The following is a 144,179-nucleotide window of genomic DNA, read 5'->3' as shown; positions in this document are numbered from 1 at the left end:
GGAAGGCAGATGACTCTTTGAATTCTTTGCTTGACATCCCTTAGCTGAAGAAGAGGAGGAAGGGCTTCTATAACAATTCTGTGCTGTAGCATGGCAGGTTCCAGTCCCATGCGCTGCCCCTCTCCCCCCAAGCAGTAACTGCTCCCTTGAAGAGCAACTCTGCACTCTCTGCATCGGCAGTTACAGCTCCTCTGCTGTAACTTAACTGCACTTAAGGCAGTGGAGACAGGGCCCGGTGCCAATAAACTGATGTGGCCTGATTTACACAATGAAATTAGGTCATCATAAGTCACCATGCATCAACCTATCTATGCACGTCTCTGCACTCAAAAAGGGCTGCATTATGGTGATGGAGTAAAATCACCTCCCTGAATAGTGTAGAACCATAGTCAACCTGCTGAGGTTGATGCAGTGCAAGTGTAGGTACTTCATGACCTATGTCAACTCTAACTGTCCTCAAGCAGTTGTCACTGCAACAGTGACCACACTGGTCACAATTGTGAACTCCATTGCCCAGGGGCCTGGAGACCAGAAGTCGCCCCCACTTTACAAACACTCCACATATTTTTGAAATGTCTCTTTCCTGATTGCCCACCTTGTGTACAGCTGCCAACAGACCATGCAAGCTCCACGTGTTAGAAGTCCAGAGTAAACAGGAAGTATATGCATGTTTTGAGCCTGTGGGGAGAAGAGATTATGCAAGCACAGCTATGGACCAGCCATAGAAACATTGCAATCTTTTTGTAGATGTCTCAGGGGATGCAGGCACAAGGATCTGACAGGCTTCAGCAGCAATGCTGCGTGAAAGTGAGGGAACTATGGCAGGCATACCACAAGTTCAGGGAGGCCAACAATCGATCTGGTGCTGAGCCACAGACCTGCAGCTTTTACATGCTGCTTGACATAGCTGGCGAAGACCCTGTGGACCACTGTGGGCTGAGGAGTCCATGACAAAGAGAACCTGGCCGTGAACAGTGTGTGAGGAGGAGACAGTTGAGGGATCCAGCTATGCTGCGAGCCAGGACCTGTTTGAGACTCCACCAGTCTAGCCAGTTCCACCAGCCAAGCATGTATGAGCCTGATTTAAGAGGAAAGAAATGTGTGTATGCATTTTCCCATATAATGTTTAAAGATGGTGCCTGGCCCATCCCCAAGTTAGCAAAACATATATATCGACATTGCATTGTTTTACTCATCTGAGAAGAGAGAGCCTTACAACAAACAGAGGCAGAGTTGGTATTTGCTTTTCATTACCCACTTGGGGCAGGGGGTGGGGGAATATGCAGTGCAGTTTGTATATGTACATAGTGAGGTCCCTTGTATCCACCTGAGAGGTCTTGATGTAACTTTCATGGAGGTCACTGCAATCCTCTCCTGAAGGTGTCTAGGGAAGGCAGTCTTATTTCTTCCTCTGCGGTAGGACGCTGTCCCGTGCCACTCCACAGTGAGTCAGGCTTGCCTCACTCTATTAAACAGGCTAGTGGCATACAGGCCTGGGCAGCTTCAGGACACCAGCAGTAGCTGTGCTCTGCGCCTTTGTAACCTGCAGGAATGAGAGATCGGCTAAAATCACCACCACCTGTGGGGAAAAGTGCCAATTATCAGTGCCATTTTCCTCTACTCGTGCCCATAGTTTCACATACACTGATCTTTGAGAACCACAGCTGGAGTACGTGTAGCCAAATGCACTATATTTGTGCACTGAAATGGACAGAAACTTTCCAATTTTAAAGTTTTGTTCTGTTAAGTTAGAAGTTTATATTGTATTGCCTTGCACATTTCTGCACGGTTTTTGCCACTCAAATGTCTATTTTTTGAAAATAAAATCTTTATTAGTTCACAACACGTATTGCAGAATGCATGGGTGGTACTTAAACCAGCCAGAACTGATAAGTGTACAGCACCACTGAACTCATAGGTTCAAGAAAACACCCAGTCATTTGGATAAATATACAGCAAGCACCACGTAATTCATAGGTTCAGGAAAACACACAATGTAATATCTATAAATATGCAGCAAGCACTACACAATTCCTATCAACACCCAAAGCTTCAGGGCCAGAGAACAGTCCAGCACAGGTCACTATTGTGGCTGACCATTAAAGTGCTCTTTCAAAACCTCTCTCATATGCATAGCTCTGTGCTGAGCTCTTGTAATGGGCCTTGTGTCTAGCTGTTTCAAAAAGTCAGCAGACAGCTGCTCCACCTCCACCCTGGTGGCAGCTTTCCCCGCTTTGTTTCACAGATGTTATGCAGGACACAGTAGGCATCTATAACCATTGAGATATCTTTCTCACTGAGATCCAATCTTGTGAGTAAAATCCACCAGCGTCCTTCAGTCTAGGAGAAGCACATTCCATTGTCATTCTGCACCTGCTGAGCTGGGAGTTGAATCTTTCCTTGGTGCTGTCCAGTTGGCCAGTGTATGGCTTCATGAGCCAGAGGAGCAAAGGATATGCTGGGTCTCCGAGAATCCTCTGTTTGGGAAAGCATGTCCCTGCTTGCAGCCTTATGAACAGTCCTATGTTCATAAAGATGCAAGGGTCATGCATCTTCTTCAACCATCCGACACTGATATTGGTGAAGTCTCTCTGGTGATCCATCAATGCTTGCATAACCATAGAAAAGTAGCCCTTTCTATTGATGTACTTTGTGAGAAGATGGGCTGGTGCCAAAATAGGAATGTGTGTGCTGTGCATCACTCCACTGCAGTTTGGGAATCCCATGTAACATTCTATACCTTGGGGGAACGCCCTGTAACCCCCATATTCCTCATTTATATATCACTGTAATAGTGCATATTAAAGCAGGCTGTGTGAGGTATCAGGAGAAAGGTTATAATATGCTGAAAGTCATTTTTCTACCTAAATATGCATATCATTAATGCAAATGAAGTTATGAGAATGTGTTGTATGGTTGTCTCTAAAATATGCTGTGAGTTGGGGAATCGCCCAGATATTAGCTCCCCAGAGACAACAGCAAAGAAAGTAACCAATGCCCGGGCGGGTTTCAAACAACTATCAACAGTCATTGTCCTGCAAGGGAGTTTCAATTCAATGACTCACTTGCACAAGGCCACACCAGGGGAATTGCTCAGCCTTGCCTGGTAACTCATTAGTGTCCTCCAGACATGCCTGGACTTGTGTTTTCCAGCCACATGGACTCATGGTATAAAACAGAACAGAGTGGCCCCATGCTTGCCTTTCTCTCCTTCCCCGCCCACCTATGCTGTGAGCAACAAGGACACTCAGAAGACTGAAAACTGCAACAGAGGAGACTGGCCCAGATTTCAAGGGTGAAACCTGTGTACTAGGAACTGCAATATCCAGTGGGGTTAGAAAAACTCCTTAACCTAGATGTTGCCCAGTCTAATAGGGTTGAGAGTTTACACTGTGTGCTTACATTTTATTTTATTTTATTTTATTTTAGTAACCACTCTGACTTTTTGTCTATCACTTAAAATCTATCTTTTGTCGTCAATCAACTTGTTTCACTGCTTATCTTTACCAGTGAGTTTGCCTGCAGTGTTTTGTAAATCTGCTCAGCTTTACAAAGGCTGGTGTATATCCACTTTCCATTGATGAAGTGGTGAACCAATTAATAAACTTGCACTGCTCGTCTTGAGCAGTGCAAGATGGTATATTCCTAAGGTACAAGACTGGGTGCTGAGGCGATTCGACTGGTGCCTTTCTCTGTGTGATTCATGAGTGGCTCTGGGAGCATTCATGCAATCTAGTTGGGTGTGGGGCTCCAAATGCGGTTATGCTGAGTGATAACAGCGCCCGAAGGGGTTTGCTGCTTGTCACTAGCAAAGTGTTGTGAGAGACAGCTCAGGCTGGAGAGTTAGGGGGACACAGAAGTCCCACACTCCCAGGCTGCACTCCGGGGATCCTGTCACACCCCATTCCTGCAAGTCCATCCACTGTTTCCTGCACATTGCCGAGGGTCATGGTCCTGAATAGCAGAAGACGATTAATGGCCCTGTACGCTTGCATGACAATAGCCCCCCCCTCCCCCCGGATTTTCCAACTCCATAATGATTTCCCACTGACCGGTAGGAATCCACCATTGCAAACTTCCACAGTATGACCATCTCTCACTTCTCAACTGTCAGTGCAGATCTCATTCTGGTGTACATACACTGGTGTGTTGCGGCAAGCTTGGCACACAGATCCGGGAACGTGGCCTTTCACAGTCAAAAGTTCTGCAGCCACAGCTCATCCTCCCAAACCTGCATTATGATGCAATGCCACAAGTCAGTGCTCATTTCTCAAGCCCAGAAGCACTGCTCCACTGTCTGCAGCTGCTCTTTGAATGCAACCAACAACCATGAATTCATTTAAGCTACATCCCTCAGCAATCCAAAGAAATCGTCATGCCCCATGCTGTTTCGGTTCTTCCTGCAGCTCTGCAAATACCAGATGATAGTTCGTCCTATGTTTGTAACATGGATTAACTACAGCAACAGAAAAACCCCTTCTATCATTGTACAAGGGTCTACACTATGGTGCTACAGTGGTGACAAGCCCTCAGTAACAAGATTACTACAACAGGACATTATGTTGTTCCAACTCACTGCCTCAGATGGTTAGAAAGAACTGAGTCGCAGTTAGGGTTACGGTGCCCTTTATGCCCTTGGAGGAGAGGGGGCAGAGTGTGAGAGCATGAAGGGCTCATGCATGACCCCTATTGGACACGGCTAGTGAAAATGTTCCAAGCTCCTGTGCTGGGGCAGATGGGCATGGACACCGTAAGTGGGCTCCACATTTGCAGTTGCCTGATGAAGAACTTTGGTTCTAACAGCTTTCAAATGTTTGGAAATGTAAATCCTGAATGAAAAGTAAATACTTGACTGCAGATGACATAAAATCTCTATCAGCCCGAGTTTCCTGGAGATCTGTGTCAAAGCTTCTAAATTTCTTGTGAAGAGAAGAAGGGAGCAATTGTTCTACTTCCAGCACACACCACAGAAAATCCTACCATTTTCTTTGGTCTAGCTTATTTGAAAAAAGCTCATATGCCACAATAACCACCAGCCTAAAGTCTTGATTGGGTCCCAGGCAGCATGCCTGATTTGGCAGTAGGGTATGGGAGCAACAGAATACATTTACTAAAGTGATGTGTGTTAATGTCCCATCTACACCGGGATCTCCACTAAGAGGGAGTGCAGTTCCCTCTCTTCTGCTTTTAACAGTAGAGCAGCTCCCATTCCTTAACCTCTATAGCTGGTGTTACCAAGAAAACTTTGGCCAAAGAAGCTGCCATAGGAGAGAACAGGTTACACTTGAAATACCAGGTAAAGGAACTAAGGGACGGAACAGAGGCCGTCCTAAAGGAGGTGACTATAGGTATCTTGGCCTGACTGATGTAGAGAAAATAACTTTTAACCACCTTGCAATGCAAGAAAAGCTGGATAGGGAAAACTGAAGCAAATGGCAGTAGTAATATGTACTCTTTAATTCTTCTAGACAGCTTTTGATTAACTATCACCTGAGGAAAACTTTTGAGAGCTAGATCCAACTAGCTATAACACCTAAGTCTCTAGTGATACTGTATCGAAGCATATAAAACACAACACAAAACAGGCAGGCTGAGCAAAACCATAATGATAGGAGATGAGTCTGCTGCCTGAAAATCTGGGATTTTAATGCTTACAGAAACTTAATCCTCCTGGAGTCAAGCTAGGTTAAAAAATCTTCATTCATATTTCTGTGAATGCTAATCTACACCATTAAAACAGACAGCACTGTCCCATATCCACTCAATTAAAACAAAATGAGAGAACCTTTTTTCTGAGATACACATCCTGTGGATCTCTGGGTCCATTTGGGTTTGACTTGCTTTGTTTGTACCGGGAGCTGATTGTCTGTCTGAGTCCAAGAACATGCTGCCAGTGCTTAATAAACTATCATAACCCTCAGACTATACTATAAGTCCATAGTGCTGGTTTTGACACTGTCTCCACTTCAGCTCATGCTACCCTTGTGTTTCTCTCAGAAGCCTGTACCACAGTTGCCTCCCACTGTAGGCTTTGGCTTAGCACGCCTCTATCCATAATGAGGAGAGTCGTCATTCCAGGTTGACCCAGCATGCTCCTTGATTTTCCACTCACCCCAGGTATCAACACCTTCAGACAGACCAGCACCTCCTTGTGGAGGGTCTCATTTATTTACAAAAGGCATTGCAGAACATAAACAAAACTTTCACCCCAACATCTCAGATTGGTGACTGGGTGATTTAGTCCATCTGTCCCGAGCCTGAGTCCAGCGTTCACCTCTACCCAGGTTCTTCCCCAGGAGTTTTCTTGGTTCCAGTCTCTGCCCCCTGGTAGTAGGCATCCTGCCCCTACTAGAATAAGATCCTTCTCTGGATTCAGGTGTTCGGGAAGGTCTGTCCACTGTGACTCTTCTCCAGAGACAATGGGTGATCCTTGCCAGACCAGGCCTTTTCGGGTGCCTGCTGACTGTGGCTCTCTGTCTAGGAGGCTCTCCTCCCTTGGAGCACCTCTTACAGGCGCCCCATTCTGGTGGGTTTCCCAGAGAGCTCACCCTATAGAACGTTCTGACTCACTCAGGCTTCTCCTGGGAGCTCCTCTTCCACATGAGCGTCCTGACTCCTGTTGGAGTTTTCCTCTAACTGATCTTGGATAACCTTTGTTAGGCCCAGTTCTTTACTACTTAGCCATCTGAGGCAGTCAACTAGAACACGTCGGGCCTTCATAAAGCAGACTGGACCCTAACCCCTGTAAAGGGCAGCTGCTCCATGACAAGGATAAAACCATGTTAGCTGGTCTGTGTTTAAAGATAGTTCAGGTGAGGCAGAAGCCTAGCTCAGATGATTGTACAAGAAGGGTATAAAGATGCAGAAAAGGCAGAAAAAACTGCCCAGAAATACCCACTGAACGAAAGCCAACAAACAAGAAAGAGGGCTTCCAGATGTAGCTATTGTGCATGTTTTGTCCTAAGTTCCTCTTCTCAGAGAGACCAGCTGCAATGGTAGCATGATCACACCTAGCATCTGTACATGTATTTTGTCTGATACAGAGATCAGGTTCCTTGGAAACTTGAAGACTGGATAACTCAGAGAGGCCATTTGGAATCTTTCTAGTCTGAGCCCTCAACATTCTCCAGGCAATGATGGTTTGAAGTTTTCCTCTTACCACCCTACTTTTTGGATAAGTCCAAATGCATAGGGTCCATGTTAGTGTCATTCTTCAGATGCAACTTGGGGTTGGGAATTTAGGCAGTGGATGGCATTTTGCCACCTCTGTGGACCTAGTGGCTTGGAACATGCTGCTTCTTTGATGAGGAAGCCTGGTGGCCAGTTTTATGGACACTTCCACTCACAACCTATAGTCAGTATTCCTACTGGTTTGTTTCCTCCTGAAATTGTTCCAAAGAGTATGGGGGTCTTGGGGTTGGAAGTGGGACTCATCAGTTTAGAGCAGTGGTGCCCAAACTTTTCCCATCATGCCTCCTGTGACACTGTATGGAATATAGGTGACCATTTATAATATTATTGATACCAATATTACAAAATTGCAATGAAACTTACAAGATATGCCATATAAGGTATCAGTGGAAAAGTCATGATTTGCTTCATTTGGGTTTCAATGAAGTCACACAAATGAAAGTCATTCTTGTCAGTTGCCAGCTTGTGCAGATCAAGGAGTGACTGGTTCACATTCTTTTCCAGGTGCAAGGCACACTCCATTGCTGTCAACCCATTCTCCCAATCATCATGATCTGGTTTCTTGATGTCCTGCAAAAAGATGCGACCGCCCCTCTGGTTCTGCAGCTTCATGAGTTTTTCAGCATGCTCACGCTCCTCGTGGGACTGGTACAGGAAATACTTGGCAAAGTTCTTTATATGTATGTATCATCTTTATATTGTGGGTTATACATGTGTGTGATATATATGTATCTCAAACTTGTGCTGTTTCTGGGTGACACCACCTAGACAGATTAGCATCAGCACTATCTAGCTTGTTTGATGGCCCATCAAGGTCCATCAGCTGTACAATTAACCTACTGAGAGAAGCCAGGTTTCAGAGTAGCAGCTGTGTTAGTCTGTATTCGCAAAAAGAAAAGGAGTACTAGTGGCATTTTAGAGACTAACCAATTTATTTGAGCATAAGCTTTCGTGAGCTACAGCTCACTTCATCAAAAGCTTATGCTCAAATAAATTGGTTAGTCTCTAAGGTGCCACTAGTACTCCTTTTCTTTTTGAGAGAAGCCAGGGGCTACGCCTATGAGTCAGCAGGACATGCCTGGGGACAGGGGACTCCAAGAGCTTTTCCATGCCCATGCACTGTGAGACGTACAAACCACATGGCAAGGATATAAAAAGGCAGGTGCATCTTGTCCATTTTGTCTTCAATCCTGCTTCTCTCCTCTGGAGTAACTTCTCTACAAACTGAAGCTTTGAACAAAGGACTGATAGAACCATGCAAGCTTTGCATGTGTTCCAGGGGGACTTTACAAGTCAGCAAACTCACCAATTCTGCTAAGAACCTGATATATGGACTCTGAAGTTATATATACGTATCTGAGTGCTTTTCCATTTAACAACTCTCTTGTTCTTTTCTAATAAACCTTTAGTTTTAGATACTGAAGGATTGAAGGCAGCATGGGTTTTTGGGTAAGATCCAAACTAGTATTGATCTGGTAATGTGGCTGGCCCTTTGGGGATCAGAAGAACATTTTCTATAGTGACTAAAGTTTTAAGTAGGTCCAGTAAAGTGAGAAGTTATTTGCTGATTGGGAGCCAGAGACTGGACTACAATAAAGGGGGCTGTGTGATTTCTTTTTCTTGGCTTCTTGATAACCAGTGTGGGGGATCAGGAGCACAGTTTGTGACTGGTCGGTGAATCTAACTACAGAGTTAACCACCAGTTTTGGGAGAATCTGCTCTCTTTTTTGCAGCCTGCCTTGACCGTGGCATTTTCTGTGTGGGCTACCCTAGGCACCTCAGGTCACATCTCCACTTACCAGTAATGGAATCTATCTGCTCTCCCCCTCCATGACTGCACAATTGGCTCAGCAGAGAAACTTGAGCTGGGGACGAGGGCGGAGAGGAGATGAGGGCAGAGCTGGCCTGGGGGGCAGAGCTGGGGCCAGGAGTGGGAGGGGAGCTGGGAGCAGCGCCACAGCCAGGAGCGAAGTCGCAGCTGGGAGCAAGGGGCGGGAGCCAGGCTGCAACCGTGAGCAGAGCCGGGAGTGGAGCCAGGGGGCATTCCCTCTCCATCCCCATAGGGGCTGGCCTGGGCCCCACCATGCGCCCCCCTGCCCCCGAAACTTTCCTCTGGGCACGCCTGCAGTTTGGGGACCATTGGTTAAGAGAGATCTTCCTAGGTACTAACTATAGCAGCATTTTCCAAGGTTGCAATATTCTGGGACTCCTGGGTATGTGTGTGTTGCAATGGTGCCGCACCGGTTTGACAATAAAGCAGTGGCTTAACAACAAAACTCTCCATCTATATGGCCCATCTCCCTCTATAACCTGAGAATAACTCAAGAAATATTGCAAGACAATGTTCGCAAAGCTCTCGGAGTCCCTGATGGAAGGGATGGTAGAAATAAAGTGTTGTGTTTACCTGGCTAAACAGTTCTGGCCCCCAGCAATACAAGTGCCAGTTCCTCCTCCCATATAATGTCAGTTTTATAAGCTGCCACACCTTCCCACCTTTAGAAGGGGTATGCAAATGCATCTTAGGCCTCTCATATCTTATTTTGTACAGGCCACAAAATCGAGAGCCGTCCCTACCTGCAGCATTTGCTTTATCCAGTTTTTCCTGCATCTGCAGGGTTAGCTCTGGTTCCTTCATCCCAGGCTTTAAGCTTGACCCTGTTCTGTTCAATGGAGGTTACTTTGGCTGAAAAATTTCAGTTCCGACACTGTTCCAGTACATCCATCTAGGGTTGAGGAGGAGAAAAGAAGCATAATGTACTGCATGTGGAGTTCCTTACGGGCAATCCTGTATGTGGAATTTCTCCTCTTCCCTTCTTACTTTCCTGGCTTTCAGTGGAGTTCTGCTGCTTGGGAAATGTTGTGGCAGATGGAAAGGGCCATATATGACTTGGGTGCTTTCAATTTGCTTCCGCCGCCTTGCTTCCAGGTTGGTGGAGTCATCATGATTAGGGCAGTAGTGAGGTCTTTCAATGGGACCTAGTCCTCTTGAGGCAGGAAAAGGGATTGCCAGCACAGCCCAGCAAAGGAAGAACTTTTTTTCCTTCACTGAAGTTGTTAACAGAGGAGAAGTGGGGCCAATGCAGGAGGGCAACCTAGTCCATGATTGCTCTCCCTCATTCAAAGACCTTTCACAGTGCATCAGGTTGCAGCCTCTCCTCTGGCTATGCCAGAACCTCTTACTGAGGTTGTGGCTACATTTCTCCCGATACGTCCTGATTTACGCACACCCCGTCTGTTGCCCCTTATCAAATTCCTCCTGGTACTAGCCAAGACGGTCATTCATCACACCAGGAGGAGGATGCTGGATGGGGGGTGCTCTGCAACTGTGGGACCTACTTCTGATTCCTTGTTAAGTCACATGTCTGAGCTGAGTTCCTCTGGGCAGAGGCAGGGGAGCCTTCCCAAAAGTGGGGGGGTAAGGTCCCCTGCCCCGAGGCCCCTTCTTGTCCCCCAAGATCCCACCCCCACCCTGGCCAAGCCAGAGTGGGGCCAGGGAGTCCAGGCCCCCCCGCCCAGGATGGGGCAGAAAGCTGCCCCTTGGGCTGCCCCCCGGCAGGGCAGGTGGAGGGACCCGGGCTCCCTACAGCTGCCTGTGTGGCTCTTACCCCGACCCGGCTCTGGCTAAGGGACGTGGCCTGGAGCCACAGCGCGGCCATGGTAAGAGCCATATGGGCAGCGGTGAGGAGCCAGCATGAACCCTCCACCAGCCCTGGGGATGGGGACACAGGCCTGGGGCTGCTCTTGGGGCCCCCCCACACTGTGGTCAGGTGGAGGGTCTGCCACGGCTCCCCACAACTGCCCACATGGCTCTGACCATGGTCAGGCTGCGGCTCCAAGGCCTTAGACCCCTTGGCAGAGCCGGATCAGGGTAAGAGCCATGCAGGCAGCTGTGGGGAGCTGGCATGGACCACAACTACCTGGGCTCGCAGGCCAGGCTCAACCAGCTGCTGCCCTTTCCGAGGGTGGGGCCTCAGGGGAAGGAGGAAGGGACGGGGGCGGGGTCCCTTGGCAAAAAGTGGACGGGCCATGGCCCCTGGCCCCCTCTGTTCCAGTGCCCCTGCCTCTGGGTGGTGTCCACTGACTCCTTAGTTCTCTTTCAGGAGCAGTGGGTGCAATTAGGGGGTTTTCCACTCAATGTCCCCTTTCGGTTATCTGAATTTCACACTATGACCTTATCCCTGGTTTTTCATTTGTCCCCCTCCGCCCGTACACAGTCCCTACCTACCCCCTGCCACCACACAGCCCCTAGCTACCCCCTCCCTGCATCCTGAGCTACTCCCCTCACTTCACACAGCTCCTAGCTACCCTCTCCTTGCACCCTGAGTGGTTTTCAAACTTTTTGAACGGAGTCTCCCCCCCCTTTGAGTTATATTTTTTGGTTGAATTCCCCCCACAGCCCAGAGAGGCTGGGTGGCCTCCTGAGTAAATCAGGGGGCAGAGGTGGCACTCCCTCCATGGACCCTGCTGTGGGGAGCTGGCTTGAGCCCCGCCAGCCCTTGCCCCCCCAAAATAGAGGTAAAACTATGCCTATGCCCAAGGGTTCCCCCCAGCCCGCCAGGCTGTGGTGTTTTTATAGCATACTGAGGGGGGCCTCAGCAAGAAAAAGGTTGAGAACCTCTGGACTAGATGATCCAAAAGACATGATATTTTTAACTTCTACGCTCCTATTTTGCATGGCTTTTAAAGCTTATTTTTTTGCCATGAGATGGCACTGTTGCCGGCAAACAAATTTCTCTGCTGATAGTCTGCTATAGAGCATGGATCTTAACTCTGATTCTACAACAAAGACCTCTTGAATGTTTTTTAAAATGTATTTTACCCTAAAGGAGTCACTTGGCAACAGCCACACAATGCTCTTTTCTAGTAACTATGAAGTCTCACAATTTGCAACCTCTTTCTCCCCTTCTCCTCACCTCTTTCCTTTAATGCTGTTCTTTTCCCCAGATGTCTTATTTCTTGCCTTTTCTTCAGTTGCTTCCCAGCCACCTCTATTTCGTAAGTCTCACACCAGTACTTCCAATCTGATGAAACCTGCTTAGAGGAAGATTTGGGCCTCACAGGCTACATGTGGGGGAATCCCCCTGTGATTTCTCTTTTCAGAGTAAGTGGAAAGAATTTATTCTTAGAACAAAAACAAGTCACCTGCAAAAACTACTCGGCTTGATCAAGTTTCTGTTCAGTAAAAAGAAAAGGAGTACTTGTGGCACCTTAGAGACTAACCAATTTATTTGAGCATAAGCTTTCGTGAGCTACAGCTCACTTCATCGGATGCACTTCATCGGATGTTCAGTGTGGCCCAGCAAACCACTCCACTGACTACAACAGGACCATGCGTTGCACTGAGCTGAACTTACAGAAAGTTAGCAGTTTCTCATTCTTGTGGGAGCCTGATATTTATTTTGGGCAGCCATGCTCCAAACCCCCAGGAGCATATTTGCTTCTCTCACTGAAGTAGTCTGGTGATATTCAGCACTATCTTGGGGAAGAAGGATGTGCAGTGTTGAGTCTAGAATCTTGCAGGTCTGCTTCACCTTCTATTAGTTGACTTTCAGGGGGAAGCTGGAGGGAAGGCAACCATGCTTTAGTTACAATTATGTTGGGTCACAACAGAAAAGGGAAGGAAGCAAAGGAATGAAATAGAAACAGATTAAATGTATCAAACACAAGTAAATATGTACTTGTTAAAATAAATCCCCTTCCTGTTATCTCCCTCCCGCCTCTGCTTTGCCTGTCAATGGTATGTTGTTTACTTAGACCCCAACCCTGCAAACAGTTTTGCACATTCTTGCATAAAAGCTAAGCACATGTGTTTGCAGGACTGTGGTCTTAGACTGCAAGCTCCTTGTATGGGACCTATTTTCCTACATGTCTTTAGCTTGTTTTTGGGTGCTTTTGCTATCCTGAAAGACAGCAACAATAAGGGAGTGAAGGGGGGAGGAGGTGCTGGAAGAAGGAGAGGCAATGGAGGAAGGGAAGAAGAGAGAAAGAGACAGACGGACAATGGAGGAAAAACAGAGGAAATCCAAAGATGAGCACGAGACAGAGCTCATTCCACCAGACAGCGTCCTAGTTCCAACCTGCACTGTCTACAATAACAATTAATACATGTGTGTAACAATCAGAAGGGATAGGGAAGGCAGACAAAGGTCGCAATAGGACCACAGGGTTACACAGACTAAGGCCATGGCTGCCAGTAGCTGGGTCTGAGTCAGGTTTTTTATGGGCTATCAACAAGCACTACATGATGACATCAGTACTCTCTCTAAGCTGCCTGCCTAGCAGGGCCGGTGCAACCACTAGGCGAACTAGGCGGTCGTCTAGGGCGCCAAGTGGTTGGTGACGCCAAAAAGCGGTGCCCTGGCTCGACAGGGAGGAGCCGCCTTCTGGAGGCGCCGGAGAGCCGGAGCGTTGGCTTGCAGGGGCGGCGAGCCCCAGCCATGGAGGAGCCGGCGCGGCGCAGGGGGGCAGCAGCCCTGCAAAGGCGGCAGCATCCCTAGCAGGGCGCAGCCACGCCCCTTGCCCCTCCTGCCCCGGAGGCGGCCCGGTGCCCCCCTCCCGGGGGCTCCTGTAGGCCGCAGCAGGTGCATGCGGGTGGCGGCCCCCGTGTGCCCCCCAGCTCCCTCCTCGCCGCGCTCAGGCTCTGCGGCTCCCAGGCATGTGAGCCACCGCTGGGGCGCGGGGCCCTGAGCCTGCTCCTGGAGGGGCAGCGGCAGCGGCGGCTCACATGGGAGCCGCAGAGCCCGAGCAAGGCGAGGGGAGAGCTGGGGGGCGTGTGAGCCGCCGCTGCCTCAGCACTCTGCGGGGGAGGGGCTGTGCGCCCGGCAGCCTGTTTTGCCTCCACGTGGAGCCAGCGTCTGACCGGCACGGGCGTGGTAAGGGGCGTCCTGGCCGGGGGGCAGCCAGGGAGCAGGGGGAGGGTTGGATGGGTCGGGAGTTCTGGGGGTCCTGTCAGGGGGCGGGGAGTGGTTGGATGGGGCGTGGGAGGCCCGGTGGTCTGTCTGGGGTCGGGGGTGTGGATACGGGTTGGGGCAGTCAGGGGTGGAGTCCTAGGGGGGCACTTAGGGTGGGGGGGGTCTCAGGAGGGGGCAGTCAGGGGACAAGGAACAGGGGGCGGGGTTGAGGGTTCTGAGGGGGGCAGTCAGGAGGTGCGAAGTGGGAGGGAGTGGATGGGGGGTGGGGCCCCGGGGTGGGGCCCCTCCCCCCCATCCTCTTTTTTGATTGTTGAAATATGGTAACCCTAGGCGAGGGGGGAGCCGGGGGCACATGGGGGCTGGCACCGCATGCATCCGCTGCAGCCTGCAGGAGCCCCTGGGGGGGTGCCAGGCCGCAGGAGGGGCGGGGGGTGCTGCTGCTCCCCTCTAGCGGCGCCGCTGCCTTTGCAGGGCTGCTGCCCCCCTGCGCCGCGCTGGCTCCTCCATGGCTGGGGCTCTTCGCCGCCGCAAGTGGGACATTCTGGCTCTCCGGTGCCTCTGGAAGACGGCTCCTCCCTGCCGAGCTGCTGCAGCGGCCCAAGCCCAGCAAAGCCAGTGAGCAGACTCTGGGCAGGGGCCACTGGGGTGGGGAGGGCTCGCGGGGGAGCTGTGCACCCTCCAGGGGAGTTCAGGGGGCAGGGAGGGGGGAACCTGGTCTGGGGAGCAGCCCCTGGGCACAGCTGGCCCTTGGGCAGGCTGGCCCCTGGGGTCTATAAAGGCTCGTTGGGATTTGCCCCTCAATGAACCAATGTGCGGGGGGGCCAAGGTGGAAGTTTCGCCTAGGGAGTAGAATATCCTTGCACTGGCCCTGCTGCCTAGTCATTATCAGTTGGCACTATTGTGGACTTGATGGGAGCCTGGAAGGGAGGATAAGGTAGTGGCTTTATGAACTAGTTGGATGCATAAGGGGAAGTATGGAGGGAAGCATAAAAACACTTCTAGGAGAGTTGGACAAATAGGCGAGCATCACAGGGGCAACAAGGACAGATAAGTAGGATGGCACTACACTGAGAAGGACCTTGCTGGATAGAAAACCCTGCTGGGTTTTGTTGCTGAAACCAAATGGAAATGTAGGCAGATTCCAGACGTTCAATTAAAGGCTACCTCTTATCTGTCTCCCCCTCCCCCGCCTCCACTCCAAATTTCAGACTGAACATTAAAGGGAGATTAGAGAGGCTATCAAAATAAAGAACTCAATAATAGTGGGGGATTTCAATTATCCCCATATTGACTGGGTACATGTCACCTCAGGACGAAATGCAGAGACAAAATTTCTCGATACTTTAAATGTCTGCTTCTTGGAGCAGCTGGTACAGGAACCCACAAGGGGAGAGGCAACTCTTGATCTAGACCTGAGTGGAGCGCAGGATCTGGTCCAAGAGGTAACTATAACAGGACCGCTTGGAAATAGAGACCATAATATGATAACGTTCCTGTGGTGGGAAGAACACCTCAACAGTCCAACACTGTGGCATTTAATTTCAGAAAGGGGAACTATGCAAAAATGAGGAGGTTAGTTAAACAGAAATTAAAAGGTACAGTGACTAGAGTGAAATCCCTGCAAGCTGCATGGACGCTTTTCAAAGACACCATAATAGAGGCTCAACTTAAATGTACACCCCAGATTAAAAAACACAGTAAAAGAACGAAAAAAGAACCACCATGGCTTAACAACCATGTAAAAAAGCAGGGAGAGATAAAAAGGCATCTTTTAAAAAGTGGAAGTCAAATCCTAGTGAGATAAATAGAAAGGAGCATAAACACTGCCAAATTAAATGTAAAAATGTAATAAGAAAAGCCAAAAAGGAGTTTGAAGACCAGCAAGCCAAAAACTCAAAAGGTAATAACAAAGTGTTTTTTAAGTACACCAGAAGCAGAAAGCCGGCTAAACAACCAGTGGGGCCGCTGGACGATCAAGATACAAAAGGAACACTTAAAGATGATAAAGTCATCACAGAGAAACTAAATGAATTCTTTGCTTCAGTCTTCACGGGTGAGGATGTTAGGGAGATTCCCAAACCTGAGCCTCTTTTGTAGGTGACAAAGCTGAGGAATTGTCACAGACTGAAGTGTCACTAGAGGAGGTTTTGGAATTAATTGAGAAACTTAACAGTAACAAGTCACCGGGACCAGATGGCATTCACCCAAGAGTTCTGAAAGAACTCAAATGTGAAATTGCGGAACTATTAACTATGGTTTGTAACCTGTCCTTTAAATCAGCTACTGTACCCAATGACTGAAAGATAGCTAATGTAACTCTAATATTTAAGAAGGGCTCTAGAGGTGATCCTTGCAATTACAGACCGGTAAGTCTAACGTCAGTACTGGGCAAATTAGTTGAAACAATAGTAAAGAATAAAATTGTCAGATACATAGAAGAACATAAATTGTTGCGCAAAAGTCAACATGGTTTCTGTAAAGGGAGATCATGTCTTACTAATCTATTAGAGTTCTTTGAGGCGGTCAACAAACATGTGGACAAGGGGGATCCAGTGGACGTAGTGTACTTAGATTTCCAGAAAACCTTTGACAAGGTCCCTCACCAAAGGCTCTGATGTAAATTAAGTTGTCATGGGATAAGAGGGAAGATCCTTTCATGGATTGAGAACTGGTTAAAAGACAGGGAACAAAGGGTAGGAATAAATGGTAAATATTCAGAATGGAGAGGGGTAATAGTGGTGTTCCCCAAGGGTCAGTCCTAGGACCAATCCTATTCAACTTATTCATAAATGATTTGGAGAAAGGGGTAAACAGTGAGGTAGCAAAGTTTGCAGATGATACTAAACTGCTCAAGATAGTTAAGACCAAAGAGACTGTGAAGAACTTCAAAAAAATCTCACAAAACTAAGTGATTGGCAACAAAATGGCAAATGCAGATAAATGTAAAGTAATGCACATTGGAAAACATAACCCCAACTCTACATACAATATGATGGGGGCTAATTTAGCTACAACTAATCAGGAGAAAGATCTTGGAGTCATTGTGGATAGTTCTCTGAAGATGTCCAAGCAGTGTGCAGCGGCAGTCAAAAAAGCAAACGGGATGTTAGGAATCATTAAAAAAGGGATAGAGAATAAGACGGAGAATATTGCCCTTATATAAATCCATGGTACACCCACATCTTGAATACTGCGTACAGAGGTGGTCCCCTCATCTCAAAAAAGATATACTGGCATTAGAAAAGGTTCAGAAAAGGCCAACTAAAACAATTAGGGGTTTGGAACGGGTCCCATATGAGGAGAGATTAAAGAGGCTAGGCTTTTCATCTTGGAAAAGAGGAGACAAAGGGGGATATGATAGAGGTATATAAAATCATGAGTGGTGTGGAGAAAGTGAATAAGGAAAAGTTATTTACTTGTTCCCATAATATAAGAACTAGGGGCCACCAAATGAAATTAATGGGCAGCAGGTTTAAAACAAATCAAAGGAAGTTCTTCTTCAATCAGTACACAGTCAACCTGTGGAACTCCTTGCCTGAGGAGGTTGTGAAGGCTAGGAGTATAACAGGGTTTAAAAGAGAACTGGATAAATTCAGGGAGGTTAAGTCCATTAATGGCTATTAAGGAGTGGTGTTCCTAGCCTCTGTTTGTCAGAGGGTGGAGAAGGATGGCAGGAGAGAGATCACTTGATTACCTGTTAGGTTCACTCCCTCTGGGACACCTGGCATTGGTCACTGTCGGTAGACAGGATACTAGGCTGGATGGACCTTTGGTCTGATCGAGTATGGCTGTTCTTATACCAATGAACCAATGCCTAACCCCACCATCAATAGGATCTCCATATAGGGAATCCACTTTTTATGGGTGGCTGTTCACAGTCATTCTAAGGGATATATTGCATTTCCCACTGGTTTTTAAATAGCTGTCTCATGGAAGGCTGGATTTTTATTTATTTATTTATTTTTTGAGTTAGGCTCTTTTTTTAGATTGCTCATTGTCCCAAATCTCCTACAATGTGTTGTTGCCACTTACATTAATCCTATTAGCTTGTTGATACTATTCCCTGCCATAGAAAGATGCTTTGTGCTAGTTTAAGTGGTGCATTAGAGTGAAAACAACAAAGCACTGAATAAAACAGTCCTGGTAGCAAATAGTATCATCCTACTTTGTTTAAATCAGACAAACCACCCATCATAAATTTGAGACGGCGTAATGAGCAGTCGACTCTCCATGGCAGGCGAGATCACTGGAAAAAAATATTTTCACAGTTGCTGATTAGTAGAACTTGCTGCTACAGTTGCAGACTTTACCACTCTCTGTTAGCAACAAAAAAATTGGGGGGAGAGTTGGAGAGGAAGAAATATGTTCTATTTCCCCACTCCCTGATGTCTTAGCCAAAGCTATAATGAATTTCATCAGAAAAATCTTTTCCTGGGATTTTCTGCTGCAGCAGCATAAGAACAGTCGTTGGCCCTGTCTTGAGACAGCCATTTTAATAAATATATGCCCTGGTCACTCCACATCAGATGGAATAATTGTGTTTCCAAAAGGCATTTATATTTAACTTCTCGGTTTAAAAATAATTTCCTAACATGGGGGAATCTGGTATAGATGGGGTTTAAATTGTATCACCTCAGCTGCATGCTAGATGCTGGTGACCTCAACACAAATTCGAGGGATTAGTTTTATTGATTTAATCTTTCTTTGCCAGTTGGAGTCTTAATGGCAGATTCACAATTAGTTTGTTAACTCTGGGCTTGTGGTTGATTCAGCTGTTTCCAAGAGCCAGAATGAATCAGATTTGGGCAGGCAGGGACCGAATTAAAAACTGCTCCCAAATGTATGATGGGAAATCAATTAAAAAACAAGCACAGGAAGTTTGTGTACTGACCTAGGATAGTTCCAACTTCAAGAGTGTTTTTGAGACAGCTTATGCTTAATTATATAATAATGCTCTAACCAGTAAGGCCCCAGTTGAACTGAGTGCCTTTTAAGAGTCAAGAACACATGACTAGTGTTTGTTAGAAAAACATTTTTTTTAGGACTATGCAAGCCTTGTGTTTACAAAGCCATGGTACCTCAGGTTGTGGTTTTGTCAGATCTTACAAATTAAACAGGGTTGGATCTGGTCATGACTTGTACAGATGAGGAAAACATAAGAAGCTGTGTGTGCTGAAGATTCAGTAAGCAACACTCTTCCCTCTGAGGCCCTATCCCCTAAAAAATATTCAAGTTACCTGAACCTAGACTGCACTAATTGAAAATCGCAGCATGCATTTCTGCAAGAGGGCTGAATTCCTGTGCAAACAACTGCCCTATTGTGCTTCCCACAATGCCTTATGGAAGGCCATCATGTAATTGTGCTGCCAGCTAGCCTGAGCCAGATCCAAAGACCCTCATTCTTATTGGGATCCAGGTAGAACTAATTAATTCCTTATCAGCCTCTGGCTCATTCTGGCATTGAATAGAATGCCAGACAGTGCTGTGACAAAATTAAGGGCCTGAAGAAGCAGCATGAGGTTGCAGAGAGTGAGGGTATGTCTATACAACAAGCCCTACTGCAGCCATAGGTGCCAACTCTGTGGGTGCTCCAGGGCTGGAGCACCCATGGGGGAAAATGGTGGGTGCTAAGCACCCATTGGCAGCCCCCCATGAGTTCCCCTCTACCCCACCAGCACCTCCTTCTCAGTGGCAGGCCCTGCCAATCAGCGCCTCCCACTCCCTCCCTGCCCATTGCAATCAGCTGTTTTGCAGTGTGCAGGAGGCTGTAGGGGAGGTGGGAACAGGATGTGGTGTGCTCAGGGGAGGGGGTGGAACAGGATGGGAAGAGCGGGGGTGGGAGGTGTGGCATTGAGGGAAGGGGTGGAGTTGGGTTGCGGCCTCGGGCAGAGTAGGGGCTCAAGCACCCCACACACAATGAAAAGTCGGCACCTATGACTGCAGCTATGCCACTGTAGCGTAGAATGCTTGCTACAGCGATGGAAGGGGTTTTTCTGTCGCTGTAGTTACTCCACCTCTTCAGAGGCAGCCGCTAGGTCAATGGAAGAATTATTCCATTGGCCTAGCAGTTTCTATACCAAGGCTTAGGTCAGCTTAACTGTGTCTCTCAGTGAGCTCAAGTGACTTGCTAGGGTCATGTCCGTCTGAATTACAAATTTTGGTTGATGCAAACGTTTATATCACTTGGGTGCATGCATACTTGGCTGCTTGTGTTGGTGGTATGCATATTCATGTCAATGCCAAGTGTGGAGAGCTGCTAGGTGTGCTCATCAAGGTGGGAAACCAAGAAAAGGCATTTCAGAAGTGCACAGGAGGTATTAAAGGGGGAGGTGGCTTCTGGTCTCCAGGATCCCTTGGGCAGTGGAATTTACAATTGTGATCAGAACAGTCATGTCACAGGGAACAGGGCATTGTGGAACACCTACTAGAGGAATGTTAGGGTCAACACACGTCCTATAGCATCTATACTTGTGCTGCACTGACCTCAATAGCTCGACTGTAGCTCTACACCATTTGGGGAGGTGATTTTACTGAGTTGCTGTAACAGGATGCTTACATAAACAAGTTTAAGTGTAGACATACGCACAAATAGGTGATGCACGGCAACGTACATCATCCTAACTTTGTAGCATAGACCAGACTTAGGTCAACTTTTATTTTAGGTGTAGACAAGGCCTAACTGGACCTCTGCAGTTCAGAGGCATTTCTGCCCCTTCTGAAATGAGCTCGATGGGATTCTTAGGCCCAAAGTATCCACCAAGCCTCCTGTGGACTTGCACAGCAGCCAAGTACAAGTTTGGGAGCCAGAATTGTAAGTTTGTCATCCCAGACCTGCTGTCAGAGCCCCAGCTAATGGTAACAAAACTGAGAACATGGCAGGCAAGATATAGTCCAGTATTCCAGTTCTTTTGTAACTGTTACCATTTGTGCTTTCTGGACTAGGAAGAGGAGAGATCTTGGTTCAGATCACTGCCATGACTTTTATGAGAGCTAATAAGAACGGCCATACTGGGTCAGACTAAGGTCCATCTAGCCCAGTATCCTGTCTTCCAACAGCGGCCAATGCCCGGTGCCCCAGAGGGAATGAACAGAACAGGTAATCACCAAGTGATCCATTCCCTGTTGCCCATTCCCAGCCCCTGGCAAACAGAGGCTATGGATACCCTCCGTGTCCATCCTGGCTAATAGCCATTGATGGACCTATCCTCCTTGAATTTATCTAGTTCTTTTTTGAACCCTGTTATAGTCTTGGCCTTCACAACATCCTCTGGCAAAGAGTTCCACAGGTTGACTGTGCATTGTGTGAAGAAATATTTCCTTTTGTTTGCTTAAAACCTGCTGCCTATTAATTTCATTTGGTGACTCCTAGTTTGTGTGTTATGAGAAGGAGTAAATAACACTTCCCTATTTACTTTCTCCTCACCAGTCATGATTTTATAGACCATTATTATATCCCCCCTTAGTCGTCCCTTTTCCAAGCTGAAAAGTCCCAGTCTTATTAATCTCTGCTCACTGGCAGCCGTTCTGCAGTATTAAGGATCTACAACCTATCCTGAAGGATGACCCAACACTCTCACAAATCTTGGGAGACTGGCCAGTCCTTGCCTACAGACAGCCCCCCAACCTGAAGCAAATACTCACCAGCAACCACATACCAAACAACAGAACCACTAACCCAGGAACCTATCCTTGCAACAAAGGTTGTTGCCAACTGTGCCCACATCTATTCAGGGGACACCATCACAGGGCCTAATAACATCAGCCACACTATCAGAGGCTCGTTCACCTGCACATCCACCAATGTGATATATGCCATCATGTGCCAGCAATGCCCCTCTGCCATGTACATTGGTCAAACTGGACAGTCTCTACGTAAAAGAATAAATGGACACAAATCAGATGTCAAGAATGATAACATTCATAAACCAGTCAGAGAACACTTCAATCTCTCTGGTCACGCGATTACAGACATGAAAGTTGCTATATTACAACAAAAAAACTTCAAATCCAGACTCCAGCGAGAAACTGTTGAATTGGAATTCATTTGCAAATTGGATACAATTAACTTAGGCTTGAATAGAGACTGGGAGTGGCTAAGCCATTATGCAAGGTAACCTATTTCCCCTTGTTTTTTCCAACCCCCCCCCCTGCCCCCACGTTCTTGCTAAACCCTGGATTTGTGCTGGAAATGGCCCATCTTGATTATCATACACATTGTAAGGAGAGTGGTCACTTTAGATAAGCTATTACCAGCAGGAGAGTGGGGTGGGAGGAGGTATTTTTTCATGCTTTGTGTGTATATAAAAAGATCTTCTACACTTTCCACAGTATGCATCCGATGAAGTGAGCTGTAGCTCACGAAAGCTTATGCTCAAATAAATTGGTTAGTCTCTAAGGTGCCACAAGTACTCCCTTTCTTTTTGCTAATCATTTTTGTTGCCCTTTTCTGAACCTTTTCCAATTACATCTTTTTTGAGATGGGGCAACCACGTCTGCATGCAGTATTCAAGTTGTGGGCATACCATGAATTTATATGGAGGCAATATGACAGGAATCAGCAACCTTTGAGAAGTGGCGTGCCAAGTCTTCATTAATTTAAGATTTCGCGTGCCAGTAATAAATTTTACATTTACAGTGCCCCCCCCGCCCCCCCCCCCAGACAAAACCCCAGACTGGCAGTGGCCTCAGCAGTGTCGGCGGCCAGGACCCCGGCTGGCAGGGGCCGGTGGACGGAACCCCAGACCGGCAGCAGGCTGAACGGCTCAGCGCGCTGCTGGTCTGGGGTTCTATCTGCCACCCGTGCTGCCAGTCGGGGTCCCGGCCGCTGGCCCCGCTCAGCCTGCTGCCGGCCTGGATGGATGGAACCCCGGGCCAGCAGCGGGCTGAGGGGGGCCGGTGGCTGGGACCCCAGCTGGCAGGGGCTGGTGGACAGAACCCCAGACCAGCAGTGCAGACGGAACCCCAGATCGGCAGCGGACTGAGCCGCTCAACCCCCTGCCAGTCTGGGGTTCTATCTGCTGGCCCCTGCCAGCAGCTGGCCCCCGCTGGTGGGCAGGCAGTTGGTGAGAAGGGATCCAGCCAGCAACAGGACCCACCAGAACTGATGGGGAGAGAAGGCAGAAAATATGGGACAACTTGCCCATTTTAAAGAAGAAGTCAGGACACCTACAGGAGGGCTTAAATATGGGACTGTCCTGTTAAAAGCAGGAAGTCTGGTCACCCCCATACCCTTAACTGATACAACTACATCGGCAAAACTTTTAAGTGAAGGCCAGGCCTTAGTGGTACTAAAATGGTGCCTAAACTTTCTGGAATGTTTTATGCAGCAGGAGCTGACTCTAACTAGAATAGCTGGAAAAGTTTCTACACTCCTTGAAAGTGGCATCCTTTGTCAGAAATAATTCCTTTGAGTCCTTTTTCTAGTGTAGCTGCAGCTTTAGAGCTCATTCATATGGTATAGCAACCTGGCTTTCCCATAGGGGAAGTGTCTGTTGTAATACAGACCCATATTCCATAGAAGTATGGGGAAAACCTATTTCTAGCAAATGAAGCAATTATGAATCATGTCATTAGGCAGAGTGTAAATTTGTATTAGAATGGTTTCAATTATCCTGGTCCTTAATGAGCAACCATAGACATGTTAGCTATGGCTCTAATTGTGTCACTGGGCAGGGCTTCAAAGTGGTGGTGGCCTCCTTTTGTTTCTGGGCCATTGGAACAGTGAGAATATTTGCTGTTTTAAGGGCACAAGCTGCCATTCAACCTAAAAATATCACACTGTGGTTTTGTCTATGCTAGAAAAAATAGTCTTACAATAAAAACAGCCTTGTATTACAGCAACTGCCAACAATGGTGCAACTGCACCAGTGGTAGCAAGCAACAGTGTAAACATTGAAAGGAGGGGGAGAGAGAGAAGCAGGCTCATTTGCTTTACCATCATGTCATAAAGAACTATTTATACCTGAGACTTAGTATTGATACAGCTGCACCACTGCAGATTTGAAAACAACAGCAGATTTTTAAACTAGACCAATCTCCCACTGACTCACTATAAATTCTGCCTGAGAAAAGAAGATTTGTGCCCAAAAGCTAATCAAAATCATGGTCAGAAACTTTTCCCCTGTTGATAGGTCTTCTGGGAATGGCAGTTGTCAGCTGAAGAACACTCTCACACATGTTGTTCACAGCAAGACACTCGCTGGCTGAGGAGTGGAAAAAGATAGACATAACTGCTTTTTTTTTTTTTGAAGCGCGTGGGCTATATTAATCACAGTAAAACTTACTGGTGATTTAAACAGGCATGTCGCTTATATACAGCCTGAGCAAAACCGTACCACAAGCACAGCTACAAAGCCTGATTCTTTAACATACATTTGTAAAGACTTAGCAAATGATATCTTTCTGTTTTGAATGTAATAGCTGTTGTGTTGTTGATGTAAAAGGTGTTCTCTGTCTGTGCTTTTGTTTTGCCTCAGTTCACTAGTTGCATTCTGTACAGGAATAAAACAGTGTTATTTAAATCATTTCCTAGTGCAGAGTAAAAACTTTCACTGCTGTTTTATGTTAAGTCCAACTGTAAAACTTCTAGCAATTCAGCTCTGCACACTTTAGTACTTTTTGTATACAATATGAGTATTGTTCTTGTAATGATCAGATTAGGTTCTGGCTACATTTGGTTAGGGAGGGATGGTCTGAGAGGATTCCTGCTCTGTCAGCTGTAGGCTAGGACATTCCGTCCTCATGAAAACAATCTTTCTGCCCTTTGAAATTCTGGAGATAATGGAATGTAAACACATCTCAAAAATTCTGACAATTGTTTAAATGCCACTCATTGTGTAACTTCTTGGACCTTGAGCTTTGTGTTTTAGAAGGATAACAGGACTGTCTTGAAAATCTAAGTACTTACACAAATAGTATTTTTTACAATTCACTGGAATTTTTTTACAAGGTCCTGTTGAAAAACTGTATTTGTCCAGTGGACAAGCCCAGCCATTTGTAGGGCCCTGCATGGATACAAATGTATATCCACGGATGCGGATATCCGTGGATATAAATCGGTATCCGTGGAACCGCAGGGATCTCCCGGGAACCGCAGTGGCAAAAGGAACAGAACGTGGGGCGGGGCCGCCACTCCCAAAAGCCAGCGTTCCGCGCCAGCAGCTCCTCCAGCACGGCTGTACCGCCCCCCAGCCCCACCCACTGGGGCGGGCACCAGGCTCACCAGCAGCTGTCCCTGGTTGCGCTCTTGTGGTAAAGCGGCATGCATGCTCCCAGACAGGAGACACAGACAGCTATGTGGAAGGGACGGGGCAGGGCTGGGGGTGGGGCTGCGGTGGTACAGCCGTGCCAGAGGAGCTGCCAGAGTGGGGCACTGGCTCCTGGGAGCGGCAGCCCCATGTTCTGCTCCTTTCACCGCTGTGGTTCTGTGGATACTGACTGGCATCCGTGGATATAAGTTTGTATCTGTGCAGGCCTCTAGACATTTGTCTATCTCTTCTGCAGACAAGGGCATAGCTACATTGTAATGGCTAGAGCTGTGCCACTGTAGTGTCATAGCATTGATGCTTCGTACATCGACGGAAAAGGTTTTTCTGTCTCTGTAATTAATTCACCTCTCTGAGAGGTAGCTGATAGTTAGGTTGATGGAAGAATTCTTCCGTTGACTTAGCTGTGTCTACAGTGGGCATTAGGTCAACCTAATTATATCAAACAGGGAGCAAAATTTTTCATAGTCCTGAGCAATATACCTAGCTCAATCTAATTTTTAGGTATAGACCAGGCCTACGTTAGTTCTTACCTTTATTCTCTTTCCACTCTCAAATAATTCAGGTCTGTTCTTTCCATTCCTAGATTTCAATTTAAAAAATCTGCAGGTTTCAGCAGAAAAATGGAAAATGTTAAAAACCAAATGCTTTGGTTTTAAAAAAAGATCTAATTTTGTGTTTTAAAAAAAAAGATTTTGAATGAAAAATTTTGACCAGCTCTACTGACTTATACAATTAACAGTATAATTAGTAAATACTATTGCTAGAAACAAATAATTCTATTACTAAAATTAATTTACATTTTATCTTTTTAATGTGAAGACCCTATACTTACTTATTAGAATATTTGAATCAGGGACTAAAGGAGGGGAAAAAATGCACAGGGTAGCTTCCCCACCTCTCCTTGGACTGAGTAAACAGCTCTTTTCCGCACATTCCCCTCCTGTTTCAATCTACTTTAACCACTGATTTGCATACATTAGTAAAAATTAGTAATAAGTATGGCTATTATGGGGAAGTTTGGAAACCAAACTAGCAAGGAAGGGTATCTTCATCTAGTACCAAACTGAATAAAATGTACTTTAATCTGGCATTGAATTAGTTATGTGGATGATATGAAAGGCTCTCTGCTTTTATTCATCTGGATGAAATGCCAAAGGTCACAGTCAACTGTTCTACAAATAATATGTTAAAAGAAAAGGAGTACTTGTGGCACCTTAGAGACTAACCAATTTATTTGAGCATAAGCTTTCGTGAGCTACAGCTCACTTCATCGGATGCATACTGTGGAAAGTGTAGAAGATCTTTTTATACACACAAAGCATGAAAAACCACTCTCCTGCTGTTACTCTGAAACGAATAATATGTTGTAGCTGGATTTATTAGAAAACTTTAACATCAATAGTAGTAATTTCTACTAAAATAAATGTAATTGAATCCTATACTTCAGTTTAAGATAATTGACACAGAAGTCAGAAAGATTCCTTTTCTCCCAGCCCACCTCTGTGGCATTACACAACTGGCAGGGCGCATGGAGGAAGCAAGCAGCTATACAGGAAACACTGGATGGCCTAATATAATAGACAGGTTTCAGAGTAGCAGCCGTGTTAGTTTGTACTCGCAAAAAGAAAAGGAGTACTAGTGGCACTTTAGAGACTAACCAATTTATTTGAGCATAAGCATACGCTCAAATAAATTGGTTAGTCTCTAAGGTGCCACTAGTACTCCTTTTATTTTTTTAAAATAATAGAGAATTTTATGTTCTTAAAAAAATAAGGTAAAATAAAGATTTGCAGGGAAAAACCAGGCTTACACAGTAGACTTGCTATTATTGATGAGCCCTAATTTTCTCCTCTGACTGCCCAGGACTCTTCACCTCTACCCCCAGTAGGTTTTTAATGAAATACTAGTCGTTTTTACAGAGAGTTTTACTGAAAAAGTGGACTTTGTGAGACAAGAGGGAGAACATGAGCTGGAAAGGAAATGACTAGAAATACCTATCACTACATGCAACTTTTCCCTTTCCTGTGCCACTGTTTTTCACTTTACAGTGGAAACTGCTAAAATTGGTTCAAACAGTTGTTCAAGTCAGTGTTCTTCCTGACCTCAGGCCAGGCCGGGATTTTTGTCAGATGACCAGGGCCTCGATCCTGCGATATGTTCTTTATGGGCGTAGTCCTGCTGTCCGCAGAAACCCAGGCCTGTGTTACAGATGCATGGTTAAAACCTGATCTATAGAATAACTGGATGATGGCTGGGCCATGCCCCACTTACAAACCAGTTCAACAAGCGGGGTCACTGTGGCTCATGCGCCGTTCAGCGCTCCAGGCTGGGCCCCACGGGAGTGGAGCCAACAGCCGCGCCGTTTGGCACCCTGCTCCTGGTTTGCTGGCCGGTGTGGACGCCTGGCTTGGGCGTGGCGGCCGGGGAGACAACTGCCCCGCTGCGCGGCCAGGGAACGGGGCAGGGGGGCCGGGGCCGTGTGGACGGTGGAGAAATGCAGCTCCCGGGGTGCGTGAAAAGGGTCGGGTCAGGCTGGGGCTCAGGCCGGCAGCTCGGGGGAGGAGGTGGAGGTGGCGGCGGGTCCCCTCGGCCGGTCTGTCAGTCTGGGCGGGCGGAGGCCGCGCCTTGGCGGGGGTTGGGGATAGGCCCGGGCTAAGCAGCGGCCCCTCCCCCCCGGGCAGCTTTGCGTGCGACGCGCCGCGAGGCCCAGGCCCGAGACCCGGATGCAGCTCGGCCGGGCAGGCTCTGTTGGCCGCGAGGGGGCGCCGGCCCGGGGGCGCCGTGTCGCGGAGCGTCGGGGAAATGGCGGAGCTCGCAGCGGGCCTGGCCGCGGCCGCTCGTGGGGGGTAGCGGCACCTCCCCCTCCCCAGCGGCTGGCGGTGCGTGGGAACGGGGTGCTGGGCCTGGCTGGCGGAGGGAGGGGCTCGGGCGGGGTAGGCCGGGCGCCTCGCTTCGCCTCCTCCTGGTGGGCAGGCTCCGCAAGGCGGCCGCGCGGGGCCTGCCCGGGAACGAAGAACGGGCGGCCGCGGGGCTGGGGCGAGAGGCGGGGGCGGGGGCTGGGGCGAGAGGCGGGGGCGGGGGCTGGACCAAGGCGGCTGCCCCAGCCGTTGGGTGAGTCAGCAGCGGCGCGCGGCCGGCCCCCCGTGACTCAGCAGCGTCAGCCCCGGGTTATGCTCAGACATGCCGGGCCGCGGCCAGCGGAGGAGCTAAGCCCCGACTTGCCTTCGTCTGGCGACGCTATTTAAAGGCGGCCCGGCCCCGCCGCTTCATGCCAGTGCAGCGCTTCAGCTCAGCGGCGTGTGCGGCCGCCAGGAGCGCCCAGGTGAGGCCGGCTCGTGTCGCCGCTTGGCGTTATCCTTGCGGGGCATGGCTGCGCTCCTCCGTGCGGACTCCCCGCTTCGCCCGCTGCCGGGCAAGCTGCTAACACCGGCTGTCTTCATTTCAGGCAAATGTGCAACACCAAGATGTCAGCGGGGTCGGACGACCGCCTCGGCGCCTCTTCCATTCCCCACGCCGAGCAAGAGGCGCTGGTGAGTAGCCCTGGCCCCTGGCTCTCAGACACGGAGGTTTTCCTGCTGGCTGCGGGGCTTGGTGCCAATGGACCTGTTGGTAGACAGGTGTCGAGGGTGTGGATGCTGACTGCTCCTACATCAATGCTAGGAAATAGATGTTAATATTGGATTAAAGCCAGGGAAGTGAAGGTGGATTCTCTTTAGTCGCCCAGTTGTGGAGTAAATCAGCTTTCAGGGTTGGAGTGAAGGATGATACAGCTACCTAAACTTCATGTTTCAGGGATTTTGTTGTATTTAAATGTGTTCTAAAAGAAATGTTTTTAACAGGTGTTTGATTTTAATGCCAAGTTTGAGCCCCAAACAGATTACTAGGTCCGTTCAGAATATAAAATCCATAAAAATAGCATTTACAATGGAAATCTTGACAGAATCCAATTAGAGCGTTGGGAAAGGGGTATCTTCTAGCACTACATGGTGTTTGTATTGTTTCTGAGAGTCTGAATTTTACTGATTCCATTTAACTGTATGGAGACAGGTTTCAGATATTGTTTACCCATTGTTTCATGTTCTCTATGTATATAAATCTCCCCACTGTATTTTCCACTGAATGCATCCAATGAAGTGAGCTGTAGCTCACGACAGGTTATGCTTAAATAAATTTGTTAGTCTGTAAGGTGCCACAAGTACTACTTTTCTTTTTGTGAATACAGACTAAGACTGCTACTCTGAAAGCTGTGTTAATGTGTATCGGCAAAAACAACGAGGAGTCCTTGTCACACCTTAGAGACTAACAAATTTATTTGGCCAAATACAAATAAACTTGAAGTGCCACAAGGACTCCTCTTTGTTTTCATTTAACTGTGGGTTTTCAATATGTCACAATACCATCTTGTGCTGCATCAGAACTTAAAAGCAAAACAGGGTAAGAGACATAGACCTTATAATGAAAAGCCATGGGGTATGGTGATTCATTAAGTGTGTCACGCTTCTGTCTGAGTACTGTACCAGAGCTGCAGCAATGGTGTTAGTCACTATCCTATGGTTTCTTTCACATCAGGTGTGACTTAAGTTATTTAAAAAGTTATGGCATGCTATTCCAAGTGAATTTACTTTGTTAGAAAAGTTAAGTAGTTACTAATAGTTTAAAAGGCTAGAAAGGTAGGAAAACATGAAAAAAGCCAGATGTTCATGAAAGAATACCATGCAGCTTAGGATGGAAAAATACACTGATTTATTTAAAATCAAAATACCTTAAAAGTTGGAGGGTTTTGTCATGGAAATCAAGGGAGTGATTGTAAGGCCTTGATCTGCAATCCATCTACAATGCCTGGGTGGGCCCTTGTGTTTGTATAGAGTCAGCAGTGCTCCTTGTGGGCACAAGCTTCCTCCCACACCTATCCAGTTGCAGGATCAGATCTTAAATAATTAAGAGCTTAAGTAATACACTGGCAATTTACAACGCTGCAACTTTCTTTTTCTGGAGTGTGAAAAAACACCCTCCTGAGCGTAGCAAGTTTCAGCATTGAGAAGCTCCAGTATAGACAGTGCACCAGTGCTGGGAGCTACACCCCTCATGAGGTGGGGTGTGGTTTTTGTTTTGTTTTTTAAGAGCGTTGTGAGAGCTCTTTCCCAGCCCTCTGCTGCAAGTACATAAGTCATGTTAAAGCACTGCCAGTGTAGACTAGCTCTAAGTTCTGTCTGCTTATGGTACATTCTCTCTATTTCAGTGAGATGTTCATTCCCTTTATGAATCTGTCGTAAAATCATACGAATAGCTATAATGGGTCAGACCAATGGTCCACCTAGCCCAGAATCCTGTCTTCTGACAATAGCTGATGCCGGATGCTTCAGAGGGAATGAATGATACAGGGCAATTAGAGTGATCCATCCGTCCCCTGTTGTCCAGTCCCAGCTTCTGGCAGTCAAAGTTTAGGGACACCTGCAGCATGGGGTTGCATCCCTGACCATCTTGGCTAATAGCCATTAATGAACTTATCTAATACTTTTTTGAACCCACTTATACATTGGGCTTTCTTAACATCTTCTGGCACTGAGTTCCACAGGTTGACTGTGCATTGTGTGAAGAAGTACATCCTTGTGTTTTGTTTTAAACCTGCTGCCTACTAATTTCATTGGGTGATCCCTAGTTTTGTTATGTGAAGGGGTAAATAATACTTCCTTATTCACTTTCTCCACACCATTCTGATTTTATAGTCCTCTGTCATATTCTCTTGAAGTCATCTCTTTTCTAAGATGAACAGTCTGTCTATTTAATCTCTCCTCATATGGAAGCTGTTTTATGCCGTCTTATTATTTACCCCTTTCCTAATGGTTCCCAACATACTGCTAGCTTTTTTGACTGCTGCTGCACTTTGAATGGATATTTTCAGAGAACTATCTGCAATGACTCCAAGATCTTTCTTGAGTGGTAACAACTAATTTAGACTCCATCATTTTGTATGTATGGTTGGAATTATTTTTTCTAGTGTGCATTACTTTGCATTTATCAATGTTACATTTATCACAAGCTAAATATGAGTCAATAGTGTAACACTATGGCAAAAAAAGGCAAACATTCTGGGATGTATTAGCCAGAAGTGTTGTAAGGAAGACACGAGAAGTAATTCTTCTGCTCTCCTCTGTGGCCTCAGCTGGAGTGTTATGTCTAGTTCTGGATGCCGCATTTCAGAAAAGATGTAGACAAATTGGAGAAAGTCTAGCGAAGAGCAGCAAAAATTATTAAAGGTCTAAAAAACATGACCTCTGAGTGTTTAGTCTGGAGCAGAGAAGACTGAGGAGGGGACATAAGTTTTCAAGTACATAAACGGTTGTTACAAGAGGGAAGGAGAAAAATTATTCTCTTTACTCTCTGAGGATAGAACAAGAAGCAGTGGGCTTAAATTGCAGCAAGGGTGGGTTAGGTTGGACATTAGGAAAAACTTTGTCAGGATAGTTAAGCATTGGAATAAAATTAGTAGGGAGGTTGTGCAATCTCCATCACTGGAGATTTTTAAGAGCAGGTTAGACAAACAACTATCAGGAATGGTCTAGATAATAATTATTCCTACCAGAAGTGCAGGGGACTAGACTAGAAGGCCTCTTGAGGTCCCTTCCAGTCCTACAATTCTGTGATTGGATTTCATCTGCCATTTTGTTGCCCAGTCACCCAGTTTTGAGATCCATTTCTAACTCTTCACAGTCAGCTTTGGACTTAACAATCTTGAGTATTTTTATATTGTCTACAGACTTTGCCACTCACTGTTTATGCCTTTTTCTAGATCATTTATGAATATATTGAACAGCAGCTGCTCCCAGTACAGATCCTTGAGGGACCCTGCTATTTACCTCTTTCCATTTTGAAAACTGACCACTTATTTCTACCCTTTGTTTCCTATATTTTAATACTGATCTATGAGAGGACCTTCCCTCTTATCCCATGACTGCTTAGTTTGCTTAAGAGCCTTTTGGTGAGAGACCTTGTTAAAGCCTTCTGAAAGTCCAGGCATATCTACTGGATAACCCTTGTCCACATATTTGTTGACACCTTCAAATAATTTTACTAGATTGGATTCTGCATGATTTCCCTTTACAAAAGTCATGTTGACTATTTCCCAACGCATCGTGTTCATAGATAGCAGGGGTAGTCAATAGGCGGACCATGGGCCAAATCCGGACTGCCAGACGCTTTTGAATGGACCCCAAAATCTTATTTACTTAGAATTATTGTTACTGTACTGTATTTTATTATTTTCTCTGGAGTCTGGACTTTGCCTATACCTGACCAAGATATTTGGACCTTGACAAAAAATAGACTACCCTTGATCTATAGTAAAGAACACAATTATCAGGCACACAGTTTTAGCCAGTTTTCCTGGTACTGATGTTAGGCTTACCAGCCTGTAATTTTCAGCAATGCCTCAAGGCTTTTTTTTTTTTTTTTTTAAAGGTGGTTCCAAAACCATCTTTACTGACACGTCAATCTGGGATGGTTCCTCAGATTTGTTACCTAAAAAGAATGGCTAAGGGATGAGAATCTCCCCCATATCCTCTGCAGTGAAGACCAATGCAGTGGCCTTGTTTTCATTGAGTGCTCCTTTAGCACATCAATCTCTAGTGGCCCCACTGATTCTTTGGCAGACTTCCTGCTTCTGATGTGCTTTAAAAAATTTGCTGTTAGTTTTTGTCTTTTACTAGTTGCTCTTCAAATTCTTCTTTGGCCTCCCTCATTATACTCGATTTGATGGAGTTTGTTCCTTTTTTGTTATATATCCATCTGTTGCATTTCAGTGATATGTTTGTATTGTTGGGTTGAGCCAGTAATTAGGTTGCCTAACCCTTTCCATATAAAAAATTCTTGTGGCCCTTTTGTTTTTAGAAAGCTCTAACTGCTTCATAGTTTGCATCAAACCTTTGAAATATGGCAGAAGGAAAGTCCTTTGGCCGAAGAGCTGTCTGTTTTGTCCCATGGCATTCCGGTCAGGTTTTGCTGAGAGATACGTTTTTGAAAAAAGCCATTTCCCTTATCTCACTTGTTCTTCAGAAATATTTTGTCTCGATGCTGAAATAACTAAACATGAACATGTTAGGACCAGGTTCATGCTGCTGCTGAACCAGCAACAGCAGCATTGCACTCTATCTTTGGAACATTTAAGAACTGTTAGAGCTGCTGTAGCACAAGATGATGTGGGGAGAGAGACACAGGGGCTTACACCCAAACCCAGCAAATAGCTCTAATGAGCCATATAATTAACTTTGAGAGCACCATATGGGGTAGGAGCTGCCACACCTCCTAGTGGTGCGAGAGAGCTAGGTTGGGTTCCCCCTTCAGATACCAACCTGCTACTTACCAGCTAATGTAGTAAGTCTTGTAGTTCAAGAGAGAGCAGTCTGTGCTACACTGCTGAAAGTTCAGGGTTCACACCCAAGTGGTGGTGTATGATTTGGGGGAGGGAGGGTTATTATAGTTGCGTGTAATAGGGTTTGTTTTCTTTTTCTGAAAAAGAAAAACCTAGGCAATTACGTAAGTATGTAAATGAATCTTATTTAGGTTGCAAAGACTGTTGTTGCCTGTGCAATCTTACTTTAGCCTCCATGTACATATGTATTTTGGCACAGTCTTTAATTATGTGATGACACACAGATTTTCACAGAACCCCTGTTTCATTTGATGTGAACAGTAAATGCACTGGGGGGAAATGACAAAATTAAGGTTGCACAGGGAACCAAAAATCTGCCATGTCCTAACTTTGAGGTGCTTGACTTTTCAATGTAAATAACACTCTTTTAACATAGTTTTTGTGGGAGTAATACAAAAGTAATCTATGGATCTTTGGACTCTTTGGGGAGGACCTGCACTATAAAAATTAAATATGTTGTTTGCTTTTTTTTTTCCCTTTCAGGTTAAACCGAAGCCACTATTGTTGAAGTTGTTAAACTGTGCTGGTGCCCAAAAAGACACTTTTACAATGAAGGAGGTAAATTATCAGAACTTCTCATTAACAATGATGGATAGCAATAAATAGAAGTGTCACACTAACAATTTTACCATACTTATTAGTGATCCCATAATGAAAGAATAATAATGTGGTTTACTGGATAGGGCATCAATTTGGAAGCTGGAAGATGGTTCTGTTCCTGGCTCTGCCACAGTCCTGCTTTATGACCTCGATCGAGTCACTTAACATCTATACCACAGTTTCTCTTGTCTGTAAAATGGAGTATATAGCTTTGAGAACTGCAGATGAAAACTGCTATGTAAAGTAGTATTTATTTATAACTGTTAATATTAATATGGAGTTGCAGGTGGTAATTGAAAGGAGAATAGACTCTTTAGGGGGTTTGAAATAGGTTATTTTATATTGGTTTTATACTTCAAAGTTATAAATATATTTAGTATAGCTATATTTGTCTTGCATTGTAGGTAATATTCTATCTTGGCCAATATATTATGTCTAAACAATTATATGATGAAAAACAGCAACATATTGTCCACTGTGCAGATGATCTTCTTGGAGATCTATTTGGGGTACCAAGCTTTTCTGTAAAAGAACACAGGTAACATTTCATATTCTTTGAGAGAGAGATCAGTATGAAATGTATGTAACACACCTAAAGTGTGTGTTGGTTTGCAATTTGTTGCATATTTTATTTGCATAAGTCTTGACAGATGGAATTGTCATAATTGTATTCCCACTGGCCAAGTATCTAGTTTTTTAGAGGGAGGCCCGATTCAGCCTGCATTTATATCTATAACTGCCAGACCTCAGAAGCAACACAAACTTCTGAGGTTCAGTGACCTTATGGGCTTTTGTCTGCTTTAAAGAGAGATTCTTCTCTTTACCCCTTGAGGTAACAGCAACATAATTTAGACATTACACAAGCACTTAAGTCTGTCCCCTTCCCATTATGAACTCCTTGTGCATGGGAGACCAAGCCCAGTAAAGGGGGTTGCAGAGAAGAGGCATACTCTTTTGTTTTTCTCTAGGCAGCTACGCCACTCATCAGTGCAGAGTGACAGTGGTTGAAGATTTCCCTTTGCAGCAGGCTAGACTTTCTTCTGAAATAGGTTATATTGCTGCAAAGCCAGGATGTATGACCTGGGTCTTCAAACTGCCCTAAAAGTTTAAGATATTTTTCTCTGGATTAAACCCTGAAATAATACTGTACAAGTTCCATTAAAAATGCTTTGAATCATGACTAGAGATGGTCCAACTGCTCATTAAGTGAGAAATGGCTTTTTGACAAAATTGAAACTTTAAGAGGAAAATTCCTGATCTTGTTGAAATTTTTCATTTTTTGAGAAAATTTCAAAATGGAATTTTTTCCAACTTTTTAGAAAAAAGCATTTAAAGTTTGTTTTGGTGGGGGAAAACACTTTCACTTTTTATACTATTCCCTTTTTACAATGGGGTGGTGAAAGAGGAGTGGAAAGCTTAAAAAAGCAAAATCAAAGTGGTGGTGGTGGTTTCCCCACCAAAATAAAATGAAAACATCCAAAAATGCTGTGAAAAGTTTTGAACAAAACAGAAGCATTTTCATTTTTTGAATTTTTCATAAAATGCGCTTACCTCTTTTTTCAACCATCTCTAATCATGACACTACAAAATAATCAGTGTTTTCAGCTTGGTCTTTCTCTCTTCTATTTTGGCTAAATTTACCACAGTAAATAGGAACTTCCAATTTATAATTTTTAAATGTATGAAATGTCTGTTTTGTCTCCCTTCAAGGAAAGTATACTCAATGATTTCCAGAAACTTGATAGCAGTTAGTCAACAAGGTAAGTTAGTGTTGAAAGGCCTTTTTTGTGGGGGAGAAAATGATCTTTATTAATGCAAAAGTCCTGAACCTGTATTAACTTACTTTGTTGGTGATATTCAGTTAACTGCAGTCATTGATAGATGACGTAATTATTATCACTTTTTTGTAGCACTGTTGGAGGTGAATTGCATCTTTTACAAATAAATTGTTTAAGGTTATGGGTCTCGCACAGAAAATGGGCTTGAACTTGCTCATAGTGAAGTCAGTGGCAAAACTTTCATTGGCTTCAATGGAAACGGGATAAGGCATTATGTGCAGACTTTGATTCTGCTTTCTTTACATACTCAACTCACACTAAGAAATGTATTTTTAAAACAAAATATTTGAATATTGGTTCATCCTTAACTACCCTGTCTAATTTGAGTTAACATTTCTCTTGTAATAGTTTACATGATAAACAATAAAAGTAGCAGGAAAAAAATCTATATACTTTGTTCTTATGAGTTTAATAAATCCATATATAATTTCATAAAATAGACTATGGTCTAATTAAATTTATTCACATCTGCAAGAGAAGGAAGGATAATGCAGCTGTGATGTAACTTAAATTTAAGAAATGAGTGAAATGAAAGTTAAATATGGGGTGATTTTTTTTAAAGGCGCTTAAATCTACATTTATACATGTGTAATCTGCTTGATTTTCCAAAGTATGGAGCACCTGACATCTCCCATTGGCTTCAGTGGGTAGAGTTGGGTACTCAACACTTGAAAATCAGGCACCTGCCTAAATCTGGACTTTGGGGCTTAACGTTAGGCTCCTATTTTTGAAAATCTTGGCCAGAACAGCAGAGTGGAAGGATAGAAGTAGAGAAGATCTCAAAGATAAAATCTGGTCAAATAAAGAGGGTACGTGCCTACTATACTTAACTTTGTTCTAAATGGATACCTTTTGTCTTGAAAATAACTAGTTGCATTGTGTAGTTCAGGGTCCATTCTGACAATGTAGTTAGAACAATTATTTCTATGTCTTAGTAGTATATTAGTGACTGTAAACATCTCTTGCAGAGCTTGATATCTTCTTTTGTAAACCAGTGGATCTTGTATGTGTCCCCTTGTAAATAGTGTAGAATCATTCTGTTGATATCTAGCTAAAAAGTGTATTTTTTTCTTCTGTGAGAAATCCCAAAACAGTTACATTTCTTTTTTCTTATAATTGTGTATGTAATGTTACAAAGAAAACCTTGAACCTTTCTTAACATTTATAGAATCACTTCATACTTGTAAGTATACTCTGAATTAAGATTTAAAACAACATGTACAAAGTATTTGCAGTATATTTTTACAACTTTCACAGTAGTTCCTTGAGCCTGCAGATACTTCCTTTCTGATGCATTGCATTATGTATTTTTCTTTTTCAGAATCTATGGAAGCAGACGTATCTGAGAATGAGACCAGGTGCCAACTTGAAAAAGGCAATGTTCTAAAGGTGATCTAACTACTTGATACGTTCTAACATATACACTCTTTCAAGTTTCACAACTTCAGTTGCTTTACCACTGAGATTTGGATGCAGTTGAAAGATTAAAATTAATTTCATCCTATCCACATTACTACTATGCTTACTTAGTATTTTTGTTAAACAGGAATCCATGCAAGAGTTAGTTGACGAAAAACAGACATCCCCAAATTTGACTGCTAGACCAACTACCTCTTCTAGGAGGATGCTTAGTGAATCTGGTATGTGCACATTTATAATGCAGGATTTTCAATATTTTATACCTTTCAAGAGTATGTACACCTAGAGCAAACTTGTATGTCACTGGCTCATGTTATCTTTTGTGGGGGAGTCCACATTTTCATGTTTTTAGCCATTGTGAAAGGTACCAGATTGACAGCCCTGGAGAATGAGCTTCTCTGCTTATCCATAGAATAGATACAATGTGGGTAATGGCAATATAGGCTTCCCCACATGTTTGTACGTCTCCTGGCACAGTGGTTTCAATCTTTTTTTTTTTTTTTTTTTTTTTTCATTTATGGACCCCTAAAAAATTTCAACTGCAGTTACGGATCCCTTTGGGAATCTTTGACATAGTGAAAACCACTGTCCTAGCACAATGGGGCTCTGGTCCATGACTAGGTGCTATGATAATACATACAATAACCGCACCAGCATGGTGCAGTCCTGATCTGCAAGGACTACCGGTAGGGTGATAGGGTAACTCAGTCTTCATGACTTTTCAGTCCTCTGCCTTTATACTGATGTCACCAACAAGGTATCAGTGGTGTTTTCTTTGTGATGTGGACATCTTTTCACACACTGCACTGAGACTATCAAACTGATGTCAGGTAACTCTTCAGACAGCCACCAGATTGTAACTTTTGGTTGCTGTTTGTAACCTACTTGTATTGGATTTAAGCCAGTGACATGGGGTGAAAGGCTCTATTTTATCCAGTTATCTTGGTCCAGATTTTCAAAAGTATTTAGTCACCTAAATACCTCTGATTGGCCCTCTGATTCTCTTCTCTACCTCTCCCCTCTACATGGCAACTTAATATTTATTGGTTAATGCATTCTTTAACATCTGAGGTATTGATTCTGATATTTAGTAGCTGTAATTAGTGGGTGTTTTTGAGTGGGTGGGTTTTTTGAGTTATGTTTAAACTTTCAACCTCTTGGTAGTGACACTTCATAACTTTCAATTATATGTAATACACACTGGTAATTTCCACACCAACCTGCATTTTATCACTTATCTGGTGATTCTTGATAGTTGTGATAAATTGAGTAACAATAACCTTTCACATAAAATCATAGCATGCAATATTTATTTTGTTTTCCTATGTTCAGTAATATTTTGTTCAGTTGTTTGATCTATGTAAAGTATTTCTGATATGCTTGACTTTCTAGTATTTAGGCAGCAGTCATCCTAGCCTATCATAAAACTGTACTGCATTTATAAGCCATTCACGCTACATTAAAAGAACTCTTTAATGTTGTAACTCAAACTGGTGAAAGGATGAAAATTCACAGTTAAGGATTATAACTTGTAATACTTACACACAACCCAGAGTAATCAGGTGTTCTGTTGTGCCTGCTTATTGCAAGCTTAATCATTAACTCTGTTTTTGCATCCATTTGTCAGTTTATTACAGCCTTAAAATTCTTTTAATATAGTGTTTTTATGTACACTGTTTTTTTAATTTGTAGGAAATCTTCCCCTTAAACCACTATGCTCGTACATTGGGATGATAGCGGCTCCTTTGGAGCCGCTACTATTTCACTGTAAATGTTTAGAAACCGTGTGTTGGCATGTTATCAGTGCCTCATGGAGAGATGACAACTTAATGAGGACAACGATGGACAGGAGCAACGGTTGGGCCTGGGGGCATCTAAGTTTGAAGGTTGGGGCTCTCAGGGCGAAAAAAGAAAAGAGAGGGACTGAGCCAAGAAGCATCAAGGGAAAGTAAGAGGAGTCACAAAGTATGTACAAGTGTTTTGTTCTTGTTGTTTTTTTAAAACTAAAGATGCCAGGCTTAGAGGCCCTGGGGTGGATTTTTCAAACTTTTTTTACAGTGCAAAGAAAGTATTGGGCAGTAGAGTGAAAGGCACCTGTAGGTGGCAGCAGGCTCTGTTGAATGGTCATTGAACCAATTTGCCAATCCTGGTAGGGAATTTCACTCCACTGCATTTATTACATACTGACTTGGCAGCTGCTTATTAAGTCTTCGTCAAGTTCGTTTATAATGCCTTTTCTTAATATCAGTGGAGTTGAATTTTGATACATTCATCCCCAAAATGCTGTCTCCCTACTCCCTCCCTCCCTCATGCTACCAGAGTCCAAAACGTCAGTGTTTTTTAGTTCTTCGGCTTAAAACAGTGTTTCCACAGTTGATACCTTGAACATCATGTTTTAGCCTTGAAGGAATTTTTAGTGTGGACTTTTATACCCCTGCAAATTGGGTTTATAATAGAAATTCTGATACCAATAAATATATTATTGCATGCTATGCTAAAATAAAATCCCCAATTTCCGGAGGTGGCCGGGAGTTCGTTCTTATGATTCCTTAATCATAGTATCTACTGCCTGGAGAAATGACCATTTATAGGGGCAGTCAGCGAAAAACAGCCTCTGAAATGTCAATCTTTTGCCCATTTTACACCATTTTCTTTTAGGAATATGGCAAGAATGTGTTTCATTGTCTTTTTAAAATAGGTCAGGTGCCTTTATTTAATTTTCCATTGAAAAACACTGAATAATTTTAATATTAAAGTTATGAATAAGTAAAATCCAGTTTAAACATCTACTAAAATGCATGTAACGTGGACTTCGTAGATGCTTTTGGATTAATAAGCTTTTTCTCTCTGACACAGAAGAAAATTCTTCAGATGAACAACCTAGTGAAAGAAGAAAACGGCATAAGTCAGACAGCATTTCGCTCACATTTGATGAAAGCCTTTCTTGGTGTGTTGTAAGTGGGCTGTGCTGCGAAGGAAGCAACAGCAGTGACTCAATAGACTCTGCAAGTCCTGTAAGCAAGATGTATTTTTATTTATGTTGAGTTCTCAAATTTCCCAGACATGCATCTTGATTATCACCTTAATATTTGAAACAAATAATGCTTCTAGTTATGTCAGAGAATCTGAGTGTCGTATTTTATGTGGCTTGGATCACAAAACTTAAGAATAGAATTTTCTTAAATCTTCATTATGAAAAGTGGTGCCTCTGAATTGTGTATGAATATCTGTATTCCCAGTGAGAGTGTGTTTCGTGATTAGAGTAAGTTATTTACACTTCTCAGTTTCCCATCTGTAAAATGTGGGTTAATATTTACACACCTTTGTTAAAGCATTTTGAGATTTGATAAAAGATGCTGTAAGTATTATAAAATTTCAGTACACAGAAGTGAAATATTTGTTAAATTCACACACGCTATCACCTGCTTTTCTGTATATCTTAAATGTTAGCAAATGTAAGTTCAAACTTCGCTTGTGTTATATTTCAACATACTAGTTTTGGAGCCAGTTCCAATATTCTTTTCATTCATTTAAAAATAATTCTTAAAGATTTTATTAGTCCAATAATATATTTCTAAGTGGTGCAACTGGAGGATAAATCCCAACATCTTGAGTGGTATGAGGTATTTGGCTAAGACATGACTATTTTATCTCTGGCCCACAGCCATTTAAACAGTGTTTCTCTTTACTGTTATGTTTAAATACACATGTAGCAGTATGAGTCATAAGAATGGAATAATGAAGTTAAATATATTCACCCCTCCCCTTTTTATTCAGGATCTTCATGCCAGTTCATTAAGCGAAAACTCTGATTGGTTTGACCAGAGTTCTGTTTCAGACCAGTTCAGTGTTGAGTTTGAAGTTGAGTCCATTTATTCAGAAGATTATAGCCATAATGAAGAAGGACAAGAGCTCACAGATGAAGATGATGAGGTATGTATATTCCTCATCCCCCCCACCTCCTCCACCCCTCCCCCCCCAGCTAAATCTGAAATGTTATAGCAGAAGCATTTTGTTGGAATCCAATATGAAACATTTCCATAGTCTTCTTTCATGACTGTATGTGCTGTATGGCAAATATGTACTGCCATTCTTTATACTGAGTTTTCTTTGTACAAATTTAATCATGATTCTGCAAGAAGCTCCATGTAGGCAGAGCTCCATTGGGGTCATTTATAGGGCCTGAAGGGACCATTACAATGATTTAATCTGACTTCCTCCATAACATAGGCCATAGAATTTAATCCAGTAAAATTCACTGGCTGGCTGTTGGAGTCACTGAGGTTCAGTGCAGGGTCAGGAGTCCACTTATGCATGGTTTCTTGCAGGATAAAGGTCTTAGCTTGGAATATGTATATAGAACTTTATTGGAAGAAAACCTCATAATTTTTGAAAGGCAAAACATATTAAATAGGATATTTATCTGCATAAAGTTAAAAGTGAATAGAAGTATTTTTAGAATACATTTTTAGAAACTATTTAAGATCTTATATCAGGGGTTGCCAAACTTACTGACCCTCAGAGCTGCATACGACAATCTTCAGAACCAAGACACACCTGCTGGGGCTTGGAGCTTCAGTCCTGCGGGAGGTGCCTGCTGGGGTTTGGGGTTTCAATCCTGCTCCCGCTGAAGCCCCGAGCCCTGGCAAGCATGCCCTGTGGGGCTGAAACTCAGAGCCCCCACACCCCACTGCTAGGCAGAAGCCCCTACCCCACCACCCTGCTACAAGTCAGAGGTCCCAGGCTCCCCTCCCCAAGTGTGATAGGTGGAGAATGGTGGGAGTGTGGGGGGCTCCATGAGCCACACTTCAACATTAAAAGAACCACATGCGGCTCATGAGCCACAGTTTGGCCACTCCTATCTTATATTATTAAGAGGCCACATAGGTAGCCTTAAAAATTACAAACAGTGAGCTCTATGGTGCAGTGTATTAGAATTAGTGTCTTGCATTTATTGTGTTGACTAGTGAAATACTTGTTGCTAAAGCTTTTGTTCACAATTGACATTATCCATTTGAGGGAGGCCCACTGTTGTCTGTCTATATTGTAAATCTTCCAAGAGGTTGTTCCCAAATGAGAACAAAAGTTTTTAGAGCTGGTAATTGATTACAGTGTCTGTACCCGTAAGTAGTAGTGCTCCTCTCTTAATTCAGTACACCAAGAAAATGCATGTAGTATGTAGCCACATCATCTAGAACTTTAGCAAGTACTATTTTCTATCTGATAAAAAGTTTAAACAAAAATATTCTGTCAAGTGTGCTTTACTACTTGTTCAGGGTTGTTTTTTAATAAAACATTTAAAATTGAAAAACAAGTAAAAGGAAGTTAAAATATATTTCCTTCCATCAGGTATATCAGGTGACGATATATCAGACTGAAGAGAGTGATGCTGATTCATTCGATGAAGATCCTGAAATTTCACTCGCTGTGAGTAAATCCTTAGTTCATGCAAAATCACAAGTCTTGTGAAATGAAAGACCAGGACTGGGAACATATATGAATTCTGTGGATATTGCAGTGATTTTAAAAATAAAACCTGGCTTTTTCTTGCATTAAAAGGAAAATGATAGTTTGAGGTCTTTCAGTTACCGACCTATAAATCAGTCTTTCTCTCTGCCATTTTAAAGTTGTGGATACAGGAATTTCAAATTTTACTGGCTCACTCAGAGTAAGGGGCACACAATTTAGAGCCTAGATCTAACTTTTTGTTTAAAACACAAAGGAAGGATTTTTTTTAAAAAAAAGCTTTTTAATTTTTTTGGAAACCAAAAGCTAGCATTGTTTTTGTCTACAAGAAAACAAAATAAAACTGGCCACTTTTAATTTCAGTGTCCAATCTGAGTGAAATAAAGAAAATAGCAAAAAATTGTATATTGAAAATTCACTAAGGATAAAGGAACTGTTTTAAAATTGTCTAGAAGATTGAAAAGATCAGTTTCTGTATTTTTTTTTTTGTGTATAGTAAAGTTTTTTAAATTTCAGCACATTGGCTTGTCAGAATATCTGAATTCAGAATTTGACATGTCTTTAAAGCTAAATACTAAAGCGTGGAACATTTCTTTAAATTGCTATTATGAACTCAGAGTTGCATAGGAGAATTAGTGATCCAGATCATGTCATTGGCTGAGCTGCCTTAATCATGCTCGTACTGTGGAGCCAGCTGTAATGATACCTCTGGGAATATAAGGAGGTTTTTTTTTTTAAATGTCAAACAGAATATTTTTAAAGTTACTTTGTCTAGATTTAAATAGGTGATATACCTTTATTTCTTATTGCTCTTCATTCACAGTTCATGTCTGAGTAGAAAAAGGCATCTAAAACAAGCATTTTAATTATGGTATTGCCAGTTGCAGCTCCATAGTTAACCTTAAGTTTGCCACTCCCCAAAATTACAACACTCTGAGAATGGAATTTATATAAATTTGTTAAATACCTTTAGGAGTGAAAATGAATTTTAAAATGTCTTTTAAGGAGTTGAGCATCCAGTGTTAGTCAAATTGAGGTTTTTGGGGGAAGGCTCTTGAATAATGCACACATTTCATATAGTTTAAACTCACTGAAATCTTGAGTAGACTAGAAAAAAATTTTTAGGATTACTGATCGTTTTTTCACAGTATTCATAATTGGAAGTTTTTCCTTCAGCAGAGACTGGAGAATAGTGTTCTTCAGAGAATTTCAGAAAAAAGTGCTCTTTCAAAATAGCTGCCACCTTCAGTTGTTTTCAGTTGTACTGAAGCCACAGGTTTCCCCCAGTTGGTAATTTTTGAGAAGAGCTAATTGTTCTCAGTACAACCAAATATTACTCTCCACCTTGTGATCTCATAGGGTCTACCTGCTAAAGGCAGGTTGTCATCTCCTTGGGAACAATGGGAGGCTATAGCCATTTGTAACGATGATATTGACCTGTGATCTCATTTACATTAAGAACAATGGGTAATGGCAGCCATTTTGAAACAGGGCAATTCTTTGAGTTTCTCCAAAGAAGATTGTATGCACCAGACTCTCTTACTTACAGGTGTAAACTTTCAGTTAAGAAAAATAATGGCAGAAAATGATCATTAATCCTAAATGTTTCCTAATACCATTGGGAGTGGGTAGGAAAATCAGGTTAATCTGACCTGGGACAACAAACACAAAAATGGCTTAATCACAAACAGGTTAGATTGGGGGTGGGGGGAACAGCAGTGATACTTCTCAAGTTCTGTACACAGAATAAATTCTGTCACATGATATGGCGCTCTCAGTAGATTGTGCAGATACTCAAAATAGGTTCACACATCCTCCTGGATCTCAGGCTCCATTCAGTGAGGCTCATGTGCTCCACTGGCTTTTTGGAGGAACCCAGATGCTCCTCTGCGGTCTGCTAGGTTTTTCCTTGACTGGAGACAGAAAACAATGGGATACTTGTCCCAAGGCCACTGACTGGTGGTACCAGAATAAGCTGTCACTCACAGTACATTACAGATCTTCACAGTATGATTTTCCTTCTCCTTTTGTATATGCTTTGAATAATGAGTTACGTGTTGATGTTTGAAGTATTATTATTGGGTGATAGTTAGCACCCTCTAAGATAAATGAATCAGGTCACATACCCTTTGGAATTGTTTCAGGTTCTACAAATGGAGACAGACGACATTGCATCAGTTACACTCTGTTCAAATTTTCAAGGCTCAGTAACCTAACGGCTAGAGACTTTTATTTAAAGAACCATAATGTTCTGGGATCATGAAGGCAGCGTAAGAGAGGTTCCAGTATGATGTACTGCTACGTACAACATAAAGTGGAATCTTGTTCTGTAAATGAGTTTAGTATATGGTGTTATTACAAGGCAGACCTAAAGGTATTTGAGTGCCCTAAATGTGCATTTCTATACCTTAACATGTTTGGATTTCTTTTATGTTTAACCTTAACTCAGAATATCCTGGGTTTATAATGCTTGGTTTTAGGATAATTACAGCATCCCTGTAATGTGTTTTTCCTAAATTACTGATAAGTAGTTGCAACCATAATATCACTTTAACATAGTTTTATTTTTCTGGAAATATATATGCAGATAGTCTGTGTAATGTGCAAACTTACATTAGAGAGGTAGAAGATCAGTTGCTAAAACATATCATGGAATAGATTTGAGTCTAGCTCTAATGATAGTACTAACTGTATACAGTTTTGGTACACTGCCTGTGTAACGTATTTTCCTTGGCATAGTTGTTTACTTGTTCAGTTTTGAGAGAGTTTTACACCCAAATTTTTAATTGCAAGGAGGGGAAAAAAAATCATATGTGCTATCATTACAAGATCGAGAAATTGTGGTGTAATTGATCTTAACTTTCCTCTTCCTAAAGCTCTTTCTGCCTTAAAATGAGGTGATTGACCAATTTTGTTTACAGATATTGAGTAAATACTTTAGCAGTAACATAAAGAAACTATAATCTCCTTTAGTTTTTTTTCTATAATAGTAGGAATGCCAAATCGCTTAACTGTTTAACTTTTAATTCACTAAAGGATTATTGGAAGTGCACTAAATGCAATGAAATGAACCCTCCCCTTCCGCGGCATTGCCCCAGATGCTGGGCTCTTCGTGAGGACTGGCTTCCTGATGAAAAGAATGACGACAAATCTGAAAAGCGAAAATTGGAAAGTTCCACACAGCTAGAACGTGAAGAGGGTTTTGATGTTCCCGACTGTAAGAAAGTGAAAATGAATGAAGATAAAGAACTAAGTGTTGAAGAAAGTGAGGATACAACGGCACAAACTTCTGAATCCCAGGAAAGTGAGGAATACTCTCAGCCATCTACATCTAGCAATATGTTTTGTAGCAGCCAAGAGGATTGCAAAGAACCTGAGAAAAAAGAGTCAGAAGACAAAGAGGAAAGTATGGAATGCAGTCTACCCCTTTCTAGCATAGAGCCCTGTGTCATATGTCAGAGCAGACCTAAAAATGGCTGTATAGTTCATGGCAAGACAGGACATCTTATGTCATGTTTTACTTGTGCAAGGAAACTGAAAAAGCGGAATAAACCCTGTCCAGTCTGTAGACAGCCAATTCAGATGATTGTGCTAACTTATTTTAGTTAGAAGGAACTTCAGCATAACTGTGCAACAAAGTTTCAACAGACCTTCCATACAAATTTCCATAGACTCTTACAATTAAGAGAGTAAGAAACTATTTTTGTATGTTTAACTAAAAACATATTTTGGTTGATTTTTCTTTCTTTTGATTTTAATGAAAAGTTGATGTCTTCATTAGGCATTTGAAGAGATTTTAAAATACCCAAATTCCTGAAACTTATTTCCATGTTAGGGGATCTGTCACGACAAGAATTACACATCACAAGCAGATCAGTAATGACTCTTGTACAACTGTATAGAATATCCATTTTAAAATAATGAATTTAATGCTTTTGAGAAATGAGAGAGTTCTCAAGTTTCATTTCAATTTTCTTTTCCTCAGTAAGAATTAATAGATTTCATAATTTCAACCTTCCCATCTTTCTACAAATTCCAGTATTTGTTCCTTAGCCAAGTCATTGGGGAAAATCAGAACTTCTTAAGAAATCCCTAGGAAAATTCCTATTTTGAAAAATAAAATTTTGACTTGGTCATTGCTGAGAATTCAGTTTATTTATCGAAGTAGGTAAATTGGGGGAAATATTTCTGAGACCACTTCAGATCACCAGAAGGTGTGAAAGTTAGTAAAGAATTAGAATAATTAATTTAGACCAAAAATTGGAATGAGGGAAGAATGAAATTTGGGTCGAGACTAGCCTTTTATTTCAGTAAAATGCAAGTGTACGTTTCAGGTGCTATACAAATGATTACTATTGATAAGTAATTGATTTGAATTCAGCTTTGATTGGTAGTAACCGAAGATGTTTGTCACATCACTCCTGTGAAATGATTTTGAGACCTGTTTCATATGATTTGGTAGTCTGTCCTGTTGCTAATAGATAAGTAACCACATCTGAGTTTGGCACATTTGACTGGCCCAGCAGAGGGGGCCAAGGACTCAATGGACATGGTGACTTTAAAAAAAACAAAAGAAAAAAACACGTTCGCTATGAAAACACATTAGTGGAGCAGTGTTGGGGAATTTTATACTTCTATTGTACCTGTGTCCAGTGTTGTCAGTGTACCACATTTCATGAGCATTACGTTCATTTAAATAAGACCAAATATACCAAACCCTTTCAGAGAGAGCAAAAACAGCACGGTGATATTTTGCATAAGGGTGGTTTTTTAGTTCAGTAGGTTTTTTTAATTGAATCTGTGATTCTCTGTTTTTGTAAGGGTTTTTCTGAATATTGAAGAGTTGTGAGGTGGTAGATTGGCCGGTTATATACTGAAATCAGACTTTAATATAAAATGTTGATCAAAATTTTGATACTACCTTTTTGGACAAAAAATGAAAAATCTGTAAAATTAAATATCCTTAAAACTAGTGTGTCCAGTTCCTTGGTAACTCTCTTCAGTAATGAATTTTAAAAAATTTCACCATACTTGCCCTCTCCTCCACCCCCCCCCCCCCCCAAAATTCTCTGTCTTGTGAAATTTCTCTGTACTTTTTATGTTGCTGAATATTTTGTGTTTGTGGTGAATTCCAAGAAGGCAGTGAAAGTGTGTATTTACATAACAGCATTTTTAAAAAAATTCTAAGTTACTCAGTTGAACTGGTATTTTGAGGGTAAAAATATAAGGTTTTGGATCATTTTGACGAGACTATTGTGCAAAAATGTGGCTTTCTTCTCTTGCTTAATGAGGTCCTCTTGCAGAGTGTAATATTGAGAAGAGACATGCAGATTTTGGGGCTTTCTGATTTCAAGGGCAGCATTCCAAAGTAGTTTAACCAATAAAGAATGGTGAAAATGGGAGCACCGTTCATTTAGTGACTTCAGATACTGAGGCCCGGTGTAAACAAAAGTTATACGATTTTCAATATATCAGTCGTCATTTTAACATATGTGGCAAGTGACCAGGATTCATCACCAAATTTGGTCTGCTGGTTGGATCATTAGCTTTCCCAGTTTGGGCTGGGTATTGACGGGGAATGCAACATGAATGCTAATCGTTGGTTAAGGGGTACATCTCCTCTAAGTTGGACACAGCTATACCAGTATGATTATACTTATAGCATTATAAATTATTTGTTATAAATTATTTCCTCATGGGAATGGGTATAACTGTGTCTGCAGTAGGGGCTGTACTGCTGTAGCTGTTCTGGTAAAAGATCACATCCCTAACTGTAATAGTTATACTGGTATGTGTAGACCACGCCTGAGAGACACTAGAGACAAGGATATAGAAAAGCAGATTACAGAGCAATTAACAGAACCAGAAATTATACAATTAAATCTTACTAAACCGCACAATAAGTATTCTTCTATCCTCACTTCTGAAAAAAGATTGAATTGCCAAGGACTGCAGTGAGGTTTCATTTTACTAAGACTTACTTATTTTTACATTTTTCTAGTACTTTTTGAATTATGGACATAAATGACTCATATTGTACTATTGCAAATAAGTGAACAAAAACAATTTTTTGTGGTGTTTTCCTTTTTAAATTTTGATCACTTACAGATTCTTAAATTTCAGCAGTTTGCTAGCTGGAAGGATAAAGTTAGTCTCCAATAAAACTGTCTAGGCATATAGTCTCTTCAGCTTTGTCCCTTCTCTTAGGCCTGGCCTACACGTGGGGGAGGGTGTGGGAGGGGGGAATTGATCTAAGTTACGCAACTTCAGCTACGTGAATAACGTTGCTGAAGTCAACGTACTTAGATCTCACTGCGGTGTCTTCGCTGCGGTGAGTCGATAGCTGATGCTCTCCCGTCAACTCCACCTCCGCCTCTCGCTCCAGTGGATACCAGAGTCAACGGGAGAGCGCTCGCCGGTTGATTTATTGTATCTAGAGTAGACATGATAAATCGACCCCTGCTGGATTGATCGCTGCCTGTCGATCCTGCTCCTGTGGGTAATGTAGACAAGCCCTTAGTCACTTGGGGAGCAACACCATGAATGCTCTTACAAGAGAGCAGCCTGCCTCCCTTCCTCCAAAAGGATTTGGTTGCCTCTCTCTCATGTACAGCCTTTTCTAATCAATGTGTATTGGAAAGAAGGGCCCAGACATTTCAATAGGGATGGAGTAACCTATAGAATTTTGGAATAGGCTATAGCGATGGTGGCAGGATTTCTGTGGTGCTGCTTCTGTCACAATACAGAAATACCATTCCGTCTTCAGGCAGATGCTTCTTTGTAGTTGAGGGTTATTCTTAAACCTACAAAACTTCTTTTTGTAAAGCATCTCCTTGCACAGCGGCCGCTTATTATTACGGTAAAAAGAAAGGAGTACTTGTGGCACCTTAGATCCGAAGAAGTGAGCTGTAGCTCACAAAAACTTATGCTCAAATAAATTTGTTAGTCTCTAATGTGCCACAAGTACTCCTTGTCGTGAATACAGACTAACACGGCTGCGACTCTGAAACCTGTTGTTATTATGGTGTGTTACTTCATAAATATAACTATGATAAAACTTGCAGACAACTTCTGTGTTGGATGCAGGAGATCAGAACCAAACAGGAAAGTGATCTGGGGGCTGTTAAGAGGAGTGGGGGCTATAGAGAATAAGGAAATATCAGTGTAAAGTCATATGTTCAGAAGGAGGCAGTAAATACTGTTGCTACTAAGAGTTTTAACTCTCTCTCATACAGTTTGCATCATAACAAAATACTGCCGCCTCTTCCTAGAGAATTGCCCCTCTAGTTACCACAGTGGGTATTTATTTTTCATCATTCCCTGCTTTGGAGAAGTCGATTATATAATTTCCTTTTATAAAGAATATTTTTTCCCCCCTTAGAGTAGGGTACCCTTTGCTTAGTTGTCAAGTTTAGCAAAGGAATAAAACAAATAAGCAGTCCACAAAGTTGGATTCCTAGTATAGGCTATTCTGTGTAACCCTTGGAATGCTAGGAACCTGCCCATAGCCAAATTGATTTTGTAATAGTTTGACTAGGAAATCTTCTGACAGTTAAAGGATAAAGAATTTTTTTTGTACAAATTGTGGAAATGGGCCAATAAAATCTTTTCCCCTCCTCACAGCACTGTGGAACTGGATATGTCAGGGCTTCCATGTCCTTGGGCAGACTTCTGTGTCATGGAAAATCAATATATTTCTGTCTGAATTAGGTCTTCCAGGAGTACTATGTGCATTCTTGAGTGCTGCATATGAAGTACTTTATCACCAAAAAAAAATTTATAAATTTTCCTCATATTGTAAAAAACCAAGCTTTACCCCAAAATATATGCTATTTACGTAAAAGCAAAGACACTCCTACGACGTGGCAGCTGTCCTAAGAAACCAAGTTATCAGGGTTTCCTATCATATCCTTTCAACATTCTAATCTTGTGAGGCTTTCTTTCAAGATTCAGAGATTGAAAAGAAAGTAGAGAAGATACCATGTACCTGAATGAAAATTTTCAAGTACTTTGCTAATAAGTCTGAGAATGGCATTCATAAACATGTCTTAAAAATAAATTGGAGCACCTCAGTAATCCTATTAAATGCCAATTTTCTATATTGAAGTCCCAAGTTGAAGTCTGCACCCGACTCAGTTTTTCACATGTATCTGACCCATATGTTGCGGACCTAGAGTTCATCATGAATTATACTCCAGTTTTTCTAAAACTAGGCAAATTAAACCCAAAGCAGGGTTAATGGTGAGCAACCTTCAGTACATCTCCCTGTCTTATTTACCTTTATTACTTTATTTTGTGCAGTAATCAATGCAAAAGAAAGTTCACAGGCATATTACTTGTATGGTGAGCTCTCTGAAATTCTACTTATTTAATATCAGGTTACCTTTAACTCTTAATTTATCACTTGTAAATATTCTTGTATTTTCGGAGACTTAGCAATGTTTGCCAGTTTTAATTTATTGAGTGGGAGGGGGGTGGAGGTGGGGGGTGGACAGGAGGAGAGACAAGGTGGGTGAGGTAATATCTTTTATTGGACAAAACTTCTGTTGGGGTGAGACGAGCTTTCGAGTTTTTCTTCAGGTCAGAGACAGGTACTCGTAGCATCACAGCTAAATGCAAGGTGGAACAGATTGTTTAGTGTAAGTAGTTAGCACATATTCTAATCTAAGGGACCATTCAAGGTAGAGTGGTCTGTTTAACACCTCTGCAGTCATAAGTCAAAAAGAGGGAGTTAGTGGATTGCAGATGATTGTCATGAACCATAAATCCAGTGTCTGTTCAGGCCAGGAATTTTAGTGTCTACCAGAGTTGTGAATTTAAGCTTCCAAGCTCATCTCTTGAAAATGTTGTTCAGGTTTCCTTTGAGGAGGATGAGGAGTGATACGTCAGATATAATGTGATCACTTTGTGAAAAGTGTTCAGGCACAGGTGATTGGGTGTTTGTTTTTTTTATCATTTTTGTGTGTGAATTCATTTGAGAACCTAGTGGTTGTCTGGTTTCACCCACACAGTTGTTGGGGCATTTAGACACCTGTAAGGTAAGTTTTAACATTTAGATAAAAAGAGAATATTTTTAAGTGTAGTTGCATTTTAAAAGAGCAGAGATCTTGTGATGATGGAGTGGGGCAGAAGCACAGGAAGGTTTATAGGAAAGTCATAAGATTGGAGTTTTCTCTTTCCCCTCTCTTAATGAAATTTGCAAGCTAAAACTACCAAAAGGTAGTAAACAAAAAAGTAGAGATAAGATAGCTGAGAGTTATCTGAAAATTCTAAAGGTGCCTGTGGTGGGGTGGTTACCATGCTGTGCCTTGAAGGGCTTAAAACAGCCCTAAGAGAGGGCTATAGCTGGAGGAAAGTCAGGCTGGTTGGGGGAAGTAGCCACAGGTGGGGCCATACCCCAATTAGGCCACAGCTGGCCCTATAAGAGGGCTGTTAGCCAGGAGCTGAGACAGACACTCTCTCTAGCTACATGGAGAGAGGAGGCTGGCTGCCTAGGAAGCTGAGGAGGGTACCTAGGGCAGAGCAGTGCTGGGGAAGGGCAGAGGGAGCTGGGGAGCTCCAGCCTAGCAGAGTCCCACGCTGCAGGCCGAGGTGAAGGCCCACGAAAGGGTACTAAGGCTGCAGAGGAGCAGCCCAGACCTAGACAGAGGCAGCTGGTCCGACCCCCCTTGCCGATGAGTGGTACAGACTACAGTCTGCCCCGGGAGCAGGGGCTAGATGATGACTGACAGTAGCCAGGGGGCAGAACCCTAATCTAGAAGGGCACCGGGGTCCGGGAGGGGCACAGGTCCAGCAGCAGGCGAGACACTGACTGGCAGAGGGCACTCCTGGCTGAAAAGAGCTAATTCCCTGGACAACCAGCAGGAGGCACTGCAGCGGTGAGTCGTTGCCCCCTGACAGTGCTGTAGTAGAAAAAGTCCTTCAGCAGCAACACTTTTCCCAGCTAGAGTGCTATTGAATCTCTGGCTGCAGCCAAGGGGTTCAGGATTAGCTCTTTGTGCTGGTCATATTGGAGTTTATTCAGTAGAGGAACTAGCTGCATGACCAGAGGCCCTAAGAGAAATCTATATTTGGTTATGAATACAGTTTGGCTGTGAGTAAGGAACCCACAAAGGTGAATGACTGGATGGGTGACCTTGATCAGTGGTTCTCAATCAGGGGTCTTCAAGCAGGTTTCAGGGAGTCTGCCAAGCAGGGCAGGCATTAGACACACTGGGGCCCAAGGCAGAAAGCTGAAGGCCTGAGCAATTTACTATACGGGGCCCTCTGTGGCTTCGGGCCTGGGCAGTTGCCATGCTTGCTACCTTCTAATGCCAGCTCTGGCTTTTATATGCAGAAAAACAGTTGTGGAACAGGTGGGTCATGGAGTTCTTATAGCACGTTGCAGGGAGCTTCAGAAAGGAAAAGGCTGAGAACCCCTGACCTAGACATGAATTAAATCTTTAAGACTGCAGAGTTTTCAATAATGGTCTTATATTCCTTCATAGACTTGACTTCTGTGCATTCAAAGCATATAGGAATCAAGTACCATTGGTACAGTGATTTGAAATTATTCTTACAGTACAACAAACAAAAGAGGTCCTTGTGCCTCTTCCATACCAATTTCCATGTTTTATTTTGTGTTCTTGGGGTTTTAGGGCCTATGGTATCTGTGATAACGAGAACACTGATGGAATCGCAGAATTAAAACAATAACACAGAATCTAGGATCGCAGAAGCAGGTGGGCAGGGTGGGCTGCATGGCTGAGCTATGTGCAGCTGCTGGAGGTAAGAGCAGTGAGGAGGAGGGCATGGGGGGCAAGGGATTTAATGGGGAGGAGGTGCAGGGGGCTAGGGACACAAGGGAGTGCAAGAGTTAGGGGAGAAGAGCCAGCATCTGGGATTTAAGGGCAACTTCTGGGAATTCAGTTCCTTGCTGTGTCAGTTTCATGTTGGGAGTTGCAGACTCCAGCCATGCAACAAAACATTGATCAGTATAGCGAGCTACCACCTCTCACCTCCGTTAACCAGAAGTGCATGAACAATAGTTGTTGTTTCTGCACAGTACTCAGAATGACCCTATCTTAGGTCCACTGGATCTTAGCACTTATTGGAAGATTATGACTGTGCCTAAAGTAGCAGAGGTTGCCCTACCTTACATCTTCCCTGTAAGCTCTGTAAAGACAGAGAGAAGCTTTAGGGAAATATAAAAATCTATTTACAGCCAAGAGGGGAATCACTTTCTGACAAAAAATACTAAAAGGCTAGCCATATTGTACCGCAATGCAGATATCTGCCAGAGATGGCAAAAATAATATTTAAACGTCATTATTTTGTAATGCTACTCAGCAATAAACAGTTGATTTGATATTTTGAAATGATTTAATCAAATTTGAAATGAAGCATTCCTTCAGACTGTAGGAAGCTTTAAAGTACTTACGTTAATTTAAAATGGCAACAATGACTGCTGCAAGGATAAATTGTTTTGAGTGCATTTTTTTAATTATTCAAATCTGAATTCAGGTAAATTGACATGGTAAGAGGCTCTTTCTTCTGGTGACTTGTGTTATTGTTCAGCAAAGTAATTTTGGTCATATTACTGAGTGCTACTTTAAGAAGTGTTTTAAAATGTGTTACTTTTACTATGTACTGTGTATCTGCAGGATGTTTTGTTTAATTATAGGATTTTTTGGTAAAATCAGTTTTTTCCCATTGCAATCCAATTCTGAACATTTTAATGAATTTATAGAAAGGCTATTTAATTGTCAATGTCCATCAAACAATTTTGATTAAAGACATAGATGGAATTATTTTTTTTAATGAAATAAATAAATCCAAAGATCCACAATAATAAAACTGATTTCAGAGGGCCCTAGATGTTTTAGGTATTTCATTAGCGTGGTTCCTATGTCAGTTCTAAATTCATCTCTTTAGAACAGTGTGCCTGGTTCAAAATTAATACTATCCAAGACATCAACAAAAATTGCTTTTATGTTTCAGATTTCAAGTCTTCATAACATACTTTAAGATAAGTATAGATACTACGATTTCCAAAATTTAAGTAAGTCTTAAGTTATTTGTGAATGGGTTAGAGAGAAGGGGAAATTTTCTTGTTTGTGAATATTTACTGGTGTTATCCTATAAAAGTCTCAGAGTCAAAACAAAGTTTAGCAATAGCCAACTTACTGGTTAGATATTTAAGCACTATTGATACTGCAGGCTTATTTCAATTAAGTGCTATCAACTAATGCATATTAGCACTTTTAAATAAAGATTTGAATTAAAGTTGGAAAAACCATCATATGTATTCAAGAGGATCTGGATATCAGGTTTGATTATCTAGCTGATTTAGAAAGGGTAACAGCTACATAAAACTAAATCTATTTATCGAAGGTATTAAAATTGAATAGCAATGTTGTCTATAGATCATTGTATTATCATTATTTCATTTGCTAGAAAGTGGTGGTTAAATGTGATGATGTCTCCAAAGCGCTCTGTGAGCACAAAGTTTAATGCAAAATTTAGTCATGACTCCTTTATATAAAAAAAAAAAATCCTAAACAAAAACTATTAATTTCCCCACGCTTTTGCAAGTGTTCCCCTGTACTTTTGAACATCCGTGGAAACAGTTTTTAAACCAATAAAAACCCTTGCATTGTTTTCAACTGCTATAAACCAGCATGGTATGATTGTATCAGAACCGGAAAGTGAAATGATTAGAAGAAGTGGTGACTTGTCCAAGATGAGAGATGAACAAATGAAAAGTAAATTCGTTGTTTCCATTTTAGTAATCTAAGAGGCTGTTGGGTAAGAAAGGTACTCGTGGACGGTGGGTATAATAGTCCAAGGGAGGCTTAAGTTTCCTCAAACAGGCTGCGCCGCTGCTGAAAGGGTGCCTGGGCCATGCCCCGGCCCGCACTTCACCCTGAGGCCCTGCTCCTATGTCTCGCTCTTTCCCTGTGGTCCTGCCCATGCTGCCTCTTCACCTGAGGCCCCCGGCCTCTCATGCCTCTTAACCTCGTCCCCCATGGTTCCCACCGCTCGCGTCTCTTCGCTCCAAGAGGCATGAGCTGCGCAGGAAGGGGAGCCCTTGGGAGAACGGGGCAGAGAAGCACAGGCAGTGGGCGGGGGACCGAGTGGGGGGCAGGCTTTGGGATGGAGCAGGGGGCAGGGCTATGGTCCTGGCACCGGTGGCCCTCCCACCCTTCTAGGGAGCTTCCCGTGCTCGGGCCAAGCCTATGAGGTTATTCTAGAGTCGCGTCGCCCATGAGGTTTCTTTAAAGTAATTTTTTTATGTGACAGTGGCTTTTAAACCAGTTTAAAAAACAGTTTAACAACTAATTATCTTGAACCATGTGTGTATTGCTGAACAGCTGTGTCCCCTCAATTCCCCAGTCTGGAATGCCTTTTACACTGCTTTGCTGTGAGAACAACTACTCCTGCCCAGTTCACTCTCAGCCACTAGCATGCAAAATCCTGTTATCTCAAGTGGAGGTTCTCAAACACTTGAATCCAAACACACACGGGTTTAGATAAAACAAGTTTATTAACTACAGAAAGATAGATTTTAAGTGATTGCAAGTAATGAGGCATAAAAGTCAGAATTGGTTACAAAGAGAATAAAAGGCAAACTAATACTTAATTTAACAAGCTAAGTATACTTAAAAGCAAAATAGTCTCAGCATAAGCTAACAGCAGTCTGGCTGGATTACTTCAGCCAGAACCCCCTCCAGTTCAATGATGCTTCCTTTCTATTTCAAATGTTCTTGATGTGAGTAGAGAGAGGTGGTCTAGCAGCCTCTGTTTCTCATTCTTATACCCTCCTTCCTATTCCAGAACACTCAGGAACTTTCTAGAACTAATTAAGGCAGACAGGCTAATTAAGACACCTGTAGCCAATGGGAAGCTGCTAGAATTAAGGCTAATTAGGACACCTGGTTTAAAAGGGCTGTCACTCCAGTTAGTGAGGTGTGCGCGTAAGGAGCTGGGAGTGAGAGGACGTGCTGCTGGAGGACTGAGGAGTACAAGCGTTAACAGACATCAGGAAGAAGATCCTGTGGTGAGGACAAAGAAGATGTTGGGAGGAGGCCAAGGAGAAGTAGCCCAGGGAATTGTAGCTGTCGTGCAGCTGTTCCAGGAGGCACTCTAGACAGCTGCAGTCCATGGGGCCCTGGGCTGGAACCCGGGGTAGAGGGCGGGCCCGGGTTTCCCCCAAACCTCCCAACTCCTAATCCAACACAGGAGCTTCCACCAGAGGTGAAGGTCTCTGAGCTGGTCCCCGACCCACAGGGTGGATCAGCAGAAACTGCGGGGATTGTTCTTAACCTCATCACTGGCCAGCATGGGGAAAGAGAGTATCTGAGTGAATGGCAGATTTGAGCCACGAAAGTGGCCAAACTGAGGGCTCCTGTGAATCTCTGCGGCGAGCAAAATCCGCCAATAAGCACAGGACCCACCAAGGTAGAGGAGGAACTTTGTCACAATATGTATGTTTGAAAAAATACTGTTCTGAGTACACAGTCAAAGGTTTAGAACTGCATGTGTGATATTTATTACACATTTTTGGGATCCTTCACCTCATCTGGTGCAGAATGATACAAGGTGTGTATATTTGGATGACCACATGGTGAATTTTAAGAACTGCAGGGATATTTGTGTATTTATATAAATAGAAACTACTGCATGTCTTTATGCAATAATTCCAAACCTTGTTCACTCCCTGGTTTGGAGAGAGACACTTTTCTCTTTGGTAGCCTTCTATTTGTGCTTAGAAGGATTGACTTAACACAGCTCCCCAGAAATAAAGCCCCCAGTCCACACCACACCTGAAGCTAAACTCTTGGGTGTTAAGAGTTCTGACATAGTTTAAAAATTGTGATGTAGACGGGATATTAAATTTAAAAAAAAAAAAATGAAAGTCCCAGAGATGTTGCTGACCTCTTCACAGTTGAGTAACAAACATAGAGTTATGTAGAAAAATGGGGGGCAGGGGGAGAGAGGCAACCTATCTACTTAGTTACTACTTCTAAGTGACCTATATTGTTTTACTCAATAGCACTAACACTATAAAAATTCCAAGTGATTGAATCTCTGTAGTATATTGTAAATGTTAATATTTATTAGCAATACTTTAGAAATCTGGTATATTTCCCCTTGGTCTTTGTAAATATTGCCCTTAAGTTAAAAAGCGATGGTTGTTTTTTTTTAAAAGGACAAACTGTTTGCAAACTGAATTATATAATGGACAGCATGGTGGATTAAATAAATCCTGAAAGTATTTGCTCCGTCCTGCAGTTTTTCTGCATGCAGAATTCCTTTGGTCTTTGAGAATGTATATGGATTACAGGATTGTGCCCTTGCTCATTTAAAATAAGACCACCCTGCTTTGTAGTGATTTCAAACAGCTGTGCAATATAGACACCGCTCATAGGTGCATCAATATTTTAATGGCTTAAAATTTTAATCAAAATATTTTGAGAGGATTTGTAATAGCAAATATCAGTACTGTCTGTCAGTGTCCATTAAAATTAAATAGCATTCAAAAAGCGCACGTACTACAGTTTTCTTTAAAAGAAACAAATTTTTCATTGCTGGAAAAAATATGCAGGATATATTAAAATGGTTTTAGTGTCTTTTGTTGTACGAAATCACAACTCTTAAGGAACTCAAGGTTTTATTTTCTGTTTATAAAATAGAGCGCATGTAATAAAGAATCTTTTGAAATCCCTCCTGGCATTTGTTGTCTTTTAATTTTTTCATCTTGAATATGTTATATAATTATCAAAATGATTTGAAGGATTCAAGGTCAGTATTTTCTCTGTTAGAGAATGAGATCTGTTTTTCCTCATTGGCAGCATATATTTTCACTGTTTTTTAAATTAACTTTTTGTCAATCCATGTATGTGCAACCTTAATCCAAAGTCATTTGAAGTCAGTGGGAAGCTCTTAAGGCTTCTCGTTGATTTTAGTGGGCTTTGGACATGTACTACTTATGCCAACTAAGGTGAAAACCATCAGAACTTAATGTCAATGAATACTGCTAACTAGAAGGTTCTGAGCTCCTGCTGTATTGCAGGTTTGTGGATTCATACGGTCAATGATCTTGTTCTGTGTTTACTGGTATGTAACTCATCTTTGTGTTCTTGCACAACCTCAATCCCTACTATAATGTAGAAAAAAATTAATAGCTTCTCTATAGAAGGTACTTAACAAATATAGGAAAATTCTTATGGTTAATTTACAGAGAAGCAAAACTCAGTGAATTGTAATTTGCATGTGCAGAGATATTGTTAATCTACATTGTCCTTGACCTTCAATTTTATTCATTTATTTATTTATTTATTTAAATTTACCTTGTAAACTCGATGTGTTTCTAAGTCACTGGAGAATGAGGGAGGTTTCTTGTAGCTCATTTAATATCTGTAGTTTCCTATGGATTGAAAGAAGTTGGGTAGCATAATGGATAAAGTGTTTGATAATGCAATGATAGTTTACACTATGGCTGTACTTTTATTAATATTGCCATTGATTTTTTCCATTAATGGAATTATATAATTTGTTATAAAAATAATGCATACCTGTACCTACAATAAACCCAATATAAAACATATCACATTAAACAAAAGGAATAAACTGAACTATAATATGTGCATTTTTTTATATATATAATATATCCATATAAGAAAAAAATGTTGTTGTGATTTGATCATTCAAAAGGCCTGGTACTGCGGGTGGGGTGGGGTGGGAAGACACCACTGTAGGATTTGAGGAAGATGTGACTTGAAATCCGTAAGAGAGAAATCGTTATTACTCAAAAACGATCTGATTTTGCTGTAGAAAGGGGGTGTCTAACAACTGGAAGAAAGGAGGGAAGTCATAGCTATTTAAGAAAACAATTATTTTTAGAGAGTTTTACTGACATGGGACTATTTCTTCCATCCACATGACAACTGTACAATTAAAACTTTAACCATACAGTATTGAAATTTCTGCATTCTGATTTCTTTGCCTTCAGTTCACCTCCAGTGTAAATAACATAGTTGTCCAGCTTCACATTTTCCCCGGCTAAAAACGTTTGAAAATTTTAATAGCTAACAAGTGCTTCCCACAACTTGTGTTTTTTAAAAAAAAAAAGTGTAATATTGTGTGCTAATTAACCCCCTTCAGCCCAAAATACGGTTATGTGAAACAAAATGTCCTAAAAGTGGACCTGTAAATAACCTGATGATTGATTGACATTTTGTGTGCTGAGCACAGATATCCATTATGTATGCCATCCCAAATACAATAACATTGCTAAGGAATAGTGTAGTTGATAGTGTTTCTGAATCTTGTAGAAGGACTTGTACTCTATTATGCCACACCCAAGTATATAACCAATAGAGTTTCTGTGCAGTAAGATACGTTGTGAAATAAACAGCTGCATTATAAGATTGATTATGAATAGTAAGGACATAAAATATGCTCAAAATCAAAGGATCTATTGAAAAGGTAACTAAAATCGTTACTCACCTTGGAAAAGTTTGATACACAATAGTAATACTATATACAAAATTTGCAAAACATTAAATATTCAGTGGACTAAATCAGCTTTACAATGCTGCAAAATTATTCCATTTCTACAGAAGAGAAGAATAAGAAATCAATTCTTAGAGGAATCACAATTTCAGAAAATCAGATTTTTGCCTTCTGTCTTCTCAGTGAGCGTAGATTATTTCAGCAGCTTTCTGAAAATGGGAGTTAAGAATTTGTCACTGCCTCCCAGTTTCTCTGCATACATTCTTGTTACCGCTTGCCATTCTACTACTGGTTCTTCACATGCTGTCCCCTGTGTGTGTTCCATTGTGGATATGCATGGGCTCCATGCTCCTGAGACCAGGAGAGTCTTGCTGGGATTGTCTGTTGGTCTGTGCCTGTGCTCTTCCCCTCCTCGTGCTCTGAACCAAAAGTGTAAGGGGTGGTGTGTACCAATTGCCTCTACTGTTCCTTCTTATCACCACATGGTCTGAGATGAACAATCCACTGCTCCTTGCCCAGCCAGACCCAACAGGCATGGGAGTTGAGGATCATAAAACATCTTTTGGAGCAGATGAGACCTCTGTCTGATCTGGGCTGGGCGACTCACTTGTACATCGGTCAGAGGTGTTGAAAAGCATGCTTCATAGCACCGTGGCTTTCTTAACCGGGGTGAGTAGAAGTAGCGTTGAAGACTCCTGAACACAGGGGAAGCACACTAAAATCTAGAGAGGTCTCCCTTCGAATCCTCTCCTAAGAGGAAGACTGTCTCCCCAACTCCCTCTGAGTTGGCTGAATTGTTGTACTCTGGTCACAGATTCCAAAAGAGCCCTGGGGCCAAGTTTCAGGCATGAAAGGCTAAGGTTACTTTGGTACCAGTACCAGCTGCTACTGCTTCACCATCGGTACAGAGCAAGGAGAAACACTGTGGCTTCCACTACCCTCCATACCAAAGAAGACGATGTTACAAAGAGCCATTTGCACCGGTGGTACTGACATGCTCACATATGGAAGCTACGACTTCCATGACCCTTCCTATGCCAGCTACATCAGTACAGGAGACAAAAATCTTCATCCCCTGTTCAGGGAGAGGTATACTACCAGTGAGGATATCCTTCTCCTCCCTGATCCGTGCACTTCTCATTCTTTTGGAACCTATCTTCTGTTGGGAGTTTTTGATACCATTTGGTACAGGAATACTACTAAGAGAGAGACTGTTCTCCACTGCCATCCAGCAGTAGGGGTGCTACAACATCAGTGGCACCAAGGGTGTTGCCATTAGAACTGGGCTCTGTTTTCGTCTGAAGTGTCTGACATTGAGAAAGGACCGTCATTGGTCCTCACCCAGGGAAGTTAGCCTGGCTGCAGGATCCTGAAACTCCTGGCCCCTCCACAACCCTATAAGGTGGCATACCATTGGTACCCTATGCTCTGGGGACCACCTCAAACCACGATGGTGTTAAACCCCCAATAGATTGGAAGACAAGCCAGGAAGTAATTTTCCCCTCCCTCCTTCCTACAGGTACCGTTGATCAGTTTCTGGTCACCAATAGCAATCCCCTTCCCTCACCTCCCAGACCTTCCCACCAAAGGAAGGAAAAAGCACTAAGCAATTAATGGGTACTAACAACAATAAAATTTATTAAAATAACTCGATAGTTAACACGCAAATTGGCATAAAGCCAGAACACCAAAAACTATAAGTGGGTCAACAAGATAAACTGTACATCACCATTTCACAGGCATACTAGGAGGGGAAGAGAGCTGCCACAACAGGATCGGGACTATGGCTGGAACAAGAACGGACAAAGACACTGACCAGGAACACCATGGACTGGACAACAAGGATCAGGAGCACACTTGGGAACAGGTGAGTTGATCTTCCTTGATGTTATTCTGCAGACATGGGGCTGCCTCTGGGACAGACAGCATGCTTCACAGGGTGTGCCGGGCTTTTGTGCTCTTCTGTTACTAGGCAGGCTATTCCCAAGTCACATGACACAGTTTCCCCACTCTTACTGAAAAAGGGCAGCAACTGATGAACAAGAAGGGGGTCAAACATGTAGGGCAAACAACCACTTAAACAAAATGGCAAAACCCGCAAACAAGCCTTACAATGCACCCTTCTCACTGGCCATATTGAGAACCATGGGACCTTTATACACATTAGCCAGAATTGGTACATTCCTGTAGATAATTACACTAATATCCCTCTTCTTCAAGAGAGCAAGCTGAGCTCTCCCAGAGCCCAAGGAAGAGGAGAAATGAGGATTGGATCTATCATCATCTTCTCCTGAGAAGGTGGTTGCCCCAGCATTACTATCTTGTGCCTGATGACCACAAACCATTCCAGTAGCTATTAAGGCACATTGCTAAGGTGCTTCAGATCCCTGTGGACAAGGTCCGGTAATCACCGCACAGCTCCTGGACGGTCTAGAGAGTGCAGGGCTAGTAGGGTGGTGCTCCTAGTGTAGTGAATGAGGCTCTGCTAGTACCGGCTAAGATGGTGTGGCACACTCCAGCACCATGTGCACCTACTTCTAAAAGCAGAGAAATATATATTTTCTTAGCTAAGGGAGTAGAGTTTTCTGTTCACTCATCCTGTCCTGAACTCCTTCGTGGTGCAAACTGGTGGTGAAAAGTGGAGACAACTGCAGAGCCGATTTACCCCTTTGGATAAAGAAGCTAACCATCTAGATCTTCTGGGAAGAAAGGTATTCACATCAACAAGCTTGCAATTCCAAATAGTCAATTATCAAGCATTACTGGCAAAGTAGAATTTTGTCAACTATTCCAAGTTTTCAGATTTTTGAGACTGTCTTCCCAGGGAAGTGTCCCTTCCAGGCCCTTACCGAAGAAGGTAGGCTGGTGGCCAGATCATCTCCAGGCTGCAGTAGACCTGGACAATGCAGCCTCTAGACTGATAGCAACATGAATCCTGGTTTCACTTTTCAGGGGTTCCCGGGGAGGGACAGGTCACTGTTGAAGATTTACCCTTTAAAGGGGCAACTTGTTCAGCCAAAAGACCAAATTATTGTATATGTCAAGACTCAAGGTCAACCTTCTGTACTCAGGGAATATCTCTGAAGTGTTGCTGACCTCATCACAATTGACTAACAGATATGTTTATATGTAGAAAAAAGGCTTTATTTTCTTCAAATATAGTTGTTGTTTCTAAGTAAAGCTATGGTTTAGTCATGGGTATTTTTAGTAAAAGTCATGGACAGGTCACGGGCAGTAAACTAAAATTCATGGCCCATGTCCTGTACTATATACCCTGACTAAAACTTGGGTGCTCTGGGGTGGGAGGTGGCCCAGGGGTGCCGCAGGTGCTCTGCGTGGGTGGGGTGGCCTGGGACTCCCATTGGTGCTTGGGGAGGAGGGGGCGGCAGCAGCGGTGCAGGGGTGGTGACAACAGGAGATAGCATGTGGAGCCACCTGGCTGTGCCTCTGCCTAGGAGCTGGACAAGCCAGCCACTTCTGGGGAGCCCCCCAAGGTAAATGCTGCCCTGAGCCCCCTTGTGTACCCAAACTCCTGCTGCTGCCAGTGGGGAGGGGCGTGGTGACCTAAGACTGTCCCAGCAGTGGCTGGTGTGGCTGGCCTGGGGACCACTCGACCTGCTCAGGCAGGCAGCCTCTGGGCCAGCTGTACCTTCCACTGCAAAAGTCACGGAGGTCTCAGAAAGTCACAGAATCTGTGATTTCCATGACCTCTGTGGCAAACTCGCAGCCTTACCTCTAAGTGATGTATGCTATTTTGCTTGAATATCACTGTCACTATGAAAATTCCAAGTGAATTATTTAGAAATCTAGTGTATGTTCCCTTTGTTTTTTGTAAATGTTGCCTTTAAATTAAAGTGATTTTTTTAAAAGACAAGCTTGTTTGTTTTCAAATTAAATTATATAATGGATAGCATGATGGATTAAATAGATCCTAAAAGTATCCACTCAATCCTGCAGTTTTTCTGCATGTGGAACTACACCCTAAATTTGTCACCAATGTAGTCCCTGATTTCCATAAGAATCAATTCACACACTTACCAGTTTTGTTTTTGTGTTTTCTCTCCACCTCATCTCTTATGAGGAACAGAAACTTCATCTTGGATGTACCTCAAGTATTGGGTTTCTGTCTTCAGTGAACAGAGCTATTTAGGAGGTCACCCAGTGTCTTTGTTACCCTTATGGAATGCATGAGAGGGCATGCAATCTTGTTGCAAAAACTAAGTGGATTTCTGGTTGTATCTTGCTCTGCTACCAGTTGTCAGACTCCTCCACTGCAACTAGTGAGAACCTTCTTCACCAGAGCAAAGGACCCGAGGGATTACAGTGAACCAGAAGCTGGATATGAGTCAACAGTTCGTCCTTGTTGCCAAGAAGGCTAACAGCATTTTGGGCTATATGAATAGGGACATTGCCAGCAGATCGAGGGATGTGATCATTCCCCTCTATTCAACATTGGTGAGGCCTCATCTAGAGTACTGTGTCCAGTTTTGGGCCCCGCACTACAAGAAGGATGTGGAAAAATTGGAGAGAGTCCAGGGGAGGGCAACAAAAATGATTAGTGGATGGCGCACATGACTTATGAGGAGAGGCTGAGGGAACTGGGTTTGTTTAGTCTGCAGAAGAGAAGAATGAGGCAGGATTTGATAGCTATTTTCAACTCCTGAAGGGGGGGTTCCAAAGAGGATGGATCTAGACTGTTCTCAGTGGTACCAGATGACAAAACAAGGAGTAATGGTCTCAAGTTGCACTGGGGGGAGGTTTAGGTTGGATGTTAGGAAAAACTTTTTCACTAGGAGGGTGGTGAAGCACTGGAATGGGTCACCTAGGGAGGTGGTGGATTCTCCTTCCTTAGAGGTTTTCAAGGTCAGGCTGGGATGATTTAGTTGGAGATTGGTCCTGCTTTGAGCAGGGGGTTGGACTAGCTGACCTCCTAAGGTCCCTTCCAACCCTGATATTCTATAAAAGGCTACTTTGGAAGCTTCTCTTTGGGGAGTACCTCTTGTTGACATATGTAAAACAGCCACGTGGAGTTGTATTCAGACCTTCACAAGACACTACATCCTGGTGCATACCTCCTCAGCTGATGTATAGATTCATAGAAATGTAGGGCTGGAAGGGACCTCGAGAAGTCGTCAAGTCCAGTCCCCTTCACTGTGGCAGGACCAAGTTAACAGACCATCCCTGACAGATGTTTGACTAACCTGTTCTTAAAAGCGTCCAATAATGGGGATTCTAGGACCTCCCTTGGTAATCTATTTCAGAGTTAACTACCATTATAGTTAGAAAGTTTTTCCTAATGTCTGACCTAAATATACGTGGCTGCGGATTAAGCCCATTACATCTTGTCCTACTCTCAGTGGACATGAAGAACAATTGATCACCATCCTCTTTACAACATCCCTTAACTTATTTGAAAAGTGTTATCAGATTTCCCCCTCAATCATCTTTTCTCAAGACTGATATACCCAAGTTTTTAACCTTTCCTCAGAGGTCAGGTCTTCTAAACATTTTGTCATTTTTGTTGCTCTCCTCTGGACTCTCTCCAATTTGTCCATATCTTTCCGAAAGTATAGCGCCCAGGATCGGACACAGTAGTCCAGGTAAGGCATCGCTAGTGCCAAGTAGAGCGGGACAGTTATCTCACATACAACACTCCTCTTAATGCATCCTGGAATGTTGTTAACCTTTTTTGTTGCTGCATCACATTGCTGACTCATTCAATTTCTGGTCCACTATAAACCTCAGATCCTTTTCAGCTGTACTACCATCTAGCCAGTTATTCCCCATTTTGTAGTTGTGCATTTGATTTTTCCTTCCTAAGTATAGTACTTTGTACTTTATTATATTTCATCTTGTTGATTTCATTCCAGTTCTCCAGTTTGTCAAGGTCATTTTGAATTCTAAACTGTCCTCCAAAGTGCTTGCAACCCCCCCAGTTTGGTGTTCTCTGTGTATTTTGAAAGCATATTCTCCATTTCATTATCAAAGTCATTAATGAAAATATTGACTAGTAAGGGACCCACTAGATATGTCCTCTCGGTTTGACAGCAAACCACTGATAACTACTTTTTGAGTAGGGTCTTCCAGCCAGTTTTGCTCCCACCTTACAATAAGTTCATCGAGACTATATTTCCCTAGTTTGCTTATGACAATGTCATGTGCGACTGTATCAAACACCTTACTAAAATCTGCCCTATCCACTAGGCCAGTAACCTTGTCAAGGAAGGAAATTAGGTTGTTTTGGCATGAATTGTTCTTGACAAATCTGTGCTGGCTGTCCTTATAACCCTTTTATTCTCCAGTTGTTCACAAATTTATTGTTTAATAATTTATTCCAGTAACTTTCCAGGTATCGAAGTTAGGCTGACTGGTCTATATTTCCTGGGTCCTTTTCGTTCCCCTTTTTAAAGATGGGTACTATGTTTGCCCTTCTGCAGTCTTCGGGGACCTCACAAATTCATAGTTTCCAAGGACAGAGGGACCATTGTGATCAACTAGTCTGATCTCCTGCATAACTCAGGCCACAGAACTTCCCCAAAGTAATTCCTAGAGCAGACATTTTAGAAAAATATCCAATCTTGATTTTAAAACTGTTGGTGATGGACCATCCACCACAACCCTTGGTGAATTGTTCCAATGGTTAATTACTGTCACTTTTGAAACTTTATGCCTTATGTCCAGTCAGAATTTGTCTAGCTTCAACTTCCAGCCATTGGATCATTATACCTTTGTCTACTAGATTGAAGAGCCCGTTACTAAATATTTGTTCCCCATATAGATACCTATAGGCTATAATCAAGTTTCCCCTTAACCTTCTGTTTGTTATGCTAATAGATTGAGCTCCTTGAGTCCATCATTAGAAGGTGTGTGTTTTAATTCTTTAATCACTCTCATGGTTCTTCTCTGAACCCTCTCCAATTTATTAGCATCCTTCTTGAATTGTGGGCACCAGAACTGGACATACTATTACAGCAGCAGTCACATAATGCCAAGTACTGAGGTAAAATAACCCCTCTGCTCCTATTTGAGATGCCCCCTGTTTATGCATCCCAGGATTGCATTAGCGATTTTGGCCGCAGCATCATACTGCAAGCTCAAGTTCAGCTGAACCTTTTTCAGAGTCACTGCTTCCGAGAATGTAGTCCACCATCCTGTAAGCATGGCCTACATTCTTTGATCCTAGATGTATACGTTTACATTTAGCCATATTAAAAACTGTATTGTTTGCTTGTACCCATTTTACCATGTGATCCAGATTGCTCTGAATCAGTGACCTGTCCTCTTCATGGTTTACCACTCCACCTATTTTTGTGTCATCACTGATAAAGTTTAGAGATGATTTTGTGTTTTCTTCCAGGTTATTGATAAAAATGTTAGATCGCATAGGGTTTAGAACTGATCCCTGTGGGACTCCACTGGAAACACTCCCACTCCATGATTCTATGAGTCTGATTCCCCGTTTACAATTACATTTTGAGATCTATCAGTTGGCTAGTTTTTGTGCCATGATGATTTTATATCATTCTAGTGTTTTAATCAACATTTTGTGCAATACCAAGTCAAATGCTTTACAGAGGTCTAAGTATATTACATCAAGACTGTTATCTTAATCAATCTTGTAATATTAAAAAAAATAAGGTTTAGTTTGACAGGTTCTTCTTCCATAAACCCATTAATTTTGTTATCCTTTTTTAATCCTTTGGGTTGGTGGTCTTTTAATCCTCAATGCCACAGGGATCCTCATACCCACTTCCATCATGAGGACTGCTTGTCAGTCATCTACAGTAGAATACACAGAGGGTCCGACCCTTGAAGAAATAAAGGTTACCTACTTTCCATAACCGGAGTTCTTCAAGATGTGTGGTCCTTATCTGTATTCCACTACCTGCCCTCCTTCCTCTCTTCTTCAGATCATAGGTTCAATTCACGGTAGAGAAGGAACTGGAGACCATTCTACCTTTGCTTCAGAACACTAGGAAGGGAACAGCACAGGCACAGACCAACAGATGCTACTAGCAAGAATCTTCTGGTCTTAAGTGCATGGAGCACATTTGTATCCACAATGGAATATAGGTAGGGACCACACATGTCGAAGAACTCCAGTTACAGAGGGAAGGTTTCCTTTCTTTTTTGTATTATACGTCAGCCCAACCCAACTATTTTTTAAATGTAGTCTTTGTTTTCTATGTTAACTGTGTTAAAATAAACAATAAAGAACAAAGAGAAGAAGGGTAACTAATCTGGAATAGAACCAACATCTGATTTTACAGCAAAGTAAGTAAGATCAAATTTCATTATTAAGGGCAAAGAATAATATAACAAAGACAGCTTTTGTCTGGCTAAAGAGATTTGCCTGCACAGTAATGTACTAATGGTCATTTTATTATTCAGTCTTAGTTTGGGGTTCTTTGTAAAGTAAGATGAAAACTAATCTCCAGAGCTATTTCCTTTCAGAAAAAGAGAGAAGCAGAAGTGAAAAGGGAGTGTTGAGAGGAAAAGGAGGGCCAAGGTAAAGCCTGAGAGGGAAATAAAAGAGGAGAGGAGAAGAACGATAGGACAGAGAGGAGAGGGGGAAGAGGAAGGCGATGGATTGAGGAGACAGGAGGGGGTCTAAGGTCTGAGTAGTGGGTGCAAAAAAGTTTACCCAATGGGGACTTTATAACTGATTATTCCAATGCTTCTAAAAATGGGACCCGTATATTTATAAACTTGGTTGTTTCTGCTGTAAAACATTATTTGTTCCATTGCCACCAGGTTCCCCATGTGAAAACACCATTCTTCGATAGTTGGGTGTACTTAGGACTGCCACCATTGTAGAACTAGATGTTTGGCTGTGATCAAGTTCTACCTAGCCATACTGTTTCAAAGGCCTTCAGTTTCCAAGATGGATTGGTTAGGATGGTGTGGCCAGCCTGCAGTTCCACATTAGTGGACAGAAAGAAATTGGTCCATATATTTATCTCTGTCCAGAAAAGACAGCTCGCAGGACAATCCCAAAGCATATGGTGTAAGTTTAGCACCTGCTGCATTGCAGCATCAGCATTTGTTAAACCTGGGTATTCTGGACTTGAAAATATGGAATCCAGTGGATTCTCCAAAGTGGATATATGGAATCCAGTGCATTCTCCAAAGAATTTCCTACTGGCCCTATCTTAACACAGCTTGCTAGATTTGGGGTTGTATAGTGGAACAAATCTGATTCCACTGAATGTTGGTAAGGGAAACTGATCACTCATTTTCCCATTTCTTTCTAACATTGTCCCTACTGATTGCCAATTTGCCTGATAGTTTGGAATACAGACTAGACAATGACTTAAGTCGACAGTGTAACTTTTTCAGGAAGCTCCAAAGTGAGGGATTCTGGGGCTGCAAAGGCATCTGAACCAAACTGGTGTCGCAGAGCATGAAATTATTGCCATTCCTGCTTCCTAAGACAAGGAAAGAGCATGAAGGACTCATTTTCAATTATGTGATTAATGCTCAAAATGTGTTTTTGTGTGTTTTTGTTTTTGTTTTTAAATTTAAATTTATAGAGTGGGTCTATAACATTTTGGAATGACCCCAAACTGAAGTCTTTGAATGTAATAAGGGATGATATTTAAACAGACACAACCAGATACCAAGCTTTCCAAGATGTCAGAATTGTGACAGATTTCTTCTTAGGAAAATGGTAGGAGACTCATTTTTAGAATTGATTCTAGTGGTGGTGGGGCTACAGTTCCTTCCTTCCATGTACAGCCAGGCTGGAGATCCTGAGCATTGAAGGGCCAACCATTATGCCACTTGTCTCAAGACTGAGGATAACATAGTAAAGCCTATAGTTTGGTAGACCCAAAGCCTCCTAATTTGATAGGCAGTCATGGTTTTTCTCAAAGGATATTCTGGGCTTGTTGCCCATACCTCACAAGAAGATCTTACAAATGTTAATTCTGAAAAAAAAAATACCAGAAAGGTAATTATAAACTGGCAAGGAGCTAAGCATAAATAGAAGCATTAGAAGGACATTCATCTTTCATATATTAAACTCTACCCCAAAGCAATAGAGGGAGGGCCTGCCATCTATGTAAATCCAAAGATATCAGTGCGATAAGAGGATTAACATTAATTTTGACTTTCTTTTATATTCCTAGAAAAGCGGACTGCCAAGCCCGTGACTGATTTCCTCCTGTTGCCAGCGAAAAGTTTTGTCTAAGAGGGTGACATTATGCACTTTCTGAGAGATACTGACAGCCTCCAACTTATGCCAATTAATTTTGTGCCCTGGGATTTTCCCAAACAATTCAAAGGTTTTGTAATATGTTGGGGGTAGCCTGAGGGGGGTTGGTGATAAATAAAAGTGTATCAGCACAGAAGCATATTTTTGTCTGTTAGGACCCTATGTGTAATACCTTGGATCCCCTAGCGTGCTCTAAGTTGTATTCCAAGGCCAAATCAAATAGGAAGGAAGGCAGGGACAGCTCTGTCTGTTACTGTGGGACTAAAGACTGAAAAGAGGGGAGATGTAGTTATTGGTTGTAACTTGGAATTGGAGCACACAAGTCTAACCTAGGAAATGAAAGAGGGACAAAGTCCATATTTTTATAGGATGAGGAAAAAATACATCCAATTTGCTCTATTGAAGGCTTTTCCCACAAACACCAACAGAATAGCCATCAGTTTCAAGTGGTTTTGATAGTAGGACAGCACATTAAGATGAGTGTTTTCTGACCCTTGTCTCTGTCGTATAAAACCCACCTGGTCCAGGTGTATTATGCTCCTCATTGCTTTTTCTCATCATCCAGCTAGGATTCTAGACAATATTTTAATATCAGAGTTGATTATGGATATTAGTAAATAGCTAGCATGTTCCTAGGCATCTTTGTCAGGCTTAAAACCTCCCGAGATTAGGGCTTCATTCATTGAAGAGGGCAGTTTATACTTTGGCCAGTCTGGGAGCCAGACTGTCTGTCTTTGAATTGGGCATAAAATTCAGCAGGAAAGCCTTTGAGGCCAGGGCCTTACCCAATTTCTTGTTCCATACTCTCACAAGTTTGTAAAGGGTAATCAAGCCAAATTTTTTGTTCTTCTGTTAGCTGGGGGAATTGCAGGTTTTTTTGGTGTATTCCTCAAGTAATTAATCATCAGGGGAGTATTCCTTTAAATATGGGCATTGGTAGAATGTAGAGAATTGTTCATTAATATGTTTTTGAGTGGCGAGTATCTGCCTCTGACGAGTGAATTGAGGGGATGTTAGCTTTCAGTGAATTAATTTCCCAGTTTTGTTGCTGAATTCCTAGTATGTCTGTTTTACTCTAAACAAAGCAAATTCAGCCTGAGCCGAGGTTAATGTATTAATTTCATATCTTGGAGTTTATCAGAAGAGGGAGAATCAGCATAGCTGAGAGCTGCCTCCTTGAGCCTTTACATTAAATTCACCAGCTCACCCTGCCTAGCTCTCTTTTTATGAAAGAAGTAGGATGATATTCTTCCCCTTAAGAATGCCTTGAAAGTGTCCAGTGAGATTGCTTGGGAGTTCATAGCGTTGTCACTGGTCTCAAAGAAAAATTGTGTTTCTTCCTCCACAAGGTTTTTTAAAATTGTGTGTCTACTAGTAAAGAGGAGTTTAATCTCCATCTTCTGGTAGCCCCTACATTTCAGGAGATGAGTAGCGTGATCAAAGATCATAATAGGTGGTATTTCAATAATAAAGAAATATCAAGCCACCTGATACCAAAAAAACATTCCCACTGTAATTATAGGGAATGCAGGGATGAGAAAAAGGGGAATTGTTTCTACCTCAAGGGTGCTGCCGCCTCCACGTGTCCTTTCAGCCCCGTTCTTCCGTCTGGGCAGTAATGGTCTGCCTCACCGAGGACCAGGAATGGTGGAGTCTGCTCGATCTGTCCAAAAGCAGATCTAACATTTCACTGAAGTCCCTTGATATAATCTGGTTTCCTAGGGACAAGTCAATCTCAAAATAATTGATTGAAAAAGGAGGAATAATCTTTGTTGGGGGCATAGAGTTAACAAAAGTGTGCGTAACGTGGGAGATGCTAGCATTAACAATTAAGAGCTTTCCTTCCATGTCTTTATCAGTTGATAAGATTTATGGGTTCAATTTTTTATTGAACTGGATTGACGCCTCCCTAGACATGGCTGGGTAATTACTAAAAAAAAGCCTCAGGTTCAATGAGGTGGAGTTTCTGGAGGACTATTAGATCAGCTTTCAACTTTCTTAAGTGAGACTTTTTTTTCTTCTCTGTTTGATAGGATTACAGTGACCCAAGGGCAGAGGAGCACATATGGGTTCAGGGATCCCTGGGGTTTACCAAAAAGGGATCATGAAAGGTCTCTACTGAAAGCCTGTTTCACACTGGTCATTGTGATTGTGAGATGTACGTACAGAGAATATCTGAGGGGTTATGTATCTATGCTGAAAATTATGCTCACGTGGCCTTGTAGTCAAAGGCAGGTCACTCAAAGGTAGCATGCCTTGAGACATACTTCTCCAGACAGGGAGGTGGGAGACACTTATATCCCTGGTGGACCATTCTGTGTCTTACAACAGAAGTCTATAAGCATACTGAGTCAAGTGTCAATGAAGAGCTTACAGGGACTTCAGAAGGAAATTAACAGGAGGAGTTACACAGTGTGGGAGATGACACTGTTTTCAGGTGAAGATTGATAGGTCTGGGTCTGGTATATCTGTGGTGCAGACAGACACCTGAGCTACCTTCAGCTTGTGAAGACAAACCTGCTGCAAGCTTGATCTTACAAAAGGGGAATGGATATCAGCATTATTCTGGTACATTTAAACAGGCAAAACATTTATTGATTGTCCGGCCAACATTTTAAAAATATAGTAAACTTGATTAAAAAAAACCCTCGGTATTCAATTATACAATAATATACACTCTTTTGCAAATACAACTTTTAGCTCTTAAAAAACACATTTGTGCATTGATGTGCTAGAGATAATGTTTTCAAGTTTCACCTAATTCTTCCTTGAAAACTGTATACAAAACAGTCATTAAAGCCAAGAAATGCAAAGTAGGTTTTACTGCTGCTGAAATGGTTTCAAAATCTGGATAAAGAGGTTTGGTAGGGCACGAAGCATCTCTTGCTATGGTGGAGACCTCTGAGAAAACAAAGTCATATTTCAAAGCACTGAAGTTTTCAGGACCGTTTGGTACTAGCAGTGTTTTTAGTATTGATCCAGATCCGGGTGCTGTAGCCTAAGGACAAACAAGAAAATGTTCTTACTAGCTTGTTTAACATGCTAGCTCTAGTCATTTTAGTTACATAATTTACTTTACAAATATTGTAGAGTGCTTCTTTGCATCTAATGCAGAGATTAGATGTAGCGCTCCTCCTGCATAAATTAGTTAAGTAGATTGTGAAAGTAAAGATAAAAGTAAAGTATAGAGTGAACATTAAATGAGAAGGGAGAGAAATATTTTACATATGTTCAAGTCTAATTGCAATAACATAGATAACAGAGGAGAAAACATACTAGGTATTCTTGGCAACTTTTTCACAGAGAACAAAAGGGATTTAGTTACTTTTGCTTTAGCTGGTTTATTGGCTAATGATGAATGAACAATGAACTATTGGATGACTCAAATTATCAGAGCAAAAGAAATGATGTCCGCATTGAGTGAGCCGAAATAAGAATACTTTGTTTAAGAGGCTAGGAACAAGAGTAAAGTGCTGGGTAGAACTCAGAATGTGTTTGTCCATACTGGATGGAAATATCCACAGGGAATAATAACTATATTATCATGACCTCTGACATCAATTAGGATTTCTCCTTGCTGCTTGTTGCATGTATTAACATTTAGATGGGAGTCTCTGCCTTGCATAGGCCAAACAACTAGAGTCAACAACTGTCATTCACTTTGCTGGCTGTAGGTTGGGAAGTGTATTTATTTTTTTTAAATGAGATTCTATTCTTCTGAAAAGTGACTGTATAAAAATGGCAGCTTCTTACTCAGTCAATCCCCTCGCAAGGTGCAGAGTCATATCTGTTAACTTAAGTGATGTGTTTACTCTTGTAGCTCTGTGGAGTCAACACAGCTAAGATTGAGTGAGCAGTGGATTTTATTCTATCTTGTAAATTAACAGAAATGTGTATTAAGTTACAATTAGTTAAATCTATGAAACTCTTTTGAAGAGCTGAGTGATGCTGTCAAAGGCCTAAGTTGGCCTGCAAAATCTGTCAGTTGTGGTGATGCATTAGAAGGAAAAACCTAGCTTCACTTTTATCCCCAATATAAGTTTATAGGGCATAGGTAGGAAAAAAATCTCATCACTTGTAAACAGACATCTGATGCGAAAATCCACTGAAGCAATAAGTAAGGCTACGATTTTGTCACAGAAGTTATGGAATCTGTGGCTACTAGTGACCTCTGTGACTTCAGCCTGCGGTGGTTGGAAGCTGCAGGGTCCCCCGCCTCCTCCGGGGGCAGGGAGCTGCAGGGGTACCTCCGGCGGCCCCCAGAGCTTCAGTCATCACAGGTGGCGGGGGAACCCCCACAGCTCGTGGCTGCCACTGCCGGGGGTACCTCGCAGTTCTGGCCCCCATGGGCAGCGGAGGACCCCCAGAGCTGTGGGTAGCAGGGATACCCCACAGCCCCCAGCTGCTGCGGGCAGCTCCTAGCCCCTGCGCAGCTGCTCCGCTTGAGGCCGTGTGGGGACCTGCAGATCCCCATTTTGTCAGGTATATTTTTTAGTAAGTCACAGATAGGTCACGGGCTTCTATGAATTTTTCTCTTTTGCCTGTGACCTGTCTGTGACTTTTACTAAAAATATCCATGACACAATCTTAGCCTTAGCAATAAGCATAGAACCCCAAAATAGCATTTTTACAGTCACTTTTCAGAGTAAGGCTGGCCTTTAAGAATTTCAAATTTATGAAACTGATGCAAAGACCAAGTATTAGAAAGAGAACTCTAAGATGCAACTCTTCCATCTTAAATCAAGCAAGTTACTTTCTATACAGTGTGCAACATCCCTGGAGGTGGAAGCAGAAGTCCTGCAAAGGGACTTCCACAGGTTGTGAGAGAGGTAGTATAGAAGGGAGCCACCACTTTTCCCCTTCCACAGCCCTCTGCCAGTACATGTAAAGTTGCCATCCAGTCTCTAGTTATTTAGGCTAGTCCCAGAGCAGCAATTTCCAAGTTCTGTTCCCTTATCAACCACAATGACTTCTTTGGTTATGGCCACAGAAATCCTGAGATCCCTGCAAAAAATTGTTACCATTTAGAATGCAGTATCTTAAGTTATCAGCACTACTGGGATTTGACTGATTAAGACAAACTTGCCACTAGTTGAAGGCCTGTCACGTTACCACCTAGATATTAGGCTTTAGAAAATGCTGATAGTTTGTCCAACTTTGCACTCTTTTTAGAAAACAGGATTTTCTGTACTCATTTTTCTCATTCAAGTGGGCAAATATGGCTCTGCATACACAATGAGCGGCCATTTTTTTATATAGTCACTTTTCAGAGCAGCACTATGCCTCAACTGGAAACATTCAAAATAGGCAGGCTTGACTGCATTTTTTATATTTTGATATTTTCGATGGATACTATGGATGTTTGTTTTTTAAGCATTTTTTTAGATTTGACAAATTGTCAACATGTCAAAACACAGAAAGTAAATATCCTTAATCAAGCTCTAATAATTTCTTAAGCAACATTTTTCTTACTTTGCCTCTCAATTTTGATTATCCTGAATGGAAATAGTTTTGGATGGGGTGGTATGTGTATGATGAAATCAACATTTATGGACACCTTATCCAATAAAAATCTAATCCTGCTCACCCTAAAAATATGCAACTACTATTTTAAAGGCCTCTGAATGAAAGAGATTTTGTTCTGTCATGCCAGTCCTTGCCATTCCCCCTCCCCATGTACTGTGTCCACATGAGGCCTTTTGTACTTCTCACCTGCTCACTTTTCAATAAGTAATGGGTATTGCTAAATGCTAAATAGATGAATATTGATTGATGATGTTACCAAGAGGTGAAGGGCTGTTCTCAGCAGTTAGGGGAACCCACTGCCCTGTGTCGACACTGTACATTTATTTTATTAAAACAAAACAAAAATCCAAACCCCAACACCTTAATTTTATAGGCTCCTGTCTCTGGCAATTTCAAGAACTCTCTGAACATAATTTAGAAATGAAGGTTTAGCAGAGTAGTCATCTTACATTAAGCACATAGCTTCCAGGCAGGAGGAGAAGGTAATATTCTCCATGTTGATTGGTTCTATAGGGACAGATATGTTCCCTTCCTTTGGCTTCCACTATTACATTTGGTATAGGCTGTCCATGCCTGTCAAGAACTTGACCTTTGATACCTATGAGGCAGGGAGAGAGTATGTAAATGTGACTGTTGGTTTCATTTTCTGGTCTGGAAAAGCCAGTTTTTTCATCATTCATTGCAGCAGAGGCTTGTTTCAGTCATTTCCTCCCCAAACTAGACAATAGAGCCAGTCTCCTACATATTGCTAACGAAAATAAGTAGCAGCAGCACAAAATTCTTAGTTCTTAATCATTTACCTTCCCATCAAGTTAAAATGCAGCCATGTCGGCTTTTCCATCTCATTCTCTAAAGGTACAATTTCGTAATTTACATTGATGTTCCTGCACGTGTTCTCTACAAAAGAACTTACTTAAATCTCTTTTATGCGGTTGAATTTATTTACCTAGCTTAAAACAAAAACTCATTTACCCTGTTGGTGTGGTCAAACGTTGCTTCTCGCCTAGTGTTTCAAAAAGACAGAGTAGTTGTATATTTACTTATATTTTAGCCTTCCCAAATCTTCTAACACACCAGATTTCCAAGAATGAGCAGTTTTGTTAACTGACTTGTCTGCAACAGCTATTTGAGACAATATTGATGAAGTGTGTTAGCTCAGTTTCTGCTATTTTATTCAGTATATTTAATTAAATGTATAATTTTGGCTCAGTAGCAACCTTGCCACTATGTAAAGGTTGTGGGTTCAGATCCACTTACCCCGGCCCATATTATTGTTGGTTTTTTTTTTTTACTTGTTCGATGAAACCCACAGGTTGATAAACCTTACTCTAATGTTTAAAAAGTGCTGTATTAAATCCAGATTTCATTGTATATGTGTGTCCTCTAAAAGAATATCTATCTGTTAAAATTAATTAGTAAAGTCAACCACATTTGAATAATCAAGGATCATGGGCAAAAGGCTAATGTGTATCTCTTGCTCCAAATTACTGCAACAATAAATAACCCTACCACCACCTGTTATAGGCCTGGTCTACACTACGAATTTATGTCGGATTTAGCAGCGTTAAATTGGATTAACCCTGCACCCTTCCACACAACGAAGCCATTTTTCTGACATTAAGGGGTCTTAAAACTGATTTCTGTACTCCTGCTTCCCGGGCAAAAGATGTCTCCTGTGTCTCGGGTTACATATGTGCAGACAGCTGGGCAGCCTCACCTGCCCCAAGGGCCTCAGCAAAAATCACACCCCCAATTCCCACCATCGAAATATTGGTGCAGTACACAGGGAAACAGAGGTACCCACAATATTAGTATAGGACAGTAAGACTCACATGCAACATAAGATGAATAAAACCCCACTTCGTCACACCTTGTAACCTTGTTATCCTCTCGGTGCTTATAAACTGGTTTAATAATTTGTTCCAATATCTTCCCAGGTATGAAGATTAGGCAGACTGGCCTATAATTTCTCAGGTCCTCATTGTTGCCCTTTCTAAAGATAGGTACTATGTTTAGTCTCCCTTCTCCAGTCCTTCAGGAGTTCTTAATGATAATTGCTAGTGGTCTGAGCTTGCTTCAGCTCATTCCTTAATTACCCTAGGATGAATTTCATCTGGCTCTGCCAATTTGAATACATCTAATTTATCTAAATATTCTTTAACCTGTTGTTTCCCTATTTTGGCTTGCGTTTCCTTCTCCCCCCCCAATGTTGTTAATAGTAATTGTGTTCAATATCTAGTCACCATTAACCTTCCTAGTGAAGACTGAATGAAACGTAATAGTCATTAAACAGTCTTCTTGATGTCATCTGTTATTAGCGGTCCTTCCTCGCTAAGTAGAGGAGCTACACTTTCCTTTGTTTTTCTCTTGCTCCTACTGTATTTAAAGAACCTCTTCTTATTATTGCCTTTTATGTCGCTTGCTAGGTGTAATTCGTTTTGTGCCGTAGCCTTTCTGATTTTTCTCCCTATATACCTATGCTATTCTTTTGTATTCCCCTTTAGCAATTTGTCCACCTCTCCACTTTTGCAAGATTCCTTTTTGATATTCAGGTCATTAAAGAGCTTCTGATGAATCCATATTGACCTCTTACTATTCTTATCTGTCCTTCACATAGGGACAGTTTGCAGTGGGGCATTTAATATTGTGTTCTTGGGAAACTGCCAGCTGTCCTGAACTCTCCTTTATCCCTTAGATTTTCTTCCTATGGGACTTAACCTACCAGTTTTTGAAGTCTGCTTTTTTTGAAAGTCCATTCTCCTTATTCTGCTGCTCTCACTCCTTCCTTTCCTTAAAATTGTGAAATCTGTCTTTTCATGATCACTTTCACCCAAATGGCCTTCCCTCTTCAGATTTACAACCAATTCTTCCCTCTTGGTCAGTCTAAAATGGCTATCCCCCAGTTACTTCCTCCGCTTTCTGAAACAAAAAATTGTCCCCAATATATTCCAAGAACTTATTGGAAATTTTGTGTTTTGCTATATTAATTTTCCAATAGATATCTGGGAAGTTAGTCTCCCATTACTACCCCATCTTGTGTTTTGGGTATTTCTGTTGTTTGCCCAAGAAATACCTCCTCCACTTCTTCCTGATTTGGTGCTCTAGAGTCGACCCCTACCATGATATCATGCTGATTTTTTCCCTTTTTTTTTTTACCCAAAGACTTCCAACTGATCTGACTCTTACCTCCTTCTGGTCCCCAGAACAGTTATACCAGTTCAAATTATGTATGTACAGTCCCATTTCAGACAGAGGTGCAGTATAAAGTAGGGCCATCCAAACTTACTCAGCTGAGGGACCAAAATAAGAATGGCTGCAGCTTTCAGTTAGGCAAATTTCAGGCCCTTTCATCTTTAATATGAGAAGCATGGCCAGTGGATAGAAGATAAGAACGACCATACTGGGTCAGACCAAAGGTCCATCTAGCCCAGTATCCTGTCTTCTGATAGGGGCCAATGCCAGGTGCCCCAGAGGGAGTGAACAGAACAGGTAATCGTCAAGTGATCCATCCCGTCGCTCATTCCCAGCTTCTGGCAAACAGAGGCTAGGGATACCATCCCTGCCCATCCTGAATAATAGCCATTGATGGACCTCTCCTCCATGAATTTAACTACCAGTAGTTCTTTTTTTTCCAACCCTGTTATAGTCTGGTATCCTCTGGCAAAGAGTTCCACAGGTTAACTGTGCATTGTGTGAAGAAATACTTCCTTTTGTTTGTTTTAAACCTGCTGTCTATTAATTTCATTTGGTGCCCCCTAGTTCTTGTGTTATGAGAAGGAGTAAATAACACTTCCTTATTTACTTTCTCCACATCAGTCATGATTTTATAGACCTCTATCATATTCCCCCTTAGTCGTCTCTTTTCCATGCTGAAAAGTCCCCGTCCTATTAATCTCTCCTCATATGGAAACTGTTCCATATCCCTAATCATTTTGGTTGCCCTTTCCTGAACCTTTTCCGGTTCCAATTGATACCACAAGTCCTGGCCTGCAATTCTTTATTAACATCTAAAGCACATCTCTACACAGAGGTTTTTTGGGAATATGTTTTTGTATATAAACTTTGGCAGAATAACAAACCCAAAATAAGGACCTATGCTGAGACTGCTAGTTGCTGCAAGGTATTCTTGCATATGAAATATTACTACACTGTAGAACCCTGTGGGCTTCCCCTCATGTTCCACTGATAAATTATGTAAGGGAAGAAAACCCATTTTGGCCATCTACCACACTGCTTATGTTTTTCCTTGAAAGCAAAATATCTGTAGGCACCTAACTTTTTTTTTTTCTAAACTATTCAGAAAGCGAAGATTACTTAGGCCTGTATTTCTCAACCTTTTTGATACTAGGGAGCAACTTACTGCCTTCCTAAACTTTGTTAGGGTGATCTTAGGGACCGATGCCGGTCAACAGACCAGTCATTGAGAAACAATGACTTAGACTATGTCTATATTACCAGCTAGGGGCGTGATTCCCAGTGGGCCTGTGTACACATACTCATGCTAACTTTCATCAGTGTAGGTGTACGTGAGCAGGGAATGGCACCCCTAGCTCATAGTGTAGATATAGTCTTAGACTGCAAGCTCTTTGGGGCGGGAACAGTGTTTTGTATTTATACAATGCCTAGCGCAATGTGGTCTTGGTCTATGACTGGGGCTTCAAGGATCTATGACAAGTTTAAAGAGCAGGGTGTATTTCTGCCTGTGAATCCTGACAATTCCCTGCCCTCAGGTTTTTTTTATAACAAATTTTACAAACACACTAATTCTATAGTACGCTATAAAATACATAAGTATGCTAACTAGAAATGTGCACGTACGTTTTCCTTCCAGGATATGGAATCAGGGCCCATATGAGCAGGCTCCTATTCAAGCACTGTATGCCCATAAGACCTATAGGGGCGTTAATACCCATATGAAAGCTGTTGCACAGGGAAATGTGGAAATGTCTCTTGTTAATGGGAGTGCACTGTGGGTTGGTCTCTGTTAAATCACTGCTCGCTTCCATTTAAAAGCTGCTGCCCTCTAGCACTGCCAGCCTTTGCCCACATGGGGGCAGGGTTGCGACACTTCACTTAAAAACAGGTTTCAGAGTAACAGCCGTGTTAGTCTGTATTCGCAAAAAGAAAAGGAGTACTTGTGGCACCTTAGAGACTAACCAGTTTATTTGAGCATCCGATGAAGTGAGCTGTAGCTCACGAAAGCTCATGCTCAAATAAATTGGTTAGTCTCTAAGGTGCCACAAGTACTCCTTTTCTTTTCACTTAAAAAAAAATCTAATTCCTTCTCCCCATGCTGGTTTTCTCTGAAGTGAAACCCTACAACTGTCTTTAATTAGTGAACATCCCAATACAAACTGCCATCTCTAATCCCGCCCAGCCCACTGTAAATTGCTCAGGATCCCCGCCCCCTTTGAAGTGAGGGCATCACTTTTAGGTGCACCACACTGTGCAGAAAACTCATTCTAAACCACAGTTTGCAGGCTCAGAAAAAAAAGTGTAATGAGGGTGAGTTCTGTGACTTCTGTCCCGTTCCTGGCAGAGGGAGGGGCTGGGAGGGTTCCATCGGCGTGACATAAGGCAGTACTCCTTGAGTGACGAAGGCTTCAGCTCAGTCCTTGCTGGGCAAGCAGGGCAAAATTTCCTCTCTCTCCTCCTTCGTACTAGGGAGCATATGAGGAGCATAGGTGGACGGTTTCCTCAAGGGCTAATATCGTAAGACTGAAGTCTGTTGCAATTCTGTCAAATCTTGCAATACTTGATGACTGTCTTAGAGACACAGCCTCCAAATTCATGTTTTGTTTTGTTTTAAAATGAAAAGTAAGATTGCAGCCCACATGGTTGTGAAGAAAAGTTTAAAACGTGACCTCAGTACATCCTAGTTGCTTAGAAACCAGAAGGCAAATAAAGAGGAGCCAAATTATTATTTTTTAAATCTTATTGTGTTTAAGCTAATATCCTGGGATTTTGGGGGGCGGAGATGGGGCATGACTAATGAAAAAGGATAAGATTATGGTATGGAGGTCACAGAAGTCATGGATTCCATGACTTTCAGAGATCTCTGACATTTTCCGCTTCAGCCGTGGGGTGCAGGGGCTGAAGCTGTCAGCCAGTGGGGACCCAGAGCCCTGAGCTGGCTTGGCCAGTCGGGGGGACCCAGAGCTCCCAGCCTCTGTGAATGGCAGGGAACCCGGAGCTGCCATGGTGGCAGTGGCTGCTAAACCCCCTTTGCCCCTCACAGCAGGGCTCGGGCTTCATCATCCCCCATCAGCCTCTCCCCTGCCAATTATTTTTAGTTAAACTCACAGACTGGTCATGGGCTTCTATGAATTTTTGTTTATTGCTTGTGACCTGTCCGCAGCTTTTACTAAAAACCGTGACAAGATCTTAACCTTACTAATGAGTTTTGAACACCTGAGGCTGGCAATACCAGTTGCCAGCTGCTTCCAACTGGCTCCTAGCTCTGACACCTCAGTAAAGCCACAGAGGAGCGGGAGAAGCCTTTAATTTCCTAAGTAGTTGAGCCATGCTCCTTCACCTGTGTTCTCCCCTTGCACCTAACTACTATAGATTCTAATCTCCTGTGCCCAATATTGGCTGTATGCCCCTCTCCCCCTCAGCACGTGTCTGCACCAGGGATGGACCCCCTGTAGATTTTAGATCCCAGCATCTTTCTCACTCCTTTTCCCTCCTGAACCCATAGGATGGAGGCAGAGGCTGTGATATTTGTCTGACTCCTCAGAGGACCCTGTATTGAACATTGCCCACTGGAGTCCACTTCCCAAAGACTGGGTGGACACAAGTCTCTATTTTAGGTGACTTCAGTTCTGTAGCTGCTCTGCATATAGAAGCACCAGAGAGGTCAGTGGGAAGATCTGTGCAGAGAACAGCTGCAAAAATGGGCCCTTTGTGTGGTCAGTGGCTTACGAGGTTTTAATCAATACTTTGAAACCTGGATGGCTGTCAGAAATAAGGAAGGCAGATGAATTCTGCTCTTAATAGCTCCCAGATCCTAAATGAGCAAACCCACAAAAAGTAAGCCCTACCCTTTTCCCATTTGACACAAATGATATGTTTTGTCAGTCTTCATTTAAAAAAGCTTTTTCATAAATGTCTCTTAGAATGGCTGTGTCTTTCTACAGCTTTCTATTTTAATCAGTGCTGGTCACTGCTCACTGCCCCTAATAGGTGTGAAAGCTGGATTATGGCTCTGACTGGTATGTGTCACTACTATGGCCGTATCTATCCAATTTTAATAAAGCTAGATACAGTAAAAGCTTTGTTGTCCGACATGTTGGAGGGATACAGGGTGCTGGTTAGTCAAAAATTCCAGTTAACTGAGTTATACTTACCAATGGAGGGAGGGAGTTTGGGTGTGGGAGGGGGCTTGGGGTAGGGGATTGGGGCATGGGAGGGGCTTCGGGGTGTCTGATCCTGGCAGCGCTCACCTCAGCAGCTCCTTGCAAGTGGCTTCATGTCCCTGCTGCTCCTAGGTGGAGGCACGACCAGGCGGCTCTACATGCTGCCTCCACCCGCAGGTGCCGCCTCTGCAACTCCCATTGGCCACAGTTCCCAGCCAATGGGAGCTGTGGAGCCAGTGCTCGGGGTGAGGCAGGAGTACCGCACAGAGCCCCCATGGCTGTTCTTCCGCCTAGAAGCAGCAGGGACATGGGAGCCACATGGAGCCAGGTAGGGAGCCTGGCAACCCTTCTGAAGATTTGAACTTGGAGATATCAGAAATGCCAGTTTCTAGAGCTTTCTGGTTGGTAAGGTGCCAGATAACACAGCTTTTACAGTAAATGGATATGTTCACATACACTTAATTTGGAGATTTCCTTTCTTTTCTCAAACCCCAATCTCAGGTTAAATGGGGTTCACCTACATTGTTCAGTTTAAAAAAAAAGTCTGCATTTTTCTTCAGAATGGCCTATGAACAAATGCATTCACAATGCTAATATTCCAGATGTTCCAGTCACTTCTGGGCAGCATTCTCTGTCTCACTATCCTCTCTTAGCCACCATCATGCTCACAATATTGTTTCTAAAATGAGGATGGCACACACAGCTCTCTGCTACATCCGTCTCTTAATTCAGCAAGAATCAAGAAAAACCAGATTTCATACTGAAAGGCAAAGTCCCTTACAGAAGTAGTTCTCTTGGTTCTAGCCTGTTGCCGGAGAGCCTGTTACATGGCCATGTTGTTACAGGAACTTCCCCACAAGCTGTATTGGAAGTTGAGCAGATGAAATTCAAAATACAAAAGTTTACCCACCGAGATGAACTTGTTTAATGTATTCAATCAAAGCAGCTTTGTTGTCATTCCAGAATGCCTGAAGTTGACTTGCTGGTGGATATTTACAGCATGACAACTCCAACGTAATTTCAAAACATTGTCCCCAGATGTAGTTGTAATCCTGCATCCCACCTAAAAAAATAAAAAAAATATTTGATTATTACAGTGAGAGCCACTAAGTAAGAGCTAAAAATGAACTAGGAGACTTGCAACTTTTCCTAAACTCTAGCCTTCTTGAAGCATTTCCTTAGATCATGATGCAAGGGCAATTTTAGATAAATTATGACAAGTTGGGAAGTGCAATTGTTTTTTAATCCCACAGTCAGTTAGATTTATGATCCCCTGTGGAAAACCTCCTTAATTACTTAAAAAAACAACTCCAAAGTGCGGTGGAATTACTAGAATAAGGCTATAATAATGGTTGAGAAAGGGGACCCTTTGATTCAAAACCTCTCCAAGTACTCGTATCTATAAGAGGGACAAAAAATTACACTTTGGCACTAAATTTGTCATGCTTAGTTGTGCCGCAAAATCCTTTTAGTCATTTGAATTATGAATGTGGGGAAAAGGTGGGCTTTTTTTTGTTTTTTTACAATAAAAAAATTGTTCGGGTGTGGGTTTTTTGGCATGCTGAGGACCAAAGTGAATTGATTTAAACAGGGATGATACACTATATCTTACACATATTTATCTAAGCAATTATTTAGCTTAAAATACATTTATTCAGTATTTTAGTTTTTACACATTTTAATATGTTAGAAAATGGCAAATTATATTTCTTATTTACTAGATTTTTTTATTTTTGTGTGTCAAATTATTTGGATGGAAATTGGAATTAAATTAGAAATTCACAAAAACAGCATTTAAAGGTTTTTATTAGTTAAATCAAACTTACTTTAAATGTGCTGGACACAAAAGGAAAAAAATTATTTTTGTCAAAGCATGTTCTGCATTTAAAACTGATTTATTAAATAAAGGAAGTATCTGCAGTTAGTGAATTGAACTGATTGTTTCTAGTCACTATGTCCTTCAAGATTTTAGAACTAGTAGATCTCACTCTCACACTGAATTTTTATTCATAGATTGGAAGAGGAAAACAAGCTTCCATGTTTTTTCAACTCCTAATTGGTTTCTTAACTTTGAATTAACTAGCTAATGAACTGAACTACGTGAATGAAATGAAGAAAATATTCTCTACAACTTCAGAAGAGGTTACTGCTGTCAAAATCTGGGCTAGCTCTACAACAATCCCTGGTTCCAGAGGCTAAGCCAATGACTTCCACCAGTTCAGTGGTTTGACTTTATTTAAAACTTTGCAGCAAACATGTACTCTTTGAATATATTTTTTATTTAAATGCTTTAAATAGGTTATGGTACGTTTGGACTAAACATAGGTTGTCATAATTTCAAATTTTCTGTTTATTTTTAAAAATAAAAGGTATTTAATTTACATAAAATTCCATTATATATATTTTAATATAATGATTTTTATCCACCCTGCTGTAGTACTTTGGTTGTAAAAACCTGGATTTGGCATTTGCAGTATGGAGAACTCTGGGAGGAATGTAGGCTTTGCCAAGCTTGGGAGAAGACTGGTTGAGTAGTTGAAAATAGTTTACAAAATACGTGTAGTGTCACTTTTCATAGTGATTATTGTACATAGAATGTGGTTATTCAGGTGTGTATATCTGGTTATTTACACATGGATATAAATAGGGGTGTATTTGTTTCAGTGATTAGACATGAAGATAGATGTTAAGTGAAATTGATTCTCTCCTTTTTAAACAAAAGGAGAGATTTTTTGATCTCAGCTGCACAGATAACTCTACTGATAAATGGACACTTGATTTACACAACCATAGCAGAGATAAGAATTTGGCACAGAGTTTATCGTATATGTATGTGCATCTATATTAATGCATAAACATTAACCCCTTCCCTCTCAATTTGTGTATTGTAGGGGCAGGGCTGACGGAGCAAGTGCAAATGAAGGAGATGGGATTGTGGTGTTATCTGAGTGGGGAAAAACTGGTCTGCCAGAAGGGGAGGGGAAGCCTTAGTGGCAGCTTGCCAACAGATAGCCTTGCCAGCTGGCTAAGGAGGAGCTCTGAGGAGATGTGACAGATTAACAATGTCCTGCAATGTTCTGGACAAACTTTATGAAATTAAGAAACTTTACTGCATTAAGTATAATACCTTTGGGGCCATTGTATTAAAAATGCACATTTATGTACTATTGTGAAATTGTATGGAACTTTGTTAGCCAGAAGACAGTATGAATGTAATCTGCATTTAATTGCAATTAATGCAATATGAGGAACTTCAAAGGACCTTTTGGAACAATGCATGTAAAGTGGATTTCCTAGGAAATACCTGCGAGTAAGGGGAATGCAAATGACCCATTGGAATCCATCCCTTTGAATTTATGCCTTGGGAAGAGAAACCAAGTGTCTGCTAATTACCTTCTCCTAGAAACTCCAGATCAAATGTATAAGGGGTGTATAAGGAGTGGACTAAGCTTGTCATTAGTGTACTTGTTCTGAGCTGAAGCTGTGATGAACTTGAAACCCCCTGGGCCTGGTCTACAGTGGGGGGGAAGAAAGGGGGGAGAGACTGATCTAAGTTACGCAACTTCAGCTACGTGAATAACGTACTTAGATCTACTCACCACGGTGTCTTCACCTCTGAAGAGAGGACAAGAGAAGCTTGCTCCGAGAGCCTGTCTTTTACTGATAATAACACAGTGAAGGCAGAGAACTGTTCAGCCTGGAGATACCCTGGTCAGAAGTGAGAGAGATGCACCCAAGAGAAGTGACAGCCAGGGGAGCCAGAAGCCTGAAAGCGGGTGCCCTTGCTGGACCACAGAGGGGGAGTACAGGTGCAATTGCCCTGAACTGTGACAGGTGGCATGCTGGCTGATGGAGCAGTAAAAGAGCTGGGCTTGAGGGCAGGGAGGAGCTGAAGACCCAGGCAGTGGAAACTGGCCCATTAACTTGTGTTGGCTAACATGTTTGTACATGCTCATCTGGATGCTCCACAAAAGCTTGTGTCCTGAAGTGCCCAGACTGCAAACACATTGGATAGCTCAAATTAATTAGTAATCAGCTCACTGGAGTTAAACACTAGTGTGGACAAGTCACAGAGCTTTCGCTGTCAAGGAATGCAGAGGTGTGTTAGCAAGTACATGTTGGAGAATCAAATAAAAGCAGTGGAGATCAGAGAAAATTGGAAAACACTGAAATTTTACCTTGCAGTTGGTACCAGGCATACCCATTTGTAATGCCATATGGAAAGACTGGTTTATTCCCACATTCATTCCCTTTGTACATGCTGGCATGGTTGGAAGAGTAGGTTTTTGCAAGGTGTATGAAAACATCATCATCTTGGGATCTGCTATAGCCTTGTAAAGAGCCAGTAGCTGTATAATAAAGATGGCCATGGTACAAGCCAAGTTAATGTTAACACACACACAATATTGTCTTAGATAAAAAATATTAAGCCCCCAAACCTACACATCAGTTTATGTGATCCAGTGAAACTGTACTACCAGTGTATCCCAACACATCTGAGCTCATGTAAGTCTGGTGCTTCTCTTCACCACATCAGGCATTTTGTTTTGCTCATGCTGAAGCTGGCAGAAAAAACTGGACCCAAATAGGAAACAAGGATATTATCTTACCTGGGTTACCGTTATCAAATGTGTAACTGGCAACCAGTGCTCCACCGTGCAAGTTAGCTGAAAGAACAAACGTCTCATTTTTTATCCAGTTTATCACTGCTTGAGTCTCTGGCTGGATTGTAACATTGTTATTGTTGAAGACATCAGGGAAATTCCTATTCAGATCTTTCCCATTCTTATTGAACCTTTTGAGAAAGAAAATACAGTTCTATATTTGTTAATCTGTTGCATCTGAGTAGATTCACAATGCTTTGGGTCTGTGTTAGTGACTGTTGGGCACAGAGTTACTGGAACAGTACATAGAAACAATGAGCATCACAAACTGGGTTTTCACAAATCATGAAATAGTGACTTTATTCCGCATTGTGGATGCTACTAGCCTCTGACCACAATGGACTGATTACTGTAGAGTAATTAAAATATTTCCAAGTGGAGACATTAGGAGTGATGCTTGAAACCTCACCCAAAGCATAGTAAAATGTAACATTGTTGCATAAGCCAAATAAGAGAGTGTATGGAATAAAAGGGTTTGTTTTCCACTTTTTTAGAAAGAAAACATGACCCACACATGACTGCCAGTCGTAATGCAGTCATCCCAAGCATGTGGCTATAAAAACTTTATAGATATCCAAAGCATTTTTTTCTTCTGACGGTGTATGAAATTCCAATCTGTGTTCAAATGCTCATTTCTTCCTTTCTTTCCTCCCCTAGGAGGACAATCTACCCATCTGATTAATATTTAGCTTTGGGTGTTAATTTTTAAGAGTCTCATCAGCTTAGCATCAATCCTGTGGATGCTTCACCCCATGGGAAAAAAAAATCCCACCCTCCATTTAAAGATCTTAGCCACTTGTTTCAGGAATAAAAATCTACCTTATCCAAAAGCAGGGCTTACTCTAGTTCAATAAGGCACCAAATCCCCTAAGTTGCCAAAGTAGCTGTGACAGCCAAGGCAAAAGACCCAAGAGAACCCTAGTCTTAGTTACACAAGTAGTCCTGGTACAATCAGCACGACTACTTGCATGAATATGAATGGCAGGATGGGGCACTTTGTTCTTCTCTACCTTCCCAACTTTGTTAATTTGTTCTCTGCCACTTGGCATTTCTCTCCCTTATACTTTTCCATCCTGTCTTTTTTTTCCTCTGGCTTTTTAAAATTTTCTGCCATTTTTGGTCTCTGCAGGGTCACCAGCAATCACACTAGAGCATACAAAGGTTTGCAGACGTGGCACAACATTTACATTTTCTTTGGCATCAAATACTTTACACACACACAGAGCCAGCCACCATTAGTGCAATCTCCCTTGAAGCCAGCTCCGTTTGCACAACCTCATCCACATGATTGAGACTGCTTTTTAATACTACTTTGTAATTCTGCCTTTCATTAGCATAGACGGGGCCTAGGGCTTTGTCTTCATTGAGAACGTGGCAATTCTCCTGCCAATGATCTAGTACCACTGCAGCTAGTGTGAACGTGGCTGCTAATATTTTTATCCTGTCTTAACTGGATAAAAGCAATACGGATACAGAAGTGTAAAAATGCTGCGGCAGTCTATGCTAGCAACACTGGTGCTAGACCAACCATCAGAGAATTGCCTAAAATTCTCAGTGGAGATGTGCTGTAAGAATACAGTCAGCCCTGCTTTAGAGGAAACACTACATAGCACCTCCCGACACGTGTATAGCTGTCTGTTCCATCTTTGCCGAAAACTGGCCCAGAGTAGAAATCAACTGAAACAAGGTAAGTGTTCTGCTCTAGGGGTGGGGTGGAATAACTGTGCTTTTGTAGTGCATAAAATGTCTGGTTTTAATGTGAATTCTTAAATGTTCTTTCTTGGTGGGGCAGGTGAGAAGTGGAGGCTTTGCCCAGTTTGGCATTTGTCTTGTTAAACATTGTATTCATTTATGCTTCCCTCCCCACAGCAAACAGATTCATTTTAAGTTTTCAATCTTCCACCTCATCTCAAAGAAGGGTTGGGAGCAGAGGGCATTCAAAATTTGAGATTCTCAGCTCAAGTTACGTCCTTGTGACTGTCTTTATTTTTTGGCATTTTGGGGATCCCGAGAAGATGTACTTTGAGTCAGAATCCAGAATAACGTAAGGTTAAACCACTTAAAAACTATGATCATTCCTCTCTAGTTCAGAGCTGGCGTTCTCTCTCTCCTCCCCCAGCCCGCCCCTTGATCTCCAAGGGCACATGCATGCGCATGCTCGCTCTCTCGCACACGCAGTGTCTGACAGTTTTCTTCAAAGCAAAGCCTGTGCCCCATTTAGTATGCCTTCTAAAGACTGTGGCGCAAAACATATCCCGAGTGTAGCTCCTAGGCTAGTCTATCCACCAAGTATGACCCAGCCACTTGGCGATCTCTAAATGTTAACGAAACAAACAACAACCTCCCTACTTACTGTCTCCTCTGCCCCCTTCCCCACCCTGAAAAAACACACATCCTTACCTTCCTTCTGAGTAATAACAATCATGCACTGTTGTAGCTTCAAATCCATCCGGGTTCATTGATGGCATGATATGAATCCGCGTGCTATCGATTAGCTTTGTAACAACTGGATCGCTCTGATCGTTGGTCACCAGGAAGTCTATCAAATGGAGCAGCAGCTCCCTTCCAACGGTCTGTATTAAGAAGCACAGGTTTTTATTTTTCAAGTCCACTATGAAGACAGGAAGACGCTCAGCACAGTGCGTATTTGATTGGACAAAAATAATACTGTGCGATATAAACATGACACAAAACTATAATCATAACACACATCTGCTGTGGTCAACATTATTTTGTTACAGTTCTTGGCCTCTAGAAAATTAAATGTAATTTAATAGAAGAGAAAGAAATGAATGTGGAGGGGCCACTTCTAACAAGTGATTTTAAATTCAGATTGACTAGGGTTTCTTCTGTAGTGGGAACTGAACTGTGCCAGCTACAATGATGTTTAAGTCATATGCAGATAGGGATTGTTTGTTTGAGACCCATCTTAGAACTATGCGTTGTTAGCACATTAAAACCATCCTATCAGTGGTGTAGGGTTGTCTGTGCTAGGGAATTGCACTGTTGCATGGGGCGATATCTTCTTACTAGCCATCTTGTTTGGGTGCACACAGTGCACCATATCTACACACAACACTCTGTTCAACCACTGGTGGGCCTGTGGATTTCTGCACTGATCCCACAATGCCTTGGACCTTCCTGGGGCAGGTGCATAATGCCCTTGCCCAGGGGCCCAGCAATTCTGTCAGCAGCACTGCCTACGGATCTTTTCACTGGGCCCTGTTTATTCTACCACAGACCATTGCTCACCCATATGGATATATAGCTTCTACGGATCACTTGTCGGCTTTCAGAACTGCCACTCGCATCATTATGGGCACAATAAAATCAATACCACAACTGTGGCTTCCAGTAGTGGTGTACAGACTTATATCACACATCAGCATTTGTAAAACTGTCAACATAACAATTTACAATCAAGTGTTTAAGTAAGAATGGTAGCAGTTACTTAGTCACAAACTTCTACGGAATAAAGGGTTCTGGTTTGGGCTGGTTCCTAACCAGCATTTTACGTGGGGTTTAGAGCTATTCATTACAGGATTCTTGAAATATGATGTGATCTTTGCAGCAGTTCAAGTATTGCTAGGCATCAAAACACATAACTTAACTAGTCCCACGAGAGAGGATTTCTTCTAAAAGATAACGTGAATTTTAAATGTTTTTTTTTAATTCATTTATTTTAAACTTAATCTCTTTAAAAATACAGAGGCCCACAATACTAGTCACTGATGAGTTTGCTGATTTGTCTTAAGTTGTTGGTAAGTATCTTCCTTGTCTGGTATATGAACAAAAAACTCTGTTGTTTTATGAAGCCAGAAATTAGTAATAACTAAGGCCCTGACCCTGCAACAAACTCCTTAGGGGGAATGCCCAAAATAAAAGTCAATAGCGCTTTGTTTTGGTGCAGACCTCCATTCTCACAGACAAGGGTGAAAGTAACTTAATGGACTTCCCGGTACGCAGGGCAACTGGGGTCCTGGGCAAGGTGGCACGGTGGCTGTGGGACCCCGGAAGGGGTGGGGCTTCAGGTGGAAGGGGCAGGGCTGGGGCCAGACTCCCCCAGCCAGCCCTTCAGCGCTATCTGGCTTGGAGCTCAGGTGACGATTTAAAGGGCCCAGGGCTCCAACCGCTGGCGTGGTAGTGGCGCCCGGGAGCCCCGGGCCCTTTGAATCACCGCCAGAGCCCTGGGGTAGCAGCAGCAGCCCCAGGGCTCCGGCAGCAATTTAAAGGGCCAGGGGCTCCAGCTGCTGCCGGGAGCCCCAGGCCTTTTTAAATCGCCAGGTCCCGGGACAACTGCCCGTTCTCCCCACCCCCACCCCCCGCCGCCATCAGTGGCCCTGTCGGTACAATCGGCTGTGTACCGGTGCCCACTTTCTTACTGGTACGCTGGACCGGACCGGCTTACTTTCACCTCTGCTCACAGAGCTCATTGCAGGATCAAAGCCAAAAAAGAGAAGAAGGTAAATGCACTTTGTCACATTCCCCTAACCCCCATTCTACAAAATCAACAATACTTAATAGCCTTCAGTTTTTGCGCAAATTATTTTATTTGCACTGCAGTGGAGAGGTAGAATTTAAAAATCAGTTTATCAAAGAAGAGAAAAGTAGACGCTGAATGCCAAGTATTTAACAAAGAGTGGACTTCAAAATACTTTTTTACTGATGTGACAGGGAAAGCTGTATGCTTACATTGCAAAGTGTGGCACTTTTCAAAGACTACAACTTAAACCAGCATTTCGAGAGCAAACATGCATCCACATATAAGAACATGTCTGCTGAAGAGAAAGTTAGAAAAGCGCATTAGATGGTTGCTCGAATGCAAAAGAGCAAAATTTTTTCACAAAACTATCCGCAACACAAGACAGAATTATAAGAACGAGCTACATGATTGTACACAAAATCGCCAAAAACAGCAAACCATTCTCCGAGGGAGAATTTATCAAGGAATGTTTGGTTGACTCTGCTGCGATATTGTGCCCAGACAAGAAAAAGCAGTTCAAAAATGTTTCATTGTCTCGGAGAACCTGGACCAACAGTTGAAAAGCAAGGTAAATGATTTTTCATACTTTGCAATGGCATTCAACAAAAGTTGTGACATTAAAGATACAGCCCAGTTGTTGATTTTCATTTGAGGTATTACCACAAATTTTGAACTCTCAGAAGAACTGGTATCAATGAAAAATATGACTACTGGAAAAGATCTATTGGAGGCAGTAAATAAGTGTCTCAAAATTGGGATTGGAGTGGAAGAAATTGGTGAGTGTGACCACTGATGGAAGTCCTAATCTGACAGGCAAAAACGTTGGATTGTTGAAAAGAATACAAGACCAAGTGACAGAAACAAACCCAGAGCAGAAAATCATTTTTCTACATTGTATTATTCACCAAGAGGTCCTCTGCAAAAGTGTTCTGAAATTAAGCAATGTTGTGGATACAATTACAAAACTGGTCAACTTTATTGGAGCACGAGCATTAAAACCTCAGGCAGTTTGTCTTTCTGCTGGAGGAGTCTGAGTCAGAGCTCAGGGATGTTCAGTACCATACAAATGTTAGATGGCTTAGGTTGGGGAAAGTTCTGAAAAGAATGTGGGATCTGAGAGCAGAGATTGATTTGTTTTTGAAAATGAAAGGAAAAGATGTGGTTTTCCTTCAATTGAACGATGTGAACTGGCTCTCTGATTTCGCATTTTGCCATTGATGTTATGGGTTACATGAACGAACTGAATTCGAAACTGAAAGGTAGGGGGCTTTTTGTTCATGACATGGATTCCCTTGTCAAATCTTTCATGACAAAGTTGCTCCTTTCCCCATTAGATTGGAAACAAGCAGTTCACGCACTTCCTCACTTTGCAACAGATTACAATATCTGACCAGAACCTGGAAAGATACATGTCATTACTGCTCACTATGCATGCTGAATTTTCTTGCCGCTTCGAGGATTTTAGAATGATAGAAAATGACATGGGTTTGATCTCCTCCCCTTTCACATGTGATGTGGCCTGTGGACAACACTCCAAGTGACCTCCAACTTGAGCTTATTGACTTGGAGTGTGATGCATTGCTTGAGGAGCAATTCAAATCAGCGTCACTTCCGAGGTTTTACGTATCTCTCAATGAACAGAACTTTCCGAAGATCAAGGCTCTGTGCCCAAAAGATGCTTGTACCGTTCGGATCAACTTGCATCTACAAGCAGATATTTTCTGTGATGAAATTCCATAAATCAAAGAACAGCTCTTGGATCAATGATGACCACTTTGCAGCAGTGCTCCGCATTGCAACAACAGAAATGACACCTGACTTCACCTCCCTTGTTAATGCCCATCAGAGACTTTCTTCTTCACACTGAGTGAGTTTCATTTCTTCTTTTACACTTAATTTTAATAATGAACATAAGTTGTAAGTAAAAGCTAGCGTTAGTGTTGTTGTTACAATTTTTACAAGTGTTCACAAAATGGTTTGCAATATAAATTGCCTTCTAAGATAAGTTTTGGATAATCATGTATTCAGTTAATTGTTATTAAGTGTGATTACTTTGTGTAAAGAACATAATGGGGGTCTTTTTACAATAGATGGTGAGGTAATTTCATTAATAAGAAATGTGTGGCCCGTGAGGACTTACCAAAATTCGTGGAGTGGGCCCCCTGTGAAAATTATTGCCCACCCCTGAGCTAGAGACTAAGACCAGAGGAATGATTCCCACCTCTGTAGATGTGCAGGTCTGACGCACAGAGGCATGTCTGGAAACCCAGGATAAGATGGTGAGCACAGAAAGAGAGTACCAGGAGGCTTGTGTGGATAACAGTGCATTGGCTGATGAGCTAGACATCCAGAAAGACCTCCCAAAAGGAGCAGGTAGCAGTCTAATAAAGAAGCGGAGGTCCTGCGGCACGAACACTAAGATCCCATGCACAATAGAGGCCGCAATAATGGCAGTAGCTCCCTCATCTACAGAGCAAACCTCTACAATAAGTTACTGTGATGAGCTAGAAGAGAAGGCTGCTACTGCTGATCAGAACCAGGCTGAAATCCTGGAACTACGGACACAGGTCACGCAATACCAGCAGGAGCTGGAAGATATCTGCTCTTCATGAGACAGGATCGTAGGGCAAGCAGTAAAACAGGAGTAAGAGCTGACCTGCCTCACATTGTAGGAGACAGGGGAACAGCAGTGCTTTCTGCTGCAAAAGGAGCTTACTAAGCTTCAGAACCTGCTCAAGGTCCAGCCAGGATCAAAGTCCAACTCGGCAAAGGAGAAAGAGCTGGAGTTGTGTGGACCAAGGCCACTACAGAAGGAAGATGACTTGGACAAGGATATATATCTGCCTGATGAAGCAGAGAGCTGCCTGACTATGGCTCTAAAACCCTAGCATCTTGATGTGGCAGCAGAGCAAGGTCACAACCAGACCTATACTAAAAAGAAGAGCTCTTCTCAGAGGAAAAAGGAAGCTAAAAACAGTCTTAACATGCTGAATGTTGTCCACACAATAGTGTGGGTATGGAAAGAACAAAAGTGGGTGTTGCTAAGCCAGGTATTGAAAGCAGTGAGCAAAACAGTACAGTCCCTGGTCTTTGGAAAACCTGGAAGGGATCTGAACCTGGAGAGAGATATCCTTAACTCTGAAGGGTGTACATGCAGATGCATCCAGAAGGACTCCTCTCCAGATCCGGAGGCCACAGTAAAAGAGTTTATTTCTTGGGAAATCCCAGCTTTGTTATCCAGCCTAGAGGTGGTAAAAGACTTTCACAATCTGAACGCCCTGCATGTGGTAAATTCTGACAGGGGCAGTGAGTCGTATGAGCCCGTGGTGTCCGTGCTCCACCAATCTGAGAGCATGGCAGCCTGGTTCCACCAAAGTTCAGGGCTGCATCTCTCCCTCGGCCCTGCATCCCCCCCCATTACACCTCCCCCAGAGCTTCCCTCCTGGCGCAGCCTGCCGCCCCTGGGCAATTTAAAAGGGCCCAGGGCCCCTGCCATCACTACCGGCAGCACAGCAGGGCTAAGGTAGCTTCCTGCCCGCCTGCTCTGCTTCCGGGAGCAGCCGGCATGTCCCTGCAGCCCCTCACGGGGGTGTGTCTCTGCACATTGCCTTTGCCCCAAGAGCCGATTCTGCCAACTGCGGCCAATGGGAGCTGCAGTGGCCTGGGCAGCGTTGCGCAGAGACCCCTCTGGGCCCACCGCCTAGGAGCTGCTGCCAGAGTGGGGTGCAGGTCGCTTTCGGGAGCTGCCCGAGATAAGCACTGCACCCAAACTTTCTCCTAGAGCCCGCCCCGCACACCTCCTCTTGCACCCCAACCCGCTACCACAGCCCAGAGCCTGCACCCAAACTCCCTCCCAGAGCCCGAACCCTCCCTCTCCCACACCCAAACTCCCTCCCAGAGGCTTAGGCAGGTGTGGGGGCGGGGGGCAGGACTTGGACCCATTCTGGGCACCACCATTATACAAACCTGCCACTCCTGAATATGGAGGGTTATATGCAACGTATGGGCTCCCTACAGAAAGAAGGACTCCAGGCTGTGGTAACTTCATATTTCTCTGAGGAAGATAAGGGTATTGCCCAGGACCTGGTGGACTTCCTAATGTTAGCCAAACAAGAAGTTCCCCCTTGGCTGAAGAACATGGCTAAAGGGTAACTAATTCAAACTGGTTTCTCCAGAGACCAACAGACAAAGAAACACTCAACAAGACTGATGGGTGATTTCTGGTAAGCTTTTAGCCTGCATCTAGAAATGTTTATTATTTTGTTTTCTCTGTAGTGCTTTCACCTTAAGAATCAATGTGCTTGCTTACAAAGAGCTGTATGGTACTCATAACTGCTGGCAATCACGCTGTCCATAGCCTTTGAGGAGAAAGTAAAGTGCAGACTCTAGCCTGTTTAGGCAGTCTGGCTTGCTGGGAATATCAGTGTACACAGGGACCTGCACTGTCTGAGGGGGAAAAAACCCCAGTCCGGAAGGAGAGAGACTTTTGTCTTCACCCAATAGAGGTGATGTCTGAAGAACCAGGAACCTAGAGTGGGTGTGCTTGGTGTACCACCGGGGGAATACATGTGCAGTTGCCCTGAATTACAATACCAAGCACTAAATGGCCCAGGTATACCTCACTTTGTTTGCTGGGTTTATTCTTGAATGAGCCATAGCCTGTTTAAAACTTGTATTTGTACAAATACATTTCGTTATTGGATGGTATCCAGCTGTATCTGTGCCAACCTGTTGATATTTGGCACTTGTAACAAAACAGGAGTGCTGAATATCATGAGCATGCTGTGTCTTCCTCCTTTTTGCCACTGAATGAAATGTCAAAGCCTGTTGCAGAGCTAGTAATTGCACTAGGTGTTACCAAGTTGACCTGTTCTATCCCACACAGTCTCTAGTTAACTTAGGAGGTGATGGTTTAGAACAGTGGTTCTCAACTCTGGTCCACCACTTGTTCAGGGAAAGCCCCTGGCGCGCTGGGCTGGTTTGTTTATCTGCCACATCAGCAGGTTTGGCCAATCGCGGCTCCCACTGGCCGCGGTTCGCCGCTCCAGGCCAATGGGGGCTGCAGGAAGGACGGCCAGCACTTCCCTCGGCCCGTGCCACTTTCTGCAGTCCCCATTGGCCTGGATTGGCGAACCGCAGCCAGTGGGAGCCGCAATCAGCCGAACCTGCGGACGCGGCAGGTAAGCAAACAGGCCCAGCGCACCCGGGGCTTTCCCTGAACGAGCGGTGGACCAGAGTTGAGAACCACTGGTTTAGAAGAAGAAGAAGAATAGAGGCAGTGGGTGTGAGATGAGGAAAGGAGGGGGGAAGTAACTTGAGACTGGTTTAAAGCACAGTGTATATTGTGGAAGAATGTTAATCTTCTGCCTTTTTAAAAATGTTATGTTCTGGTGAATGGACTTCAGAGATTTCCAAAGCCAAAAACAATCATAGTGCTACTGGCCTTGTTTTTTAGTTACAGTATAAACACTTGTGTGTTATGCTGCTTATTGGCAAAATATATCACATCCAAGTTATTTAACTTAGGCTAGAGTTGAAAGGTGGGAATCTAGCAGAAAAGAAAACAGCCCACTCTATAATCAAACACATTATTTCAAAGCTCTTTTCTCAGCATCTTCAATTTTTTTTTCTTTTTTTCATGCCATAGTGCACAGTAGAGACAATCTGCTAGTCAGTTTTCATATGGTTCCTTGAAGCACTTTCTTGGTGTTTTGTTTTTTCATGGTGCTCAGCAGGTCAGCTTTAGCCAGACTCTTCCTAGGAATTTTGATGATCTAGATGTGGCTTTCACTCATTTCTATTGTCAAGAGTTAGGAGGCCTATGCTTCTGAAAAGCCCTGGGAAACATCCAAATATATAAAGAAGACACTTGTTGAAAAGAAAACCTTGGGACACAAAACACAGGAACTGCAGAGGTAGCTAGATGGAAAGGTTTGCTTCGGCAGGTCTTTTACCTGAATAATACTTGATATTTTATCACAAACAATCAAAATGCAACCCACTTATCCACCAGATTATCTACCTCCTATCTAGAAGCCTTTCTTTAGTAATAATTCTTTTCATCACATGGAGGTTAAAGTTTTGTGATGTCACAAGAAGCCAACATGATAGATACGTTCTTTCACTTAGGCTAGTTCAACACTGATCATGGGCCCAGTTTCTTGCAACAGAAAAAAGTTAAGATAGTTGTAATTAAAGGAAAACTATTGTGAGTTGTAATAAGATAATGGGGCAGGGGAAGCTTTCACCTGAGGCCCAGGCAACGTGATAGCTATAACAAAGTTAGGAGAGCCAGCTGTTCAGATTAACTGGTGAGTGGGATAGCAATATCCAAGTAGGTAATGCTCAGAAGTTTTAATGAAACTATGGGGGAAGTTGCATTCAGTGGTGTAACTGGGATCTCTAGTTTAGTTGTGCAAATGGGGCTTAAGTCATTAGAGCTGGCTGGAGAACAGCAATTCCACTGCACAGCAGTGGTTGAGATTTCAAAATTTGTTTTCATTCTGCATTGCAACAAAAACAAATATTTTCAAATGTTTTTGTGAAAACTGAATTATTGAAATGGCTAGCTTTGGATCAAAACCTGAGCTTTTTAATTCAGAAGGGCGTGTATTTGGGGGGGGGTGACACATGATGGTTAGAACAGTGGCCCAGGTTGGGAGAGACTTGTGTTCCAGTCCCTGCTTTTCAATGCAGTTTTTCATTCCAGATCACTCTGGATCAGGCAAAGCAGGGCCTTGAACCTGGGTCTCCCACAGCCCAGGCCAATACCCTATCACCAACCAGAGAATGAGTCTCTTACTTAACCTTCCTGTTGAAAACTTCATAGAAACAGATCAGTCCCCACACAACCTTTTGGCTTTGAAACAGCATATTTTGTCAAAACTTCATTTAATCAAAAATGTTCTGATCAGTTCTAATCTGACCTGAGCTGATCGTAATAAAAAACGCTAACTTTAACATTGTTGATTTGAGCTCCATTCAGGCCCAGGGACATGTGGCTATGCCAAATAGATTGAAAATTTGTTCTGGTCTCTAAACACACCACAGTGGAGAGTATAAAACAAACTATTAACATGACTCGGTTATGTCTCTATTAAAAGAATTTAACCTATTCTAAAAATAACTTTAATGTCCTGATTCTGAAAAACAAACAAATCTATCTGCTCTCCAAAACGAGGGCTACAATATTAAGATGTCAACTCCTCTGCTGGGCAACCCTCCAAAACCACAGCATGTTGTGGTTTTCTTCCAGTTGCAGATATGCATGGACTGCATGCAACTCAAACACGTCACAGATCATCTCCATTCTTATGAGCAGGGTCTGCACTGTAGTAAACAACATTCCAAACAAAATAAGTAGGTCCAATTTTAGCTTTACCTGTCTGAACACTGTCCTTCTAAAACTTTGTTGTTGACAACTGGCTCCTCAGGGGGATATATAATATCCAGGTATGCAATACAGCAGGCAAATGCTGAATATACAGCTTCATTGTCATAGTTGCTAGCCTATATCAATCAAGTCAATGCATGCTGTACACTTAACACAACACTTATTGGCTTAATATGTTAAAGGAGAAGTTGAATATATTAAGAGGGAGGTTGAATACCGCACCAGGAGACTAGCTCAGCAAAATTTTAGATTATGTGACTGAACATTCAAACTCCCTAATGTTCTCCTGTATAGGACTTAGTTTCCTATACTTTAAAATCTTTTTATGGCCAGAAAGTAAAACCAAATCTCAACTTTACACATGTTAATTCCATACACAGAACATGGACCTAAAGGTGACCATGTGTCCCTGGAAAGCAGGAACAGCCCTGTTTCCAGGCTCTCTCCCAGCTTCCCAATTGTTTTTTGCACATGCACCGGAGTGCTGTTCCAGCATCTTGAGGATTTGATTGAAACTGGTTGTTAGAAGGAGCTGATGGGCAACTGAGCTAATGCACTGTGCAGGTCAAGGACCACTCTCCCACAACCAAGCCTGTCCCCCTTTAGCTCTGTCCACACAATCAAATGCACATAGTGAGATTCTGAGCAATGCATAGAGCTTAGCTACCCCAGTGCCCAAAGAACAAAGTCTGTGCATTCTAACAAACAATGCAAGAAACTAGCTTAATTAGGGGAAATTTGTCATATAGGTCAGTGTCATAATTACCTTTGTAAGCTTTTGGGGGCATGAACTGTTTTTGTTCTATGTTTGTATGGCACCTAGCACAATGGGGGCCAGGTCCATGATGAGGTCACCTGGTGCTACAATAAATACGTTCACAGTATTGTTATAGCATAGTTTGTGCTATTCTTCAGGAGTAGGAAGCTTGTGCTGTATAATCTATATTTCTTTCTAGATTTCAAGAATGTATAGTGTGGAATTTTGCTGCTATTCTGCTGAATTATCACCAAGAACGCCCTCTCATATTGGGAGTCTACATCAGTCAGATGAAGTAAAATGTAAGGCATCTTGAACATGCCTATTAAAAGTAGTTATAGCTTTTGTTTTTAAAAGGGCCTCGAGTAAGAAATAGGTGAAATATCTGAAGAAAGGAGAAATCAGAAAAGTGAAAAAATGAAATCTGTGCTCACAGGTACAGTGGATATTGCACAATGGAATTACAGTGGTAGCCAATGTATCTTCCATAAAGTAAAGACATTCTTTCCACAATGTGCTGATGTCTGCAAGTTTCTGTTTTGTGTTCATAAACTTATCTCGGCCACAATAGGTATTGCATTTTAGTGATGGGTACCAATGCAGAGTCTGTTTTCAAAAAGTAAGCCAGCTGGCCCTAGACAGGGCAATTATCACTCATTTTTGGACTCACTGGGTTGTATCTAACGTTACTGATAAGACCGTAGTACTTTCCCAAAAAAGTGGTTACATTTATGACTCATTCCAAGTTATGCTAGGGTCTCAGGGCATTATCCAGAAAGGGGACATGTAAAGTTTACTCCATGTCTGCCATCTCAAACAGGTATCAACTGATACAAGAGGAAGTCTAATGTGCTCTGTGTAAAGTGCTGAACTCTGCAACCTTACATTTAGCTTCCGTGGACATTATGTAGGAGGTCCATATACCATACATTGAATGTTTAATGTGCTTTTTCTCTCTAGTGGACCGGACAGATGATCTGTAATGGAGAAAAGAGAATGCTTGTTCTCTTTTTTGATATATGAAGGAAGCCTAAAAATTTGTTTTTCCTCAAAAAATAAATGCTTATTTACATTAGAAATGTAGGTCTTTTCTGGGGTGGAAAAAGACTGGTGAACTAATGAAAATGGCAGTATCCCAGACTCAAGGGAGGGAAAGCTGTGCTATTAAAAGGGAAAGATTTTTAGTCTGACTGTTTAAAAGCTTTTTTGGATGTTTTGTTGACAAATTTTGGAGAAAGGAAGTAGTCTTGTTAAAAATTAATACACATTACTTCAATTAACTTAAGAGCTCACACAAACACCTGAGACCTTCCAGAGATCCTCCACCAAACCCAGGAAAGATCAGACTTGAGAATACTTAGATTGAAGAAAAACAAACAGAAATTTAAGCATTTCAGGCCTTTTCAAACAGGCACAAAGGGCATAAGCCCATTTCAAGTCCTTTGTAGGTCACCTTTTCGAATTTCGGAGAAACTGGAGGGGTATATTAAACCCCAATAATTAGTAATATGAGCATAAGCAAAATTCCTTTTAAGATCCCTGGTAAATGTTTTGCTGTAAACGACACTGCAAAAATTGAAATTGTAGACATACCTCATCCCCATGCATATTAGCAATATACTTGAATTCTGGTATGCCAATGGTATGTTGGGTTGGAAACCTTCCCAGAACAAGAACCCACAGGTCTCTACCTTTAAGAGGGGAACAGGAAAAAAAATGTTAAGTGTCAAATGATACAAACTTTTAGACCAGCCTATCCTCTGTATAGCATAATATAGTAGATTTTTTTAAATAAACTTCAGAACTATATTTTGTCTTTGAAGCCCAAGTTAAAAATGTACTGAGGTATTTTTGTATAATGCTCCAGTCTTCAAGCTAGACAGTTTTCTAATAATATTCTAAGATACTCTTTTAACTTTACATTTATTGAATGTGAGAAGAGAGCATCTGGGGGGAAAACACACACACACATCTGCTACTAAGCAACAGGAAAACAAAAGAAAACAGTTTCCTCATGAACAGGCAAAATATTTCAACACCAAATAAAATAGGAGCATCAACTTGCAAAATAAAATACAGTAATGAATTGTTGGTGAGACATCTGGAGACACTGGAATAATTATAACAAAATTTCTCTGAGGTAAACAGGGATAAGAAATGAGTCATAAAAATAAAGTTAACTATTATGTATTATCTATATATTGTTGTTGTTGGGGACCTGCCTTGCCACCTTTCCTCAGGGGAGTAGTCTCATTGCAGGATTAGGCCCTAGATTATCAAATTTAAATTGGCTGCCAAAATGTGATCAGATTTAGGAAGTGAAGTAGGATACTCTGCCACTATTCAAAGCTACCATCTTATCTTTCATTGAAAGGGGAGAGTTAAAGGGAAAAATAGATTTGCTGAAATTAATCTTCCTAGCAGACCCTGGAACTACCCACAACCAAAGCACCCATTACTCTGTGTAAAATAAGCTAATGGATGGAGACAAGACTTGTCTTGTACATGTAAATAAATGGACCTAGGAGGTGTCTGTTCTAATTAGCAGCATGTCAAAATTATCAACATTAAAGAAAAACAAGAAGACTACCTACTTTTTAAAAGGATAGTATATTGAAACATTACTAATCTTTAGCTATTCTATACAAAAGGATTGCACTATAGCAAAAATAAAGGTACATACTAACAGAAAACACTGCCTTGCCTAGTGGATCTGTGGGCTTGCTTTTTCCAATCTTGTATATATCTTTGTTTAAACTTAATTTTTTTAAACCAAAAGCAGACCACATGTAATGGACCACTTTGATGTACATACACATTTAGCCCTAAATCTGACTTCTTCAAAGCTGATTGCATTCAAATAGCAAATATTTTTGTGACTAGTAGAGCTTCTGTTTTACCATATTAGAGCCATTTTACATTTGTGAATCTTCAAAACTGGTCTGCATGATTCATTTGAAGAAATCAAATAAGTTTATTCCATACTTTAAATACTTTGCTGATCAGTCCGTGAAGTCTAATACCAAATACTCTGAGCCAACAATGGGTGATATTCACTCAATACCAAACTGCTTTGCAAACAGCAAGGCTTCTTTGGGAATATTTCAGTACACAATCTCCCCCACTCTCCTCTCCTCCCCCTCTATCCCCCAAAAAACCCTCCCCAACCCAATAAAAAACTAGAATTTGCCAAAATTTTCTACAATGCATGTCTCAAAGTTCTAAATAGTTTTATAGATTGTACCCTCTGTTTAATTATGAGGTGCCCAGGCCCAGAGTAATCCTGATTCTTTAGAGTAAGGAATAGGACTGTATTCCCTCGAATATCCACATCGGTCACTTGAATGTTGGCACAAATGCCAGTTACTATACCTGTACCAAGTAAGTCCTTCAATGCATAACAGGCATAAAAATTGCTTGCATGTAGTACAATCTCTGCAATATGATTTTTTTGATTCAGGTTTGTTTTAAAACACAACTATCATGTAATATTCAATGCTATCACTAAGCACTGGTTGTTGATGGTAACAGAACACCATAGTTACATAGGGTATGTCTATACTACGAAATTAGGCTGACTTTATAGAAGGTGATTTTTAGAAATCAATTTTATACAGTCGATTGTGTATGTCCCCACTAAGCGCATTAAGTCGGCGGAGTGCGTCCGCACTACCGTGGCTAACTTCGACTCATGGAGTGGTGCACTGTGGGAAGCTAGCCCACAGTTCCCGCAGTCTCCGGTGCCCATTGGAATTCTGGGTTAAGCTCCCAATGCCTGATGGGACAAAACATTGTTGCGGGTGGTTTTGGGTACATCTTGTCAGTCTCCCCTCCATCCCTCCCACCCTCCCTCCGTGAAAGCAACTGCAGACAATCATTTTGTGCCTTATTTCCTGGGTTACCCGTGCAGATGCCATAGCACTGCAAGCATGGCGCCTGCTCAGCTCACTGCTGCTATTGCGAGCATTGTAAACACCTTGCACATTATACTGCAGTATGTGCAGAACCTGGCTAATAGACGGAAGCACGAGGACGATTGTGAGGAGGACATGGACACAGACATTCCTGAAAGCACGGGATGTGGCAATTGGGACATCATGGCGGCAGTGGGGCTGGTTGATATAATGGAACGCCAATTGTGGGCCCAGAAAACAAGCACAGACTGGTGGGACTGCATAGTCTTGCGGGTATGGAATGATTACCAGTGGCTGCGAAACTTTTGCATGCGTAAGGTCACTTTCCTGGAACTCTGAGTTGCTTTCCCCTACCCTGAAGGGCAGGAATAGCAAGATGAGAGCTGCCCTGATATCTGAGAAGGAAGTGGCGATAGCGCTGTGGAAGCTTGTTACGCCTGACTGCTACCGGTCAGTCAGGAATCAATTTGGAGTGCGCAAATCTACTGTGGGGACTGCTGTGATTCAAGTAGCCAATGCAATCACTGACATGTTGCTATCAAGGGTAGTGACTCTGGGAAATGTGCAGATCATAGTGGATGGCTTTGCTGCAATGGGTTTCCCTAGCTGTGGTGGGGCGATAGACGGAACGTATATTCCTATTTTGGCACCGGATGACCTTGCAAACCAGTACATAAACTGTAAGGGGTACTTCTCAATGGTGTTGCAAGTACTGGTGGATCACAAGGGACATTTCACCAACATCAACGTGTGATGGCTGGGAAAGGTGCATGACATCTTTAGAAACTCTGGGCTGTTTGAGCAGCTTCAAGAAGGGACTTACTTCCCAGACCAGAAAATTACTGTTGGGATGTTGAAATGCCAATAGTTATCCTTGGAGACCTGGCCTACCCCTTGCTCTCATGGCTTATGAAGCCATACACCGGCAGCCTGGACAGTAGTAAGGAGTAGTTCAACTATAGGCTGAGCAAGTGCAGAATGATGGTAAAATGTGCCTTTGGACGTTTAAAAGCTCGCTAGTGCTGTTTGCTGACTAGGTTAGACCTCAGTGCAACCAATATTCCCATTGTTATTACTGCTTGCTGTGTGCTCCATAATATCTGTGAGAGTAAGGGGGGAGACGTTTATGGCAGGGTGGGAGGCAAATCGCCTGGCTGCCAATTTTGAACAGCCAGACACCAGGGCGATTAGAAGAGCACAGGTAGGCGTGCTGCGCATTAGAGAGGCTTTGAAAACCAGTTTCATGACTGTCCAGGCTACGGTGTGAAAGTTGCATGTGTTTCTCCTTGATGCAAACCCGCCCCCTTTGTTGATTTTAATTCCCTGTAAGTCAACAACCCTCCCACCTTTGATCACAGCTGGCAAAGGAAATAAAGTCACTATTGTTTTGAAACCATGCATTCTTTCTTTATTAATTAAAAAAAAGAGGGCAAATAACTGATAAGGTAGCCCAGGTGGGGTAGGGTCAGGTGGGGGGAAGGACAAGGGCACATTGCTTCTTGTAGCCACACTACAAATCAAAACTGTTTGAATGACAGCCTTCTGTTGCTTGGGACATCCTCTGGAGTGGAGTGGCTGGGTGCCCAGAGCGTTGCCCCCCCCCAGCATTCTTGGACGTCTGGCTGAGGAGGATATGGAACTTGGGGAGGAGGGCAGGCTGTTGTACAGTGGATGCAGAGGTGGTCTGTGCTCTTGTTGGTTTTCCTGCAGCTCCACCAGACGCCTGAGCACGTCCGTTTGCTCCCCCATTAGCTCAGCATCACCTCCTGCCTCTGCTCTTCACACTCACTTAATGATTTCCTGGACTCTGCTACTGAATGCCTCCATGCATTCAGCTGTGCCCTATCAGTGCGGGAGGACTGCATGAGCTCGGAAAACATGTCATCGCGAGTGCGTTTTTTTCGCCTTCTAATCTGGGATAACCTCAGGGATGGAGATGATAGGGGGAGAATAGAAACATTTGCACCTGCAGGGGGATAAAAAGGGAGAGTAAAATTTAAGATGATACATTTCTGAGAACAAAAGGGAGACTCTTTCACAGTGAATTAAGCAATTCACAGAAGACAGCACATGTGCTTTAGGTACAAACGGCATTTTGCCTTTTATATTGAGCGCCTGCCAGTATGGTGACACATCGCACACAGCTGGGCAACAGAATTCAGTTTCCAGGCAGCCATGGTAAGCCAAAGGGTACATGGGTTTGGCTTCTAACGCCTTCATAACATGTGGGAATGTTTTCAAACTGCAATGTCCTCCTTTCCCGGCAAGCAATGCCGGTTGGGTTTGCCATTTAAAAGGAGGGGCTGCGGTTTTCGGGTGGATGTGCAGCACACATCTCCCCCCACCCCTCTGCATGGCTATTTGGGATGATCCCTTCACCCCTCCCCCTGCCGCGCGGCTATGGGATGATCCCTTTTAGCCAAGCGCAAACAGTCCAGCATGAACGGGGTCCTTTTATTGTTCCCTTACAAAAATTTCCCTATTTCAACCAGGTGACCATGAATGATAACACTCTCCTGAGGCTAACACAGAAAGATAAAGACCAAATGTTGCTTGAATGCGACCAAAACCCAGGACCAGTTGCTGCCATGCTTTGTGCGGCAATGATTCCAGACTACTTGCTACTGGCTTGGCGTGGTAAAGTGTCCTACCGTGGAGGACGAAATAAGGCAGCCCTCCCCAGAAACCTTCTGCAAAGGCTTTCAGAGTACCTCCAGGAGAGCTTCATGGAGATGTCCCTGGAGGATTTCTGCTCCATCCCCAAACATGTTAACAGACTTTTCCAGTAGCTGTACTGGCCGTGAATGCATCCCAAGTCTTCAGGGCAAATCAAACATTAAACACTATTGCTTTTAAATCCTGTACTGTAGTTACAAATGTGCACTCACCAGAGGCCTTCTCCACCTTCAGGGTCGGGGATCTCGTCTTGGGAGGGTATTGGCTCCAGGGTGATGAAAAGGTCCTGGCTGCTGGGGAGAATGGATTCACCGCTTGACGGCTGCGCATTCTCCTCCTCCTCCTCTTCCTGATCCACAAAATCCTCCTCCGTGTTGCGTGAGACTCCCCCGTTGCAGGTGTCCTCCTGACAGTGGTGGGGTAGTGGTAGGGTCCCCCCCTAGAATGCCATGCAGCTGACCATAGAAGCGGCATGTATAGGGCTCTGACCCAGAGCGACCGTTTGCCTCCTTTGTCTTTTGGTAGGCTTGCCTGAGCTCCTTGACCTTCACGTGGCACTGCTGTGTGTCCCTGTTGTAGCCTCTGTCCATCATGCCCTGTGCAATTTTGGCATATAAGCATTTCTTCTTTTTGATCGGAGTTCAGCCTACACAGATTCTTCTCCCCATACAGCAATCAGATCCAGTGTCTCCCGCTTGCTCCATGCTGGAGCTCGTTTGCGATTGTGGGGGGACTGCATGGTCACCTGTGCTGCTGAGCTCGCCAAGCTGACCAAACAGAAAATGAAATTCAAAAGTTCCCGGGGCTTTTCCTGTGTACCTGGCTAGTGCATCGGAGTTGAAAGTGCTGTCCAGAGCGGTCACATTGGAGCACTCTGGGATAGTTCCCGGAAGCCAATAATGTCGATTTGCATCTGCACTACCCCAAATTCAACCCAGCAAGGTCGATTTTAGTGCTACTCCCCTCGCCAGGGAGGAGTACAGAAGTCAATTTAAGAGCCCTTTAGGTTGACGGAATGGGGTTGCTTGTGTAGATGCATTCATTATAAAATTGACCTAACGCGGCTAAATTCAACTTAACACTGTAGTGTAGACCAGGGCATAGAAAAGGCGAGTTAAGGTTGAACAGGATCTCCTTGTTATGTACAACAAAAAGCCTTGTATCTCTACTTTAATCAGTCTGTTTACTTAGTTCTGTATCTGGGATTGCAAGTTGCTAAGAAAAAACGACAACATACTTTTACAAGTGAACAGCTTTTAAATGTACATGTGATGTGTCTAACAATACATAGTAGGAGTTGTAATCTATTGTCCTTTTTTGTGAGAAGTGTGAAATTGCTGTGTGATTAGTACAGAGAAATTGCTAAGGGCAAGAGTTACCACCATATTAATTTTTTTTATTTACTCAGGTTTGAAATTTAGTGATCAAATGCTGCCAAGCGAAGACTGCTTACATTAAGAACAAATGAGTTTTTGGTGCGATCTACACTGGCCAGGGAACACGATTAGAGTGAGCTTGAGCAGAGCACTTCATAATGAGAATTAACAAATAGATTAACATAAAGTTTAATGTTACTTCATGGGTAACATAGGCATGCATCTGCACTGCACTGTGTGTCCTGGATTCCTTGGAGTTAAATGAACTAAAACTACAGATGCCTCAAACATCACAGATCCATGCCAGACAATTTCAGTGCCCTAATGAATAGTTAACAAAGCTCTCTGGGAAAGACACTCTTTATTCCCTGTACACAACCACGCTGTTGGCACTCAACAATATAGAGAACAACCTGTTTTGTTAAAACAGGAAACACTACATTCAAGATATCATCGCAAGTATGTTGGAGTTATGAATTCAGTCACTGTTTAGCTTATTTAGCAGAATTTTGTGAAAATGACATGAGAAATGTTTTTAAATTGGAATTTAAAAAGTCTGATCCATACGAACATTGTCCTAAATAACTAAATGAATCAGAAATAACAACATTTTAATTTGAACAGCTGCTCTCAGATTCGGTCATTGAAATGGGAAACAAGATCTCACATCCTTCATGGAGTATTCATGACAATCTTTTAGCAAAGACAACTTGTCTTTAACAACTTCTACAGTAACTAAAATCTAAGCACTATGGCTGCCTATAACAAATGATATAACACAGCTCTTTGTCACGCTCAGAGACACATTCTAGTGTCCTTTGTTTCCCTTTGGTTTTGAGATATCAGTCTGAAGTTAGTGTGTATGAAAGTGAGCTTTGTACTTTAACCTAGTTTTGGGCTGCCAAGATTGGAAAGCACAACTGGCAAATTACTACCACATCCAGTCGATTCTTTATAAATATACAAGCCATTGTGGTCTGAGGTTGTACCAGGAGTATCCCTGTGACTAGATGAGAGCACATGTGAAAGAATCCATTAGCCATGTTTAAAGTTCCTAGGTATGTTACCCTCGGATTACCTTTATTTAAGTAGATCCATCTCTCTAGACACCTATAAACAAACTAACAGTCATAATGAGTACACAAGTCCTTCAAGGCCCAGTGAGCTGGTGTGGAGGGTTGATGAGAGGATTAGCGAATGACACTGTAGCCCAGATTTCTAGAGCAGTCGTTCTCAACCGGGGCATGCGTACCCCTGGGGATACACAATGGTCTTGCATGGGGTGCATCAACTCATCTAGATATTTGCCTAGTTTTACAACAGGCTACATAAAAAGCACTAGCGAAATCAGTACAAACTAAAATTTCATACAGACAACGACTTGTTTATATGGCTCTATATACTATACACTGAAATGTAAGTACAATATTTATATTCCAATTGATTTATAATGATATGGTAAAAATGAGAAAGTGAGCAATTTTTTTGGTAGTAGTGTGCTGTGATACTTTTGTTTTTTTGTCTGATTTTGTAAGCAAGTTGTTCTTAAGTGAGGTGAAACTTGGGGTATGCAAGACAAATCAGACTCCTGAAAGGGGTACAATAGGCTGGAAAGGTTGAGGGCCACTGTTCTAGGGACTGCAACCTGATCTCCCTTTTCAGGAAAGCAATTTTCTCTTAAAAATAACTTCTGGTGCAAAGGTTAGTGTCCATCACAGACCTGGTTGAGCTCTCCCTGATGGATATTTACGAGGCTGCTCTGGCTGTATCCAAACACTGAATCTATGTGCTTCCACGATCCCCCTAGAGCTCAGAAGGCTTCAGCCACAGCCTGTGGCCTCTCAGGCACATGCCTATCTGATACCACTTCCAAGGAATGGCACCCCACAGTCCAACTGCCCTAAGCCTCCGAAGACACCCCACTCACTCAAGAACACCCTCTCCAGAGCTTGACCTGGGTATTCTGGTTTAGTTTTAACACTTCTTCAGGGATGCGTAGTTAAAGCAAGAACACAGAGATTCTGCAAAAAGAATTCTAAACCAATCACACTTTACTCATAGAAAAGCCACGGAACTATACATGGAAAGACAACAAAACCTGCACGCAAATCCCTGCCTCAGTTTCCTCACCATTCCAACAGTCCTTTGGGATTTGGTCAGTGTCTGTTCAGAGACTGCAAGATTCTGCCCTGCCACACCCATTCCTCCTGTTTAATCCCGTCTTCTTGTTCTGGTCATTGAGACCTTGTCCTTTTATAGTTTCTAATCCCCTCTGGCAAGTGATATGCCTGGTCAGCCTCAGTTCCCCCATCAGGTGATCTGTTGCTTTGTTACCAGCCCACTTGGAAGACCTGGTTTCTGTTACCCGAAATTGGGCCAGTGCCCAAATTCGGGTAACAGTTTCCTTTGGCAATGGCCAGCTCTTCTGCCCAGATCCAGGGGTGCCATTTAGGGAGGTCTGGGGGGTGGCGTGGAAGGAGGGGAACTGCCTCCCCCCCAAATTTTCCGTATATGGGTGAAGTTTGCAGCAGGAGGGAAGATGCAGCCATGCTCTACTGCCATCTGCATCCGCTGCGCTGCCCCACCCCTGCCATGGAGCGCTGCTTGGGACTGAGAGCCTGATCTGCTGGGCAAGGGCTGATGTCAGGGTGTCCCCCTCCCACCGCCCTTTGTGTCTCTGGGTGGGCAGAGCATGCCTCTTGCCCCAGCCCCTGGAGTAGGGTTGCTACGCATCTGGTTTTCAGCTGGAACACCTTGTCAAAAAGGGACCTTGGCGGCTCCAGTCAGCAGTGCAGACTTTTAGTGACCCGGTCAGGTCAGCGGTGCAGCAGGGCTAAGCAGGCTCCCTGCCTGCCCTGGCTCCGCGCAGCTCCCTGGAAGCAGCCGGCATGTCTAGCTCTTAGGTTCAGGGGCGGCCTGAAAGCCGGCTCTGCAGATCCCATTGGCTGGGCCAATGGGAGCTCTGGGGGTGACGCCTGCAGGCATGAGCAATGCACAGATCCCCCTGGCCCGTCAGCCTAGGAGCTGTACATGACAGCCACTTCCGGGAGCCCATAAGCTCTGACCGGCCAGAGCCTGCACCCCCAACCCACTGTCCCAGCACTGAGCCCCCTCACGCACCCTGAACCCCTCATTTCTGACCCCACCCACAGAGCCCGCACCCTGAGCCGGAGCCCTCACTCCCCCACACACTCCCAGCCCCAGCCCTGAACCCCCTCCTACATCCCAAACCCCTCATCCTCAGCCCCACCCCAGAGCCTGCACCCCCAGCCAGAGCCCTCACCCCCTCCCACACCCCAACTCCCTGCTCTAGCCCGGTGAAGATGAGCAAGTGAGTGAGGGTTGGGGAGAGTGAGCGACAGAGGGAGGGGGGATGGAGGGACCGGGGGTGAGGCAAGGGTGTTTGGTTTTCTGCAATCAGAAAGTTGGCATCCCTACCTCAGAGCTGTCCCCACAGAGAGACTGAGTGCATGGCTGGTCCCTCAGTAGGAGCACCCCCTCGGACACAGCCCCTCCCTGCATCCTGAGCTACGCCCCTCCCAAGTCCGGGCCCACAGCACCTAGCTACCCCCTGCCTGGACACTGAGCTACAACCCTCCCCGCACACAGCCCCTCCCTGCAGCCTGAGCTACGTGCCCTGCCTGCACCCTGAGTGGTTTCAAACTTTTTGAGCTGAACACCCCCTTTGCATTATAATTTTTGTTTGTGCCCCTCCCCCCACATCTGCAAAAAAACTAGTTTTCAGGTGCCTAAGTAGCCCCTGGAATCACGGTTAAAGATGCCTCCCCCAAATTTGAAATGGCACCCCTGCCCATATCCACAGAGGAACTTAGGTGTTGCAACACTGAGCATCACAACACCTAACTTTAAGCCCTGGTCTACACTAGGACTTTAGGTCGAATTTAGCAGCGTTAAATCGATGTAAATCTGCACCCGTCCACACAATGAAGCCCTTTATTTCGACTTAAAGGGCTCTTAAAATCGATTTCCTTACTCCACCCTTGACAAGTGGATTAGCTCTTAAATCGACGTTGCCGGCTCGAATTTGGGGTACTGTGGACACAATTCGATGGTATTGGCCTCCGGGAGCTATCCCAGAGTGCTCCATTATGACTGCTCTGGACAGCACTCTCAACTCAGATGCACTGGCCAGGTAGACAGGAAAAGAACCGTGAACTTTTGAATCTCATTTCCTGTTTGGCCAGCGTGGCAAGCTGCAGGTGACCATGCAGAGCTCATCAGCACAGGTGACCATGATGGAGTCCCAGAATCGCAAAAGAGCTCCAGCATGGACCGAACGGGAGGTACGGGATCTGATCGCTGTTTGGGGAGAGGAATCCGTGCTATCAGAACTCCGTTCCAGTTTTCAAAATGCCAAAACCTTTGTCAAAATCTCCCAGGGCATGAAGGACAGAGGCCATAACAGGGACCCGAAGCAGTGCCGCGTGAAACTGAAGGAGCTGAGGCAAGCCTACCAGAAAACCAGAGAGGCGAACAGCCGCTCTGGGTCAGAGCCCCAAACATGCCGCTTCTATGATGAGCTGCATGCCATTTTAGGGGGTTCAGCCACCACTACCCCAGCCGTGTTGTTTGACTCCTTCAATGGAGATGGAGGCAATACGGAAGCAGGTTTTGGGGACGAAGAAGATGATGATGATGATGAGGTTGTAGATAGCTCACAGCAAGCAAGCGGAGAAACCGGTTTTCCCGACAGCCAGGAACTGTTTCTCACCGTAGACCTGGAGCCAGTACCCCCCGAACCCACCCAAGGCTGCCTCCTGGACCCAGCAGGCGGAGAAGGGACCTCTGGTGAGTGTACCTTTTAAAATACTATACATGGTTTAAAAGCAAGCATGTGAAAGGATTACTTTGCCCTGGCATTTGCGGTTCTCCTAGATGTAGTCCTAAAGCCTTTGCAAAAGGTTTCTGGGGAGGGCAGCCTTATTGCGTCCTTCATGGTAGGACACTTTACCACTCCAGGCCAGTAACACGTATTCGGGAATCATTGTAGAACAAAGCATTGCAGTGTATGTTTGCTGACATTCAAACAACATCCTTTCTTTATCTCTCTGTGTTATCCTCAGGAGAGTGAGATATAATTCATGGTCACCTGGTTGAAATAGAGTGCTTTTCTTCAGGGGACACTCAGAGGAGCCCATTCCTGCTGGGCTTTTTGCCTGTGGCTAAACAGAAATGTTCCCCGCTGTTAGCCACAGGGAGGGGGGAAGGTTGAGGGGGTAGTCACGCGGTGGGAGGAGGCAAAATGCGACCTTGTAACAAAAGCACATGTGCTATGTATGTAATGTTAACAGCAAGGTTTACCCTGAAAGAGTGTAGCCACTGTTTTATAAAATGTGTCTTTTTAAATACCGCTGTCCCTTTTTTTTCTCCACCAGCTGCATGTGTTTCAATGATCACAGGATCTTCTCCTTCCCAGAGGCTAGTGAAGCTTAGAAAGAAAAAAAAACGCACTCGCGATGAAATGTTCTCCAAGCTCATGCTGTCCTCCCACACTGACAGAGCACAGACGAATGCGTGGAGGCAAATAATGTCAGAGTGCAGGAAAGCACAAAATGACCGGGAGGAGAGGTGGCAGGCTGAAGAGAGTTAGTGGCGGGCTGAAGAGAGTTAGTGGCGGGCTGAAGAGAGGGCTGAAGCTCAAATGTGGCGGCAGCGTGATGAGAGGAGGCAGGATTCAATGCTGAGGCTGCTGGAGGACCAAACCAGTATGCTCCAGTGTATGGTTGAGCTGCAGCAAAGGCAGCTGGAGCACAGACTGCCACTGCAGCCCCTCTGTAACCAGCCGCCCTCCTCCCCAAGTTCCATAGCCTCCACACCCAGACGCCCAAGAACGCGGTGGGGGGGCCTCCGGCCAACCAGCCACTCCACCACAGAGGATTGCCCAAAAAAAAGAAGGCTGTCATTCAATAAATATTAAAGTTGTAAACTTTTAAAGTGCTGTGCTTAAAGTGCTGTGTGGCATTTTCCTTCCCTCCTCCACCACCCCTCCTGGGCTACCTTGGTAGTCATCCCCCTATTTGTGTGATGAATTAATAAAGAATGCATGAATGTGAAGCAACAATGACTTTATTGCCTCTGCAAGCGAAGATTGAAGGGAGGCGGGGCGGGTGGTTAGCTTACAGGGAAGTAGAGTGAACCAAGGGGCGGGGGGTTTCATCAAGGAGAAACAAACAGAACTTTCACACCGTAGCCTGGCCAGTCATGAAACTGGTTTTCAAAGCTTCTCTGATGCGTACCGCGCCCTCCTGTGCTCTTCTAACCGCCCTGGTGTCTGGCTGCGCGTAACCAGCAGCCAGGCGATTTGCCTCAACCTCCCACCCCACCATAAACGTCTCCCCCTTACTCTCACAGATATTGTGGAGCACACAGCAAGCAGTAATAACAGTGGAAATATTGGTTTCGCTGAGGTCTAAGCGAGTCAGTAAACTGCGCCAGCGCGCCTTTAAACGTCCAAATGCACATTCTACCACCATTCTGCACTTGCTCAACCTGTAGTTGAACAGCTCCTGACTACTGTCCAGGCTGCCTGTGTACGGCTTCATGAGCCATGGCATTAAGGGGTAGGCTGGGTGCCCAAGGATACATATAGGCATTTCAACATCCCCAACAGTTATTTTCTGGTCTGGGAATAAAGTCCCTTCCTGCAGCTTTTGAAATAGACTAGAGTTCCTGAAGATGCGAGCATCATGCACCTTTCCCGGCCATCCCACGTTGATGTTGGTGAAACGTCCTTTGTGATCCACCAGAGCTTGCAGCACTATCGAAAAGTACCCCTTGAAGTTTATGCACTCGGCGGCTTGGTGCTCCGGTGCCAAGATAGGGATATGGGTTTCGTCTATAGCCCCACCACAGTTAGGGAATCCCATTGCAGCAAAGCCATCCACTATGACCTGCACATTTCCCAGGGTCACTACCCTTGATATCAGCAGATCTTTGATTGCGTGGGCTACTTGCATCACAGCAGCCCCCACAATAGATTTGCCCACTCCAAATTGATTCCCAACTGACCGGTAGCTGTCTGGCGTTGCAAGCTTCCACAGAGCTATCACCACTCGCTTCTCAACTGTGAGGGCTGCTCTCATCGTGGTATTCATGCGCCTCAGGGCAGGGGAAAGCAAGTCACAAAGTTCCATGAAAGTGCCCTTATGCATGCGAAAGTTTCGCAGCCACTGGGAATCGTCCCAGACCTGCAACACTATGTGGTCCCACCAGTCTGTGCTTGTTTCCCGAGCCCAGAATCGGCGTTCCACAGCATGAACCTGCCCCATTAGCACCATGATGCATGCATTTGCAGGGCCCATGCTTTCAGAGAAATCTGTGTCCATGTCCTGATCACTCACGTGACCGCGCTGACGTCGCCTTCTCGCCCGGTATCGCTTTGTCAGGTTCTGGTGCTGCATATACTGCTGGATAATGCGTGTGGTGTTTAATGTGCTCCTAATTGCCAAAGTGAGCTGAGCGGCCTCCATGCTTGCCTTGGTATGGCGTCCGCACAGAAAAAAGGCGCGGAACGATTGTCTGCCGTTGCTCTGATGGAGGGAGGGGCGACTGACGACACGGCTTACAGGGTTGGCTTCAGGGAGCTAAAATCAACAAAGGGGGTGCCTGTACATCAAGGAGTATTTCAGGCAGGACTTCACGGAGGGTTCCAATAAGAAATGGTGCACCTAAGTTATCGTTCTTATTGGAACAAGGAGGTTAGCCTGGCCTCTGATTGATACATGGCTAGATTTACTTCGCTGCACCTTCTCTGTGAGTGACTGCAGTGTGACCTAGAGGAATGAGTCCCCTAGACAGGGGAGGAGGCAAATGAGTACAAAACAAATCTGGTCTATTTCTTGTTTTGATCCACTCCATCTATCTTTTACATCTTTGGCTGGCAGCAGACGGTGCAGAAGGACTGCATGCCATCCACATCTCATGGCTGCTCGGCAGAAGATGGTACAATACGACTACTAGCAATCCTCATCTCTTGCCTGCCTGGCAGAAGATGGTACAGTACGACTGCTAGCAGTCCGTATCACCTGCCCGCTCACCATAAGACGGTTCAATAGGACTGACTGCAGGACTAAAGAGAATGACCTGGTCAAGTCACTCCAAATTTAGTCCCTGCGCCCATGTCTGCCCAGGCGCTCCCAGCCGACGTGGCCAGGAGCACCTCGGACACGACGAGGACGACTACCAGTCGAATTGCACCGTCTGCTGCCAGAAGGCAATGGGTTGCTGCTACTGTGCAGCAAAGCCGTACCGCGTCTGCCAGCACCCAGGAGACATAGGGTGACGGTTACCTGAGCGGGCTCCATGCTTGCCGTGGTATGGCGTCTGCACAGGTAACTCAGGAAAAAAGGCACGAAATGATTGTCTGCCCTTGCTTTCACGAAGGGAGGGAGGGAACGGGGGCCTGACGATACGTACCCAGAACCACCCGCGACAATGTTTTAGCCCCATCAGAGTGCTCCATTGTGACTGCTCTGGACAGCACTCTCAGATGCCCGATTGTTTGCCGTTGCTCTGACGCCGGGAGGGGCGACTGAGGACACGGCTTACAGGGTTGGCTTCAGGGAGCTAAAATCAACAAAGGGGGTGGCTTTACATCAAGGAGTATTTCGGGCAGGACTTCACGGAGGGTTCCAATAAGAAATGGTGCACCTAAGTTATTGTCCTTATTGGAACAAGAAGGTTAGCCTGGCCTCTGATTGATACATGGCTAGATTTACCTCGCTGCACCTTCTCTGTGAGTGACTGCAGTGTGATCTAGAAGAATGAGTCCCCTAGACAGGGGAGGGGGGGAAGCAAATGAGTACAAAACAAATCTGGTCTATTTCTTGTTTTGATTCACTCCATCTATCTTTTACATCTTTGGCTGGCAGCAGACGGTGCAGAAGGACTGCATGCCATCCACATCTCATGGCTGCCTGGCAGAAGATGGTACAGTACGACTGCTAGCAGTCCGTATCGCCTGCCCGCTCACCATAAGACGGTTCAATAGGACTGACTGCAGGACTAAAGAGAATGACCTGGTCAAGTCACTCCAAATTTAGTCCCTGCGCCCATGTCTGCCCAGGCGCTCCCAGCCGACGTGGCCAGGAGCACCTCGGACATGACGAGGACGACTACCAGTCGTATTGCACCGTCTGCTGCCAGAAGGCAATGGGTTGCTGCTACTGTGCAGCAAAGCCGTACCGCGTCTGCCAGCACCCAGGAGACATAGGGTGACGGTTACCTGAGCGGGCTCCATGATTGCAGTGGTATGGCGTCTGCACAGGTAACTCAGGAAAAAAGGCGCGAAATGATTGTCTGCCCTTGCTTTCACGGAGGGAGGGAGGGAACGGGGGCCTGACGATATGTACCCAGAACCACCCGCGACAATGTTTTAGCCCCATCAGGCATTGGGATCTCACACCAGAATTCCAATGGGCAGCGGAGACTGCGGGAACTGTGGGATAGCTACCCACAGTGCAACGCTCCGGAAGTCGACTCTAGCCTCGGTACTGTGGAAGCGCTCCGCCGAGTTAATGCACTTAATGCACTTAGAGCATTTTCTGTGGGGACACACACACTCGAATATATAAAACCGATTTCTAAAAATCCGACTTCTATAAATTCGACCTTATTCCGTAGTGTAGACATACCCTTAGGCACTTAGCCTTGGTCTACACTAGGAGTTGAGGTTGAATTTAGCAGCATTAAATTGATTTAACCCTGCACCCGTTCACACGACGAAGCCCTTTTTTTGACTTAAAGGGCTCTTAAAATCGATTTCCTTCCTCCACCCCCGACAAGGGGATTAGCACTGAAATCAGCCTTGCTGAGTCAAATTTGGGGTACTGTGGACACAATTAGACAGTACTGACCTCCAGGAGCTATCCCAGAGTGTTCCATTGTGACCGCTCTGGACAGCAATCTCAACTCAGATGCACTGGCCAGGTAGACAGGAAAAGGCCCGCGAACTTTTGAATTTCAATTTCCTGTTTGGCCAGCGTGGCAAGCTGCAGGTGACCATGCAGAGCTCATCAGCAGAGGTGATCATGGAGTCCCAGAATCGCAAAAGAGCTCCAGCATGGACAGAACGGGAGGTACGGAATCTGATCACTGTATGGGGAGAGGAATCCGTGCTATCAGAACTACGTTCCAGTTTTCGAAATGCCAAAAACTTTGTCAAAATCTCCCAGGGCATGAAGGACAGAGGCCATAACAGGGACTCAAAGCAGTGCCACATGAAACTTAAGGAGCTAAGGCAAGCCTACCAGAAAACCAGAGAGGCGAATAGCCGCTCCTGGTCAGAGCCCAAAACATGCTGCTTCTATGATGAGCTGCATGCCATTTTAGGGGGTTCAGCCACCACTACCCCAGCCGTGTTGTTTGACTCCTTCAATGGAGATGGAGGCAACACGGAAGCAAGTTTTGGGGATGAGGAAGATGATGATGATGATGATGATGAGGTTGTAGATAGCTCACATTAAGCAAGCGGAGAAACCGGTTTTCCAAACAGCTAGAGCCAGTACCCCCCGAACCCACCCAAGGCTGCCTCCTGGACCCACTTGGAGGAGAAGGGACCTCTGGTGAGTGTACCTTTTAAAATACTATAAATGGTTTAAAAGCAAGCATGTTTAACGATTAATTTGCCCTGGCATTTGCAGCTCTCCTGGATGTACTCCCAAAGCCCTTGTAAAAGGTTTGTGGGGAGGGCAGCCTTATTCCGTCCACCATGGTAGGACACTTTACCACTCCAGGCCAGTAGCACATACTCAGGATACATTGTAGAACAAAGCATTGCAGTGTATGTTTGCTGGCATTCAAACAACATCCGTTCTTTATCTCTCTGTATTATCCTCAGGAGAGTGATATCATTCATGGTCACCTGGTTGAAATAGGGTGCTTTTCTTCAGGGGACATTCAGAGGTGTCCGTTCCTGCTGGGCTGTTTGCCTGTGGCTGAACAGAAATGTTCCCCGCTGTTAGCCATCAGGATGAGGGAGGGATGAGGGGCTAGCCACGTGGTGGGGGGAGGCAAAATGCAATCTTGGAACAAAAACACATGTGCTATGTATGTAATGTTAACAGCAAGGTTTACTGTGAAAGAGTGTACCCATTGTTCTATAACATGTGTCTTTTTAAATACCAGTGTCCCTTTTTTTTTTCCACCAGCTGCATGTGTTTCAAGGATCACAGGATCTTCTCCTTCCCAGAGGCTAGCGAAGATTAGAAGGTGAAAATAATGCATTCGCGATGAAATGTTCTCTGAGCTCATGCTGTCCTCCCACACTGACAGAGCACAGACGAATGCGTGGAGGCAGACAATGTCAGAGTGCAGGAAAGCACAAAATGACCGGGAGGAGAGGGCTGAAGAGAGTAAGTGGCGGGCTGAAGAGAGTAAGTGGCGGGCTGAAGAGAGGGCTGAAGCTGAAAGGTGGCGGCAGCGTGATGAGAGGAGGCAGGATTCAATGCTGAGGCTGCTGGAGGATCAAACTAATATGCTCCAGCATATGGTTGAGCTGCAGGAGAGGCAGCAGGAGCACAGACGGCCACTACAGTCTCTGTGTAACCAACCACCCTCCTTCCCAAGTTCCATAGCCTCCTCATCCAGGCCCAAGAATGCGGTGGGGGGGCCTCCGGCCACCCAGCCACTCCACCCCAGAGGATTGCCCAAGCAACAGAAGGCTGGCATTCAATAAGTTTTAAAGTTGTAAACTTTTAAAGTACTGTGTGGCCTTGTCCTTCCGTTCTCCACCACCCCTCCTGGTGCTTCTCTCTTCCACCACACCTCCTGGGCTACCTTGGTAGTTATCCCCCTATTTGTGTGATGAATTAATAAAGAATACATGAATGTGAAGCAACAATGACTTTATTGCCTCTGCAAGCGGTGATCGAAGGGAGGAGGGGCGGGTGGTTAGCTTACAGGGAAGTAGAGTGAACCAAGGGGCGGGGGGTTTCATCAAGGAGAAACAAAGAGAACTTTCACACTGTAGCCTGGCCAGTCATGAAACTGGTTTTCAAAGCTTCTCTGATGCGTACCGCGCCCTCCTGTGCTCTTCTAACCGGCCTGGTGTCTGGCTGCGCGTAACCAGCAGCCACGCGATTTGCCTCAACATCCCACCCCGCCATAACCGTCTCCCCCTTACTCTCACAGATATTGTGGAGTGCACAGCAAGCAGTAATAACAGTGGGAATATTGGTTTCGCTGAGGTCTAACCGACTCAATAAACTGCACCAGCGCGCTTCTAAACATCCAAAGGCACATTCTACCACCGTTCTGCACTTGCTCAGCCTGAAGTTGAACAGCTCCTGACTACTGTCCAGGCTGCCTGTGTACGGCTTCATGAACCATGGCATTAATGGGTAGGCTGGGTCCCCATGGACAACTATAGGCATTTCAACATCCCCAACAGTTATTTTCTAGTCTGGGAATAAAGTCCCTTCCTGCAGCTTTTGAAACAAACAGACTAGAGTTCCTGAAGATGCGAGCATCATGTATCTTTCCCAGCCATCCCAGGTTGATGTTGGTGAAACGTCCTTTGTGATCCACCAGTGCTTGCAGCACTATTGAAAAATACCCCTTGCGGTTTATGTACTCGTCGTCTTGGTACTCCGGTGCCAGGATAGGGATATGGGTTCCGTCTATGGCCCCACCACAGTTAGGGAATCCCATTGCAGCAAAGCCATCCACTATGACCTGCACATTTCCCAGGGTCACTACCCTTGATATCAGCAGATCTTTGATTGCGTGGGCTACCTGCATCACAGCAGCCCCCAAAGTAGATTTGTCCACTCCAAATTGATTCCCGATTGACCGGTAACTGTCTGGTGTTGCAAGCTTCCACAGGGCTATCGCCACTCGCTTCTCAACTGTGAGGGCTGCTCTCTTCTTGGTATTCTGGCACCTCAGGGCAGGGGAAAGCAAGTCACAAAGTTTCATGAAAGTGCCCTTATGCATGTGAAAGTTTCGCAGCCACTGGGAATTGTCCCAGACCTGCAACACTATGCGGTCCCACCAGACTGTGCTTGTTTCCTGAGCCCAGAATCGGCATTGCACCACATGAGCCTGCCCCATTAGCACCATGATGCCCACATTGCCAGGGACCGTGCTTTGAGAGAAGTCTGTGTCCATGTCCTCATCACTCTCATCACCGCGCTGATGTCGCCTACTCGCCCGGTTTCGCTTTGCCAGGTTCTGATGCTGCGTATACTGCTGGATAATGTGTGTGGTGTTTAATGTGCTCCTAATTGCCAAAGTGATCTGAGCGGGCTCCATGCTTGCCGTAGTATGATGTCTGAACAGAAAAAAGGCGTGAAACGATTGTCTGCCGTTGCTCTGACGGAGGGAGGGGCGACTGACGACATGGCTTACAGGGTTGGCTTACAGGGAATTAAAATAAAAAAAGGGGGTGGCTTTGTGAGAAACAAAATGGCCCCCTCAATGATAGAACTCAAAACCGGGTTTAGCAGGCCGTTGATTTCACAGAGGGAGGGAGGAGAAAATGAATACAAAACAAATCTGGTCTATTTCTTGTTTTGATCTACTTCATCTATCTTTATACATCTTGCTGGCAGCAGACTGTGCAGTACGACCGCTAGCCATCATCATCTCCTGGGTGCTCGGCAGAAGACGGTGCAGTATGACGGCTGGCCATCATCTTCTGCTGGCTGCACATTAAAAGACAGTGCACTGCTGATAGGACTGAATTGCCATGACAGGAAACTTAAAAGGGGAAATGAATTGGCTGAATCACTCCCATGTTTGCCCAGGCGCCCCTGACCTCATCGAGGTCGGTTAAAAGAGCACCCTGGACTACGTCGACGATGGCTACCAGTCATACTGCACTGTCTGCTGCCAAAAGGCAATAAACTGCGCATAAGCAGCAATGCAGAACCACGTCTGCTAGCACCCAGGAGACATACGGTGACGGTTAGCTGAGCGGGCTTCATGCTTGCCGTGGTATGGCGTCTGCACAGGTAACTCAAGAAAAAGGCGCAAAATGATTGTCTGCCCTTGCTTTCACGGAGGGAGGGAGGGAAGGGGGACCTGACGATATGTACCCAGAACCACCCACGACAATGTTTTATCCCCATCAGGCACTGAGATTTCTACCCAGAATTCAAATGGGCGGCGGAGACTGTTGGAACTATGGGATAGCTACCCATAGTGCAACGCTCCGGAAGTTGATGGTTGCCTCGGTACTGTGGACACACTCTGCCGACTACATGCACTTAGAGCTTTTGTGTGGGGACACACACAATCGACTGTATAAAAACGCTTTCTACAAAACCGACTTCTATAAATTTGACCTAATTTCGTAGTGTAGACAGAGAGTAGTAGAGAGTAACAGGAACATCACTATGATCCACAATACCTGAGGTTAGGTGCCTAGGCTCCTTACACAATGAATGGGGAGAAATAGGCACTCTCACAAAGAGAGGTGCCTAAGGGTATGTCTCCTCTGCAAACGAAGACCTGCCGCAGAGAGTCTCAGAGCCCAGGTCAACTGACTCAGGCTTGCGCTACGGGGCTAAAAATAGCAGTGCAGATATTTGGGCTCAGACTCCCCGGATTTCAGAGCCCAGTCCCACTTGTCTACTCTGCTATTTTTAACCCCAGAGTGAAAGCCTGAGTCAGTTGACTCACCTAAGCAGTGTCTTGCCAGAATGAGTTAGGCCCCTGCCTCATTCAACACAAAACTGCTGGGGGAAAAGGAAGTGGTACCCACCTTATAATTTAATTATTATTAATTATTATTATTTAATTTATTATTATTAATAATTAATTATAATCCTAGAGCACTCAACTAGGAGGTGAAAGACCCGGGTTCAATTTCCCCCCTGCCTGAAGAGAAGAAAAGAGGTGAGAGATCCATGTTCAAATCCCTTCTCCCGCTCTGGCAGGAGGGAAATTGAACCTGGTCTCCCACATCCCAGGTGAGTGCTCCAGCCACTGGGCTAAAATGTTACAAGGTTGGCAGCATAGCCACCTCCTCTTCCTCGGCCAGATTTTGAATGGTCTATAATCCACAAGGCAGCCTCCAAGCACACCTAATGATTAGGCGTCACAGGTGAGATAGACGGTGTTCATCTGTCTATCTCCCCTTAATTGGTAGCTCACTCTGGGGCTTAGGTAGGAGACAGGCCTAGAGATAGCAACAGTGTGCAAGCCCAGAATCAGAAACTTAGGCGCGGAGAGAAATTTTACCCTGAAAACTTAGGCAACAAGTGAGTTAGGCCCCTCCAGGGGTTGGCGGGAGTTTTGAGCATCGCAGTGAAGCCTAAAATTGGCATTTAGGCCCCTAAGTACTTTTGTGGATCATGGCTTTTGTCCAAGGGTCATCAAGGATTAACCACCCTCCACTGTTAGCCCTCTGCTAGGTCCAATATTTCTCCTGACACCACCTGTGTGTTTCAGGTGACTACAAAACCCAGTGAAGGCACAGAACAGGTTCACAATCAAATTATCCTTCACAAAACAACATGGAGTTTGAAGATAGATATAGGTACATGCAGACATACTAATCCATCACAATCAGCATTTGTACAGCTCTATTTCCACCCACAAAAAGGAACTAGCCTTTTGAAAAAATCTAGGCCTCTACTCTCCAGTGACTTGTCAACTTCTGACTTGTCGTGTTACCAAGAATAGCCATCTCAGGACCATTTGTATTGAGACAGGCAAGATGTGAGCTCCCAGAAGAACAGTACAAATTGTAACTATATGTAATGTAATATAATAAAATAGGTTCAATTCATTCTCACTGAAACAGAGACACATATGAATATAGACCTCAGTGGCCTAAACACAGATCTGGGGATTAACAAGGGAATCCACCTGGAGCAGCAGCTTCACTTTTAGCATTCCACAGAGGGACAACCCTTGTGGCTTTGTGAGCGGTCCAGAGATGGACAGAGGCTTCTGGCAGTGGTCTAGAAAATGCAGCTGTTTTCCTCCCCCAATTGCTTGACCGGATGAGGGAAAGCAGCTGTTCTAGCCATTTGGAGCAGGCACCTCATCGCCCTGATCAGTGACTATAAAAACACTGCTCTCCTCTTAAAGGCAAGAAAAATGAAGACAAACAGGAAGATCTCAGACAAAACAATGTGTACATGCAGGTTCTAATTTAGTTTCTGCCCACATACTCTGTGTCTAAATGGGTGCATGTATATGCTTTATAAAACTATAATACCTAAATAAGATCACTGTCATACAAAAAGCTTTTTAAAAAGTCACCACATATTACTTTCATCCCATCTCCTCCCATGTATGAAAAAAACCACCATAAAAAACAGATGGACCTTGTAGTGTGACCTGACGGTCAACAAATCTAGGCTCTGGCAGTGTGATGGCTGAAGCTAATTTCACAGTGGAGGACCCTTCACTGAAAACTCCTTCATGATTAAACCAGAGTGTATGTATGTGTTTGTTTTATCTTTGGTGTCTCAGCTGATCTCACATGCCGTGGTGTTGCACAGGGAGAGAGCCAGTCTGAGATAACCAGAACATAACTTTTGCAGGGCTTTATAAGAAAAATCAACACCATAAATTTCCCATGGAAATGAGTTTAAAGGCAGAGCAGATCATGGAGCACAGACCTAATGTGCCCCCACTGAGGAGTGACCCACAAATGGACTATCTCATTCTACCCCCACTGAATCATCAGTGGAGTTGCTAGCTATAAGAATAGAAATATTGTTCCATGACAGACTTTTTATTTGAGTCAGTAGGAACTCCACTATAGCACTCTAGGAACTGGCACTTTATAAGAGAAAAAAAATTGCCGTGACCCGTTTGTTCCATGTTGCTAAACCCCAGTTCTTTTACAGTCATTACATATTCACTTTCTAGCACCAGTTAAGGATATCGGCACAAATAAAAATGGATGCTAAAATAAAATTTACTGTTTCTGAGTTTCACAAGACTTTTGGGGTTGTTAATCTCACCAGCTGTGTTTTGGTTCACAGGTGAGAATTGTACTATCCATTTGCTTTGCCTGCTCATTCTGTTCTTATCAGCAACAGGACATAAAAAGCTGTAAGGATCTTGCTTATGGGGGAAAAAAAGCTTTTGTAAATTTAAAATCCCTGGCTGCTCCCAAGCACAGCAGACAGGAGGGGCAGCCTGACATGACTGTACATGGATGGAGTTAGAAACAAGCCTGGAGTGGATCTCCTATCTCAAAAAGGGAAAATGGGATTTTTCCATATGCTAGTTTTGAATGACTCCGTTTTCATGATCTGGATTATTTTTTTTTTTAAAGAGCTTGAACTGGTTCAGTCTTGGTCATTTAAAAACTGATAACCTAAATATTTCTATAATAGATGTTGGTCCTACACAAATAGAAGGGCATGGTTTGTTTTTGCTGGGTTAGGTTTTTTCTCTCCATTACGCTTGAGTGAACAGTATTGCTTTTCTATGTCACTATAACAGATGGACAAAGTGCAGTCTGTGGGACAAAGTGCAGATTAGGGAGTACTATATGGCCTGTAGTCACCCTCATCTTCAATACAAAAGAGTGGCCCATAGAGGCTGATTTTGTTTGGATAAAGATACACAAGCTGCACCTCCATATTTAGAACGGAACAATTACAGTCTCCTCTTGTACGTACCATTTTAAGTGGAAATGCTTCCCATTGTAACATTCTAGATAAAGTCATTATCCAGTTTAGATTCACAACTAGAACTGCATGAAAATCTTCCATCAAAATTTTAAATTGAAAATGGATTTTTTTGGGAAAAAAAACAAATTTTGTCAAAACCCCCCAAATCAAATTTTTTTAAAGCTTTCTACCCCCCCCCGCAACTACAAAATGTAAATAAAACTGTTTTACTTGGGGGGGAGAGGGAGAGGATGGAGGAATTTCCTATCCAGCTTTACTCACCATGATCACAGGGAACACAAACAACAAAACATAACCTTTATAAATCATGCACATAAAAATTACAGTCATACTGATAGGCTACAAAGGCCTATAAAAAGGCCTATAAAACATCATGAAACAATTACAGCCGGGTAACACCCTGTATTTCTCACAATCTGAAAAGGAGTACTTGTGGCACCTTAGACACTAACCAATTTATTTGAGCATAAGCTTTCGTGAGCTACAGCTCACTTCATTGGATGCATAAAGTGGAAAGTAAATAAGAAGATTTTATACATACACACAGACCATGAAAAAATATACATTGTAAGGAGAGTGATCACTTAAGATGAGCTATTACGAGCAGGAGAGTGGGGTGGGGGGATTCACAAAAAGAAAAGGAGTACTTGTGGCACCTTAGAGACTAACCAATTTATTTGAGCATAAGCTTTTGTGAGCTACAGCTCACTTCATCGGCAAAACAAGCATTTTTACACAGGACCACATACAGCACAGCAAACATAACATGATTAATACAGGAAAGAAAAGCTTAAATAATAGGCTAAACAACTTACTAAGCCACGGGGAAAGGCCCCAACCAGAAAATAGAGAGCCTAGCCAATCCTCCCCAATTTGCTGATGAATGCCCTTTGCCAGCTGCTGTAGGCGTTGTAAATCAGTTTTTACGGATGGCCCTGCATCTGTTACGTTAAAGCAACACATGCCTGCAAACTCTTGCCATAGGTGACCATGGCGTAGAAGCAACTAATTTATAGCCAGCCTGTTTTGTAGCATACCCTGACATACTTTCCTTAACTTATGGGAAAGTTGGGCCAGGACGGTTGAGATTAAATTAATGGCCTTTGCCACACTGCAGGCAAGGTGCTTTATTGCGTGATAATTATGCACCGTAAGCCCAGGGATACCAACTAAGGAAGAGGCCAGAGCTGCTGCCTCAGTCTCCGAGAATAAGGTCACCTTTGACTTACAGGTGGAATCAAGGGGAATGTCATTCCTTTTATGATGGGCATGTGACTGCAGGGGGTATGGAAAAATCAGTGGGGCCCCCACTCTCCTGCTGGTAATAGCTCATCTTAAGTGATCACTCTCCTTACAATGTATATTTTTTCATGGTCTGTGTGTATGTATAAAATCTTCTCACTGTACTTTCCACTTTATGCATCCGATGAAGTGAGCTGTAGCTCACGAAAGCTTATGCTCAAATAAATTGGTTAGTCTCTAAGGTGCCACAAGTACTCCTTTTCTTTTTGTGAATACAGACTAACACAGCTGCTACTCTGAAACTTCTCACAATCTGTTATCCTTAGCAGTCCTCAAGTGTCTGAGTCAAGTTATCACAACCACTTAAATCATAGAATATCAGGGTTGGAAGGGACCCCTGAAGGTCATCTAGTCCAACCCCCTGCTCAAAGCAGGACCAATTCCCAGTTAAATCATCCCAGCCAGGGCTTTGTCAAGCCTGACCTTAAAAACCTCTAAGGAAGGAGATTCTACCACCTCCCTAGGTAACGCATTCCAGTGTTTCACCACCCTCTTGTGAAAAAGTTTTTCCTAATATCCAATCTAAACCTCCCCCACTGCAACTTGAGACCATTACTCCTCGTTCTGTCATCTGCTACCATTGAGAACAGAAATGAATACCTGAGGTAAATTGCTATATTTTTTCTTCCTACAAATAGATATAGGCAATATGTATAGGCCCTAGACAACTACAGGTTTCACTTGTAAGAATCTGTCTAATTAAATCCGTCAGTACATTTCAATATTGGTCTAAAAGGTGTATTTTAAAATGTATTTGCTAAAATGTTTTAACTAACGTGTCTTAAAAGTCTGGTGTAGACAGGATACATTGTATTTTAACATGGCTTGTAGAGGTGAATTCCAGCCTGCGGCCAATGCTTTTAAAGAGCTAATAAATATATTTTAAAAAACACACCAACTTTTAGTCTAGTCTAGACAAGCCTTAAAGGTCTTTCCCCTCTGTTTTTAACTCCTTTCCCCTCCCGCCACACACTGAATATATCATGACTAGATTTCATAAGGCTGTTAATATGCCAAACTCACCTACCCATTTGGTTTTAAAATTAACATTTATGCATTATCTGGAATCTTGTTAACATGCACTTGTATGCCATGGGCACTGACAAAGACCAGAACAATGCTAGCTGGGAGGGGAGATAAAGCTAGAGGGAAAGAGGCAGGAAAAAGGGGAAGTACCAGGAGAGCCACTATCCTTGGGGACAGTGGGCAAAAGTTCAACTAAAACATCATAACAATTTTTAGAATCCTCCACTTTTATGAGGGCCTGATTCAGAGCCCATTGATGAGTAAAATGTTCCATTTTGAACGAACGCTGAAAACCTGAATAACTATGTAATCCATGCATCTTGTGTCATGTCTAACTAGTTCTGTGAAATACCAGCTCAAGATACATTTTGGGGAAAATGTGCTATCAAGGACCAGTGACAGGAGAGAAAAGCCGTATGTGTGTTAAGCAGTCAAATTAAACAACAGAAGGTAAGATTCTAATATACAGGAATGTGACTCACACCACATATCCATGGAAAAAGATTTGCATCATTTTCTCAGTAAGCATTGTTCCCTGTGGATTTTTTCTTTAAAAAACAACAACAAACCTTTAACAGTCAGCCATAAATTCACTAACAAACTGATCAGTCTTAAAGTTAAAGAACTGCTTTTATGAGGCATACACATACAGGTAATAGCTGAGATGGCTGTGTGATGAGGAGCTTTCACCAGACACAGCACTTAGCTACTTTTAAAAATGGGTGCTATAGAGAAACATTTTTGTTTGGTTCTGTGTTTGCACAGTGCCTTGCACAGCAAGGTCTCATTCTATGGGTACAGCAGCTGCGAGGTGTAATTCCCATCTTGGGTAGACATACACATGCTAGCCTGTGGCTAAAAACAGCAGTGTTGCCACTGTGGCATGGGCAGTGGGTTGGGCTAGCCACCCAAATATATAATCAGGAGGTTGGGCGGGATGGTGCTCAAACCACTAGCCTGAGCCACCGCGGCCATGCAGCTATTTTTATGTGCTAGCTTGAGCAGAAGTAGCGCCTGTTCATCCATTCAAGATGAGAATTACATCTCCCAGCTGCTGTGCAGATGTACTTTCAGATTAGGACTCCTCGGTGGTACTGTAATACAAATATCTAGACTCTGTGTCCTGCTTTTTTCCCTGTTTGATCACTTATTCATTAGATTCAAATGAATTCTAAGCTTGAACTCATTTGCGAACTAGCTTGTTCCACCTAGATGTGGAGTCCAAAATGCCTAAAACAAAGCCATTTCGCACCAGTGGCTAAAGCAGAGGAATTGGAAGGAGTCAGGAGACCTAGAGCTAAATTCATTCTTGGCGTATTCTGGCACAACTCCCATTGACTTCAGCAGGGTTTGCACTTGCTCACCCCACAGCTGAACTTGGTCCCTGGGTTCCATTACAGGCTCTGCCATAGATTTTTCTGTGTGAACTGGAACAAGGCAATTAATTACTGTACTATTTGTTGGCTTCCTCACCGGTATCACAGGGATAATAAAACCGGTCTCTCAGTGGTGTTATAAGGGCTTAATTAATGTTTGTAAAGCATTTGAAATTCAGGGATGGATGGTGCTATAGAAAGGCAAAGCGCTATTAAAAGATAATTGCACTTTCTTAGTGCAACTGAGGGGGAATAGTGGCGTATTCTGATAGCACCACCTTTTTCTCTACTGAAGAAAACGTTCAGAGGCTCACAATAGGTTTCTGCACTGGATTCAGTTAACAAGATGTTCAGAAGTAAATTCTGAACATCTTGTTAATTGAATAAATTGTCTCAAAATATTCAGCTGCATGAAGGTTTGGAGAACATCCGTGGATGTAAAGTACGATTAATGGGTATGGTTTGATCACCAAAGTAAAAGAAAAGATAAACGCTATTAAAACTAAGGGGGGTATGGCTACACTACAACCGCTGCAGCAGTACAGATGTAACGCTGTAGCTAGGCCACTGCACTGTAGTGTAGACACTTGCTACAGAGACCAAAGGAATTTTTCCTGTTGTGATAGATACCCGCCACCCCTCACCCCGAAAAGCAGTAGCTAAGTTGATGGAAGAATTCTTCCACCGACCTATTAGTGACTATACTGGGGCTTCGGTTGACTTAACTACTTCTCTCAGGGGTACTGCAATTTTGCTCATCTTAACTATATTCATATAAAGATTATTTACCTATTATCAAGACCTTGTAAGATCCACAAGTCTGCAACATTTTTAGAGTGATGGAAAAGTAACAATACTAAGGAAAGATATAGGGTTATGCCATTATGGTATGTTACCAGGAAAGAAATAAGTTTATGTTACTTATTAGAAACTACTGAACAAACTGGAATATTTTTCCCCCAACACTGGGCCTCAGTTACACTCTGAAAGTCTTCCAAATCTTGTTCCTCTGGCATAAATTCAGAGTACCTTTTATTAAAGTCAAAATGTTACACAGCTGAAACAGATTGACATGGCCTTTGCTCTACTAAGTGGTGGTTATACAAGTCTATAAACTAAGGGCCGTATCTGGGCCACTCTATTTTTGAAGTGTGGGTGATTTCTCTCTTTACAAACTCTCCACTCAATGAGGCAATTCAAACTGCCTGGCACTGGAGAGCTATAGGCACACTCCGCTTTGCAGAAGGTAGAAAGTAACATGGGATCCAACTACAGATTTGGTTTTAATTAAGAAATTATCTTTTTTTGTTATATTTATTTATGGAAGTGAATAAAGCGACAATTACTCTTATTCGCCACTATCCGATAATACTGCTATGTATACTGCAGTAGTGCCTAGGAACCCCAGTCATGGAATAGGAGCCCATTGTGCCAGACAGTGGAAAAATGCATAACAAAAAGACTGTAAACTCTTTGGGTGAGGGACTTAGGTTATGTCTACACTACGCAGCTTTTAGCGACACAGCCGTGCCACCAAAAGGCACACAGTGAAGCCGTTGTTTGTTGGCAGGAGAAAGCTCTGAAGCCAACAAATAACTTCCAGCCCCAAACGAGCGGCATTAGTTCACATTGGCACTTGTCGTCAGCAAAACTTGTGTCTTTCGGGAGCGTGTGTACTTTTTAACACCTCTGAAAAACAAAAGTTTTATCTTTCACTTGCCACTGTAGATAAATCCTAAGTGTAAATCAAGAAACATAGGTGGATACAATATACATTAGGAGTACAATGAAACAGGGTTTTGTTTCTGACCAGTTTATATTGCAACCTACAATGTGCTTAAGTGTTGTTCAAACAAATAGGAAAACACACTCCCTGCCAAACTACACATGCCAAACAATCAATACCAAATGTTTACTGGTTATCAGGTGTTTCTCAATATTCCTCTTATATGAAATTCAGGAGGAAATAAGCTTCCCATCATGCAATGTCTGTTAACTTGTGCCCCCTTCATGGCTGGCTTAAAAATTGAGCAGAGAAACAGTAGGTCTATTATTGGTGGAGAGTAAACACTCTCTCAGGGAAGGAATGGTACCAGTATCTTTTAAACAAGCAATTGCATAATAAGTGAAATCTTGACATGGGTCATCTCTCTAGTCACCACCCTATTCTAACCTGGCTTTTTCTGAAAGGTCATTGATAAGGCTGAGGTAAATCATTTCCACTAACACCTGCATTCCTGAGATCTTCTACAACCCTTTAAATCTAGAATTAGACCTGGCTATGACATAAAGACAAACCTAAGTCTCATTGGTTGATTTTCTCCTTTTGGGGACAGATAGGCATCAAGCACCCATGCCAATTCCTTTGAATCTATTGGCTGCCTTTGATACCATTGATCAAGAGGTTGACATGTTTTGTTGACATGTTTGCTGATACTTACAAGGTTAGATGGAGTGGTACCTTTCTATTTGACAACACAGAGACTAGTGTTGGGCCACCACTCTTCTGGCTGCACAGCCTGCATGTGGGATGATAAGCTCTGTCCTGTCAAATCTCTACTGGATGTATGTAAAGCCATTGGGGGACAAAATGGGACTCCTTGGGCTCTCAGACCATCAATATGCAAAAGCACTCAGCTTTGTTTCCTTTACATTAGATCCAGATGGTGAAGTCTTTTAGGTTTCCAAGTGCTTAACTGGGGATTGGGGCTATATGGCCAACTCTGGGAAAACATGCATTTTGTCACCTGCTCTGGGTATCTGCTTATTCAACAGAGGGAGTTTGTCTGCATTGTTAGGAAGGTGAGCTATCTAGGGCTCCTATAGATCTTTGGTAACTTTGTTGGCTCATAAGAAGAAACTGTGGCCAGCCATAAACATACATGCTCTTGATTAAGAGATTGTGACCTTTCTTCTCTGATGTGGGTCTTGCCACAGTTATCCATGCCTTTGTCACTTTCACACTGGATTAATGCAATGCACTCTGCTTGGAGAGCTACACCTGAGGACCACACTGAAGTCGCAGCCTGTACAAAATATGACTGTCCTTTCCTTTATAAGTGTTTCTTGGCATGACACTTGGGTACTATAGTCTCTGTTGGCTTCCAGTTCATGTCCAGATGCAATTAATGTTGTTGTTTCCAATATGTACATCTTCTTTAGATCCCACCTCTCCTTATTTCATATCAGCTGAGATGCCCAACCCTCAGATTTAAATGTCTAGAAATCGGGAACAGGGCATTCTCAGCCCAGAATTCATTCTTCTCACTGGTCTGTCAGAGCTGCTGTTAGAGACAAGGTAAACAAGGAAGTAACTTTTATTGGACCAACTTCTGTTGGTGGGAGGTACAAGGTCAAGAAGTGTTCTGTGTAGCTCAAAAGCTTTTACCTTCAGCTCAGTGGTTTGAGCATTGGCCTGCTAAACCCAGGATTGTGAATTCAATTCTTGATAAGGCCATTTAAGGATCTGGGGCAAAAATAAGGAATGGTACTTGGTCCTGTGGTGAAGGCAGGGGACTGGACTCAACTTGATGACCTTTCAAGGTCCCTTCCAGCTCTCTGAGATAGGTATATATCCATATTAAAATATAAATCCATGGTTTGCCCACATCTTCAATACAGCAGATGTGGTCACCCCATCTCAAAAAAAATATATTGGACTTGGAAAAGGTTCAGAAAAGGACAACCAAAACGATTAGGGGTATGGAACAGCTTCCATATGAGGAGAGATTAATAACACTGGAACTTTTCAGATTGGAAAAGAGTCAACTAAGGGGGGATATGATTGAGGTCTATAAAATCATGACTGTTGTGGAGAAAGTAAATAAGGAAGTGTTATTTACTCCTTCTCATAACACAAGAACTAGGGGCCACCAAATGAAATTAATAGGAAGCAAGTTTAAAACGAACAAAAGGAAGTATTTTTTCAAACAATGCACAGTCAATCAGAGGATGTTGTGAAGGCAAGACTATAATAGGGTTCAAAAAAGAATGAGATAAATTAATGGAGGATGGGTCCATCAATGGCTATTAGCCGGGATGGGCAGGGATGGTGTCCCTACCTTCTGTTTTCCAGAAGCTGGGAATGGGCGACAGGGGATGGATCACTTCATGATTACTTGTTCTGTTCATTCCCTCTGGGGCACCTGGCATTGGCCACTGTCAGAAGACAGGAAACTGGGCTAGATGGACCTTTGGTCTGACCCAATATAACCATTCTTATGTTCTACGTTCTTATTGAAGGATCATATAAGAACACTAATTCAGTGCAATAGTAGGATGGCATAAGTACTGGGTTTCTAGAAATAAATTGTGCAACTACTCAATAAATAAATTGCAGTTAGCGGAAAATATTATCCTAAAAATGAAATGGTGAGATTATGTATTTATTATTGATGACTGCCATATAATTTGTCAGATGGAATTTTTCCAACTGCAAGCACTGCAAAATCAGCCTGGGATTTAGAATAAGCTCTGTTCTTTCTCATCACCAGTAAAAAATTCTGCAAATAGAATTTAGCTGATAATTTTGTTGATCCAGGAGGCAGAATAGAACCAAGCAAGACATAGCTTTGGGAAAGTGAGCCAAGTGTGGCAGAAGAATTCGTTTTATTCAAAGTAAACAGACACCAAAGATAATGGGTTGAATTCTCCCTTCAGTTACAATGCCATTAATAATGGGAACTGGTGTAAGTGCAGAAAGAATTTGGCCTACAGAGCAATTAAAATTAGGAAGCTGTCACTTTACAGTCAGAAAGATGTCTGTGTAAATCTTAAGGCCTGAATTTCAGAAGCTCAGCATTCTGAAAATCAGGTCCTCACTCTGTCCCTATGCACTAAAATAGGGTAATAATAATAATGTTACATGTTCAAACATCATGTCTAAAATAATGCAAAATGCCACATGTGGATCTAAAAATCATAGCATAAAGACCAAATTGTCCCCTAACTTAAATCTCCTGCAAACCTACTGACTTAAACTGCACTGAAGAAAGTGTAAACCAGAGTAGATTTTGCACGGAAGAGTGTAGAATTAACAGTGACTGATGCTCTCTGTGCACCTTCAAAAGATGTTAAATTTATCTAGCCTAGGATCTGAAAGACAGCATGAAAATTATTTCCTTTTCCTCCTCCTCCCATTACCTCAACTTGTTTTCCTAGATTTTTACTAGCTTTAAGGTCTTATTATACACCATTGTACAGAGCTACAAGTTTAGATGGAACTATTAGCAGAGACCTGCAAATCCGTGGATATCCGCTTCATATCCACAGACCATTTTTGCAGATAGTGTATCGGATGCGGATACAACTGCACAGGGCTCTGCTCACCAGCAGCACCTGGCCCACAGTGTCCGGTTTGGGCAGCCTGAGGGGCGCAGCGCGCTCAAGGCTGGCAGCAAGTGGCCGGGCGGCAAGCCGGAATCGGGGCTGTCCAGCACCCACTCACTGCACCACTTCCTGTCCAGCAGCTCGGGCCCCTCGGGCTATGCCAGCATCCCCACCATGGCCTGGTCGGGCACCACTGGCTTCACTCCCAGCCCACTGACTCCTGGGCAGCGGGGCCTACCCCCAGCCACAGGGATTGAAGTGGGCAGAGCCCCAGCACCCCACCCCTTTGTCCTGCTGTGGTGCAACACACACTGCTGCTGCTGTCACTTGTGAGCCCCCAGGAGCAGCAACCAATGATACACCCCTTTTCCCCCCAGCCCCTTTCTCCTTGAGGCCCCACCCCTGTGCCACCCATTATCCCCAGTCCTTGCCCTTATGCTGCCTCTTCCCTGCAAGACCCACCCCCTGCTCACTCATCTCTGCTCCCACACCACTTTGCTAGCCCTTGTGAGATGGCTTGCTGCTGCGGGATACATATAAAAGACACCTAGTGGATCATGGGTCGGATGCATGTTAATTTTGGCGGATGCGGATCCACATTTTTGAATGCGTGCAGGGCTCTACTAGTCATAAGAACAGCCATACTGGGTTAGACCAATGGTCCATCTAGCCCAGTATTCTGTCTTCCGACAGGTGCTTCAGAGGGAACAAACAGAACAGGCAATCAAGTGATCCATCCCCTGTCGTCCACTCCCAGTTTCTAGCAAACAGGGACTGTATTGAGCATCTGCGTGAAATCTCACTAGCTCAAGTGATGAGTAGAAGTAAAGATACAGATAAGATAATTGATAAGAGATGGCATGTATGTAACATTGTTCCTTTAAGTTTAGTGTAGCTACTGATTGGGGTAGTGTCTTCATAATACCAATTCTTCTATTAGTCTTCCATGGACCTTAATGGTGCCATAATTATCTCTTGACAGTTTTCCTTACTTGGGGAAGAGGACTGATGTTTAGTTTTTAGTTTCCCTCAGGATCCTGGCAGAATATAAATGGTGATATAATTTAAACTTTAAAATTATATATTTAGATTCTATCTCCCTTGAGAAAAACTTGAGAAAACTGTATACCAGAATCTAATAAAAAGAAAAGGAGTACTTGTGGCACCTTAGAGACTAACAAATTTATTTGAGCATAAGCTTTCGTGAGCTACAGCTCACTTCACTGGATGCATTCAGTGGAAAATACAGTGGGGAAATTTATATACATAGAGAACATGAAACAATGGGTGTTACCATACACACTGTGTGTTACCTAATGTTGATCCCAGTGACGTAGGGAAGGGGTAAAGTGAACACTAGCTTAATCATTCTGGAAGCCGGTTATCTCTGCTAGTGGTCATGTGGGAAGGTCTCTAACTATTATTACTGGGCGTGGGATGAAATCCTCTGCTGGCTGCTGAGAATGAAAGAACCTTCTTGCTCTCTCTCCACCCAAATCCCAGATACCACTTCCCCCACTCCTCCAAATACTTGTGGTGGATGAAAAATGCAATACTGCCGTCTTCTCCTGCGGGATTCCCTATCACCTTCATTTGTCTGCCCAACCCTGCTTTATGTGGTATTGATACATTGTTCAGTGCCTATCTACTCTGTTCACTGCTCTGCTTAAAGTGCTTAGGAAGGGCAGGGAGAAAAGCACTTCTCTTTTCACTTTGCATGATGCAAGTTTAGCAGGCAGAGCAGGGGGCGCTCCTGAGACAAAACTTTCAGCTCCCACCTCTCCCATGTGCTTAAGCAGAGCAGTGAAAGGGGATACCAAAATCCTTGGTAATCTGTGCTCACTGACAAAGGATAAGTGCATTTCCAGTTTTGGGTTTTAAGTCAATGGGAGTTGTGGGTGCTCAGTTCTTCTAAATGAAGGGGTCTGATTTTTCAGGTGCCTAAATATTTATTTAGGGGCCATATTTTAAGCACATAAGTTAGAAAAGTTTAATCTTGTGAGAGGGTCCAAATTCAGCTTTAGTTTCGCCACACAGAAGCCTGTGCGGTCCCAGGATGGCAAGGAAGGCAGAATTTGGCCCGATATTTAACAGTTAAGGTCCCTCAAGATAAAAATATTAAAAGTGTCAATATTAATTAGCATTAACATTTGAGAACAAGCCTCCATTGGGGTGGATAGTCTAGATGACCTACTAGAATTAGTCCATCTCTGAATTCTTTGATTCTCTTTTTAGTTTGGTCCTTACTCATTATTTGCTGATCAGTTATTTCCTTAAATCAAGAGTGAGTGAGTGGTCTGGCAGCTGCTTTCACACTTAATACCAGTGATGATTGATATCTAGCCAAAACAGAAGAGACTGGACTTTAAAAATCAAATTCTCTTTCAGACAAGTACTGTTGTATTCAGAAAATGTGAAGTCACACATTTACCTTTATTTTTAACCCTACATGAAAGAGCAACTCTACCTACTATAGTTCTTCATGCTAATTCGCCTATAATGATGCAGCTTTATCTAGAACACAATCATAGATTTGATCATTGCTACAATTGCTCTTGCTTAAGCAAAAACAGATTAATCAGGATTATGTGAACATGTTTCTCAAGAATGTAGTTCCTCATCTCTAACTTTATACCGTATTTCTTAGAATAATTTCTTGTTCCATGATCAAATGAAAAGTACTGTACGTACATAAATTTCTTTTCAGAACACTTGACAAGACATGCATAAATGTAGGTGTACGCTAATGTCCTTATTAAATTGGATTTTTAAATTTCTTTAAATAAAAAATTGATTCCCAACTGACCAAAATTGATTCCCAACTGACCGGTAGCTGTCTGGCATTGCAAGCTTCCGCAGGGCTATTGCCGCTCGCTTCTCAACTGTGAGGGCTGCTCTCTTCTTGGTATTCTGGCACCTCAGGGCAGGGGAAAGCAAGTCACAAAGTTCCATGAAAGTGCCCTTACGCATGCGAAAGTTTCGCAGCCACTGGGAATCGTCCCAGACCTGCAACACTATGCGGTCCCACCAGTCTGTGCTTGTTTCCTGAGCCCAGAATCGGCGTTCCACAGCATGAATCTGCCCCATTAGCACCATGATGCATGCATTGGCAGGGCCCATGCTTTGAGAGAAACCTACGTCCATGTCCTGATCACTCACGTGACTGCGCTGATGTCGCCTCCTCGCCCGGTATCGCTCTGCCAGGTTCTGGTGCTGCATATACTGCTGGATAATGCGTGTGGTGTTTAATGTGCTCCTAATTGCCAAAGTGAGCTGAGCAGCCTCCATGCTTGCCTTGGTATGGCGTCTGCACAGCTAACTCAAGGAAAAAGGTGCAAAATGATTGTCTGCCCTTGCTTTCACGGAGGGAGGGAACGGGGGCCTGACGATATGTACCCAGAACCACCCGCGACAATGTTTTAGCCCCATCAGGCATTGGGATCTCACACCAGAATTCCAATGGGCAGCGGAGACTGCGGGAACTGTAGGATAGCTACCCACAATGCAACACTCCGGAAGTCGATGCCTGCCTCGGTACTGTGGAAGCGCTCCGCCGAGTTAATGCACTTAATGCACTTAGAGCATTTTCTGTGGGGACACACACACTCAAATATATAAAACCGATTTCTAAAAAACCGACTTCTATAAATTCGACCTAATTTCGTAGTGTAGACATACCCTATATTTTCCCAAAGAGCTTGAGAGTTGGTGTTAAATGAGGGACACAATAGTCTTGATTTCAGCACCAAAGTACTTTTTACTTGTACTTGTTGGAATAGTGGGTGAATCCAGGAAGACTATATATCTTTTAAAGTTATCCATAAATTAGAAAATACACATTACAATATCATTGTGACTGGCTTGGACTTTTAGTAAGTTGGACATCTTACACCCATTTAAAAAATATTGAAATCAGCTACATTTTTGAAGTTGTAGCCCTGGAACTGTCTAACTTCAGAGCCCTATTTCAAAGGATAAGTTACATTGTGGTTTAATATAACTAAATGTTGCATTCAGTAGGTTTGTTACTACAGTTTGAGAGACAGCAACACACAAATCCCTGAAGGGGCAAATGTAAGTAGACCGATGCTAGGAACTACAGAAATAGAGCAGTCGCCAAGCCCTCTACTTGTATCGCAATCAACTACCTGAGTATGTCAAATATCAAAGCATCTGCTCCCAGGCACAAAATACTGAGTTGAGAATTATACCGTTTTTGGCTAGAAGTCATAAATCAAGGCGCAGTTAGATCAGACGTGGGTTTCCCCACTAGCCATTCGTCATAGGTTAATGAATTCACATGCGGATAAACATCTTTACACCGTCTGACTTTTTATTTTAGCTGCTCTTCAAATACTTTATAACAAACAGACACCTTCCCCCCCCCCCCCCGCCACCCCCGGTCTCCAGCGGCTCCGGAGCTTGCCCCGCAGCAGCCTACCTGCCACGGACCGCCCGACGCTGTGCAGGGCGGTGATGGAGGGGTGCCGCCGGTGCACCTCCTCCAGGAACGTCCCCAGCTGCTCGCTGCGGTGATAGCTGAACTCCAAGCCGAGCAGCGCCGGGAGCAGGAGCGCCAGGCACAGGCTGCCGCCCGCCTCCTGGAAGCAAACAGAGACGCCGTGTGACACCGGGGGGCCCCGCTCGCCACGGGCCCGCCGGCTCCCGGGGCTCAGCGCCTCCTCGTCCCACCGCCCCTTCCCCCGAGACGCCGGGCTGAAGCCGGCCTGTCGTCCCGCCCGGGCTGAGACAGGCGCCCGCCCCACACGCCTTGTTGCCGGCAGCAGCAGCCCGGGGCGCGCTCCTACCCGCATGGCTCTGGCTCGGAGCAGCAGCGGCGGCGGCGCCCGCAACCTCCCGGCACAAGCTCGGCAGCCCGGGCAGGAGGCGGTGTGACACCCTCAGGGGACGTGCCCTGCCCGCTGACTGACGCAGGAGCCATCCAGTCTGGTCCCCGGGGCCCGCCCATGGAGGGGGGCGGTGAGAAGGGGTCGGGTCTGTTTCCCCCTCTCCCGCCCTCACCAGCCCCGGCGGAGCTCGAGGCTCTGCGGGAGGCAGCCGGGCGGCGTGGAGCGTGGACGGTCTCACCTACTCCAGGAAAGGTTGGTGGGGGGCAGCTGAGCCCTCAGCAGGAAGGGTCCCTGCCGTGGCCACCGGCCTGAAATGCTGAGCGGGGTAATGCGAGGCTCAGGGGCTGGAAACGTCCCGCTGATTGCAACGTTGCGACAAGCCCATGGCTGAGCCTTTTCACGCCAGGGATCCCCACTAAATCCCACTTCTCAAAAGGAAAAACCAGTCCCCAGTCACATGGGGTGGGGCGGGAAGAAGGGTGGTGAGGGGCAGACTAGGTAGAGGGGTAATCAGGGGTGGCTGCTGCTGCCGCCTCAGTTTCTCCAGCTGCAGAAGGTGGATAATACACCTGCCTCTGTGACACAGGTGTTTTAATATACTTAAAAATAGGCAAGGATTTAGTTAAGCAAAGAAGATTAAAGAGGATTTTTCATGGAAAAATGTAAATGTTGAGGGGGTGAATATAAACCATGAAACTTTAAAATAGAAAGTATGTGTGTGTACACAAAGTTTTATTACAAGCTACATCTATGAGGAGAACATAAAAGAGAACACCTGCTAGCTGGTGTAGACAGACACCTCTTACATATCACTGCATGCATTTTAAAATGTCCTTGAGTCACATTTGTGTGATGTCAGGTTCTCCTCTTCCACTTTTGCTTCCCTCTCCCATAAGAAGCCCTTTTTAAAAGTTACTTGTTTAAGTTTTAACAGTTTACAGATGATCACTGTACAGGTATCTGAAATACAATATATGGCTCCAGGCCTGCAAAGACTTAAGCACACCTTTAACTTTATACACTGTGAGTAGTCCCATTAAACATATGTGTATTTGCCTGCTAAAGATAAAATGGCAGAATATTTTTCATTTAAACCCCTGTTCTTACATGCTCATAACATTCACCTTTTGGGGCTGAACTTGTCCATGTCCATCCTTGAGGTCTGCCTAAATGTGCTTTGTTGGTTTAAATTTGAACAAATTATTTTCAGCAATTTGAGTTATGTAAGTATGAAAAGTAAACACCATTCTCATTAAAAAAACCAAAAACCCATACATCCAAAAACAGGGCTACAGTAAAAATAATTGATGTTTAAAGCCTCCAACTTGGTATGGACAAATCCTTCACTGAAAACTAATGTTGGTAGTAAGCATTTATACAGTTCTGTAAATGTCAGGGCTTTGTACAGCTTTAGGTCAGGGTCCTGAAGTATTTATAATGTAAAGACAAGTAAAAGAGCGAGGAGAGAATAGAGTATTTGCTGTATACCAACCCCAACTCTGCAATGACATGGAACAGCCATTCCCATAGGAAGACTTTAAAATACTCTTGTTCGCTGGGAGAAGCACTCATGTTCCCATAGCCTGTCAGAACCTTCCCCCCCAAAACAGCGAATTGTGCTCATCATCACTAATCCCAATCATAAAAGGAGCACATACACAATATCTGGGTGCAGACAAAGGATTGACCAGTCTGTATGCACACAAAATTCAATTATCAGCTACTGTACATGCTTGCACGAGGGCATGATGCTGTGCTATAAAAGTCAAAGTCAGTGTGCTGCAAGCTGGTGTTTGGAAAAATCTTCCTAACAAGTAGCAATAAAAAGTTTATAGTGTACCTAACACCCATACTGTGTTTCTGAAACACCTTAAAAAAGCTGCTTCAGAATTAAACTAAAAATTCTAATGAATTATCTTCCCCCTCTCTTGCCTTCCCTCCTCCCTCCCCCCTTCAATGTTGCAATCAGATATATGAAGGCACAGGGGCCAGCCAAACAGAATTGAGTATAGAAGCAGGGCTGCCTCGCCCTGTAAAAGTCAAGCTGTCTTTGTTACGGCTGTCCAGCTCAAGTTGGGATTTACCACTGTTGCTTCCCAGAGGATCTGGTTTATCTGAGACTACTGGAATGGCAAAGGTAGTCAGGGGTATCCTTGGGGTTCAGTTTATTATCTATTTATTATTGTTAATAGTGAACAAAGCCCAGGGACTAGAATACATATTCCTTATGTATATCCCTATGTTTGTAATTTTTGGCTAAAAATTTAGCCTTTTTAAAAATTAATTCATACATCATGTCAGCATGGTCCAGGGATAGGGCACTGGACTAAGTCAGGAATCCTGGGTTCTGTCCAGGGCCCGTGCAAGGATATTTTGCACCCTAGGTGAAACTTCCACCTTGCGCCCCCCCTCCCCTGCACATTGGTTCATTGAGGGGCAAATCCCAACGAGCCTTTATAGACCTCCAGGGCCAGCCTGCCCAGGGGCCAGCTGTGCCCAGGGGCTGCTCCCCAGGCCAGGTTCCCCCCTCCCCACCCCCTGAACTCTCCTGGAGGGTGCACAGCCCCCCCTCGAGCCCTCCCCATCCCACCCTGGTGGCCCCCGTGCTCCCTGTCTCCTGCCTACCCCAACCCCTCTCCACACCCCCGCCCTCTGACAGTCCCCCCGAGAACTCCCAACCCATCCACCCCCCCCTGCTCCCTGCCTGCCCCGACCCCGCTCCTGCCTGCAGGAGCCCCCCCCCCCCCCCCGGGTTGGTGCTGGGCCACAGCCTAGGCAGGAGGGGCTGGGGGTGCGGATGTGCCCCGCTAGCTGCGCTACCGCCTTTGCAGGGCTGCTGCCCCCTGAGTCACGCCAGCTCACCCATGGCTGGGGCTCACCGCCCCCGCAAGCCAATGCTCTGGCTCTCCGGTGCCTCCAGAAGACAGCTCCTCCCTGCCGAGCCAGGGTACCGCTTTTTGGCGCCCCCAACCACTTGGTGCCCTAGGCAACCAGCTAGCTCACCTAGTGGTTTCACTGGCCCTGGTTCTGTCCCTGACTCTGCCACTGACCTTGGGCATGTCTTTTTATCTCTCAGTTCTCCTGTTTCTCCATCTATAAAATGGGGATAACATTTGCCTAATTCCCACTTGATTTCAGTGGGAATTAGATGCCTAAGTACCTTAGAGGATCTGGGCCTCTGAGCACTACCAGTGAAAAGTGCTATATAAGAATAAGTATTATATTCTGAAATCTCCTAAGTTTTAATTGCAGCAACTTTTTACTGACAATTTTTAATTGGTAGAATGAACCAAACATGGTCATGCAAATAATTGGGTTATTATTACAAGAAGAATACCTGATGTTTATGACTTCATCTTTAAAATGCTTTACAAATATTGTACAATTAAGGGCCCAGTCCTTCATTCCTTCCACTGAAGTCAGTGTGAGTTTCAGTATGCCACTTTTAGATGCACAACAAATGCAGGCTCTAACTGCTTTATTAGACAAATGTAAGTCACATTTTAAAGTATGTCCCATTGTATTTTAAAAGTGATCAATATAGCTGTGTAAAATATACATATTTTTCTGTAGGAGTAACAGCATTTCCAACCAAGTGTTCAAAAATCATAAGTCAGACCCCCCCCCAAATCACAATATTAGCTTTAAAATCATAAGATTCATTTAATGTTTTCATTTCTCCTATCGTTTGAGCGTT

General features: G+C 43.5%; 3 protein-coding genes across 5 annotated transcripts; 2 read left to right on the top strand and 1 right to left on the bottom strand.

Moving 5' to 3' along the window:
• Nucleotides 1–27,810: 27,810 nt before the first annotated feature.
• Nucleotides 27,811–49,091, top strand: MDM2 (MDM2 proto-oncogene). Of its 3 annotated transcripts, none has more exons than XM_084621255.1 (11): nt 27,811–27,877; nt 28,815–28,899; nt 34,281–34,355; nt 34,802–34,935; nt 36,108–36,157; nt 37,557–37,624; nt 37,782–37,875; nt 40,511–40,668; nt 41,432–41,587; nt 43,004–43,081; nt 46,157–49,091. In XM_084621255.1, the coding sequence occupies exons 1-11, from the start codon at nt 27,864–27,866 to the stop codon at nt 46,727–46,729; spliced, it is 1,485 nt and encodes a 494-aa protein (XP_084477381.1). In that variant the 5' UTR covers nt 27,811–27,863; the 3' UTR covers nt 46,730–49,091. The 3 variants fall into 3 exon arrangements, with proteins under 3 accessions (XP_084477381.1, XP_084477382.1, XP_084477383.1); XM_084621256.1 differs by lacking the exon at nt 27,811–27,877 and adding an exon at nt 28,085–28,248; XM_084621257.1 differs by lacking the exon at nt 27,811–27,877 and adding an exon at nt 28,557–28,691.
• A 24,385-nt stretch (nt 49,092–73,476) lies between these two features.
• CPM (carboxypeptidase M) lies at nt 73,477–140,570 on the bottom strand. Its single transcript, XM_084610133.1, has 9 exons — nt 140,441–140,570; nt 140,074–140,233; nt 102,607–102,704; nt 90,781–90,953; nt 88,327–88,511; nt 87,895–88,065; nt 84,627–84,779; nt 76,808–76,956; nt 73,477–73,830 (listed from the first exon to the last, which is right to left on the bottom strand). The coding sequence occupies exons 1-9, from the start codon at nt 140,444–140,446 to the stop codon at nt 73,579–73,581; spliced, it is 1,347 nt and encodes a 448-aa protein (XP_084466259.1). The 5' UTR covers nt 140,447–140,570; the 3' UTR covers nt 73,477–73,578.
• On the top strand, nt 113,163–114,590 carry LOC311514374 (uncharacterized protein; the record flags this gene model as incomplete). The annotated part of the gene is made up of 2 exons (XM_084616930.1): nt 113,163–113,788; nt 114,376–114,590. The coding sequence occupies exons 1-2, from the start codon at nt 113,206–113,208 to the stop codon at nt 114,588–114,590; spliced, it is 798 nt and encodes a 265-aa protein (XP_084473056.1). The 5' UTR covers nt 113,163–113,205.
• Nucleotides 140,571–144,179: the final 3,609 nt, after the last annotated feature.

The sequence above is a fragment of the Lepidochelys olivacea genome, assembly GCF_965140295.1.
Source record: "Lepidochelys olivacea isolate rLepOli2 genome assembly, chromosome: 1".
Lineage (NCBI taxonomy): Eukaryota > Metazoa > Chordata > Testudines > Cheloniidae > Lepidochelys > Lepidochelys olivacea.
Note: the sequence above shows the minus strand (reverse complement) of the source record. Positions and strands in the feature narration are given on the sequence as shown.

Bases quoted from the DNA above. Each gene is read 5' to 3' on its own strand.
- MDM2 (XM_084621255.1), top strand. The intron at 37,625-37,781 runs GTGATCTAACTA...TTTGTTAAACAG, and splicing joins AAAAAGGCAATGTTCTAAAG to GAATCCATGCAAGAGTTAGT. The intron at 43,082-46,156 runs GTGAGTAAATCC...AATTCACTAAAG, and splicing joins ATCCTGAAATTTCACTCGCT to GATTATTGGAAGTGCACTAA.
- CPM (XM_084610133.1), bottom strand. The intron at 102,705-140,073 runs GTAGGCTGCTGC...CCCCTCTTAAAG, and splicing joins CGTCGGGCGGTCCGTGGCAG to GTAGAGACCTGTGGGTTCTT. The intron at 73,831-76,807 runs GTAAGATGACTA...GTTTGTCCTTAG, and splicing joins CTGGAAGCTATGTGCTTAAT to GCTACAGCACCCGGATCTGG.